This window comes from Ailuropoda melanoleuca, chromosome 2 (genome assembly GCF_002007445.2).
Source record: "Ailuropoda melanoleuca isolate Jingjing chromosome 2, ASM200744v2, whole genome shotgun sequence".
Classification (NCBI taxonomy): Eukaryota; Metazoa; Chordata; class Mammalia; order Carnivora; family Ursidae; genus Ailuropoda; species Ailuropoda melanoleuca.
In genome coordinates this window covers 140,181,663-140,325,841 of record NC_048219.1, presented here as the reverse complement: position 1 = coordinate 140,325,841, position 144,179 = coordinate 140,181,663, and the positions used below count along the sequence as shown (strand labels likewise).

Sequence of the window (144,179 nt, the reverse complement as noted above, 5' to 3'; positions counted from 1 at the left end):
GTAATTCATTTCTAGAACAAAGAAACAATTTAGTAATGAAAACTGAAAGCCTTTAAAAGTTTTAATATTAATGCTTGTCTCTGTTTATAAGAATAAGCAGCACATTTGAAGAGGGAAATTTCACCATTAGAAGTTGAGAAGCTGATTTTGGTGATTTGGTCAGTGAAAAAATTCACCAAACATGTTGTATGGAATGGTGTTACCTAATGTAAGCATCAGGATGTCAAATTAGACCAAGTCCATTTAAGAGTATAGAACTGTATATCATCATGATTTAATTTGAAATTTTATATACCTTTATTATTTCAGATAACTAGCTGTATTTGCTTAGATTTTTTTTAATGTTTTATCTACATAGATGGATAAGCCTGTTTTAAGTTTTGGACCTAGTGCTAATTAGTTTTAAAAATGCATTTAGTGTATATAAATCAACAAATTTATCATGGGGAAGAATGTGAGAGAGGACCTAGTCTGTAAAGGAAGCCATTGTTTCTAACACCAGCTATGTTTCTTGTTTTTTGGTTGGTTATGGTTGGTTTTTTGTTGGTTTTTTGTTTTTGAGTAGTTAAGCATTCATGATTCAGAATTTAAAAGGAACAATAGGGTATGCTTTAAAAATTCTTTCAGGTACTCATTTCTCTTTCCAGAAGGTAATTAATATTTTCATGTCTAAGCCATTCTAATTTTGATAAACTAATTTTGATCATTGCATACCTGTATTTTATGTTTGGTTTATGTTACCTGGCATAATTTTATTACCAGATCTTATTGCTTAAGAGCTTATAATTGTTTCTACTTAACTATTTCCTTACTGGGCATTTACATTTTTTGGTTTAATTTTGTTGCTTTTTAAAGTAGTAAACATTTGCATATTTGTAGAACAGCAAACATATTAGCATATTTGTAAAAATACAGGTACTTTTTTTCCATTGAAAAGTTACCATATTTTTACTTCACAATTTAATACTTCTGAAATTCATTATATTCATTGATTATGTTTACTGTGTTTTTTTCCCTGTGAAAAGCTGTTTTTAATGTAACATCACTTATAATCAGTAGAGCCTTAAGACAGAAGAGAAATGCAATTTTCCTGTATTTGTTTTTCAGAGAGGAAACAGTTAAGAATGTGATAAAATGTAATCCTGTTCCATGTCATTAGAATTCTTACTAGAGCGACTGAATTAATTGCAGATTTTCTTCCCTCATCCCACTGTTCCCAGTTTAACATGTGTGAGATAGTGGTCAATCTCAGAGTTTAGAAAAGGACAGCACATATTTGCCATGGAAATTTCCCTTTAAATGTTAGGAAATATCCAAAGTTGTAGACAACTTAAATAACAATCTAATTTTTTCTAAAATTATTCAGTGTTTCTGGATAGTATTGGCCTACATATTCCTAGGCCTATCGTAAAGATTTTTAAAAATATAAATTTTTAAGGCATATATAGACTATACAATTGCTAGATGTTTTCTTCCTTCAAATACAGTAGAGTACATGAGTGTGAAACACACCCATAGATGTGTGCCTTGCTATAGTGTCATTGCTTTCTTGTTTACATGCTCACTTGTCAGATGTATATATAAATGCAAATCGGTTTAGTTTTGTCCTTATGTCCATTGCATTCTCAGGACTTAGTATGCATTCTGGGTAACAGATCTTCAAAGCATACAGCTGTTAATGTGTTAGATGTTACATGTACACTGAGAAGGAAATGTGAAGAGCTGTTGAAGGAGTACAATTCTCAGTCAACTGGCAATTATTTCCCAACGGGCCTGGCGAGGAGGGGAGGAGGAGTTGTGGGGTGGGGGACTGCTGGCTGGAGTACTCTTGCTCTGTGGGATGTTATACTTTACTAATGATTAGAAACATGGGAGAACTTTATATTTGTTTAAACATGATGTCCATAATTAATGAATGGCATCCAAGATTTGACATCATCTGGCTGTGGCAAAGTTTGGGGATTATAATCAAAATTTGTGTTTCTATCCTGTTTTTTTAAATATGCCTTAGTTTAGAACATAAGATGCATTTTCCCAAAGATAGTCTTTGCAACCATTATTTAAACAAGGGATTTCAGGGAAGTAGTAAACTTTTTCAGTTGGTTTGGTCTTTAATACTAGCTATGGGAGCAATTACTTGGATTATCATTTTAACATAATTTTTCACCCAGCAATCCTTTTGAAAGTATTGTTTGCTTAGATTGAAACATTGAAATGCTTCCTTCTCCCTGCAGCGCAGTAGATTAAGAGAGGGAAACACAGGCAAATCAACGTGTAAAATCAGGTCAGTTGTCATTCAGGGGCTTGTGTGCCAGTGGTACGGATTGTGGAGTTGGGAGTCACAGGAAACCCGGAGAGAGACAGCAAATTGCTGCACTCCCATGCTTGGTGGACAAAAAGGGGATCAGTGCCCTGGGAAATCCAGGACAGTAAGCTTCCCATAACGCAGAAAGGAATCTTGTGTCAGTGTTGGCACCTGCGGACGTGTGGTCCATAGGAGTAAGGGGTCAGGATTGGAGCAGGCGTAGTTGAGGGCTTGTAGCGCCCAGCCAATTAGGAGAATGGACTGAGACTTGCTACTCCTTGGAAGTAGGACTGGAAGGACTGTGTTAGAAACATGAACAGAAATGTGGGTGAAGGTAGAGTGTTGAAGTGTCATTGAATGCTACACATGAATTTGAAGGGTATTGTTTGTAGTATTTCTATACCTGTGGAATTATAGTGCCCCAGCGAGGCCTTTCCTAGTTCCTGTTTCACAGGTGACATGTTATCACAGTGAAGTTATGATTATATGGTATATAATATGATTATATTATATAACCATGATATACGGTTATGATTGTGTACTATAAACAGCTGCAGTTCAGATGAAGATGTGCAAATGAAATTTATTTATTTATTTAAGAGAGAGAGACACAGCCAGGAGCAGGGGGGAGGAAGCAGAGGGAGAGGGAGAAGCAGACTCCCCGCTGAACAGGGAGCCTGGCTTGGTGGGGGGGTCGGCAGAGGGCTCGATCCCAGGACCCTGAGATCATGACCTGAGCTGAAGGCAGATACTTAACTGCCTGAGCCATCCAGCTGCCCCTATATTTTTGCTTTAAAAACTTATTTTTATATATCATATATGCACATACCCATACAAACACATTTTTTTCCTTACAAAAAGAATTGGTAGCAGTTTTGTTAAACATTCTTTTTTTTTTTTCCACCTCTACTAGTTAACAGATTTCAGATGCAAATACACCCTCATTATCCAAATTCAAATCCCCGTCACTCAGCGCCATTGTCGGGTGTAGCTTTGATTTGCCAGTTTTGTACTCATGGTAACTAGACGGTCCATTTCCCAGCAGAGTTTTTCTGGTTTTGTCTTGATACCGAAAGTGTCTTTCTAAATTCTCTCCTTTTAGCTATGTATCTGTCTCAAGAGTTTTGCTCAGGATAATACATTTTAGCATTTGAACTGGGGGAGACTTTTCCTCTCTGACTTGAGGCACTTCTGTGGGGCAAAGATTTGTTAATCGCTCTACAATTCGAGGAAGGGGAAGCAGGTGGCTGAGCTAACCTGAATGCTCACTTAGAGAAGGAAAGTGACCCTTGTAGATCCAGATTTTACCTCCAGCTTACAGAAGATACCAACCAGTCTTCTACCATCTCTTTCCCTTTCACTGGGGAGCTTCCCGTTGCCTCATCTGGCTTCACTTTTGTTTTCCAAATGCGTTTATTAGTTTTGCCATTTTGGATATGGCTGGGTTGACCCCGGAAAGACTGGTTTGAGAAATACTCTTGACATTTCAAATCAAAACAAACCCAGACATAGATTGGCTTGAAACTGAGTTTGGGCCCATCCCTGTGATCCCCTCTAGCATCAGCCAAAGCGTGGGCCTCTCATTCCCCTATGAAGAGGGAGGAGTAAAGTGGTGCTGTAGAGAGGCTTTTCTGGATTTTTCTTGGTAACGCTCCAGTTGGTCTCTGATTTGGAAATCTTCTTCTGTCTCTCCTCCTTTGCCTGCAGGCTGGCGGCTCTCAAGTCATCTTTACTAATCCACTGGAGATAGTAAAGATTCGCCTGCAGGTAGCTGGAGAGATCACCACAGGACCCAGGGTCAGTGCCCTGAATGTACTCCGGGACCTGGGACTTTTTGGTCTGTATAAGGTGGGTAGACTCCCTTGGGTTATCTCAGTAGAGAGCTTGTCATGTACTCAATAGAACCGTGAAAGAATGTGGAAACCAGGCTTCTCCCCCCGAAGTGGAAAAGCAATTTTGTCCAGCAGGGTAGTCCCTCGAGTACAAAATCAGACAAAAAGGAAAAATCAGGACACTTTTATTAGAGGCAGTGGGGTATACAAACACACTCTCCTGTTGTCGCCTTCAGCTTTTATGAAGCTGCCGGCAGGGAGGCCAGCGCTACAGACCTGCTGGCTTTAGCCTCACAGCCTTTGATTTGATGCCAGGTTTGGGAAAAGTTTTCTTTGGTGTTCTCTTTGGTCTGTTTTAGGACTTCAGAATAGTCTTGTGTTTATTTTGAGTCTGAGTTATCTCTATTGTTATCTTCCCAGTAGGAGCTTCTGTTTGTCTTAATAATTTGACCACAGTGAAACAGTAGTAGAGTTTGGGAGAATTCAGGTCTTTAAGAAGTTAAGTGGTGGGATTTGTCAATAATGAATTCCATTAAAAAAAACACAACAACAGAGAGTGTACTGTACTTTAGCAAAATGCCAGTCAACAGATTCCTTCCCTGCAGGTATACTTACTCCCATCATTACAGATCAGATGTAATGGAGCAGAAGCTATTATTTTTCTTAAACAAGGAAGAGTATTTCTTTCCATTCTTTTCCTGTTATAAGGGGGGAATACGTAAATTCAGCTGCTATTAGACAACAGTGTTTCTACAGCGTCTGATTTATTTATAGATCTATCACTGTAGAAATGTGTAAATTGGCTTCTGTAGCTACAAATTGGAAATTAGAAATTCTCTAGATTAGAATCACACAGTACAGGGCTCTTAGGAGACCAGTAAACCAATGATGCCTATCTTGGTTTACTGTACACATTTCCTCCCCTGTACCCCCAGTTTCCATCCTTTTTAGAATTCCCTTTGAGAGCTAAATTTATTAATACTGCTTCTGCCTATTTCACCCTTCAGAGAGTCCTTGGAATTTTTTTTTTTTAATGTTTGAGTTTGTCTTTTGAAAACAGAACCATTAGAGAAACAAGAGCTGAAGATGGAGTATTCGGCTGGCTAGCTCAAGCCCTGGGGGGAAGGGGAAGCAGGGCCAAGTTGAGGAAGGAGACCAAGTTGAGGAAGGTGTTCATTGTTCCTCAGTCCCTGAGACAAGCTATCCCTGGGTAGCTTTCTATTCCTGTGGAAACTTCCGCTAAATAATTTGTCCCATTTTCCCCCAATCCTCTGCTATCTAGGACATGGGGACTGAGGAGGGGAGATTGGTGGTTTCTTTTTCCCGTTCCCTAGCATAGTCACCTTTCTTTTCCAGTGTCACTGCCTGTAGTTTAACTGGTACTTCATGGGCCCTATACTGTGTAGATTGAATGGATGAATTGTTAGTTTTGTGGGCTGCCTTTGCTGGTTGCTTTGGAATCAAGCTATTAACATTAGGTTTCCAAGGCTGTTCCCACTCATGCCCCTCCCCCTCACATCCACCAAAGCCACACAGAACAAACAACCTGGAGGTTTGAGAACTGAATTTTTATTAACCTTAAAATCCGAATCTATATTGGAAATGCCAGAAAATTCTTAGTTGTCAGGATAACATCATTACTCAGTTAACAAACTCTACATCTCTAGGGTCCTCCGGCCTTTCTCAGACTTTGAGCCAGGTATATTTCTATGTCCCTCTCATTGCCACCCCCATTTCCATTCCACTCAGTCCCCATGCTGTTTGAGGGAACACCTAAGACTTGTCACCCTGGATCCCTTGTGGGCATTCAAGGCCCTGTTTACACAACTGTTTTGCGCTATTTCCTCACTTGTGACAGGGTGCCAAAGCGTGTTTCCTCCGAGACATTCCCTTCTCTGCAATCTATTTTCCTGTTTATGCTCATTGCAAACTACTTCTGGCTGATGAAAATGGACACGTGGGAGGTATAAATCTCCTTGCAGCTGGAGCCATGGCAGGTAACTACAATTTTTTTTTTTTTATACCAATGAACCCTCCCCCCATTCTCTTTAAGAAGTACAGAATCTCAGTGCACTGCCCGCCTTTATTTCTGGAAGGGTTATTGTTTGTATCTGACTTAGTTTAAACATGATCGCTTTTTCTCTTTTGTGGGATGTGCTGTAATTCTGATGAGAGTTAATTACATTTGCATAATGTGGATAAACAGCATAATGCAGCTTAGCAACTCAGAGCCAAATTAGATCTGCCCATCTAAATTGGGCTTTCATCATTACCATGCTTCTTAGTCTCCTGTGCCCCTGAAACCTTGGGTACAGCCAAGCTAAGCATTAAGGTGGAAGAGTTTTTCATCAAATCAGTTGCTTCATTGTACCTCATGTGATGCCCAGGTCTAGCATGCCTCACTTGCTCTTTCTGCATGATGGAGTCTACATGATTGGCTCAAAATTGAGCTTTCTTCATGATACTGTTGATGTTCCTTCTACCATCATTCTCATTAGACACAAGTAAGCAAACTTCCCCGGCAAACTATCCTATACTCAATTGGCATCTCTTCTCTGTCCCTTAACACTTTCTTTAGTAATAGTTGTTTGCATAAGTTTTATTTTCTCTACTAGGCTGGGAGCTTTTTGAGGGCAGGAGTTTCATTTTCTTCATTTTTGCTTTCCCTTCATGGCCAGCATAGTAATAATAGGAGCTCAAATGTCAGTGGAACAAATGAAAATCTTCATTTGGTCTGAGTTCCCATATTAGACACAAAAGAGATTCCACCTGAAAGAGAAACCTAACAAATGCAGGAAGGCACTAAGATGTTTCCTTCTGATCTTATGGGTCTAGTCTTCCTCTTGAAACTTGGGATAGAAGGGGAGGACCAGGTGTCCTTGGCTGCACCAACTCTCAGAAATGACAGGGAAAGGAAAGGGCGCGTGTTTGCTCCCCATTACTGCTGGTCTAGTATAGAAACGTGAAGGGTGAACACAGACTCACACGTAGTGTCCATATGCTTGGTGTAGGTCTGACTACCTGGGCTCATGGTACTGTGTAGCTCTCACTGGGTTCGTTCTCCTCTGGTGCCCTGGCTAGACAGCCGGACAGCCCGAGCACTTCGTAGAGCGTAGTGTGTATGGTGGGGTTCTGAGGGTGTTGAGATGGACCGTGTTCTTGTTCTCACCCATGATGACAGGGAATGATTTGTGATGGTTAAGAAACTCTCCCAGGGAGCTCCGAACCCTTGTTTGGGGTCCAGCAAATCCCATGTTCTCTGGCATTTGTTACTTCAGTCAATTGAAAGCCAGAAAAGCTACTGCTCTGTGTTGGCAAGGAGTGCTCATCCAGCCCCTTTTTGGTACTCCCCAAAGTCGCCCATTTTTAAATGGGGCCAGCAGATTTTCGCTCCAAGCTTTTGCCCGTGCTTTCCAGTCAGCACCCCCCCAAAAAAACAAAAACAAAAACAAAAAAACACCAAAAAACAGCAGCTAAAGAACAGTCTAGTCATGGACAGGCATTTTGCCAGTGGTTGATGGAACCAAGTAAACATTTCCATGAACTGTCAGCACCAGCTTCTTGCCCACAGATATTTGATGTCAGTTTTCAGAATAAGAGATGATTTTTTCTAATTTCTACCAGTAAAGCCTTGCTGGCAGGCCCTAAGAACATTTAGAATTCAGAACATTCCGAACACAGGCAGTTTACCTAGTATCCTCTGAATATGGTGCAGGGCCGCGTGGAGGGGAGGTATTTGCTTCATCCTGTAATAGCGGCTCCCACAAGTCCACCAGCGCCATCTGCCCGGTGCTGATGCAGTGATACTCAGGCCAAATTGCATATCGTCCCTCTGAGGAGGGTTATCTTGCTCCTTTGTTCCCAGCTTTGTAAGTGAAAGATGTGGTTGTGAAATCTCTCTTGGGTGTCCCATTGCTGATCAATCTCAGCATGACCCCGGGGAGCTCAGGCACAGGGGATAGACGATAAGGCCTTTTGATGATCAGTTCCCCTATTGTCCCTTAACTGCTTGCCTGGCCTCCTCAGCTCTTGTTGTAATGACTTCTGTCATGTAAGCCTGTCTGAAAAGAGCCCCAGTCAACTCTCGATTTAGCCCCTCAAACAGGTGAGTGGATATGAATATTGACATTCACCTTGCACAGTAAGGTGACAGAAATCAGCAAAAAAACCACTACATTGAGCATCTCATTAAACGGGCAGTGTCTTCATTTCTTATGTACAAAAATACTTGTATCTTATGTACCAAAAAAAAGGAGGTAAAATAATTGAAACCTAAGAGGGAATACTTGGGAATTGTCCTGGTAATATTGCTGCGTTTTTTCCTCTTATAGTTCTTTGAGATCATGCAATGTAGCGTGATTTTCCTGATTCAGAAAGAAAAAAGAATTTTGTTCCACACTGACATAGCTAATAGGCTTATGTATCCTTTTTCCATGAGTGCCCAGGCATCTATTTAAGAAACTTTGATTTAGAGCAGTTAAAGTTGCTAATTGTATTGTTAGATGTTAGCAGTATTTGTGTTCTTTATAAGGTACTTTGGATGACTTAAATGTGCCTTTCTCCTGAAAGGTGTGCCTGCTGCTTCTCTTGTGACCCCCGCTGATGTCATCAAGACAAGACTGCAAGTGGCTGCCCGCGCGGGCCAGACGACATACAGTGGTGTCATTGACTGTTTCAGGAAGATACTCCGGGAAGAGGGGCCCTCAGCATTTTGGAAGGGAACAGCAGGTAGGGGCTACGGCCATGCAGAATGGCTGGCTGGTGTTAGGGACTGCTGCCATTACTCACCCATTGGCTTTGCCAGAGTCATGTTCAGTATCCCCATTCCCATCTCTTTTTCAGCTCGAGTGTTTCGATCTTCTCCCCAGTTTGGTGTTACCTTGGTCACCTATGAACTTCTCCAGCGGTGGTTTTACATTGATTTTGGAGGCCTGTAAGTGCAGCTGTTCAATTCCTTGTAAAAGAAAGCACCAAAATGAAAATAGGTCTTTGTTCGGCCTATGGAGGCATTTTTGGAACTCTTAGAACTGGGTAGGACAGAGAATCCTACAGGACCAATGCATTTAAAACAAACAGTGGGCTTGAGAAGCTTCAGTATTAGGGGAGTAAGACCTTGGTAGGGGACATCATACACAGTGTTAAGCAGCGACTTGGGGAAAGTGAAGGCAAGCAGCAAATTAAAATGTTATGTGAATAATTTGTCTTTTTTAGTGTAAGCAAACACAGAGCTTCATGAATTTAGGGCCGTATTATTTGAATTTTATTATATGGCCTTTCCACCAGATATAATGGAAATTTATATTAGTAACACTTTTATGAACTTTCTTTCCAAGACTCAGTCAAGCCTTTTCACACTTCTGAGGCTTCATTATTTATTTTTATTTATTATTAGATAGATGTAGATGTTCTTAGAGCTAACAAACAGAAAAAAAAAGTTCTGAGAGAGGTTATGCCTACGGACCTAATTACTGGTGAGATCTAGGTCAGAAATTGGGCCACTTGAAGCCTGTGCTGGGAAGAAAAGAAATACTTGTTGAATCTGCTGGGTGGGCAAGGTTGTACCTACCGCAAGCAATTATCAGCTTTTCAGCAGATGATCAAATCCCATATCTGGGTCTTCAGCTCATAAACCTTTGACCCTCTTCCTTGCTCAAAGGTCAAATAGGGAATTAGCTGTTGAACCAAGGAGTAGAGGGACTTCTACAAAGTAGGACATAAGAATAGCAATCTTACAATGTCAGGCTTTTCTGTGCTTTCACATTCTGTAAAAGTAAGAATAATACTCATGTCTCTTTAAATTTAGTAATAACCTTCGTGAGTCTACCACTTAAGTTAGCTTTTTAACAATGTCAAGATAAAAGAAAAATGTAAAGTTTTTATGACTGATTTATGCTTAGTGCAGAAAATTTGGAAAACGTAAAAGTATAAAAGAGAAAATCACTTACAATCCTACTTCCCAGAGAGTGTTAATATTTAAGTACATTTTCTTCTGATCTTTTTTCTGCGGATCTATTTATAAATTGAGGCCATTCCTCTTCCAAATAAAAAATGTGAATGTGTGAGCAGCTATAAATCATGAGAAATTAACATAGATGACAAGGAAGTAGCTGGACAAACACTCCTCTTTGTGGCACATGGGTGAGACTGAAAATGTTCTTCTGTCGCCATGTGCCATCTGCATCGGTCTTGAGCACTCTAACCATTGGCTTTTTCCTGTCAACAGCAAACCCTCTGGCTCAGAACCAACACCTAAGTCACGCATCTCAGACCTTCCTCCTGCCAATCCCGATCACATCGGTGGATACAGACTTGCCACAGCCACTTTTGCTGGCATTGAAAACAAGTTTGGCCTTTATCTCCCCAAATTTAAATCTCCTAGTGTTGCTGTAGTTCAGTCAAAGGCAGTGGCGGCGGCAGCTCAGTGATGAGACAACCGTTGAGTGTGGCAAAATGGTGCCCTGGAGAGAGAAGCCTAGAAGAGCAGCCCTGTAATGTATCCAGTCAGCTGCATGGTGCTGACTGGGCTGAGGAGTCAAACTATTCTTTCTATATGACATATACATATATTTGTTTATAAAGTAATCATTTGCCCAGGAAAAAGCAACAATGCAGTTTCGAGCTTTAGTGTGAAGTGTTAAAATGTTTTCTAAGCCTTGGCATGAATTAGTGTTCTAGACTGCTTTGCACAGCTTGCACTTATAGTGACTGTACATATTGTACATCTTTGTACAGAGACATCTTGGCACCTCATCCCAACAAATCACGTTTATAGAATGTAATGCAGTTCTAAGTGGCTTGAAATGTACAGAATGTTTTGAAAGTGTTTTATTAAGAGTCACACAAAAATAAATGTATTAAAATTAAATTCATTCTCTTATTGGTGACTTATGGAAATAAAGCATCAATATTGGATGTATTTAATTCCCAGCTTGTTTTCCATTCTGGAATAAAAAGGTATTTGCTGATAGGAGGCATAATGAGACCAAGTGCTTACACCACTGAGTAAGAGATCCTTTGGAAAAGATGCATGCTAGTGGCTGCCAGAGGACCAGCTAATGACTTGTGTGTGCTGATGTGTTTCCGTTTGTATTTAACGTGTGTAGATTCTCCTCTGTTCATCAGTCAAAAGGCATTTCCTTGATGGCTCCTCTCCTGTCAGTGTGCATATGGAAACAAGGATATCTCCAGCATTACTGACTTAGTTTTGCTTTTCTCTGACACAAGGAAAGGGCCTAGCTTTCAAGATTTAAGGATACTTTGACAATTTTTCTTCATATGAATATGATTCCAAAAAAATAATAAAATGCACACCAAAATGTATACATGTAGTTGGATTTTCCTTCATAAATACACTGATAGTGCTTTTTATTTTGATTCACTACCAGTTCCAGATAACTCATGATCAGGTCTCCCTCTCTCCCACTTCCATAGGAAATTATTTAATTTGGAAAGGGCTATGGGAGTGAGGGGAGGGAAGAAGAAAAAGAGAAGGTATACCTTGTGATCTTTAGTGGGGTCTAGGTTCTTCCTTATGAATCCAAATCCAAACTACTTATTCCAAAAGTCACTCACCAAGGGTGTGATTACTAATTTAGATGTAAACATGCATCTTGACAGCCACATCTACACTTTGCTATTGTACATCAGAATTTACTTTAGCAAAGTGCTTTGGGAAAACATTATTGCTATTGCCAATGAGCCAGGATATGAGAATGTATGCAAATATTTTCAAGGGGCAAACTTGGAGATAGACCCAGTTACTTAGAATCCTACACGGCACTTATCACTTGATGGCTGAGAGCCCTGTAACACAGCCATAGGCTCTCAGGCCCTCAAGGAACAAAAGACTTAGCTTTGAAAACAAGTTATTTCCAAATGTATTCAATTCTCATTGGAATGGAATAAATAGCAATACAGTTGTTTCACTATTACCACCTGTTAAAAATATGCAAGTAGTCCATAGATATGTTTTTACAAAAGATTCGTAGAATATCTGTGTATATTGACCTTTGAACAACTTGGGGGCAGGGGCACCAAGCCCCAGCGCCAGTGGAAAACTGGCATATACTGACTCCCCAAAACTTAACTACTAATAGCCTACTATTGACTAGAATCCTTACCAATAACATAACCAGTCACTTAACATGTATTTTGTATGTTATACGTATTATATATTGTATTCTAATAATAAAGTAAGCTAGAGAAAACATTTAGAAAATCTGTAAGGAAAATACATTACTGCATTAAAAAAAAAAAATCCACATATAAGTGGATTTGAACCCAAGTTGTTCGAGGGTCAACTGTATAGAGTAAGATGTGAAAGTGCCCTTTTTACCCTGCTTCTCCCTTCACCACTCCCTGCCTGAGAGATAATCACTAATAGGTTAGAGTCTAAATTTGTAGTGTGTTTTTCATACATCTGTATATAAAAATATATGTATATATTTATATTTTTAAAACAGGGTTATGTTATGTATATATTGTTCTGTGACTTTTGTTCACTTAATATCTTTGAGACCTTTCCATGAACATTCATAAGGATTTATCTTAATTTTTAATAGCTACATAGGATTCCATTGTATGAGTTATGACACTTTTCATAAATACTCCCTTGTTGATGTTCATTTTTTTCACTATTGCAAGCGCTGCTGTAGTGAGTGGTATACATCTTTTTGTACATGTATTTGGAGTATGTGCGCAAGTATTTCATTAGGACATTTAAATTGGAACTGATGATTCACAAGATATATGGGTTTTACATTTTTGTATATATTGCCACATTGTTCCTCAAAAAGGCTTTACTAATTTACTTTCCTACTGACAGCATATGAGAGTGCCTGTTTTCTTTGTAACCTCGGCAAAAATGGGTATTATCAATCTGACATTTTAGGTAAATCATGACAGGTGATCACTGTTGTTTTAATTTTCATTTTCCTAATTACTTATAAGGTTGAATGTCTTTTTATATTTACAGACCATTTGTATGTTTTCTTATTGTGGAATATACAGAAAGTACATGAGATGTACATGTATGTATGTATGTATGTATATACACACATATTTTAAAGTCATAAAGTGAACACCCATGTAACTACCCATGCCAAAAAATAGAATAGTCTGACACCTCAGAAATTCCCACATATCCTCCCCATCACACTCCTTCTCTCCTTTCTAACACCCGCCCTACTCTTCATTTCTTTATAGTTTTATATCCATATATATCCCTAAATACAATATTTAGTTCCTATTTTTGAAATTTTTATGAATCAAATTATATTGTAGACTTGAGACTTGTTTCTTTTGCTAAACATGTTTATAAGATTCATTCATATAATCATGTATTATATATACTTATTCCATTATATGAATATATTATAATTTTTCCATTTTACTCTGGACATCTGAGTGTTTTCTAATTTGAAGATATTACAGACAGTGCTCCTCTGGATATTTTGTATGTGTATTCTAGAGTATGCATTTTTTTTAAGTTTATTTAATCTCTACACCCAGCATGGGGCTCGAACTCATGACCCTGAGATCGAGTTGTATGCTCCCCCCAGGCACCGCTAGAGTATGCACTTTTAAAAAAAGGACGTATACCTAAGAGTAGAACACAGAGGCACAGGTTTGTTAGATTCTTGCCAGGTTGTGCCACACTGTTTCCCCTGAGATTCTTGTACTGATTTACATTCCTCCAAGGGTATATTGGCTTCTTAATTTTTACGGATCTGTCGGGTGTATAATGTTATCTCATTGTGGTTTTACTTAGCATTTTCCTTACGTCAAATGAGGCTGAATGCCTTTCATATATTCATGTATATTGCCACACTGTCCTTCAGAAAGACTTATTTACTTTCCTGCTGAGAGCATATGAGAATGCCAACATGCTTACTGGATATTGAGATTTCATCTTTGGTGAGTGCAGTACGTGTTAAAGTTTGGTGTCCATTCCCCCCCGCCCCCGCCCAGTAATTTGCAGGGGATTCTGATATATATCCTGGATACTACTCCTTTATGAATTGTTTGCAAAAATCTTTCCTCAATTTGTGGCTTGTCTTTTCACAGTGTTTTTGATGTATTAACATTTTAATATGTTCACATATATTTTTACCTTATGGTCAGCATGTTTTAGATTTCACTTAAAAATTATTCTCTCTCTAGGTCATGAATACGGTTGATATTTTCTTCATAAATGCTTTATAGTTTGGTGTCTCACATCGAGGTTTCATCCTACTTGGAAATGTCTTCTGCATGTGGTATGAGGTAATTTTTTTGGGGGGGGCATCTTTTTATGGTTAGTCTGTTGTTCCAGCACTGTTTATTGAAAAGACTTTCCTTTCCCTACTGCTTTGAAGTGCCTTCTCTGTTATATATTGAGCGTTGATATGTGCAGACATCTCTTTCTAGACTATTTAGTTTTATTGGTCTTTCCTTATGCCAATATACACTCTCTTCATTACTCTATCTTGAAAAAAGTTTTGATATATAGTACTGCAAGTCTTTTCACCTTGTTATTCTTCAAGAGCTTTCGTTTTTCTTGGTTCTTTGCTCTTTCATATCCATTTTAGAAACAACTTGTGAATTTCCTCCCAAAGACTAATAAGCAAACCAAACACACTGAGATTTTAATTGGAGTTGCAAAGACTCTACAGGCCATATCGGGAGAATTTACATCACTATATTGAAACTTCTAATCCATGAACATGATATAATCTCTTATTTAAGTCTTTTTAATGTCTTAATAAAATTTTATTATCATCAGGGCACCTGGGTGGCACAGCGGTTAAGCATCTGCCTTCGGCTCAGGGCGTGATCCCGGCGTTGTGGGATCGAGCCCCACATCAGGCTCCTCTGCTATGAGCCTGCTTCTTCCTCTCCCACTCCCCCTGCTTGTGTTCCCTCTCTCGCTGGCTGTCTCTATCTCTGTCAAATAAATAAATAAAATCTTTTTAAAAAAAATTTTATTATCATCAAAGAGGTCTTGTACATCATGTGTATATATATTCATTTCTAGGGTATGTCATATATTTAGATACTATATCTTTTTTAAAAAGTAATTCCTGGTACAAAGGAATATAATTGAGTTTCCTCCCCACTTTTTATTTTCAAAAATCACAAACCTGAAAAATTTGAAGAGGTAATATGAAACTTTTTGAATATGTTTCAACTAGATTCACTTATCTACATTTTTCCATGCTTGCTTTATCTTTGCAAATAGTTATTTTTGCTGAACCATTTGAAAGTATGTTGCAGGCGACATGGTACTTCATTCCTTAATATTTTAGCAAACATCTAACAATGAAGACATTCTGCAACCAAACACCATTATCACACATTCAAAAAAAAAAGAATCCACAATAACTTCATATTATCTGATATTGTTTAAATTCAAACCTTCCCAGCTACTCCAGAAATGTCTGTTTTCTGTTGATCAATCAGTATTGATGCATTATGCTTGGTTATGCATCTTTAGTTCTTAATTCTGGAATAGTCCCGTGCTCTTTCATTTGTCGGTCCTTAGCATTGTAAGTCATTTGTCTTATAGAGTACCTTGCATTTTTTATCTGATTGTTTCCTTGTGGTATTGTCTAACTTGCCCCAAAACTATAAACTGGAAGTTTAGCGGTATGGTGGCTAATTTTTCTTTTTAACAGCTTTACTGCTGAGGTATGCTTTATAGAGCTATGCAACCATCACCACGATCCAATTTTAGTACATTTCCTTCATCTCCCCAAATGTAAAATATATCATTTTATATTCCCACCAGTAATATATGAATACAGTTTTTCCATATTCTCTCCAACACCTTATTGTCTTTTATTATAGTTACTCAGTGGGTATGAAGTGATACACATTGTGATTTTAACATCCATATCCACATTGACTAATGACGTTGGGCATCTTTTCATGTGTTGATAGATACTTGTGTTTAAGCCTTTTACGTATTTTTAAATTGGGGGGTTTGTCCTTTTATTATTGAGTTGTAAGAGTTCTTAATACATTCTGGAAATGAGTCCTATATCAGATTTGCAATTATTTTCTCCCAGTTTATTTTCTTAATCATGTCTTTGAAATGCAAGAGGGTATTTTTTGTTTGTTTGTTTTTGTTTGGGTGGGGGCAGAGGGAGAGGGAGAAAGAGAATCTCAAGCAGGCTCCATGCCCAGCACATGAGCCGGACATGGGGCTCATTCTCACAGCCCTGAGATCATGACCTGAGCTGAAATCAAGAGTTGGATGCTTAACCAACTGAGCCAGGCAGGTGCCCCGAAATGCAAGAGTTTTAAAGTTTAAGTCCAATTTATCAGTTTTTGAATTCTGTGGATCATGCTTCGGTGTCATCTTAGACCTCTGCCTAAACCAAGATTTTCTACTGTGTTTTCTACTGTGTTTTCTTTGATAAATTTTCTGTTTAGCTCTTATATTTAGATCTGTGAACTATTTGGAGTTAATTTTTGTGTACAGTATGAAGGGTCTAAATTCATCTTTGTGCATGCAGCTATCCAATTGTCTCATATCTTTTCCCTAATGAATTGTTCTGGTACTTCCGTCACAAATGAATTGCCCTTACATGTTTATTTTAGGACTCTTCATTCTGTTACATTCATCTGTTTTCACTGTACTTACACCAGTACCATAGTTTCTTGAGTGCTAAAGCTTCATATTAAGTTTTGAAATAGGAAAGTATAACTTCTCCAGCTCTGTTCTTTTTCAAAATTGTTTTGGCTGGATATTTTCACTTCCATATAAATTTAGGTTAGCTTGAGAATTTCTTCAAAAAAGTCAGTTGGTATTTTGATACAGATTTTGTTGGATCGGTAAATCAATTTGGGGTGAATTGCCATCTTAATCTTTACTCTTCCAATCCATGAAGTTGGAATCTCTACTTATTTAGATATTTAAAAATTTCAGCTATGTCTTGTTTTCAGTGCACAAGTCTGGCACTTCTTTTAATTTATTCTTAAATATTTTATTGTTTATGATATTTTTATTTTTTTTAGTTTTTTTTTTTTAAGAAAGTGTTTTTTTTTTTTTTAAGATTTTATTTATTTATTTGAAAGAGTGAGAGACAGCGAGAGAGGGAACACGAGCAGGGGGAATGGGAGAGGAAGAAGCAGGCTGCCAGCAGAAGAGCCCGACGTGGGGCTCGATCCCAGAACTCCGGGATCACGCCCTGAGCCAAAGGCAGACGCTTAATGACTGAGCCACTCAGGCGCCCCTATGATATTTTTATGAATGGAATTTTTTTTTTTTTAAAGATTTTATTTATTTATGCAACAGAGATAGAGCCAGCCAGCGAGAGAGGGAACACAAGCAGGGGGAGTGGGAGAGGAAGAAGCAGGCTCACAGCGGAGGAGCCTGATGTGGGGCTCGATCCCATAACGCCAGGATCACGCCCTGAGCCGTGCCACCCAGGCGCCCCTGGAATTGTTTTCTTAATTATATTTTCAGATTGCTATTACTATATAGAAATACAACTGATTTTTCTATATTGATCTTGTATCCTGTGACCTTGCTGAATTCACTTATTAGTTTTGATAATTGGGTTCTGTTTTCTATATGTCTCATATCTTTCTTTTTGTTCCTATCTTCCTCCTTTACTGCTTTCATGTGTAGAATAGATACATTTACTAGGTCTACTAGGTATTTAAATTTATAGCTGTAATGTACTATTTTAATTCCTTTGTTTTAACTATTTTTAAAAAATACTTTTTTTTCTAGAGCAGTTTTAGATTCACAGCGAAATTAAGTGGTATTATAGAGATTTTCCATATGTACCCCCTGTATGTCCACATATGCATAGCCTCCCTCATTATCAACATCCCCCATCAGAGTGGTACATTTGTTATACTCAGTGAACGTACATTGACACATTAAAGTCACGCAAAGTGCATAGTTTACTTAGGGTTCACTCTTGGTGTTGCACATTCTATGAGTTTGAACAAAGATATAATGACATCCATCATTACAGTATCGTACAGAATATTTTCACTGCCCTAAAGATCCTCTGTGTTCCACTTATTCCTCCTTGCCTTCCCTCAGCCCCTCAACACCTGGTAATCACTAATCTTGTAATTTCCATACTTTGGCCTTTTCCTGAATGTCATATATTTGGAATCATATAGTATGTAGCCTTTTTCAGATTGGCTTCACTCACTTAGTAATATGTAATTAAGAATCCTCCATGTCTTTTCATGTCTTGAGTACTCATTTCTTTTTAGTCCTAAATATTTCATTGTCTAGATATACCAGGGGTTTATCCATTCACCTGCTGAAGGATATCTTGGTCGCTTCCGGTCTTGGATATTATAATAAAGCTGCCACTATAAACATCCACGTGCAGGACATAAGTTTTCAGCTCATTTGAGTAAATACCAGGGAGCATGACTGCTGGATCATATGGTGAGAGTTAAGTTTAATTGTGTAGGAAACCACTAAACTATCTTCCCAAGTGACTGTACCATTTTGCATTCCCACCAGCAATTGAATGAGAGTTCTTATTGCCCCACATCCTCCTCAACACCTCATCTGATGTTAGTGTTCCAGATTTTGGTAATTCTAATAGTAGTGGTATCTCATTTTTGTTTTAATTTGCATTTCCCTGATGATATATGATGTGGAACATCTTTTCGTAAGTTTATTTGCCATCTGTATATTTTCTTTGGTGAGGTGTTAAGGTCTTTGGCCCACTTTTTAATTGGATTGTTCACCTATTTTTTAAGAGTTCTTTGTATATTTTGGATAACAGCCCTTTGTCAGATGTGGCTTTTGCAAATATTTTTTTCCAGTCTGTGGCTTATCTTCTCATTATCTTGACATTGTCTTTCACAGAGCAGAAGTATTTAATTTTAATGAACTCCAGCTTATCAATTATTTCCTTCATGGATTGTGCCTTTGGTGTCATATCTAAAAAGTCACCACCATGTTCAAGGTCACTTAGGTTTTCTCTGTTACTTTCTAGGAGTTTTATAGTTGCATGTTTTACATTTAGTTCTCTGATCTATTTTGAGTTAATTTTTGTGAAGGATGGAAGGTCTGTGTCTAGATTTTTTTTTTTTTTTTGGTATGTGACCGTTCGGTTGTTTATTGAGAAGACTGTCTTTGCTCTATTGTATTGCCTTCCTCCTTTGTCAAAGATTGGTTGACTGTATTTATGTATTTAGACCATTCTGACCTCTCTATCCTGTTCCATTAATCTGGTTTTTTTGTTTGTTTTTGTTTAACAATACTACTGTCTTGACTCCTGTGGCTATATACTAAGTCTTGAAGTAGGGTGGTGTCAGTCTTCTTTGTTCTTTAATATTGAGTTGGCTATTTGTCTTTTGCCTCTCCGTATAAACTTCAGATCCATTTGATGTTATCTACAAAATAACTTACTGGGATTTCAGTTGGGATTTCATTGAATTAGTCTAGGTGGGAAAACCGACATTTTGACAATGTTGAGTCTTCCCATCCATGAACATGGAATATCTGTTTATTTCATTCTTTCATTTTGCTCATCAGTTTTATAGTTTTCCTCAAGTAGATCTTTTTACATATTTTGTTATATATAAATATTTCATTTTAGGGGTGCTAATGATAATGGTATTGTGTTTTTAACTTCAAATTGACTTTTGTCAATATCCGTTAACTTTGCTATATTCACTTATTAGGTCCGGGGAGGTTATTTTTTTGTCACTTCCTTCATATTGTCTATATAAGCAATCATGTTCATTTTCAAACCAGCAGTTTTATTCCTTCCTTCCCAATTTGTATATCTTTTATTTCCTTTCCTTGTCTGTAGTGCATTAGCTGGTACTTCCAGTACAGTGTTGAAAAGGAGTAGTGAGAGGAGGCATCTTTGCCATCTTTCTCTTAATGGGAAAGCTCTTCCATCTTAGTGGGAAAGCTTTGTGTTTCTCACCATTAGGTATAATGTTAGCTGTAGGTTTTTTGTGGATCTTTTTTTTTTTTTTTTAATCAGGTTGAGGAATTTCTTTTCTCTTCCCAGTTTACAAAGTTTTTTTAAAATCAAAAATGTGTGTTCAGGATTTTAAATGCTTTTTCTGCCTCTGTTGATATGATCATGTGATTTTTCTTTAGCCTGTTTTGATGGATTACAACGATTCTCAAATGTTGACCAGTCTTGCATGCCTGGGAAAAAATCCCAATTGGTTGTGGTATGTAATTCTTTTTATACATTGTTGGATTCAATTTCCTAATATTTTATTGAGGATTTTGCATATATATTTATGAGAGATGGTAGTCTATCCTTCTGTTTTCTTGTAATGTCTTTGGCTTTGGTTTTAGGGTAATGCTGCCTTATATCATGAGGAGGGAAATACTCCTTCTTCTACTGTCTTCTGAGATTGTAGAGAACTAGTAGAATTTCTTCCTTACATGTTTGGTAGGATTCATCAGTGAACCCTTCTGGGTCTGGTTCTTCTGTTTCAGACAGTTATTAATTATTGATTCAATTTCTGTGATATGAACCTTTTCAGATTATTTCTTTTGTGAGTTTTAGCAAATTGTGTCTTTCAAGGAATTAGTCCATTTCATCTAGGTTATCAAATATGTGGGCATAAAGTTGTTCATGGTATTCCTTTATTATCCTTTTAATGTCCTTGGGATTTGAAGTGATGTCCCCACTTTCATTTGTTATTAGTAATAATTCCTTTCTTTTTTTAGCCTGGCTAGAGGTTTATCAATATTATTGATCTTTTTAAAGAACCAGCTTTTTGGTTTCATTGATTTTTCTCTATTGATTACCTGTTTTCAATTCATTGATTTCTGCTTTAATTTTTATTTCTTTTCTAATGCTTACTTTGGATTTAATTTGTTCATTTTCTAGTTTCCTAAGGTGGAAACTTAGATGACAAATTTTAGATCTTTCTTCTTTTCTAATATATTCTCAATGCTAAATTTCCTTCTAAGCATTGCTTTTGTTACGTCCCGTGAATTTTGATGTTTTCATTTAATTCAGAATATTTTAAAATTTCTTTTAGATTTCTTTTTTGTTTTTTAAAGATTTTATTTATTTGACAGAGATAGAGACAGCCAGCGAGAGAGGGAACACAAGCAGGGGGAGTGGGAGAGGAAGAAGCAGGCTCCCAGCGGAGGAGCCTGATGTGGGGCTCGATCCCATAACGCTGGGATCACACCCTGAGCCAAAGGCAGACGCTTAACCGCCGTGCCACCCAGGCGCCCCTAGATTTCTTTTTTTGACCCACGTATTATTTGAAATATGTTGTTTAATCTCCACGTATTTGGGGATTTCCAGTTGTCTTTATCTTATCAATTTCCAATTTAATTACATTGCAGTCTGAGGGTAGATATATGATTTCTATTCTTTAAAAATTTTCAGTGTGTTTTAGGACTCAGAATGTGGTCTATCTTGGTGAATGTTCCTTATGAGCTTGAGAAGAATGTGTATTCTGTTGTTTCTGGATAAAGTAGTCTACAGATTATTGATTATATTCAGTTCATTGATGGTGTTTTGAATTCAATGTCTTTACTGATTTTTTGTCCTGCTGGATCTGTCCCTTTCTGAGAAAGGGATGTTGAAGTCTCCAACTATGATAGTGGTTTTATGTATTTCTCTTTGCAATTTTATTAGTCTTTACCTCAAGTAGTTTGATGCTGTGTTAAGTGCATACACATCAAGGATTATTATTTCTTTTTGGAGAATTGACCCTTTTATCATTATATAAAACCCTTTTTAATCCCCAGTAACTTGTCTTGCTTTGAAGTCTTCTCCGTCTGATATTAATATAGCTACTCCCGCTTTCTTTTGATTAGTGTTGGCATGGTATTTTTTTCTCTACCCATTTAATTTTAATTTATATGTGTCTTTATATTTAAAGTGTGTTTACTGTAGACAACACATAGTTGGGTCTTCTTTTTTGATCAGCTGTGACAATCTTTTTTTTTTTTTTAAATTTGAGAGAAAGAGAGTGTGAGTTGGGGGAGGGGTCTCAACCAGACTTCCCGCTGAGCGCGGTACCTGCTGTGGGGCTCGATCCCATGACCCATGAGATCATGACCTGAGCCAAAATCAAGAGTCAGATGCTCAACTGACCGAATCACCCAGGTGCCCCACAATCTGTCTTAATGGTGCATTTGTACCACTAATGCTCAAAGTGATTATTGATACATTAATAGCTCCCATATTTGTTACTATTTTCAATTATTTGCCCTTTTTCTTATTTTTACCTTTCATTTTTCTGCCTTTTTTGGCTTTAATTGGGCACTTTATATGATTGCCTTTTTTTTTTTTTAAGATTTTATTTATTTATTTGACAGAGAAACAGCCAGTGAGAGAGGGAACACAAGCAGGGGGAGTGGGAGAGGAAGAAGCAGGCTCCCAGCGGAGGAGCCTGATGCGGGGCTCGATCCCATAACGCCGAGATCATGCCCTGAGCTGAAGGCAGATGCTTAATGACTGAGCCACCCAGGCGCCCGATATGATTGCCTTTTCTCCTTTTTATATCAGTCCTACTTTTTTTTTTTTTTTTACCTTTTTTAGTGGTTCCCCTAGAGTTGTTTTTTTTTTTTTTTTTTTTTTTTTTTAAGATTTTATTTGAGAGAGAGAGAAAGAGATCAGGAGCAGGGGGGGAAGGAGAGAGGGAGAAGCAGACTCCCTGCTGAGCAGGGAGCCTGAGGTGGGACTCATCTGAGGACCCTGGGATCATGACCTGAGCCGAAGGCACAGGCTCAGATGACTGAGCCACCCAGGTGCCCTCCCCTAGTTTTCAATATAAACTTATAACTAATCCAAGTTCACTTTCAAGTAATATTATGCCACTTTATGGGTAGTGAGAATACTTTATAATAACAAAATAATCCTAATTCCTCCCTTTTGTCCCTTCATTGCTGTCATTCATTTCACTTGTACATAAGCATACACACACAAACTATTACATAGTTGAATATAGTGTTGCTACTATTTTTGAACAAAATTATCTGTTAGATCAGTTAAGAATAAGAAAAATTAAGTTTTTAATTTTACCTTCACTATTCCCTCTCTGATGCTGTTCCTTTCTCTCTGGATCAGTGTTTCAAACCTTTATCAATTTTTTTCTCTCTAAAGAACTTCAAGTATTTTTTGCAAGACAGCTCTCCTGGAAAAAATTCCTTCAATTTTTGTTTTGAAAAATTTTTTTTTCGTTTTTTTGTTGTTGTTGCTGTTGTTTTGAGAAAATCTTTGTCTTCACTTTTGAAGACCACATTCTGGGTCCTAAAACACCCTTAAAATTTTTAAAGAATAGAAATCATACCATTTCTGCTTACTTAGCTATGCTACAGAATTCTGGGTTGGTGGTTTTTCCCCCTCTCAATACTATTTTACTCCTCTCTCTCCTTCCTTTTGTGGTTTCTGAAAAGTTGGATGTTATTCTTAAATCATTTTTCACCTATAAGGTTGGTAGCAATTTGTCAACTGCTGTTCAGGTTTTCCTACCCTGGCACTGGTTCCCATGGAGATAACTGCTCCAGTATATTATGGTTTTCTGGATTTGCCTGTTTCTCCAATTTGGGGGACAGTGGCTTGCACTTTGACCTTACTTCCCTTATGGATCTAGGAATAGCTGTTTGTTCAGCTTTTTACTTGCTATTACGACAGAGTAGCAATTTCTAAATTTCTTACATGCAGGACTGGAAACTGGAAGTCTAAAATTCTTAGTTCAAAGTAATTTTTTTTTGTCTTCGTACATTCTTGTCAAAGAGAGGCCTGATGCCAGTAGTGTTAACTTGTATAAAACTTGTTTTCTTTAGCTTCTGGCAGCTTTTAGGATTTGTTCTGTAGTTGGTATTTTGAAATTTTCCTTTTAAAACTTCATCTGGTTCTATAGTGACTGGAGATGAACCCTTTTAATCCTAAGACTTTTTAGACCAAAGGAATCTCTGCCACTCGATTTGTCTCTCTACATTTTCTCATTTATCTCCTTTCTGTTTAGGTAGATGTAATTTAGCCTTCCTTCATACTTTCTTTTAGCCTTCCTTCATACTTTCTCCAATGATACTTCTAGGTTGAGTAATGGGAGACACCTTGTGATCATCCTCCTGACAGTTTTGCTTTTCAGCTGTATCCCTCGACTATTTGGCCTGGCTTTTGTTATTGTTTTTTTAAGTTAGTGGCTCTGATATCCTCTTCTATGCCTTTGGGATATTAGAGTTTTTTAGTCTGTGGACTTTAAAAAAAATTTTGTTGTTTGGGCCTTTCATGTTATTGGCTTTCTTGAAATATTTCAGTGATTCATGGTTGCAATTTATTTAGTTGCTCATTTGTGTGTTGGAAGAGTTTCTTTTTGTGTGTGTATTTTTTAAGATTTTATTTATTGAAGAGAGAGAGTGCATGGCGGGAGTGGGCGAGGAGCGGAGACAAAGGGCCAACAGACTCCACACTGAGCATGCAGCCCAACGCAAGGCTTGATATGAGGACCCTGAGATCATGACCTGAGCCAAAACCAAGAGTCGGATGCTTTTTTTTTTTTTTTAAAGATTTTATTTATTTATTTGACAGAGATAGAGACAGCCAGCGAGAGAGGGAACACAAGCAGGAGGAGTGGGAGAGGAAGAAGCAGGCTCATAGCGGAGGAGCCTGATGTGGGGCTCGATCCCATAACACCGGGATCACGCCCTGAGCCGAAGGCAGACGCTCAACCGCTGTGCCACCCAGGCGCCCCAAGAGTCGGATGCTTAACTAAGCCACCCACCTGTGGATGTTATCAGAGCCCATGATGGGAGTGGTGGGCTGTGCTGCCAGGTGAATATACACCAGTATTTTGATTCTGGGTATAGGGTGCTCTTCTGCTGTTGAGGATGAGCAAGTACCTGGGGGGCACTGCCCTGCTTCTCCAGTTCCAATGGCTCCACTTACTGTTATGTTATAGGTTGGGTATAGACATCCCTTCCGCCTACCACTTGGCCCATGGTGGGGGAATGGGACTTGGCTATTGTGCATCAACTCCCTAATGAATCAGCCTGCCCAGCACCCATTGGTACCCTCCTGCTCTCTGCATCTGTTGATTCTAGGTTCTAACCCATTCCTCTGTTTGTAGTATTTTTTTTCTTTTAATTTTTTTTATTATATTGTTAGTCACCATACAGTACATCCCTGGTTTCTGATGTAAAGTTCGATGATTCATTAGTTGCATATAACACCGAGTGCACCATGCAATACGTGCCCTCCTTACTACCCATCACCAGTCTATCCCATTCCCCCACCCTCCTCCCCTCTGAAGCCCTCAGTTTGTTTCTCAGAGTCCATAGTCTCTCATGCTTCATTCCCCCTTCTGATTACCCCCCCTCTTTATCCCTTTCTTCCCCTACCGATCTTCCTAGTTCTTATGTTCCATAGATGAGAGAAATCATACGATAATTGTCTTTCTCTGCTTGACTTATTTCACTTAGCATTATCTCCTCCAGTGCCGTCCATGTTGCAGCAAATGTTGAGAACTCGTTCTTTCTGATAGCTGAGTAATATTCCATTGTATATATGGACCACAGCTTCTTAATCCAGTCATCTGTTGAAGGGCATCTCGGTTCCTTCCACGATTTAGCTATTGTGGACAATGCTGCTATGAACGTTGGGGTGCATATGGCCTTTCTCTTCACTACATCTGTATCTTTGGGGTAAACACTCAGTAGTGCAATGGCTGGGTCATAGGGTAGCTCAGTTTTTAACTTTTTAAGGGACCTCCACACTGTTTTCCAAAGTGGCTGTACCAACTTGCATTCCCACCAACAATGTAGGAGGGATCCCCTTTCTCCACATCCTCTCCAGCAACTGCTGTTTCCTGCCTTGTTAATTTTTGCCATTCTAACTGGCATAAGGTGGTATCTCAGTGTGGTTTTGATTTGAATTTCCCTGATGGCTAATGATTTTGAACATTTTTTCATGTGTCTGTTAGCCATTTGTATGTCTTCATTGGAAAAGTGTCTGTTCATATCTTCTGCCCATTTTATGATTTGTTTGTTTCTCACATATTGAGTTTGAGAAGTTCTTTGTAGATCTTGGATACCAGTCTTTTATCTGTAGCATCATTTGCAAATATCTTCTCTTTATTGGTTTTGTGTTGTAGCTTCGCTTTATTTGCCTGTAGCTTTGATTCCATCTGCTTTTGATGTTTCTGGCATTTGTCAAAATTTCTACTCTTTTGCTAGCCCCTATTTTTCAGTGCTGTAGCAGATTTTCTTATTTTTCTTTTGCTTTAGCACTTTATATACGATTTAGCATTGAGAGGGCTTGTAGGTGGTTGGTTCTGTCCTGTCTGCCATCTTGATCCAGTCTTACTACCACTTTAAGAAAACAAAACAAAAACACTTTTGTAGCCTTTCTTTTATTACAGTTAATTTCCTTGAAAGGAACTAATGTTACAGTGGCTTCTGGGGTGGTCCTCTAGTAATAAAATACGTCGTACTATTATCATTCACAGAAAGTATTGTTTATAAGGAACTACTGAAATATCAGCTCTTTGCTTTCTAACATGCACAATTTTGTGATGCACCTATCAATACTAAAAAGCAGTTCCTAGCAGTGAATACTCTTAGGGATCATGAAATAGTTTTAGTGAACTCATTTTATTTGCATTGAAAGATTAGGGATAATAGAACTATCTTAAAAACTACTCAGTTGGTCAGGATCATAGTGGTGTAAAATGTCCTTTTTGTCATCCTTTTATAACAATGAGTTAGACATCCAACAATGAACAAAAGCAGCGTTGTGGGAGTTGTGGGAATAAGCACCATCTGCCAAGGGACCTGAGAGGTGTTGCCTACCTGCACATCCAGCAATAGGCAGACAGACCTTGTTACAGGCTACAGAACCAGCAACACTGCCTCAAACTGTCTTGCTGCAATAAGGGACAAACCTGGAGAGTGCTGTCCTAGGTGGATATGCATGGATGACAAAGAATTCACAAAAATCCAGACTTCCCAAGAGGAGATTCCAGCACACCATGGAGGCAGAGAACACAAGTTTGGTTCAGTATGGACTATAAGTGGAACTTTGACAAAGCAGCACTGCACAGGGCTGAACTATCCAGCAATGGTAACTCCTCCCACGGGGGAAGGAAAGCAGTAAGTGCCTGGCTACCCCAGTGGTGAGGGACCTTTATGGGTGGTCTGGGAAAGAGCCAGATAAGAATATCAAAGGGCATTAAAGGAATGTAGTTCCTGCTGACAGTGCTCAGGAAGTCTGCCCACAAGCCTCTGGGCGTGATTCACCCAAATTTCATCCCACTGGGTCGGGTCCATAGGCAACCCCAATACCCCAAGGGCTAAACCAACACCTCCACCGACCCTGCAGCCAGCGCCTTATGCATCCTGGAGTGCAACTGCAACAGTAAGTTGAGTAAACACCCATCAGAAAGACCAGGATAGGTGAGCTAGGGAGAAACCACAAACTTGAGCTATAGCACCACCTTCTGGAAAATGAGAGGATTCCAGTAGGCCCTGGTAAGTGATAAGAACCAAGAAAACCACAAAACCTTAAGAATTCCGCCATAAAAGGGACAAGAAGAGTGTATGTAACCAGGTATATCTATACAAAAGCAGAGAAAACCCCGAATATAACCATACCAATGAATAGTATACCCCATCCGAAAGTAACTGGTAAAGATTTAAGGAGATGTCAGCTACTTCGAATGTGAAAGGAGCAAGCCCAAATACAGAAACATGAAAAATCAAGGAAACACATCATCACCAAAAGAAAATTTTCCAATAACCATGCTCTCAAAAGTATGGAATTTTGTGATCTGATAATTCAAAATAGCTGTTTTGAAGAAACACAATGAATTACAAGAAAACTCAGACAATTCAATGTAATCAGGGGAAAAAAAATACATGAGCAAAATGAGTTATTTACCCAAGGGACAGAAATCATAACCTAAAAGAAAATCTGAAGCTGAAAATTCCATGAATGAAATGAAAAAAATGCAACAGAGAGCATCTGCAGGAGAATAAAAGCAAACAGAAGACAGAAAAAGTGATTTAGAGGACAGGAATTTTGAAATAACACAGAGTAGACGAAAAATGAATAGAAGAGAATGAAGAAAGCCTGTGTGATCAATAGGATTCCATCAAAAGAAAAAAAATTAGAATAACTGGGGTTCCAGAAGGAGAAGAGAGGAAGAAGGAGCAGAAAATTAAAGAAATAATGGTCAAGAACTTCCCAAACCTGGGGAGAGATTTGGACATCCAAGTTCATGAAGCTAACAGGTCACCCGAGGATCTCAAAGCAAAAAAACCTCTAAGACACATTATAATAAAACTGTTAAAAATCAAAGATAAAGAGAGAATCCTAAAAACAGCCAGGGGGAAAAAACCTGTAACCTACAGAGAAACTCCTGTTAGGCTATAAGCAGATTTCTCAGCAGAACTATACGTCAGGAGAGAATGGAATCAAAGTGTTGAAAGAAAAAAAATCGCAGACCAAGAATACTCTATCTGGCAAAGTTACATCTCAGATATGAAGGAGAAATATTTTCACACAAAAACTGAGGCAGTTCCTCACCACTAGTCCAGTCTTGCAGTAAATGCCGAAAGGAGTTCTTCAAGCTGAAAAGACACTAATCAGCAACATGAAGACAGGAAAACACACTGGTAAAGGTGTTGTACGTGCAGTATATGTATATACAATCAATCAGAAAACTCTAATTCTGTTATAGAATGTTTGTTAACCACTTAACTATGGTATAAAGCTTAAAGGGGAAGAGTATTAAAAATGACAGCTACTGGGGCGCCTGGGTGGCTCAGTTGTTAAGCGTCTGCCTTTGGCTCAGGGCGTGATCCCGGAGTTCTGGGATCGAGCCCCACATCAGGCTCCTCCGCTGGGAGCCTGCTTCTTCCTCTCCCACTCCCCCTGCTTGTGTTCCCTCTCTCGCTGGCTGTCTCTCTCTCTCTCTCCATCAAATAAATAAAATCTTAAAAAAAAATGACAGCTACTGTAATTTGTTAATGAATAAACAATATAAAGCGTAAATGACTACTTCAAAATATAAAAAGCAAAAGCAAAAGGATGAAGCTTTTTTAGGCAATTCAAGTTCAGTTGCTATCGGCTTAACATGGACTCTTTTACCTATGAGACATTTTATGTAAGCCTCATGGTAACTTTTACAAAGCAAAAACCTAGAATAGATTCACAAAAGATCCAGAAAGGTCACCAATTTACAAAGGTACGCAGAAACAGAGGGAAAAGGAAGAAAAAACGGAAATACGAAACAACTGAAAACCAATTAATAAGATAGCATTAGTAAGTCCTTACCTACCAATAATTCTAAATATAAATGGGTTGAATTCACTAAACAGGCAGAGTAGTTGGATGGATTAAAAAAAACCCAACTATATGCTGCCTACTAGAGACTCACTTCAGCTTGAAGGACAAAAAAGCTCAAAGTTACAGGATAAAAATTAGCATACAGAATCAGTTTGCATGTCTACACACCAATACTGAAACATCTAAAAAAATAAAGCTATCCCAATTTACAATAAAATAGTTAGGAATAAATTTAACCAAGGACATGAAAGATCTGTACCATGAAAACTACAAGATTTTGATGAAAGACACTGAAGTCACAAACAAATGGAGAGATATCCTATGCTCATGGATCAGAAGAATTAATAGTTAAAATGTCCATACTACCCAAAGCCATCTACAGAATTGGATACAAACCCTATCAAAATTCCAATGACATTTTTCAAGAAATAGAATAATCCTAAAATTCGAGACCACAACTAGCCAAAGCAATCCAAAAAAAGAAATAAACCAGAGGCATCTCCCTTCCTGATTTCAAACTATAGTACAAAGCTATAGTTAAAATAGTATGATACTGACATAAAAACAGACACATAGACCAGTGCAAGAACAGAGAGCCCAGGCATAAACCCTTGCATACACAGTCAACTAATATTTGACAAGGGAGCCAAGAACACTCAGTGGAAAAAGAAGTTCAACAAATAGCATTGGGAAAACTGGTTAACCACATGAAGAAAAATGAAATTGGACCCCTTATCTTACACCACTCACAAAAATTAACTCAAAATGGATTAGTCTTTTTTTTTCTTAAGATTTTTTATTATTATTTATTTATTTGACAGAGATAGAGACAGCCAGTGAGAGAGGGAACACAGGCAGGGGGAGTGGGAGAGGAAGAAGCAGGCTCATAGCAGAGGAGCCTGATGTGGGGCTCGATCCCAGAACACCGGGATCACGCCCTGAGCCGAAGGCAGATGCTTAACCGCTGTGCCACCCAGGTGCCCCGAAAATGGATTAGTCTTAAACAGAAGATCTGATACCGTAAAACTCATAGAAGAAAACAGGGAAGAAGCTCTTTCAATTGGTCTGTGCAATGATATTTTGGATATGACCCCCCAAAGGACGGGCAACAGAGGCAAAAACCAACAAGCAGGACTACATCAAACTAAAAAGCTTCTGTACAGCAAACAAACAATAATTTAAAAAAATGAAAAGGCAGGGGCGCCTGGGTGGCACAGCGGTTAAAGCGTCTGCCTTCGGCTCAGGGCGTGATCCCGGCATTGTGGGATCGAGCCCCACGTCAGGCTCCTCCGCTGTGAGCCTGCTTCTTCCTCTCCCACTCCCCCTGCTTGTGTTCCCTCTCTCGCTGGCTGTCTCTATCTCTGTCGAATAAATAAATAAAATCTTAAAAAAAAAAAAATGAAAAGGCAACCTATGGAATGGGAGATATTTGCAAATCATTTATCCAGTAAGAGGTTAATATTCAAAATATATATAAAGAACTCATACAATAACAAATCAATAACAAACCCCCAAAAAATCCAATTAAAAATAGGCATAGGAACTAAATGTTTTTCCAAAGACATATAAATGACCAACAGGTACATAAAAAGGTGCTCAACATCACTAATCACTGGAGAAATACAAATCAAAACCACCATGTGATACCACTTCACACCTATCAGAATGGCTATCACCAAGAAGACGAGATAAAGATAACAAATGTTGGTGAGGATGTGAGGATTAAGAAACACTTGTACACTGTTGGTAGGAATGTAAATGGATGCAGCCACTATGGGAAAAAATTATGGAGGTTCCTCAAAAAATTAAAAATAGAACTACCATATGATCCAATGATTCCTCTTCTGGATATATATCCAAAGGAAATGAACAAAGGATTTCAAGGAGATATTCCACTTCTATGTTTACCGCAGCATTGTTCACAATTGCCAAGATATGGAAACAACCTAAGTGTCCATCTAAACAGATGAATGGATACAGAAATTATAGGACACACACACAGCAGTATTATTCAGCCATAAGAAGAAAATCCTGCCATTTGTGACAACATGGATGGACACTTGAAGGCATTAATACTAAGTGAGATAAGTCAGACACAAATACTCTATGATATTACTTACATGTCAAATCTAAAAAAGCAAATTCATAAAAGCAGAGGGGCGCCTGGGTGGCTCAGTCAGTCAAGCAACTGACACTTGGTTTCAGCTCAGGTCATGATCTCAGGATCTCAGGTTCGTGAGATCAAGCCCTGTGTGGGGCTCCATGCTTAGCACGAATTCAGCTGGGACTCTCTCTCCCTCTCCCTCTACTCCTACCCCGTGCTTGCTCTTTAAAATAAATAAATCTTAAAAACAAACAAACAAAAAAGGCAGAGAATAGATTGGTGGTTATCAGAGGCTGGGGCGTGGGCTAATTGGGGACATATTACTTAAGGATACAGACTTGGAGATCTAATGCACAGCACAGTGATTACAGACAATACCATATTATAAGTTCCAAAGTTGCTAAGAAGTTAGATCTTAATGGTTCCCACCACAAAAAATTATAATTATGTAACTGATAGAGGTATTAGCTAAGTGTATACACATACACACACACACACGCTATACCTGTTTATATATTGTAATATATAAGTATTTCAAACACCTTGGACACCTTAAACTTACACAACCTTATATTTTAATTATGTCTTTAAAAAACCCCAACAAACTACTCAGTGGACTTTAGGAGAAAAGGCCAAGCACTGCCGTTAGCTGCCTCTTAAATCTATGCCTAGGCCCTCCTGTAACCCCCAAGGGGCACAGACTACAGGGCCAACAGGATATCCCCACCTGGAGCCCATCTCATTCCTTTAAAGACCATGTTCAAGGTACCTGAGACAAACATCCTACCTGAACAGCTCTGCTTCCGGGACCTGCATGAGCCTCTTCACCCAGGTCCATCTTCCCTAAAATGCACCCCTAAATCTAAAGGGTGGCCAAGAGATGGCTATTTTCCAGTGGTTCGAAATTTAGGCATGTAGGCTAAAGAATCCACAAAATTTCCTTTGAGGCCTGTCATTCACAAAATAGGTGGAAGAGGAGGAGAGGAATGGGCTGTGGGGTGGTTCTCCTCGGGCTGTGGGGTGGTTCTCCTCTGGCTGCTACATTTTGACATGGAATCCTGAAAATTCTCAAATCCAAGCTATATGTGCATGCTATGAAAATAATTTAATAGCTTGTTTTTTAACAGTGAAATCTTTTGACCTACTGCTTCAGGGCCTGCAAATGTTAGGGGAGGGCCTAGGAAGGAGAAAAGTAATGATTGCTAAACGGGTTTCAGGTACAACCCTTGCTGACAGAGATGCCACAAGGGAGCCTGCTCAGTTGTAGTTAAGGCACAGCTATTGCCATCGTCTTCAGCCAGTGGAAACTTACTCTGTAGGTTCCCAGAAGCTCTTACAGAGTTCTTCTTTGGTCTTTTAAGCATGGAGCACCGTACGCTAAGCTGAATAAAAAACTGACTTGATTGGCTAAGATCATAAAGGCAGTGTAGTATAGTGGTTAAGAACACAGCTCTAAAATCAGACTGCGTTGGTTGAGTTCATAGATTGTGAGTCACTTAATGGCTTGGGGCCCAGTGATATGCTGGACCCGGCCTGTACCAACTGAATGAAAGCCCATTGTATGTGTATCTTCCCAATTCCATGTTCAGTGACATTATGTTGGTAGTTTGCTACTGGCCCTGGTGGGAGCATTTATACCATGGAAACTGGCTACAAATTAGGCCCACAGAAATTGGATCAAATCAGATTGTGCTTTTGTAAATTAATAATCCTTTATAATAGTTGTAATTAGTAATCCTTTATAACAGTTCCCACATTATAGGGAAGCTAGGATAAATAAAAATGTGTGTGTCATATATAGTCATTTAGCAAGTATTCAGTAAGTGCTACCAGTAATTAATACTACATGGTCAGAATGTACAAAGGCTAGTTCTTTATAAGGCAAAGGAAACTTTGGAAACAAGAGATACATATTTCCACTAAGGATAAGTGCTGATGACAGATCTTTGAAAGTCACCTTCCCAATTCCATTTCTTTGAAATTTACTTCCTACTGGTTTTGTGCTCGCTCTCACAAGAGGAAGCAGGAGGGGAAAGAAAGAAGGGAATCCTAACTGGTCAAGCCAGAAAGCCATGTGTGGTAAAGCAGAGATCTCGGAATTTGTAAGTGCTTGTTTTTAGCCTCTAACAGCCAAGAGATAAAGCCCATAAACTTGTAAGAGCTATTGAAGAGCAGTTATTGAACCTGTTAAGAGTTACTTACTCATCACCTCCCATAATAGCAATGCCTCATAATTTGTCTAATTCTTTGTTTTCACACAGAGTCTGGTTTAATTCCGTAACAGCCCTGTGAAGCAGTAGATGAGGAAATAGAGAGGTGAAACCATTTGCTCAAAGTTATGGTTAACTGAGTTTCAACACAAGTTGACTCTAAGTCCAAGACTCTATACTAGAAATACAAATCTCAGGACCACCATGTTTTGGAGTTTCCCAACCAAACATTAGAATTTAGTAGTCAATTGTTTCCTATCAGTTGATAGAATTCCAACTAAGGTGCGACATCCTGATATATATAGCCTTATAGCCTTTTTTGGGCTTTGGATCTATGTGGAGGTATTATTCCAGTTACTCTCTAGTTACACTATTATCACTGCAGCATTCATTTTATAATCGTGAGGATGAAGGTCTAGAGAGATGAAGAACAAGAAAACCCGGGGCAGTCTTCTATGAATCACACTGTTCTTCTTGTCTGATTTTCAACGCAAAATATAAAAGTCCTTTTTCTCAATTGATACCAATTCTACTCAAGTAGCTCCTGAGTTTCAGGGGGGCTAAGGCCTTTTCTCTTGCCTTTGGAAAACTAAAGGTCCTCCAAAGCCAGCTAATGACCCTCAATGTACTGACAAATTCATGATTGTATCAAAAACATTATTGGAAATGAGGCCCATTAGGAAGGACCTAGTCATTTTACCATGTTTCTTGTTCAATTGGTATTAATAAGTCAGGTTTTGACTTACTTCAAAATCACATTTTGGATACAAGACAGGAGAGACCTGCCAATCCGGATGTGAGTTAGATAAAAGCTATTCCTGCAGGACTAATCTTAGGGCTTCCTCTAAGCCTAACAGCCACACACAGGTCATCAGGACTGAAGCTCCCCCTTCTAGTGATCATCTTCTTACAGCGAGCACAAGTTATTTTCAAGAGGCCTAACCTTAGGGATGAGGGAGCAGTACTATGTAAGTTACTACAGCTGAGTAACTGAAGGTTCCCCAGATTTTTGTGGAAGTGATGGATTCCAGTTCTGCTAACACCTAGCTGGATAATCATGAACCAAGTTTATTTTCTCACTGACTTGAAAAAGGGGTTCCACGTGCTCTTTTCTAAGTCTCTAGATATCACAACCCATGTTATATGTAAGTAAGAGCAACAGCTGAGTATAGGCTGGAAGTTCAGAATGGGTCATTTTTTTCTGTTTTCCTAATTTTAATTTTATCATAGAATGTAATAAAACATTCCTAGGAAAAGTATCACTGATTAAGGGTAATTTATATCCCTCAGTTCACTGCTACTCCTAAACATCTGAGGGTTAAATTATGCTGCAATGTCTTAGAATTAAAAAAGATTTTCTTGAATACCAAGCCACTTAAATCCTTAGAAGATGTGCTCTTATTACATTGCACAGATGGCTACAAAATATGGTTTCTCTCCATTTTTGTATTCTTAAAAAAAATTAAAAAATACAATTCCTTATTTGTGTGGAACTTTATAAATTTTCACATACACCCTATCTCCTATAATCTTCACAGAAAGCGAACATTTTCCTCACTTAATGCATGAGAATACTGACCCTTGTCCCAGGTGACATTACTGCTAATGGTGGTATCAGGAATAGAATTTGGGTCTTTTGAGCTCAGTGTTCTTTTTCTCATATACCAGCCACACTTCAGCATAAGAAATTTTGTTCCAAAGCATTTCTATTACTTTGTTCAGAAAAAAACTTTTTAAAAATCTAGTACAAAAATTCACAAAAGATAAAATCACTTGCCATCAAAGCCTTACCGGTGGTTACCTGATTTCTGAAGTCACCAGACGCAGGTCTCTGCATGTTCAGCACCACGCAGGTGTTTACACCCTCCACAATCACTGCCCCACAGCTTTCTGACCAAATCAAGTACATTAAGACAGGCATGATAATACATTACCAGACACCTGAATAAATGATCTCACAAAGTGAAACAGACCTTTCTGAAAGCCTACCTGAGTGCAAGCTGTTCCATCCTCTGACTGGGAACTGGTAATGGAATATTAAGAAGCCAAAACTGAGATTCCTGCTATGAAACTAACACCACAAAATACTATAATTTTATAAAAGTTTGTAGAAGATGGCTGATTGGCTATGTTGAAACTATCAGTGGTTAGAAACTACATACTGAAAACTTAAAAACCTAAAATCCATTTGAACTTAAAGAAGTTGACGAATTGCAAGCATGGCAGGCAGAAAGAATCCATACACCTTAAGCGCAACAGAAGATCTAGGAGCACTGGCCTATTGAAAAAGCACTGCGATGTGATGACTATTCAAACTCTTCCGGTTGGCATTCTGAGTTAGGATTGTAGCATCTTTTTTAAAAAATGTGTTGGTTATATGTGAAAAGGATTTTAAAAATACAACATATTAAATATAAGCAAATTAGTACCTTTTGGGGGCAGTAAGATTAAAGAGATTGGCTAATGTTCTTAACTGTAATCCCTGAATTCAAAAGACATACTGAACATAGGTGTTCTTTCACTTTTGTCTTTAGGACAACTTTCAAATTCTTTGGTAGCACTAGAAGCCCCCAGAATCTGTAAACCAGATCTTCAAGTAATCTCCCAGCACTTTTTAATGAGTCAAAAAGAAGAGCCCCAGGTCTTTTTTCCAAACCTGTAAAGCCTATTTGCCTATCAATCAGCAAGATGATAGTAGAAAAGCAAGAACTCCGGTCTTGTTTCTATGTAGATTGGAAACAAAAAAAAAAATCTGAATCGGAATCTCATCACTAAATTATCAAATGAGGTAAAGCCAATGGCTTTTTTACCCTAGACTTATGCCCAAGATTCAGGCATGACACTACCACCCTGGATGCTATGCCATGTTTGAAACAACTCAGTTCTCACAACCATCTAGTAGCTGGAGCTGTAACTGGAAATCCATCCTCTCCAATACAAACGTAATTGTAGAGCTTTGCTTTTCTTTTTTTTTTTTAATTTTAATTTTTTTTTATTATGTTAGTCACCATACAGTACATCCCTGGTTTCTGATGTAAAATTCGATGATTCATTAGTTCCGTATAACACCCAGTGCACCATGCAATACGTGCCCTCCTTACTACCCATCACCAGCCTATCCCATTCCCCCACCCCCCTCCCCTCTGAAGCCCTCAGTTTGTTTCTCAGTCCACGGTCTCTCGTGCTTTATTCCCCCTTCTGATTACCCCCCCCTTTCTTTATCGCTTTCTTCCCCTACCCATCTTCCTAGTTGTTATGTTCCATAGATGAGAGGAACCATATGATAATTGTCTTTCTCTGCTTGACTTATTTCACTTAGCATTATCTCCTCCAGTGCTGTCTTATTTAGAAAATATTGCAGTACCAATGTTGAAATACCAGGATTGTGGAAAAGATTTAAAAATGCACCGCCCAATAGAATAGAGAAAAAAATCACATGCTTCATGTCAGATTTTCTTTCATTCATTCAAGCCCTTCCTTTCCATATGCTTCAAGTCAAGGTTACAGTCTAACAGTTTATTCAGTACTAGTACAAAACAGAATGAATCAACATTCTTATAATATTGCAAGACTAAGATCACTCCTAATGCTACTTTCCTTTAGTTCCTTCCCCTCTAAATTTTAAGTCATCCATTCCTTCAAGATGCAGTATGTTAGCATAACTGCGACAATATTTTATATTTAGAGATTTTCTAAACTTTGTAGAGAACTGAATCATAAGCATGAAGATAGACTCTACCAATGAATTTTGTGGGGTTTTTTTGCTTTAATTACACCAAAAATTATTTCTGAGACTTAGTGTAAGTTAATTATGTCTGTAAAACTGAGTATTCTTTCTCAACACAAACGAGAATAACCAATAATCTTTAATTTTTCATTCAAAAGATAATAACCAAACAATAAACAAAATAAGAAATTAGCCTGAAAGCTATGGCTTGTTTCCCATTCAGCAAAAAAGTATAACTGGTAACAAATAAGGTACAATTTCCATAACTGGATATTTTTGAAAATTGTAAGGTTTTCATTTGTAAAAGAGTAAAGAGCTATGCTACACTTTTCTAGTCAGCTTGACTTGTCAGAAGATTTTACATCAGTATTGACAGTCTTAGTTCTTCCTTTTTTTCCTCTATTATATACTCAACCTTAAAAGGCAGTTCCTCACATTAAATTTATGTGTTCCTAAAAATGTAGACTAAGTTATATGGGCAAAGTTCCACATTGCATTTGGGGGTGGGGTGGGGAGGGAGAGAAGTAATTCCTCAAAAGCAAAAATTCTAGTGCTAAGTACTTTACTTACCAATTTTATTCTTTCACAATTGAACACATCAATTTTAGTCCAATGAGCATCTGATCTGCCACATCTCTTGATTTCTAACCTTAGTTATGATGACGTTTTCCCTTTTCTTAGTCCTTTTTACAAACCGTTGGCAAATATGTAATAACCAGGGGGCTCCTAGGTAGCTCAGTCAGTAAAGGATCTGCCTTCAGCTCAGGTCATGATCCTAGGGTCCTGGGATTGAGCCCCGCGTCGGGCTCCCTGATGAGCAGGGAGTCTGCTTCTCTCTCTCCCTCTTCCTAGCGCTCATTCCCTCACAAATAAATAAAATCTTTAATAATAAGAAAAAAAAGACAGTGACTGCTGAAATCGAACTTCTGACTCATAGACATTGCTACCATGAGCTACTTGAGATGTCTGCCTACTAAAATAAAAAACTTATCTTTGGTATATATAATAGGCAATTATGGGGTGCTAATTTGTGAAGACTGAATATATAAAAATGGAGAATTGCCTGAAGTAATTACAATCAATAATTTTAGAGCTGAAAGGAAATTTAACAATCATCTAATCCAAACTTAATTCCTAGATAAAAAGAATGAGACACAAACAGATGGAAAGACTGGGCTAAAATCACACTTCTCAAGAGTGCCAGAGCTAGAACTAGAGTTGGGTCTAATATTCCTAGTTGATTATTTTTACATTACATAATACTCATAGTTTAGAAATTTTATTATTTGGAAATTTATCTTCCAGCAGATCTTTGTTAGAATTATAAAACAACAACAAAAATGTTCGGATTCTTATATTATTCCTTCCCAGTTCGTGTTCTGTTGAATAAACAGTTAAAATTTAGAAGGACAAAAGGTTAGGATCAAGGAAATGGATAATTTAAAGTGGATAAAACAAAGATCTGATCATAACCCTTTCCTCTAATTCTGAAATAGGTTGATTTCAACATTAATTCTTAGATATTTGTCACTCACCTTTCAGACTTGCTTCTACAAGGTTGTGTGGTAACAGATCTCAAGATGTGGAGTTGATTCAATGACAAAGTTCATTTGAACACTCTTCCTTCATAGCTATACTGCAACCATGAAATCAATTTCTCTCACAGGAGGTTTTAGTCTCAGAGAGCTCACATACATAATAATCTCAATCAATGAAAATAATAGGCAGCTTTCCGTTTATTCTTTAGACAAACTACATCTCAGATGGAAAGTAAATAAGGAAGTAAAGCAAAAGTTAACCTAGGAGAAATTTTTTCACTGACAGGTTAAACATCAGTTCGTAATTCATCAAGAGATCTACATTATAATGTACGGCATATTTAAGACACAAAACTTTACAAGATTTGAGGTGGCTGCTTACAACAAGAGCTAAAAGAAAGATACACAAAAAAGACACTTTATAAAAGGGATGGGAAAATTAAAATTGCAAGGCTAAATCAAAATGAAACTGAAAAGTTGAAGCATATTTGTTTTTATTTATAGATAGCTATCACATGAATTATAAAGAAGAAAAAGTATATTAGAATGGATCTTGGGTAGACGTATGCATGCTATGGCTAAGAATAAACAATGTTCTTATATATTATGGTTAGTGAGGACAGTATCAGTATAACAGGAAATTGTGATTATTTAAAAATATGCAGAACTGATTTAATCTGTACTTTAGAAATAACTTGTATATAGTGTTATAAGTTGAAAAGAATTCAAAAGAATAACTAAAACCAAATATACACCTGTGTATAAGAATTCAGAAAAGGCTGCAATCTGTAAAGTCAATCAGCTGTATTAAAAATGACACAAATCCAAACAAGATGCATGTTATATAAAAAGGGACATTGTAAGATTTACTTGCTGCATTAAATCCATGGTTAAATCCACGAAATTTCCTTTTAATTAACATTTAGACAGAAACATGCAAATAGTCTTAGGTTCTATTTAGAGACTTCCCCAAATCCACTAAGGCTACAATATCCCCCTTTCAGGAGCTAAGCAGGTATTCGGGTAGCTGCTTCCTCCTCTGCATCAGCTCGGTTTGCATTAATTTCTGCAAGTGTTCGGCCAAACCGTGCCCATTCATCATTTCGGGGGACAGCAATCTGCTGTTAAAAGAAAGGCAATGTTTTATGTACACTAAAATAAAAGATCATCTTACCCAGTATTTCAGTTTGTTTTCAAATAATTTTTCCATTAAAAAGTAATAACTGACGTAAAAGGTCTTTCCATAATTACAGGGAATATAACAATGCTTTACGACACATTTCAAAACAAAAGATGATGTTTGGGAAGTGTGTTGTGACAGCCTCAGAAATGCTTCTGCTGTTATCACCATCAGTACAAGAGAGAATAACAATGATACTCTGTAAATATAACTCCTATGCACTATCTCATGGATTTTGCTGGTGGGGAGGAATTCCTTAAAATTTTTTACTTCTTGCACTATTCCAAATATGAAATAGTTTTTGAAGCATGCTTCCAAGAGCTGGTTTCTTATGAGTATTTATTTTTGTTTGGAGCATAAGGTAACCTTTTTCGGTATCTCAATCCCTTTATCAGAAGGTACATTATTTCTTACCACTTTAGTGATCTACAAATACCTAAAGGGGAAAAGAGGCTCATGATGCTTTTGCCTCCCTGAAGCATCCAATGACCAAAACTTTTTGGTAACTGTCATCATGATATTGGAGAAATCTCGACACTGCCATATTAGGGCACAAACCACTCAGTACAGCAAATGAATGTGCCTACTGCTTAATCTACCATATTAGATTAGATTGGATAGTGATATAAAATACAGTAGCTACCAGACACATGTGACTATTCACACATTTAAATTACTTAACATGAAGTAAAATTTAAAATTCAGTTCTTTCGTTGTGCTAGCCACATTTTAAGAGTTTGACAGCCATATGTGGCTAATGACTACTGGATTAGACAGTGCAGATACAGAGCAATTCCATCTGTGTGGACAGTTCAATTGGCTATTCTAAATGATTCAATCTACCTCCCTCCAGATCCAATTACTAGAGGCCATAGGGTGTCCAGAGGGGATGGGGAATCATAAGGCATAGTAAAAAAAAAAAAAAAAACCAAAACAGTGACTAAGGCGTCTTTCAGCCAGGGCTAAAAAGAAGGAAATCACTCCTGAACATTGTGGATAGCCAACCCAAGTACTAAAGATGACAAAGAGGTGCAACTCATCCTGCTGGATTCAATGATAATGGCTTTGCAACAAGGTTCACAAGTCAAGATTCACATTTCACACAGTCATCAAATAACTCTCAAAGATATTACTTTTGATTTCGACTACCTGGCCCAAACAAATCTACAAATACAGAAAAATAAGAACTTAAATCTGTAAAGCCCCGAAGTCTGTAATGCAAAGTCTGTAACTCAACTGTAACTCAAAATTTCTTCTTCCTGAAGAGTTTCTAATTTCTAGTAATTTATGCTTCAAGAAATAAGGTACTTCCAATATATGATATTATCCTCAAAATCTGTTGCATGGGGACACAGAACATCCAGTTTAGAAAGAAAATTAATCTTAAGAGTTGCTTCTGTCGTGGAAAAAGTTTTACCTTTATAACCATATGGTTTATACAACTCATGAACCTCGAAGACTAGTTTTAGCCACAAACATACCATAACTACAATGCCCTGAAAGCTAAACAGATGTATTAAAATTATAGGCAGTGAGCCTCATACCTCTCCCACGTCATATATGACAATCTGTCCTTCAGAATCACCCACAGCAATCTCTCTTCCAGAATGGGTCCATCTTACACGATTCAGAGCAGGATTACCTTCCACAGAAATGCTGGCAGTTGGCACCTGAAGTCATTTAAAATATAGTGCAGTGTAAAAAGTTTCATCAAGATTTCTATAAACATGTAAAACAGTAACTCTTTCTTCCAATTGGGCTACGTTTTTTAAAACAAAGATGAAAATAGATAAAGAATTTTCCCAACTTTCTTCCTGTTCAGTGATACATTATGAATGACATTACAGTCAATCCTTGAAAATGGTTTGGGAAAATAACTTAAGTTCTTATATAAGAAATTCTCACATGACTGGATACATACATCATTCTGAAAGATCTTCTCTTTAATAAAGGATTCTTTGTTGTTATTTTAACTTTTTTAAGAAATCAAGCTGTTTGAAAACAGATGGCCAAAACCCATTTTAAAGAAACATTTCAAAAGCCCTCATAAACAGATTATGGTTCAATTTTAGAGGACAGAAATTACTTTTGTGGCTTGTGACACTGTCAGCTGAAACCTGTGATTTCATCCACAATTCCTAGAAACAGTTCATACTGAATGTGCAGTACAGGTCTTTCCAAAGCTCTTGTTCCCATTAATTGTCTAGAACAGGGTAGGATGATAGCACCAACACAATGGTACCACCCCCCTTAGAATATGACTGTACTTCTTTTATGCTGAGGAAAAAGATTTATTTGCCACACACAGAGCAAACATTCAATGTTTGACTCAGACTGGAAGCACAATAAAACTTCTGAAACCTGATTAAAAATAATCCTTTTAATTGACCCTAAGTCATCCCCAGATGACTAATTTAACTCCTAGAATGCCACAACTGTTACAGAGAAAAACTAATTTTTAAAAAAAAACTTTTATTATGTTATTCACCATATTCATCATTAGTTTTTGATGCAGTGTTCCATGATTCATTGTTTGTGTATAACACCCAGTGCACCATGCAATATGTGCCCTCCTTAATACCCATCACGGGGCTAGCCCATCCCTCCACCCTTCTCCCTTCTGAAGCCCTTAGTTTGTTTCCCGGAATTCCTAGTCCCTCATGGTTCATCTCCCCCTCTGATTTCCACCCCCGCTTCATTCTTCCCTTCCTTCTCCTATCGATGTCCCTGCTATTCCTTATGTTCCACAAATGAGTGAAACCATATGATAATTGAGAAAAATTAATTTAGATATATTCTTTGAGTTAAGGATTATAGGAAAGACCCAAATTTAAGTATAACCACAAATCTCAAACACCAAAACCCAAACTAAAAAAATACAATTGGTACCATTGTAAGTGGTGTAAGTATTCTCACCCAGCCACCTAGTCAGCGCTTCACATCTTTTCCGAGGAGTATTTGAATGTTCCTGCTCAAACTACTAAACCAGGAGTTAGCACACTTAACTGCTCTTACATTTCTAATACATAACTTCCTTGCCCTGTATAACCAACGATTTTACTTCGAGGGATTTGGATGGCTGCCACCAGAAATATGAAGAAATGTGGGAAAGAGTGGGATGTGGGGGAAGGCGCCAAGAGACTTTCCTCTCAATAACTGTTTCTGACAGAACTGCTAAAACATTACTTCTTACCACCATATCAATATAGAATTCAAGGAACATTTTAAGCCTCAGTTGGTAAAGATACATATACCTAAAAATAAGTAATAGCTGTAGTTAAATTTCATTGCCAATAAGTGGTTTTAGCATAGTAATTAGGAAATTTTGTGGTTTCTATATTCATTTTATAGTAGCAATAACACTGTTTTCAGTCCTTCATGGAACAAGTCATCAAAATACATTTTCTTTTCATTTAAATAAGTCAGGCTAAAACTAGTGTTTATGGATGATATACAGTTCTGTCAAGGCTAAGAGATAATTTAGAAATTCAGAATTAAGGTTAACATACTTCAACAGTCTGAAACTATTTGCTTTGTAGCCTGCGAGTGAAAAATATCCCAGTTGCCTTATGAATGAGACTTTGCCAGGACATTACAGACATGATAGTGCTTTTCAGAAGTAAAAGGAAATGCCCCAGTGCTCTTGGCAACATTATTTCTCCCTTCAGTACTGCACAGCATGCTGTTTATTATTAAGGGTACAAAGCTTATTTGGTTTCTTTGTGATGAAGCTACAATCATCGAGCCCTTTTACATTCCTTGGGATAAAAGGAATTTCACAAATTATTCAATAAATCTCCAATTTTCTATTTTTCAGTGCAATTTTTGTTATTTTCCTGCTCACCTCCGTGTCATTATTGAGATTCCACAAATCCAGCCTCCCCATGCCATCCACACAAGCAAACAGGGCTGGGTGGGTGGGTGACCACATAACATCATAAACATAGTCCGAATTATCTTCAAATGAGTACAATGGCTTGTTATTCTGAAAGGAAAAAGTTGATTCTTAGCATAGTCAAAATACAACATACATTCAATAGGTATGAATAACATGATATTTAACTCAGCCTAGAAAAAGTTCCTCTTATTTGTTTCACTACAGAATTACCTGGACTTATGAACTAAGAATCAACAACAGGACTGCAGTTTCTTTTTAACTTGCAGACACCATACTGTTTTACTGTTTTAAAAAAGGAACAGAATGTGCTTCAAAAACATTTGTCCATGAGAAGATTCTGGGAGGATGACAGCAATGGAAGTTTACTGTTTTGAATTCCTCTAACTCTTCCCATAAACCCAAACAAAGCAATGAGGATAACAAAACCAAAGTTTCACAGACAATATGTACAACAAAATCAGGAGACAAGCTCCAAATGTAAGTGAGTAGAAACAAACTTCTGCCAATAACAAGATGTACGTGGTACAAACATCTGTGTAGGAAGAAGTGTGGAAAGGCCTGGGGCTTCTGACAGCCAGAGAACAGAACAGTAGAGCCTCATAGTTGACAGCAGATACTCACTGGACAGTGTCAGAGAACATGCTGAGTCTGAGAACAGCAGCAGGAACTGGGAGGGAGTTCAATGCAATTCTATTTATAAATAAGTGCAAGCAGAATCCAATGTAATATAAGTAAGGTCTAATGGTGCAGTCTGAGTTCTGCAAACTCTTGAAATTAACAAACCAAAGCTCCCTTTCAAGACAAAGCCTCACCAAAGAGAAACTGCTGGGAGCATATAGCACAGTAGGGACAGAGAAGGCTCAGATAAAACTGGTGGAGAAAAACAGAAAAAGCACATCTCAGAAAGTACAAGATAGACAGAGGTAAGTATTCACTTTGCAAAAAACACAGAAGAGAGAGTTTTAGCCTAGACTACGAAACTAGAAAAGCTATCCTATGCCCATCCCCACCCTCCTAAAAGTAGAGAAAAACTCATTTCACTAGTAGACAATAAGCAACAAAAAAGGATCTTGGTCAAATCCCACACAAAGTTATCGTGGCAGATCTTCAATAATGGTGTCATGACAGTTAAATGGGAAAAGAACGGTGGACAAGATGGATTTGCACATGCACGAGAATGAAGATGGACCCCTCCGTCCTCATACCATACAAAGAAAGTAACTCAAAGGAAGGCTAGGAAGTCCTAGCTACAGCTATCAAACAACAAAGAGAAATAACAGGCATCCAAATCAGTAAGGAAGAAGTAAAACTTTCACTATTTGCAGATGACATGATGCTATATTCAGAAAACCCAAAAGAGCACCAAAAACCTGCAAGAAGTGATAAACAAATTCAGTAAATTCACAGAATATAAAATCGATATACAGAAATCTGTTTATTTCTATACACCAACAATGAAGGAGCACAAAGAAATTAAGAAAACAATCCCATTTACAACTGTACCAAAATAATAAGATACCTAGTGAATAAACTTAACCAAAGAGGTGAAAGACCTATACCCCAAAAACTGTAAAACACTGACAAAAAAAATTAAAGATAACACAAAGAAATGGAAAGACATTCCATGCTCATGGATTGGAAGAACAAATATTGTTAAAATCTATAATTAACCAAAGTAACCTAAAAAATTCAATGCAATCACTACCAAAATACCAACAGCACTTTCCACAGAACTAGAAAAAACAACTGTAAAATTTATATGGAGCCACAAAAGACCCCAAATACCCAAAGATATTTTGAAAAAGAAAAGCAAAGCAAGAGATATCACCATTCCAGACTTCAAGTTATATTACAAAGCTGTAGTCACCAAATAGTATGATACTGGCATAAAAATAGACATACATATAAATGGAACAAGAGCAGAAGACCCAAAATAAACCCACCATTACATGGCCAATTAACCTTCAACAAAGCAGGAAAGAATATCCAATGGGAAAAAGTCTCTTCAACAAATGGCATTGGGAAAACTGGTCAGATACATGCAAAAGAATGAAACTGGACCATTTTTTTCACACCATACACAAAAATAAACTCACAGTGGATTAAAGACCTAAGTGTGAGACCTGAAACCATAAAAATCCTAGAAGAGAGCACAGACAGTAACTTCTCTGACATCAGCTATAGCAACTTTTTTCCTATATCTGTCTCCTGAGGCAAGGGAAACAAAAGCAAAAATAAACCATTGGGACTACATCAAAATGAAAATCTTCTGCACAGTGAAGGAAACGATCAAAAGAACTAAAAGGCAGCCTATGGAATGGGAGAAGATATCTGCAAATGACATATCTGGTAAAGGGTTAGTATCCAAAATATATAAAGAACTTATAAATGCAACACCCAAAAAGCAAATAATCCAATTTAAAAATGCAGAAGACATGAACAGACATTTCTCCAAAGACATCCAAATGGCCAACAGACACATGAAAAGATCTTATCATGACTTATCATCAGGGAAATGTAAATCAAAACTACAGTGAGGGGCGCCTGGGTGGCACAGCGGTTAAGCGTCTGCCTTCGGCTCAGGGCGTGATCCCGGCGTTATGGGATCGAGCCCCACATCAGGCTCTTCCTCTATGAGCCTGCTTCTTCCTCTCCCACTCCCCCTGCTTGTGTTCCCTCTCTCGCTGGCTGTCTCTATCTCTGTCGAATAAAGAAATTAAAAAATCTTTACAAAAAAAACAAAAACAAAAACTACAGTGAGGGCCACCTGGGTGGTTCAGTCAGTTAGGCAGTTGACTTCAGTTTGGATCGTGATCTCAGGATCCTGGGATTGAGCCCCACATTGGGCTCCTCACTCAGTGGGGAGTCTGCTTATCCCTCTCTCTATCCCCTCCCTCTGCTTGTGCTCTGTCTCTCAAATGAGTGAATACAATCTTTAAAAAAAAAACAAAACAAAACTACGAGATATCACCTCATACCTGTCAGAATGGCTAACGAAACAATAACAACACAAGAAACAGGTGTTGGGAAGGATGTGGAGAAAAAGGAACCCTCTTGCACCATTGGCAGGAATGCAAACTGGCACAGTCACTGCGGAAAATGGTATGAAGGTTCTTCAAAAAGTTAAAAACAGAGGTAACTCTATGACCCAGCAATGACACTACTGGGTATTTACTCAAAGAATACAAAAACACTAATTCAAAGGGATATACGCACCCCTATGTTTATAGCAGCATATTTACAATAGCCAAGATATGGAAGCAGCTCAAGTGTCCATCAAATGATGAATGAATAAAGATGCACAGAGACACACGCACACACAAGGGAATATTATTCAGCCATAAAAAGAATGAAATCTTACCATTTGCAATGACATGAGTAGAGCTAGAGAGTATAATACCAAGCAAAATCATTGAGTCAGAAAAAGACAAAAACCATATGATTTCACCCATGAGTGGAATTTAAGAAACAAAGGGAAGAAAAAAAAGACAAACCAGGAAACAGACTCTTAACTATAGAAAACAAACTGATGGTTACTATAGGAAAGGTATGTGGGGGGGGGAATGAGTTAAACAGGTGATGGGGATTAAGGAGACACTTGTGATGAGCACCAGGTGATGTATGGAATTGCCGATTCACTGTATCATACACCTAAAACTAATATAAGACTGTATGCTAACTAACTGGGATCAAAATACAAACTTAGAAGTAATTCAAAATGTATCACAAATCTAAATAAAGAGGTAAAACTGTAACTCTTAACAGGAAGCATAGGAGTAAGCTGTTGTGACCTAGGACTTGCCAATGGTTTCTTCAATATGAAACCCAAAGCACAAGCAACAAAAGAAAAAATCAATAAACTGGGCCATATCGAAATTAAATACTCTTGTGCTTCAAACAATACCTTCAGAAAGTGCAAAGGCAACATATACAATGGGAGAAAATATCTGGAAATCATATATCTGGTGACTTATACCTAGAACATTTACAACTCATTTATTAAAAAAGGAAAATAAGCCAACCAAAAAATTGCACAAAGGATTTGAACAAACATTTCTCTAAATGAGATCTACAAACAGCAAATAATCATTTGATAAGATGTTCAACATCATTATCCATCAGGGAAATGCAAATTGAAACCACACGGAGGTATCATTTCACACACTAGGATGTCTATAATAAAAAGGACAGATAATATCAAGTGTTGGTGAAGATGTGAGAAATCAGAACCCTCATACATGCTGATGGAAATGTAAATTAGTGCAGCTGTTTTGAAAAACAGTTTGTTACTCAAAATGCTAATTAGAGTTAACATATGACCCAACAATTACACTCCTACGTATATACCCAAAAGAAATGAAAACTATATATACACAACAAAAATGTACATGAGTGTTCACAGCAGCATTATTCACAACAGCCCCAAAGTGGAAACAACCTAAACATTCATTAACTAGTGAATGGATAAACAAAAAGTGGATGAACCTTTATTATGCAAAGTGAAGAAGCCAGTCACATATTGTGATGCCCTGAAATGTCTATGACAGGAAGTCCCAAGAAACAGAAAGTAAATTAAGTCATTTCCAGGAGCTGGGTGAAGGGAAAGGAGGACTGACTGCTAATGGATTTAAGGTTTCTCTCTGAAATTTGAAAATGTTCTAAAACTAGTGATGATAGTGCATATCTGTGTGAATCTACTAAGAACTGTACACTTTAAAAGGGTGAATTTTATAGTACACAAATTATATCTCAATAACAGTTATTTTTTTAAAAAAAGATAAAGTGAATTTCTTAAAAAGCGATAGAAATTAACAAAGATTTACCTATAAAGGCAGCCCGTAAAGAAGAAAACCAAGCAATACTATAGAATACAAAAAAATAATAACTCAAGAGAACTCTCCTAAAATAAAAGGCAGCTTGAAACTATATATTTAAGAGTATCCTACGCATCTAGGAAAATCAAGCCTTTAAAGAAAAAGAAAAAAAATTTGATCACCCAGGTTTTGTAAGACCAGGTCACAATTAAGGAAAAAAAAATCAGATTGTCATCTGACTTTTTAATGACAATGCTTTTTGCCAGAAGACAACAGAATAATATATTTAAGGTAATCAAAGAAAAGAGTGTAAATCACGGATTTTATATACAGCCAAACTGACCTTTGTAACCCAACAGGCTCTCGTGAATATGAAAGTAATGCATCCACAAGCACACTACTGCAGAATGAGCTTCAGATGACCAAAAAAAACTGAGAAGACGTCAACATAAGTACAGGGAGTTACCAAGTGATTCATGAAGGTAAACTCTTCTTTACAGAAGTATAAACATTAATCTATAATTATACACAACAGTATGAACAATACAGTAAGAATGCAAAATCCAGACTATGAGAAACTCTAACAGGACAACCAACCTGGTTTCTTCTTTAACAACAACAAAGCAAGAAGAGAGGGAAGGAAGCCCTATCTTAAAAGAGGGCTCAAAAGATGTATCAACTGCAAATATATGGACCTCATTTGGATCTTGCTTCAAACAAATAAATAGTTAAAAAAAATTAAATTGAACATTGATTGGCTAATTTAATGAAACTAAGAAATCACTGTTTATTTTAGGGGTTGTGATATAGAGTATCATGGCTATTTTTTTAAGACTTTATTTTTAGACACATACTGAATATTTGTAGATGATGTAACATATCTGGGTTTGCTTTAAAATCCAGCAGTAGGGAGGCAGTGTACATGGAAATGAATCAAACAAGATGGGTCATGTGCTGATAATTGTGGAAACTAGGTAATGGGCACCATGGCTTCATTATACTCTTCTCTTTGATTTTATATCTACTTGGAATTCTCCATAAAAAAGTTTAAAAATATTTAAGATTTTCATTCAGATATTATAGTAAATGCCAAGAGCATGACTTAATAACCAAAAATGTTTGCTTGTAATTAAATTTTTCTCAAAACTTAAAAGTAAGCTAGAAACTAAAATTAAGAGGTTTTTTCCCTCTCAAGATCACTATTTTCTATAACTCTCTTTGGGAACAATGCCAAATGAAGTCTCAGTCTGAAGTAGTGGTTTTCTACATAGAATGGGCATCACATTCATCTGTAGAGCTTTTTAAAAATCCAGATGCAGCCCCCATCCCATCCTACAATTCATCAGTGTTTCTGATGTTGCTGCACTAGTGATTCTGATGCACACCATGATTACAAGCCACAGTGCTAAGGTGTATCATTCCTGAGGTAATAGTATACTTCTTCTAGAACATCCCATTTTTAGGCAATTTTATGGTCTCCAATCAAGGACTTAAAACAGAAGTTGTTCAAAATCAAAATCACGTTCACATGCTCAACTCTGTAAACATAGGGAGAAGCAGGTTCTCCACTGAGCAGGGAGCCTGACTCAGGCCTTGATCCCAAGACCCTGGGACCATGACCTGAGCCAAAGGCAGATGCTTAACTGACTGAGCCACCCAGGCACCCCAACAGAATCTGTTTAAAAAGAAATAATTCCAAGGTCAGCAATATCTTCCTATATAACCTGACTGAAGATATGAACTTTTTGAGAAGGAATGTGTCTATTAAAAGCAATGGAAATACAAAGAAGCAGGTTCTTAAAAGAAAATGAAGACAGTACTCAATTCAAGCATTGTCCAAGAGAGAGTCTCAGTCAATGGACTCTAAAGAATTACCACCCATGGCAAGGCTATCTCCATATGAAAATGAATGAATCACACTATCTTCGCTTGATGCCATTAAACATTCAAATTTGAAAACTTCTTTTGTTCCAATTCCTTGCTCACCAAGCAATCTTCTGATTATAATTTGGCTTCCCACGTGGGTTGTCTACAGGGAAACAATGAGCTGGTCACGCCAGCATGAGTATCTGGGCCTTCTGGCAGTTGTTTCTCATTGCTAAATTAATAAATTGACCCTCTCCATATCAGTGTCTTACAAGCCTCTTAGTTCCAGTCAGCATTCCCTGGCTAATCAACCCTAGCAGACTGACAAGACTAAGTTTCTGAATATGCAAAGAACAGGCCGAACACTGGCCAGCAGCAGGTTACTACACTAAATGCTAACATGCAGGCCTGGGTCCCAATGGTCAGACAGCATTCCTCAAGAAACACTCCAAATTTGAAGCATTTTTTTCATTTGAACTTGTCTAATACGTGCACAGTTGCTATCCCAAGCATTAGGAAAATCTCTCTAACCTTGTTTTAAATGCTGATGTTTTCTGAGAGTTAAATAATGAAGCTGTTAAAATATAAAAGAGGATTTAAGACACCAGAGATTGTGGGGGCGCCTGGGTAGCGCAGTCGTTAAGCGTCTGCCTTCGGCTCAGGGCGTGATCCCGGCGTTCCGGGATCGAGTCCCACATCGGGCTCCTCCACTGTGAGCCTGCTTCTTCCTCTCCCACTCCCCTGCTGTGTTCCCTCTCTCGCTGACTGTCTCTCTGTCACATAAATAAATAAAATCTTAAAAAAAAAAAAAAAGACACCAGAGATTGTGAAAAAAAATTTAAGGTGTATATGGACTACTGAAGTCTGAAAACTACCTACTCTAAGACCTTGACACTTAATGGGAAATACAGTACTGACAGGCATTTGTTCTGAGACCAGAATATATTGTGAATACATGAAAATATTTTGGCCCCAAATAAACAGTTCTTATATTTTAAAAGTAATTTGTAACAAGTATTATTAAATGCGGTAGAACGTTAAGCTAATTTACCAGGTCTATCCCTAATCAAGTTCTTAGGGAATCCTCTAGTTACCTTCCAGTAGTTTCACTCCTCACACATTCTTCCTACTGTTTTTCAGGGCTGCCATGAATTTTCCAATTTGGCATTTTGAAAAGGTAACAGTGTCTTCCAAATACATTAGAAGCAATGTCTTGGTTGGTATAAACTTTACCAAAATGTGGAAAATCCTCTACCTCTGTTTATATTCTTTACTAAAAATAACTGAGTTTAAAAAAAGTCATGAAAACAATTTGATGACCCAGAACTCTGTCACTGCATTATAAATTCCTGACTAGGCAAAAATTAGAAGCTGACTACAGAAGTAGATTACTTTTAATTTGAGGCAGTGTCAAACTGAGATTTCTGGGATTTTTTAGGACTTATAAATAGGGAGAAAAAGGAGGAATCTTATTTTGCTATTAGGGCAGAGCCAGAGCTTAAAGGACACAAAGATACACAGTTTTTAGTAACTAGTTCCTTCCAGTTTATGGGGGCTCAATTCCCAGAGTCAGAAAACCCTTAAAAAAGTAGAGGCCAAGAAGAAAAACATTTAAAGTCTGTTAAATTCATGAATGTGAAGATACTGGTTTAAAAAGCTTAAAATGGAACTGGAACAAAGTTTCTAAAGAGATTACTTAAAAACCTTGCCTACTGGGGTGCCTGAGTGGCTCAATCCTTAAGCATCTGCCTTCAGCTCAGGGCATGATCCCAGAGTTCTGGGATCGAGCCCCATGTCGGGCTCTTCCCCTGGGAGCCTGCTTCTTCCTTTCCCACTCCCCCTGCTTGTGTTCCCTCTCTCGCTGGCTGTCTCTCTGTCAAATAAATAAATAAAAATCTTTAAAAACAAACAAACAAACAAACAAAAAAACCTTGCCTACTGAGGCGCCTGGGTGGCTCAGTCAGTTAAAAGACTGACTCTTGGTTTCAGCTCAGGTCATGATCTTAGGGTCATGAGACTGAGCCCCATGTCAGGCTCCATGCTCAGCAGGAGTCTGCTGGTGTTTCCCTCCCTTCCTCTCCTTCTGTCTCCGCCCCCCCAACTCTCTCTCTCAAATAAATCTTTAAAAAAAAAAAAAACATAAAAAAAGACCAAAAAAACCCCACAAAAAGAAGACCAAAAAAAAAAAAAATCATTTTGCCAATTATTCATAACCATTGTGTTGGAGAGCACAGAGACTCTATCAAGTTTTTTGGCAGGGTAGAAATAAATACCAGCAACACAAGTACCATGAAGTATAAATCCCAGATCAAAACAATGACACTGGAAGCCATGATATAACCAAATACAAAAATATTTACTCAGCAGATTGTTGCTGTTCTAGCCTTCATTGAGAATTATTTGTGTGCAGAAAAGTTAGAAGATAATTCTTCCAGATTGTTGCTGTTCTAGCCTTCATTGAGAATTACTTGTATACAGAAAAGTTAGAAGATAATTCTTCCCATAAAGTTTTAGAGGGCCCTTAAATGTATAAAATGTATAAAACACTCTGTTCTATATTGGTTCATTCTCTGGCCACTAACACTGGAGAGGTATGTAATGTGTATGTGTGTTGTGGGGGAGACACATGTATCACAGTTGAATGAATAAATGAAGCTCACAGAGGGAAGCAATGCCTAGCTCAATTAGCAAAGAAAGAGATATGCCTGCCTGTCATTCTTATTCAGAAGGCAGTTCTATGCTGAAATACAGCAAAATACAAGAACAAAAAATACCAACCACCAATCAACCAGCTGTGTGAGTACCACAAAAGCAAGCATCAATCAGTCTGCTATCACAGACATAAGTTCTGTTCTTGTTTACGCAATGAAGAGGAATTCTTCATTTTCCAATTCCTGCTGGTAATATATGCAAGGATGGAAGCCTCACATTTAAAGCTAAAAGACTGGCAACTGAAGCCCTAAGATATTAAAATAAATCTACAAATTTATAAAAGATTCTTTTCAATTACTGAAAAAGGAAGCTGGCCAACAACCTAACAAAGATATGTCTCCTGTTGTCTACCTAAAGGACTACTAAGGTGAAAGCACATCAAGAAATGTAGCTACTTACATGGCTACCTGCAGCCTATGCAGAAATAGTTGGCTTCATCTCTCCTATTCTACACCTTGCTTTGGTTTTACTAGCTAGATTATACATTTCTTTGCTTCTGGTTGTAAGAATCTTCTTCCTCTACCTTTTTCCACTGAAAACTCTCATTAAAAAAACAAAAATTCAAGAACAATCCAAGAAAACAGATGATTGATTAAATGCATTCGGGGCTCTGTCTGATCCCCATGAAAGAGGAAATGAACATTGCTAAGGGCCTATTACATGTTAGACACTGTGTTAAGCACTTTCTATGTATTTCTTTTATTAGCCTTAAGTGCTATTTTTATGTTCACTAATGCCAAACATGAAAATGCTCAAATTTAAAAGGCAAGCTTTTATAGGCAAAGTTTTCTAACTCACTTCATATTACATTAAAAGAAAGCATCATGAAAGAACAAGAGTGAACAGTAACTCCACCCCAGATTTCTGAGGCATGCATTTGATTTACAAATGTGAGTTCACTGTAACAGTAAAGAACATCTCTTAAGACCACTAGGTTTCCTCAAAGAAGCTGAAGAACCAAATAAGGTTTCTAAACTGTCTCATGACTAACTACTCAAAATGTCAACATTTAGAATAAGGCAAATAGAAATATGAAAAAATACAGCTTAAAATTTAACCTTATTTATTTATTTATTTAAAAGATTTTATTTATTTATTTGACAGAGAGAGAGACGGCCAGCGAGAGAGGGAACACAAGCAAGGGGAGCGGGAGATGAAGCAGGCTTCTCAGCGGAGCAAAGAGCCCGATGCGGGGCTTGATCCCAGGACCCTGGGATCATGCCCTGAGCCGAAGGCAGACGCTTAATGACTGAGCCACCCAGGTGCCCCTAAATTTAACCTCATTTAAATACAATCTGATATTCTGATTATGCAGCTTTGCCAATTACAATGTAATACTGCAGAAAAGCCAGACAGAAAAGTCAAAGCTTCTTAAATTTAATATGGGGTCAAATGAAACTATAAGGCCTATCAAAAGAAGTATGTTCCCTACTTGGATTTGCCTTGAGACTCCCTGAAGCAGGGCAATGTCACATTTATCTGGAATTGCTAGAGGATCAGGAATCACTTTATAACACAGTGGGTTTTTCAAATAACTGAAGCTAAATAAAAACAAAACAAACTATTTAAATTTTTTATTGTGGAAAACAAAAATACATATTCATCCATGCCTTTACACAATATTTCCTTAATGATTTAAGTTTGTTATTATAGCCTTATTGTATAAGACTTATTGTACATCTGTTATCTGTCTTTCCTCCATTTTCCATCAGCTCTGTGAGCCATGCAGCCTATAACAGCTCTTCTAAGAGCAAATGCATGGCTTTTGTGCTGGGCTATACACAGCTATGTAATACATAGCTATGTGCTATGAGAGATACTCAGGTGCTTTTTCCCCAACTCAGTTCAGAGTAAACAGTTCTGTGCTTGAAAAGCCTGAAGGGGGAAGAATGGTCTTTGGTTATGTGTGGGGTTGACATATTTGTCAGCACACTTTTATGAAAACTACAACATCCAGTGGCTCACTCACGTTCAGTATAACTTATTATCAGGTTTGATCTATCAGTGAATCATTCTAAGCTATTAGAAAGCTTTTCATCTTTCCCATGTAGAATTAGAGCACCACCTTGTGTCAGAAACCCAAGGAAATGAGCAGACATCTGTTTTTAGATACCTTAGTTGTCCAAAGTTTTACTGTCCAATCAAATGATGAAGTGACAAAAAGATGTGAGAAGTCCACTGCTCCAACAGCTGCATGACAATGGATACCAGTGATTGGTCCTTGATGTCCCTCAAACATCTCACTGATTCCAGCTTTGCTATTTCATAAAAGTGAAAATATTAGGGAAATCTCTTGGAAGCAGACTGCTTATAAATATATTTTATTAAGGATTATAGATCAGACTTTGACATAATTTCAACCAACCTAACTCTGCTCATAAGACAACATCATATGTTGAGTGTTACTCAAACCAGATTTAATAACACTACTAAAACAGTAAATATATTTTGAACCATAAACATGCTGTTGAAAACACAACTCACAAGTCCGATTATCTGAGGTGATGGAATAGAGACAAAGGGAGGCTATATGTAAGCGAGAAAATCCAGGCTACTACTTTTGTATCAAAAGCTTTGAAGTGAAGGTGATCTGTATTTGAGATGAAATCTGGACACTCCATTTTTTTTTCTAAGGAAGCAATTAATAAAGTACAGCTAGACAATTTCAAAACAGATTGAGCAGCAGGAGAAATACTAGTCAATTTAAAATGAGTACATGATATTATTACACAATTATCAGGAAGATGAACTAAAGCTCAAAGTCCAAATAAATCAAAATGGAAAAACTGCTGAAAATCTTATTTACAACTTTAAGGGTTAGTATGTGGCAATGTGCATATATTTGCAACTGCTGAAAGCTATTTCCTACCATTAACTTCTGTGAGTACATGCATACATACAAAACCATAACACACTACAAGCTGTAAGATCCAGAACATATCACGATCCAAAATAACCTTTTATTTTAAAACGTATTTAAGTTTTAATTTTACATACCTGAACTCAAATACAATTTGTCAAAAATAATGACAAATTTCTACTTAAACAAGGGACAATTTGTTTTAATGAGACTATTAAACGGAGAAATTTAAATAATTGCAAATTCCAGTTTAGATTTACCTGCCATGGCGGCATGCTGTGTACACCGAACCTTCTTCACTCCCAACAACAAAGTTGTTGACATCTCCAACAGGGAAGGACATAGATGTCACAGCTACTGCCTTTGACTGTTTATGAACCAATTCCATGCTATCCTATGAAGAAAAAATTGAGGAAATTATTTTATAAGCTTGCAACTTTGAATTTTCTAAGAAACATTTCTAGTTTTAATTGGTTTATAAATAATTCTTTTATTATAATACTTACACGAATTTACTTTGATTAAATGAAGTAGGTTTGAAAATAAAGTATATCATGACAAACTATATGTAATAGGCTAGGTTTATAAGCTGTTTCATAATGGTATTATAAAACATTTATGAAAAAACATAAGCTGGGATTTACATGGACTTATTTTTAACACTTGACTCAAAATTTCAGTTTTCCAAGTTCAACCTACCTGTGGATGGGAAAGCATGTCCAGACTCCATGAACAAATTTTTCCATCAGTAGATATGCTAATCAGATTGTGAGCATTTTGTGTTCCAACAACATTTACACAATATACAGGATGCTAAAGAAAGAGATGTTAAAAAAAGTTTTCTAGGATTATTTTGCCAAAAATGGAACCATTTTTACACTATAATCACAGGTATTCTGTTTCATATCAGAACAGTCTCATATCTTGATGATATTTTTAATGTGAAGAGTTTGATGCTATTCTGTTGATTAATAAAGGCTTGTCTCAGAAGATAGATGAGTTTTTAATAAAACAGTTTTCTAAAAATACAAAAAAAAAAAAAGGCCTTCGTTCTTGGTGACCAACTGATGAGGAATTCATACATCAAAGGAAACACATTCTGAGACTACTCTGATGGACACTACTAAGTATTTGATGGTGAAGCAGCACAGAAGTCTAATGGAAATAACCTCTTTACTACTTACTGTGTGTGCGGCAGCTGACAGCGGAGTTCTCTGCACTGGAGTTCTTTTATTGCTACGGTTATCCCACAGCACAATTTGGCCTGAATATGTACCACCAACAACCAGATTTGGATGAAATTTTGCAAATGTCGCAGACATCACAGCTGACTGTAAATAAGTAAGATTTTTATACTTCGGGTTCAAATGAAGAAGCCTGATAAGTTATAAAAATAAATCTATATGCAAACATTTTCCCTTTTATTGTAAGGTATTAGAAGTTATAAAAAGAAGTAAATTAATTTAAAAATTTCATTTTATTTCCGAATATAAAATTATACCTTTAGAATAGTTTTTGCTTAAGTCGAATGTAGTGATTATTTACATAAATGTACTCAATTTACAAAGAAAGCAAAAAAATTATTTCATTTGATTACAGTATTAAATCAAAAGACAACTGGCTCTAACAGTAATCTGACAATAGAGTATAAGCTTGTTTTGATTCAGTTAAGCATTTTTTAAGATTATAACTTATGCAACTAGAAAAGGCTTGCAAATTCTAACCTTCCACTAAACTCACTTTAAAAATCTGCATCTGTTTCCTACTTCAGACATATGTTTCTATTTAAAACTATCTAGTTCCAACTCCTCAGGCCATATATAAGTAATTCAGTGGGCCAACCGTCTAATTGTATATTCAGCAAATAAGTTCATGAGAAACTCCCTGTAGAAAAGACATTTTATAAAAGATTCCTTTTATATAATCAATCACAATAACAGAAAATCACAACTGCAAAGGACTTTAGGTGTGATTAAACATTAGAGATGCCAGAAAAGCTACAAAAGGCAGATCATGTTGAACTGAAAAGTCTTCAGTTTTCTGTTAACATCTGTTTGCAAATACGAAGTGGGTTTAGTAAATGCCAATCCAATGAAATCATTATGTTGACAAGAAAAGAAAAAAGGCACTTGTCTAAATTCATTAATGAACTCTTAAACTTAGGGAAGACTGTTAGAAGACCATCTTACCTGGCAGTGAAACACATATTCTGGGGTAGTTTTCTTGTATTTCATATTCCATACAAGGGCCACACCGTCAGGCTCATGAGGAGCATCTTCATTGTTATTATAGGAAGCCACGAGTAGCTCTGGATACTGCTCACAAGAATCAAGTGGGGGAAAAATTGCTATGCATAAGAAATGTTTCACATTCTTCGTGACTCAACTGTTTTTATCAAATTATTTTGAAAATACAAATACTTAACATTTCCCCAAGAAAGGGATCACGAGAGTTATGATTACTGGGATGTTAGTACAACTCTAAATTAGTATAGTTACATAAAATGTTTTAATGTTAAAACATTTTATTAAAAAACACTGCAATTTTATCCAAAGCATATGGTGAGCAAACTGAAATTAGTAAACTTAGGTTGTGGCATAAATTCAATCTTAAGTTTTAAATTAAATGATGTTTCCAACTGTGTCTTCCAAAGTATACAAGATAAAATGAATACAGTAACATTAGAAACATCATTCGTTATTACTCTAAATGATATATACTGATTTAATTACAAAGTTTCCATAATTAAAAGTACCTAATTTTAATTAAAAAATGAGTAATTCTGTTTCAATTTACCTGAGATGACCAATCCAAACAACTAACAACACGATGCTTTGACCAACGTTCATCAAAAAATTGTCGATTTAATGACTCTAAATGATATATACTGATTTAATTACAAAGTTTCCATAATTAAAAGTACCTAATTTTAATTAAAAAATGAGTAATTCTGTTTCAATTTACCTGAGATGACCAATCCAAACAACTAACAACACGATGCTTTGACCAACGTTCATCAAAAAATTGTCGATTTAATGACTCTAAATGATATATACTGATTTAATTACAAAGTTTCCATAATTAAAAGTACCTAATTTTAATTAAAAAATGAGTAATTCTGTTTCAATTTACCTGAGATGACCAATCCAAACAACTAACAACACGATGCTTTGACCAACGTTCATCAAAAAATTGTCGATTTAATGACTCTAAATGATATATACTGATTTAATTACAAAGTTTCCATAATTAAAAGTACCTAATTTTAATTAAAAAATGAGTAATTCTGTTTCAATTTACCTGAGATGACCAATCCAAACAACTAACAACACGATGCTTTGACCAACGTTCATCAAAAAATTGTCGATTTAATGACTCTAAATGATATATACTGATTTAATTACAAAGTTTCCATAATTAAAAGTACCTAATTTTAATTAAAAAATGTAATTCTGTTTCAATTTACCTGAGATGACCAATCCAAACAACTAACAACACGATGCTTTGACCAACGTTCATCAAAAAATTGTCGATTTAATGACAGTTTTGCACCTGCTTGAATCTCTCTACAGAAAAAGACCAATCCAAAAAAAGATGATGTTATAACTTCTTACTTTTGATCTAAAAGTAATTTAAGTACTCTTAAAGTAACATTGCTGAAGCCATAATCTTAGCAATTAAAGATTACCCTTCTTTGTCTTCCAAATCTCTTCCACTATAGTCAAAGAAGATGTTAATCTGCTCAGAAAGTGCTCTTTCTACAATTCTTGTAGAATGGTCAAAGAAACTTAAAAATTCCTCCGAGTGTAAGATTTGTTGCTTTTCTTCTTCAGTCAGCTCATGAGGGGGAGCTGGAAAAACAAATATTTTCCTGAAGTCAGTTTAATTTATGTCTGTCAAATCATGTCAACTCACTATCACAGTTTGGAACAATGAATGCCACATATTTTTTTTCAACCAGATTCACCTCGTTCATTTAGAGCATTTTATTGTACTTTAACACATAAATAATAAAAAAAAAATTTAATAAGAATCAACAAAATTTTTTAGTTAATTCTTTAAGATACCTTTACTATCATTTTCTTCATCTTTCTTTAAAGTTTTCTCTTCTTCAGGTTCAATAGGTGGTTTAGGAGTCACTACGTCATCTTCCTCTTCTTCATCTGAAAAAAACAGAAAAACACATAAATTATTTTTATGAAAATAACTGAACTTTTGAGCAACAGTTCAGAAGGTATACAACTAACTTTACATAAAGCAAAAGTAAACCACTAATAGAACAAGTAAGAATAATATGAATTTCATCAACACAATTTTAAAGAAAGAAATAAGTGGAACTTCTTGATATTTATACATACCTATGTGGTACCTCTAGTAGTCATTCCAAATTTTGTAGCTACGTAAACTGAAATAAGATATATAAGCAACTAGGACAAATTCCTCATGGAAATCTCTAAAAGCTTGCAAGCATTTATCATTCCAGACAGAACAACATGCAACTCCTGCATAGTTTTATGTAGCATGCTGACACATTAATGCTGCAGAATGAAGAAAATCAAATGTCTAAAATAGCCTACAGAGCTGGCTGCTTACTTGTGATCTGAAACCATCAGTGTCTAATGGGTCTTCATATGGCATAAAGACGGCTTACATTAACTCTCAGGTTGCTATTTGAGAGGCAGATTTTAAAGATAATAGCTATGAGACCACATTTTCTATTCTGTCATTTTAAATGCAAGTCTCATTATCTACCATTGCATGATGTGGCAATAAGCACTTAAAATAATATTTTCTTAACTTGGAACAAAAATATATATTGAGATAATATACAATGTTTATAAGAAGACTTTATTACTAAATCTCCTCTCCAAACTAAGAACTTAAAATCACTAACTTTAAAATGTTATAGAATATACAACTCTGATTACCTTCTCTTTTACTATATACTGAGGCAGATTTTTATGAAGAAAATGCTTATTTTTATTGCCTAAACAGATGTGTCATTTGTCTATAAGGGAATGGCAGCAGGCATTTGCAGCAGAGTGCATCTTAAGTAATGAGGGCCTATTCAATAAGGGGACTTGTTATTTATAGTCATTTCCCTGACCCATGTTCAAAATTATCTAAAGCACACATACATGCTCCATACACAAAAGAATGGTCAAGGATGGGAACCAGCTGCCAAGTCATGGTCCCAGCAGCCAGGCCAGCTGACTAGATAGCAACAACCAGATGGCACTGCTGGGATTGTGTCTTTCTGCTACAAGGTGGCAAAGGGATGGCACAACACTCTTCCGCTTGGCTGCTTCCAATCCCATCTCTCCCCAATGGTGAGCCTGTGCAATTACCCACACTCCAGGAGGCCTATAGATAAGCCTTTACCCTGCAAACAAAATGCAGCTTGTAGGCCACACCAGCTGCCAAACCACACACATAGTGTTAGGTTTGGAGAGCGATGAAAATCTTTCTAAGTCTATAGATAGGCAATAAAAATATAACTGTACCTGTAGGAAAGAAAGCTTTAAATGACACTGTATAATGCACACAATGATACAACCTCCAACTTAATCAAAATGATAATGACGTATGCCAATCCTACATTACTTGAAATTGAGCGATTTTTACGTTCTGACAAGTTTACAGAACTAGGATAAATGGCACGAATGATTTCAATATATGCTCATACTTTTGAACCAAATGGTGAAGGTTAAAATTTTTCCTTTCAAGGGCCTCAATCAGCCACAAAGGAAAACAGTAATCACTGTCTTTTCAGCCAGCCCAACCGCATTTGTCAGCCCTTTCTCCGTCAATGCAGCCAGAGCAATCAACCTGCCAAACATTCAGAATGGAAAAACAATCTGAAAATACAGGGTATAATGCACCTGCCAGTGAAAATGGCCATTTCAAGAAAAGCTAGTGATCTCAGTGACCCTGCTGAGGAGGCGGTGGTGCAAAGGGGAAAGAACACGTAAAAGAATTCTTAGTGATCGCCACTCTCTTGCACATTGACACTTCCTTACAAAGCATGCCAATTACAGCTTTTGTGCTACTTAAAAAAATGAAAGCTTTTTTTGGGCAAAATAATCACACAGAGAAACAGAAAGACAGTATTCCTTTTTGGATGAATTGTCATATACAACAGATTATTAATCTGAAAACAGTATAACTGGTGACAATTCTATACTGTACTGCTCAAACATGATGAAATTCTACCATAAAGTCACCTGTAGGTGTAATATAATAAAACAGTTTAATTATATTTAACTCAGAAGTTGACTTTTAGAATAATGATATATTTACTTCAATTAAAAATTAAGTCTGAGAATATATATATATTTTTCCATTTTCTGGCTATTAGTTATCCTAATCAATTTTGTTTACTTGCAGGGTTTACGGTATGTAAATCCTAAAATCAAAGAGAGGGATTTTGAGACATCCTGGACAGGTCATTCTTGAGCACTGTGAATTATAAATTACAGCCTCCTATCCACATTGTATTTTCCTCCCTCAACTTTGTTGCATTATATGGCTTCTAAGTACTATTTCCAATGACAGGTGTCAAATTCCTGTCATAATGCACGTGGTCAGTACTTTAGTGCTAAGTGACCTCATAATCTACATATTTAACAGAAAAGATCTTGTTTATAAACCATCTTTTCTTCTAAAATTTAAAATGTAGATGAAGTATGTTAGACAGTGATTTATATCTGCCTTTTACATGGCATTTGCTATGCCTATTTGCCCAAACAGATCAGTTTAGTTGTAGCTGAACAATGAGTTAGGTTTTCATGATTTTGTTTTAGAGTTAATGTACATACCTCCCTTTCTACATGGATGAAAAATTGATTTAAAAACTATGACAGGTCAAAAGATAAATAAAATTTCAAGGAATAAAAAACAAATGATCTGCTCTTCTTAAAAACTACAAAACATTGTATTTTTATAATAAAGCTGGTCTTAAACAATTATCTATATATATCAAATATTTGGCAAAAATGCCCATCAGTAAATCAGATTAGAGAATGTTCCTCTGAACAAATACACTTCTCTTTTTCAAAACTAATCTGATAGCTACTAAAGGACTACTGACATGTTCAAAAATCTAGTATCATAATTCAGATTTTCTAAGCTAGTCCTTATTACATGATAAACTTATAATGTATTTAAAACAGAAAAAGAATGCAACAGAGCAGGAAAACTGAAAAATGGGACTGCCATGTCACATCAATTTATTGATGAATATTCATTGCAATATGCTAAGTGGTTAACTCCATGCTTTCTCTGACAGGGAATCTAAGATTATAAACTGAGCAGTAAAGAATGCATAAAAGTAGCAGTTACTTTTAAAATGACAAATCTCTTGTCAATGAATGCTAAGACTAGGTTAAATGAACCATTGAATTTTTACTTTGAGTTAACATCAAAATTGTGATGTATTTTGGTGAGATGGAAAGAAAAGCTGCTCTGTAAATTAAGCTGCACCTAGAAATAACACCAAAGAATGAAATTCCAGTTGTCGGAATAATCTGTTACAATGGAGTAGGTTAATCAAAGTTAAATCATCTGTAAAATGGGTGGCTTTTGTTAAGCTGAAGGAAGGAGCCTTCAGAGCAAGTTTTCTCATCTGTATGTCACATTACACTTAGGAGACATTTAAGCTAAGAATAAGTCACAAAATACACTTTTTGAATTATTTTAAGATGTTACAACACATTTAACAGGTAATATGTAACATCCTAGGAAATCCTCACTAAACACTGATACTTCTAAATCTATCACTTATCATGATTAATTCTCATAATGAAGTGAAAAACAAGTCCCATCATTATTGCATTAATGTTATTTAGAAAATATGTTTGTTGCCTATAAGTGTATTATGTAGTTTCATTATATTGGTGTGCTGTATTTTAGGACAGTTTAATGTCCTATGGAATATTACTAATTTACAAAGTAGCCTGATTATTTGTGGTACCAAGGAAGTTGCCACCAAGTTCTAAAAATCAGAAAATCTGTTGCATATAATGATGATTTAATTTTCAAAAATTCAACTTGTGAATAACTTCACAAAATCTTTCATAAAATGAGATTAGAGGGAAATGCTTTAATCATTAGTTTTAAAATATAAGTTAGATATGAACAGTTTTCCTTTAATATTTTCAAAATAATCCTTTCTTTTCTAGATCAAAATCATTTTGAATCACTTCATTTCAATCCAGTTGCCCATAATTCCATCTACTTATACCTTACTCTTTAAAATCAATATTAAGAGAATCTTATATTGGGACAAAGCTTCACGAATGGATCAATGGAATCCATTCTTTCTATATTTTTAAATATCTAGAATGATATGCAAGATCTCTTGGATTTCCTTAACAATTCAGATCCTCAACAAGGGAAAATATATAGCAGTCTTTTAAATTAGGAAATATTTTGAATATAGATCTAATGCGAACCTGGGGGGGAAAAAGAAGTAAAATTTCAGTTATACCATTTACTTTAACACAATTTGTTTCTCTACATGGTCTTTTTTATACAAAATTCAAATTTATCTAGGCAGTACTGGCGTCACTGACATAGATCCAGATATCTGTGATCTCATAAATACTTTGATGCCATAATTTCAGATATACTGATTAAAAGTCTTTAAGATTACGAACAAATGCTTTAATTTTCAATTATATTTATATTCTTACAAATTCTGTTAAAACTCATTTATTATCTTATTTATTCCAGAATTTTTAAAAACTCCATTTTGGACAAGGGTAATACTAACCAGGGGGCCCACAAATTTAGTCTACCTGGGAAGCATGAATTATAGACAGATGTTAAGATCACGCAATAAAAAATTTAGAGCTATTTACATATAATACTTCTCTATACATTATAAATACCAATCGACATGTTCTTAGGGAAAAATATCTGGCTACTAAACCAATACCAAAAGTAACTGTAAAACTCCACACAGGTAAATAACTGGAATAGTATAAGAATTGCATTTCACTGGAAATCAAAAGCCATGTTCTGGTTATAGCCCTATAGTCATCCACACTGTGACCACAGGCTCATCAATTAACTTCTTCAGGCCTCCGTTTCCTCAGGTGTAAATAAACTGACTATATTAGATAACATAGGATTTCTTCCTCTTTAAAAATCTATCTAAAAAAAATTTGTTAAAAAAATAAAAATAAAAATCTATCTAAAAATAGCAACAACAAAAATCCATACTGAAAAGGTAGATAAAAAATAATGCTATTTTCAAAAGAGTTAAAGACTTTTAAAAGCTAAGGGAAGAAAGTAACTTTTCCAGAGTGTATTTGTGGGCACCACGAGAAGCTTTTTACCTGCAGAGAGCGAAATTGACTAAGGTCACATGTTCCTAGTCAATTTCATTCACAGTAGGTGCTTTAAAACAGCAAAGCACCTCAGTTCAGAAACAGCACTACCAACTTACAGAGTAAACTTGAAAGCAAGAAGATGGCTAGAATGGTGAAAAAGAAAAACAAGGCAGAATAAAAACCACTGTTTTTTAAAAGAATAGATTCAGCCATTTAAAAAAATTGGTAGAAAGATAAAGAGTTAAGCCTAAGACCAATTTTTATCTTCAATTTAGTAACTCATATTACTCCTGCACTGATTACGGTGCCTACCCAAGTTTAATTTACTGTCTGCTACAAATTGTAATTTCAGCAATTTTGTCTCATGGTGAGTTTTGGAATTTGTTACATAATTCTTAAATGGAAACCAAGCAGGCTAAGTTTGAGAACCACTGTATTAAAGCAAAGAATAAGTACAAGTACAGTTAAGCACAAAATGTTTTCATTATAAAACCTTAATTTCAGGTTTTTCTTTCCCTCTTTCTAAAACTTCCACAAATTGGGAAAAGAAACTTAATGGTAAGAGCCCTAGACACGAAAATAATTATAATAATATAGAAAGGAAATGATCTCATTTTTATAAATAGCTCCAAAGGCTAAGGATAGCCCCATGGTATCAGAATAAATTTCTCATTCTCCTTCACTTATATAATTCAACCTGAAACTAAAAAAAAAAAAAAAAAAAAAAAAAAAAAAAAAAGGAAGGATGGCCTAGTGCCTTCATATATAGAGTATACTCAATAAAATTATAGAATCATGAATACTTGTTAGGTTGCAAATGAATAAACATGGACCTTTAAAAAATTAATATCTAAGTCTAGTCCACATAGGAAAAGCTTAAAGGTAGTGGTGCTGATTCAGACATACTCATTAGAAACTGGACTGAGATCACTTATCTTGTCACTTTCATCTCCGATCAGTAAAGATAAGAAAAATTATATTTAGGACTATGAAAGATCAAAGCTGTTTATTCATTACTCTTAGACAATTACTACAAAATATTATCCTGATGCAGATAAACCAATAAATAAGTTAATTAAACCATGCTATCCTTTAATAAAGTGTTTTTCAAACTACAGGTCTAACTAAACCAATAAATTTAGCACATTATGGTCATTTATCATTTAAAAAATGAAATACAACAAGAGAAGGGGAGGTGCTGTTTAATAAAACCTTTGTTGTTTTATATATCTGTATCCATGCCTGTACTGTATTACACTGTAAATTGAATTTTTTTATCATAGGTCAGTACCAGAAAAGCATGAAAATGCTGCCTCAGTGGCAGCATGAAAGAGAAAGCTCACCTTAAAATCAGACTTGGTTTAGAATCTTAGCTACTAGTTATGTGACCCTTGATAAACTGTTTCAGTTTTACCTTCTTCATGTGTAAATAGAAACTATACTTAACTCTTACAGTTTTGGTGAGAGGATTAGAGATACTGTAAAGTATCTTCACACTGTACCTGATGTGAGCACTCTTTGTGGTTAAAATTTTCAGCTAGTAATTTAAACAAAGTTTGAACTTACAAACGAGCAGCTAAAATAATATATTTGAAAGATGTTAACAGGTTCAATTTTGTTCAAAGCATTCAGAGGGATACATAGAACACAAAATAACAACACATTTGTATCTACACAGTATGTCACCATGGAACTCAAGAAGGCTTTAAGGAGAATCTATAATGGTTTCATTTATGAATCTAAGAACAAATAAAGACTAGAATATGATACAGTCATATTAAAACAAAGAACAGAGACTAATCGTACTTTTTCACCCAATTTCATCAATAATTATACTGTAGCATTAACACTTGAAAATAACCTATTTCCCAGTAGTTACTTACAGAGTAAATGCATGAAAATAAATAATGCAAGTAAGCAAAATCATTCTCCTGAGTAGATAAAAGCAATTAATTCCTTTGCCAAATAGTATGTTCTTACTACATGCCAGGCACTATCCAACAAGGCATTACAGCAATGAAGAAGAAACACTCTGTACACTCAGAAAATCTGGCAAAGAAGCTAAAGTTTGGTGATGCTAAAAGCATTGCCCCAAATAATTTAAAACTGAAAAGAATACAGTTTATCTTGTGCTTCTGGATCATCAGCTTATCTAACAAATCATGATCTTTCAAATTTTTAAATACTTACAAAACAAAAATAGGAAAAATAATTTTTTAAAAATGCCCATCTTATATAGCTATACACTCAAATTAGTTCAATGGCAATAAGTTACATGTTAACTTTTAAAAATTGACACACATCTCAAAATAAGCAATTAAAAATGCAAATTTCAAACAGGATTTAAAATCGTGTGTGTGTGTATATGTATGTGTGTGTGTATATACATACAGAATTTTTGAAAAAAATACATCCTAGAAAACTGGAAACAAAATATTAACAGTGGTTATTACACAATGGAATCATGACATTTCCTCTTTATATCCTTTCCGTATTCTTTAATTAAAGTATAATTGTCACAAATATCCTATTAGTTTCACGTATACATCACAGCGATTTGGTATTTTTTATACACAACAAAATGACCCTAACAATATGTCTAGTTATCATCTGTCACCATATAAAGTTATTATAATATTACTGAATATATTCCCTCTACTGTACATTATAACCCCATGACTTATTTATTTTATAACTAGAAGTCTGTACCTCTTAATCCCCCTTAGCTATTTCACCCACCCTCAATATCTGCCCCCCTCTGGTAACAACCAACAATTTCTTTCCTGTATCTATGAATCTTGTTTCTGTTCTGCTTGGTTTTTTGGTTGTTTTTTTAGACTGCACATACTGGTGAAAACATACAGTATTTGTCTTTCTCTGTCTGAATTATTTCACTTAGCATAACACCCTCTAGATCCATCCATGTTGTCACACACAGCAATATTTTATTCTTTTTATGGCTGAGTAACATTCCATCTCCTTTACCCATTCATCTATCGATGAACACTTAGACTGCTTCCATTATCTTCGACTATTGGAAATAATCCTGCAATGAACAGAGGAGTGCATATGTATCCTTGTTTTCTTCAGATAAATACCCAGAAGTGGAATTGCTGGATTGTATGGTGATTACATTTTTAATTCTTTGAGGAAACTCCATACTCTTTTCTAGAGTGGCTGCACCAATTTACATTCCCATCAACAGTGTACAAGGGTTCCCTTTTCTCTACATCATCACCAACTCTTGTTATTTTTTGTCTTTTTGATATACCCAATCTGACAGGTATGAAGTAGTATCTCATTGTAGTTTTGATTTGCATTTCCCTGATGATTAATGATGTTGAGCATCTTTTCATGTGTCTACTGTAAGTCTTTGGAAAGATGTCTATTCAAAGTCCTCTGTCTATTTTTTAATTGTTTTTTTATATTGTCTAAGTTCTTTATATATTTTGGATATTAACCCCTTCTCAGGTGTATGATTTGCCAAGTTCTTCTCCCATTCAACAGGTTGCCTTTTAGTTTGGTTGATGGTTTTGCAGAAGCTTTTTAGTTTAATGTAATCCCATTTGTCTATTTTAGCCTTTGTGCCCTTGCCTGAGGAAACTGGTCTAAAAAAATATGTATGGCTAAGACCGATGTCAAAGAGCTTAACTGCTTATATTTTCTTCCGGGAGTTTTATGGTTTCAGGTCTTACATTGAAATCCTTAATCCATTTTGAATTTATTCTTGTATATGACGGAAGATAGCAGCCTAGTTTCATTCTATTTTCTAAATTCTCCATGATATACTACTCTAATAATTAGAAAAAAATTATTTAAAAAAAGGAATTCTTCACTTAAACTGAATATATTATGATAGGCATTACCCACAATAGCTTCAGAATGCTTTACATTTCAAACAATACAAAATGTATTTCCTAAGTATGATGGAATAACTAAAAATAAATCTCCAAATTATTAGATGAAGAAAACCAGCCTAATATACTTTTTAAATGAGTCATTTTGTCCTCATTTTAGCTATTTTGCTCGCTTTTTTGAGTTAACATACATAATAATGTAGCTTCAGAAAGACAGAGATTAAAATACTTGAATATACTAATATTATTTTCCAGAAATTATGAATCCTGCAGTATTAGTATTCTCCATACTGTTAGTTCAACACTTCATCTTTCCTTTTTTCTTTAAGTTGCTCATGTCTCACGATTACCATTAGTGGCTTATTTTCTAGGAAGATGAGGATCTTCCTCCTGTGAAAGCTATTTTACCAATCTAGGAATGAAAAAAAATGTATCCACAGAAATGAACATTCACATGATCAAGTAAAAAAAAAAAAAAGACCTGGATAAAAATGTTACCCTGATATACTCAAATTTTTGGAAGTGTAATTGTATGTATGATAATGTCAACTCTTTTGGGGGAACAAGATAAAAGTGAACAGAAAAGTTTAAGGTATTTATCTCACTTCCTTCCTTAGTGGGCAGGGAAAGGAGAGTTGTTAAAAAGTACATAGACTGTTATAGGTATAATCCTAATTTCTTTTGAGGTATATATGAACATGAAAATCTAAAGATTTTCTTCGGTAACAGTTAAAGGTTTCAAGGATTTTTTTTAAGGCGGGGGGAAGGGACAGAGAGAGAGGGAGAGAATCTTAACCAGACTCCATGCTGGGACATGGGGCTTGATAGCGCAACCCTGAGATCATGACTTGAGCCAAAATCAAGAGTTGGATGCTTTCATCGGAATCCGGGGATGTACTGTATGGTGACTAACATAATATAATTTAAAAAAAATCATTAAAAAAAAAAAAAGAGTTGGATGCTTAGCCAAATGAGCCACCCAGGTGCTCCAATGATGTTTTTCTCCTTTTTGCTTACCTATATTTTTCTGGGCTTTCTTAAGTGAATATTACTTTTGATTGTCCTTAAAGGAGAAACATGGTAATGAAACTAAAATTTTAAAAATTAACTGAAATATTTGATACACAAAATTTTAATGTTTGATATTCCATAATTAAACAGGAATAAATTTTCCTGGCCAAAGAGAAAAAACGCTCCTTATGCACAGACTGCTAAAAGGAAAAAATTATTATTGGACCACAATCCAAAATATCAATAACTCTAAAATCCATAACTCATTTGGTGGTAAACCCTGATATGACCAGAGGTAAAGCTATTTATAATCATTATTTATCTTACTTAGTTTGAATATTCATATCTTCTGCTGCCACAAATATTAATGCCTAAGATGCTGCTGGAATGTTTACTTACAGTACATATACTTTACTAGTAACTTTTCTAAAATCCAACAAATTCTGAATTCAAATACATATGTGGCTTCAAAGGTTCAGGTAAGAAACTGTGGACCTGTATTAGGGATATTACGTCAATCTCTTCTATGTGTGACATAAATTTATTAGCCTAACTGGAAAAAACAAGAACACACTAACTTTATGCTTGAATCATCATCTGATGAGATTTTAAAAATCAGTCCCCAATGTAAAAATGATAACTCCTTCTGGTTTAAGAATCAAAAGACTCCTGGGGCACCTGGGTGGCTTAGTTGGTTAAGTGGCCAGCTCTTGATTTCAGCTCAGGTTATGATCTCAGGGTCCTCGGATCCAGCCTTGCATCAGGCTCTATGCTCAGAAAGGAAACTGCTTGAGGATTCTCTCTCCCCCTTGCCCTCTGCCCCTCCTGCTCTCTCTCCCTCTCAAATAAATAAATCTTAAAAAAAAAATCAAAAGACTTGACATTCAATATAATGTCTGTGTATACATCTATTACAGATGAAAGGCTGCTCATGAAATCAACATAATAGAGCCCTTAGATCATAAAAGCAGAAGTTTAAGAATTAGGTCTAGATTTGTTCATTAATATGGATAACAATGACAGCATTCAGAATATCATATGCTCTACGAAAATAATTTACCCCATGGTTTCATTTACTGTGTGATACGCTCTTTTAGAGAAGGATTATGCTCAGTGACAGAGAAATAGAACATTCCTAAGCTTTTCCAATTCTAAAGCATCACATATCAATGATAAAACGAAAATTAAAAACTTAAGTTTATGTCAACAAAATTAAAAACCATACATACAGTTTATACTTTTATTAACTTCTAAAAGAAAAAGGTTTAAACCTCTAGAAACAAATACATCAATACAAAAACCTTAAAGCATTAGTTTTATGTTTCCCTAAGAAAATATGCCAAAAAAAAAAAAAGGACCAAAAAAGAAAGAATCTATTTATTCAATATGGGAATTTAATGATCATCATATTAAGGACAGATATTTACCTTCTTTGGGTTGAGCCATAACTGGAGTCTGAGTTTCCTTTGTATATGTGACGATTTCTCGAGGAGGAAAGTCAACTTGTGTAATTTTAGCCATTCCAAGTTTAATAGGTCCTCGTCTAAATAAAGTGAAGACAAATGTTTTTAAATATAACAAATGAAACATTTTAACTACATCAAACCGTGTTATTTTGGAAAATTAAGAATTAAACATTGTGTAGCCAACACTGTAATTTAAATTCCTGTTTTATTCAAGAAATTTTAGATGAACAATGAATTGGCTTTATTTTAACAAAAGAATTTAGAAGGTAGCAAAAACAAAAGATATTTCTGAATCACTCAAGATGTTTGTTTTTCACGTTAAAAAGGCAAATAATTTAGTTTCTTAGAGCAAATGTGTGGGTATAATAGAGGAAGAGGAAAGGAATTTCAGAGTGGACTACTAAATATGGTTGGTTATGAGAGCTGTTCTTAGAAGGGATATGATTCCAGACTTTTTTGAAGAGGCAGATATATGGATCTCAGACCACGTTTAGTTTCCTTCACCATTAGGAGACTTAAGCTTTAAGAATAAAAAACAAGTTTCTGTTGAAAACCTTTTTTCTACTTATATTTCGCAGAAATTGAGAATCATACAGTCAATTTAGATTTTAATATTAAATATCTAAACTTTTAAATCTCTAATCTCTGCATGGTCAGTACTGTCCTTGATTCACATATGGACGAACTACAATGCAGATATTCTACACTTGAATTAAAGCAACAGATACTTTAAATACAATAAAACTATTAAAGTCACTTCTGTTTTAAATAGACAGAAAACATTCTTTTTTTGACAAACAGAAGAGAATTGTAGCTGAGGAAAATGGATCAGAAGAAAAATATCTTTTATTAGATATATAGAGGATCTTTTCTTGATTTACTGTCTAAATGCTAAATCAAATAATACAGTATGCTTACAAGCTCCCAAAGAAGTTCTCAATTATAAGACTGTCTTAAAAGGATATCTAATAAAAGCATTCCTGTAACTTCAGAATATCAAGTAGGATATCTGAAATATATACACATATGTAATAATAACTATTTTCTTATAATAAAACATTTTCAAAATTCTAAATACAAAAAAGTATAATAAAATTAGTATATTAAATGGGTTAGTTTTCTCTAAGGTCCCAAATGTGGGCTATAATAAATTTTTAATGTGTTTTCCACTTTAGGAATATCTTAGCTTGAAAGAGGAAAAAAAGTATATAATCAAAGAATTAAATAGGAAAACTTATGCAGATTTGAAGAAATCTCGTGTTCTAAGAATAAAGTTTGAAATAAGAAACATTGTATTCTGAACTTTAAGATGTAAACTACTTGAAAAGTAAATCATTCACGTATCTGGAAAAAAATGGCCAAGCCAAGAACATTAGGAACAAGTTACTAACTGCTGCATATAGGGTCTAATTAGACAAAAATCACATTAGAGCAAACAAACAAAATACTCTTAAGATTTAGGGGTAGAAGGGTAGGATGGTAATACCTCACTTATCCAAAGCCACTTTTCCTGAGAATAAAGAAGCAACTGGGGGAGGGGGTCCTCAGGGCAGCCAACAGAGAAGCTTCCAGTTAATGTACAAGAAGCTCAGAAGCTCATATACTTTTCTTATATGCCCTAATTCAAGGCTTTATTTACTCTTACTTTAGACATAATTCCAAAAGGTGTTGGTCACGTGTTTCAGAAGGTGAAAATTATCAAATTACTATCTGAGTAAGGCACAATAGCAGCAATAAACATAACTTGCATTAGAGACTAGAATAAATAAATGAGTGAATAAATGAATTAAAAAATAAATCAGTAACAATCTGGGGCCATAGTGTAGATGACCAACAGTTCTGTTCCTCTTAAAAACTTGGAAATCATCAGGAAATTTTAATACAAGAAAATAAATATTCATATCAAGTAACCCAGAAAAGGTTCAATTATATGTAGAATACACACCAGAAAAAGTCTGGGAAGTTTTTAATACAGCTTAGAAAAATTCACATTAAAAATATGGAAATAATCAAAGGACTTGGGACACTTAAATGGGTAGACTTAGGGTACCTAGAAAATCAGATACATAAAATATTTCTTTCACTAATGATAGAGGATAAATGAGGTGTCACAGTAAAATATTAACTCTTTTCCTAACTGTATAACGTACATTAGAAATTTAAATAAAATTAGGACAGTTTCACAAAGAATCAAATTAATTATAAAAGAGGGAAGGTAAAAAAATCCATTCAATACCCCAAATCGGAATCTGAGTGAAGCTGAAGAACTGATGGATCTGTATCCCAATGCAGCGTCCTAAATGGTTGTAGGACAACCATGAAGCATTAGCAAAAAAGGCCATAAGTTAGTCAAGCAAATACATTCTATGAATAGGTAAAACTAAAATACTGTTCACAAATAAAAACCACATGTTCTGGTTAGTATGAAAAAAACACCAGGTATCATCACTCAATGCTCTAGTGCACGCCATAAGCATAAGGTGGTTAAAGATGCAGAGATACAACCCAGAATAGTTAAAAGACAGTATTTTCAGATTACAGGAAACTAATATTGCCTAATAACGGACAAGAACAGCCAAAGCATCCAACAACCAAATAATATATTATTTCTGGATAACAAGCTAGGCTATAAAAATAGCTAAAATTTTAATTTTATTAATTAAAAAAGCATTAGTAAAACATCTTAGTTAACATATTATAATCTTGCCCAAAGCATTTATTAAATGTGTGCAGGAAATTGTCATATTGGTAAAGGAAATGAATCAACACATAAGCCTTTCGGTAAGAAAACCAAAGACTATTCCACTGGGATACAAAAAAGCTAAAGTTTCCAAAATGTGACCCCTATGTAATTTATGGGTTAAGCACTGCCTTGGGCTTACATGTCATCTGCCTCAGAAAACAACTAAAGATTTCTGTCTCTAGGAAAAAATAAATTTTCCCAGGAAAAATATTTTATGTTCAAAGGACTTACCTAAATTAACTAAACTTCTAGAGAGTACCAATTCTAAATAAATATTTGGTTGTGTTTTAGCCTTCTGGGTAAATAACTTACACAGGATCTTTTCCACTTAAGCCAAATCTTGTATTACTAGAACAAAAGGTACTTTATCACATGGGCATTCTTATAAGTTAGCAATACATAAGATAATTATATATAGTACTGTATGATACTCATAGCCCCTCTTAAAATGTTAAGCACAATATATTCAGTATTACCATATACATACTCACTTATATAAGTTATAGCAAACAACTAAAACAGCTACGCTATCTAAATACAACAAATGATTTCTGTATTTTACCTGTCTATACAACTTATCGATAAAAACACTCAGATGAACTGAACTAGAGAAATTCTTCTTATTAAAAATACAAGAAAGATTTGAGGATATAAACAGGATCGTGTATGTGCAAAGAAAAGGTCACTCTGATTACTTTGTACTAAGCAATGAACAGCAACAAACTTAGGCTTTGTTAAATCAGAAGGGGTTCTATTAGGTGCTATCCAGGGAATGTTCTGTCCCCGGCCTTTACATTGTATGAGAGGTATAGCTGTTATCGGTGACCTACAGCTCCTTGTTGAGGATGTCATTTACGTCTAAAATTAAGCAAAAACTTTACTAAAAATATAGCTAGTACTGAAAATACATTGCACAATACACAGAATTATGTTTATTAAAGGCATTAGCAGACATATAAAGTAAAATTCCAATATAATCCAAAAGCCTGAAAGATAAAATGATCAAGAATGGAAAAAGGAACAAGATACATGGATTACCCAATTGAGTAACTGTCCACTAAATTTTAGAGATAACAGAAGTGACTGAGAAAGAGACCTAGAAATTTAATGAAATTCAACTCTGAATCTGCACAGAGAGATATCACTTCTCATGGCCTTTTATATTTGTTCATAAATTACAACCAGGCGCAACAGAAATTTTTGGCATTTAGAAATAGTGATTCAGGTGTGTCTCGATACCATATTTGGTAATGTTTAATATATCTGTTCTTACTCCTGGAGTGTACTAATCTTGGACTGTCTTGCCCAGTTAACAGAGTTGAGTGTGTAGGTTCATACATCTCACACATCTTCATGGATTTTCCTGTGATATTTCTTCTTATTCTCTTCATTCTTTCATTACCAACATGCCTGTTCAATTCAAGTTCATTCTGTTTCATTCTCAGATCATAGCATTCTTTTCAAAAGCCATATATTTAGAAATGCTATTATTTCACTGCCAATAGCACCAATTAATCAACAAGATTATCTCCCTCCTATGGAATCTGGAGATGATGTAGAATTCATAGTTTTTACTCTTGTATGTATACATATATACATAAAAAAGAACCTACATAGCCCTCTTGAAAATTAATGATTAAAGCCAAGTCTGTGCTCTCAAAGGAGACAATGTATATAGTAAGATTAAAAAGATATTAGGTCATCTCATTCAAAAAGAGGAATTTTTTTTGCTCTCCTGTTAAATTGAGAAGAAACTAAATTTTATATTCATTCTCTAATAAGAACAAATACCCCTAAAGATATTTAAATACCTGTTTTCTTGTTTTATAACTTATCATTAAAAATCTATACTTTAAACTTAAGCAAACACAAGTTAGCACACTATGCTTGGAACTTTTCAGTACAGTGAATAATATCTTTAAATTAATGATGTACTCACTAGAATGTAAGTTCCATGAAGGCAAGGACCACAGATATTTTATTTTCTGTGGTAATCTATATAGTATTTAACATTAAACTGGCAATTTGATGAATACGTGTACTATATACAAATAAATATTTTTCTGAACAGCATTTACTCCCTGTGCCAATTCACAATATTCCAAAGAGTCACTAATAAACTCTAGGTTTCCCAATGAAACTCAAAAGGATATGTTCTAATTCACATTACTTTAAAAAACCAGGCAGATGGGAGCACCTGGATGGCTGAGTTGGTTGGGCGTCCAACTATTGGTTTCGGCTCAGGTCATGATATCAGGGGTCATGGGATTAAGCCTCATGTCAGGGCTCTGTACTTAGCGGGGAGTCTGCTTCAGTTTCTCTCCCTCTGACCCTCCCCCCACTCGCACTCCCTCTCTCTCTCTCAAATAAATAAATCTTTAAAAAAAAAAAGAACAAAATCAAGTAGATGTTAATTTTGAAAGCAAACTTGCTGGCGCAACATTTAAAATAATCTTTCTACTATTCAAAATCAAGAACATAGAGTTCAAAATGAACATGGTATAATATCTACATAAAAATAATTTATAATACAAATAAATTTAATAAATATAATAATTCTTCGTTTGGGTAAATATTTGTAGTATGGTAAAGCTGTAGAAAGGAAAAAAAAGCCGTCTCTTGAAAACACCACTTGCTTATTAGCAGAAGAATATTAACATAATTGTACAAAAATACAGAAGTAGGAAGTATGAAACAAATTTAGTCTTAAAAATGAGTTTAGACTAAATAAATTTAGCCTTTAATTTAATAATATATACTATTTTATAAGGTACTATTATTTCTAAAAAAAGTTTTGATTGTTCTTAAATGATGGTTTTATTATTTACTTCCGATGACAATATAGCTTAGATTTGCAATTTTGCTTCTATTTACAAAACAGTTTTGGAAGACACATCTCAAATCCAAACTGGTGAGACTTTTTGTCTTCTAATTGTTAACGATAACCTGATTATTCAGGAATTGATTAAAATATCGAGTTTATTATGTAGCTCCCTTGCTTCTTTTTTACTGCCTTTTAGATTCTCATTACTCATTTCTAACTTCAATCAGAGGAACTCAGGCACAAAGAAGATGAAACTTCTCAAGTTTATTTCTTATTAGGAGGTATGTTAAGTCATTTTTCTGAGGAGGACATTTAACTTCCTGCCCAAAATAAGGATTCCAAATAAAAATTTTAACTATGTTTAATCTCATTTCAGCTAACACAAGGAGTCAAAAAGTATGATGCTGTTTTTAAAAGACTTGCTGTTATTGTGTGTGTGTGTGTGTGTGTGTGTGTGCGCGACAAAGAGGAGTAAGTAAAAATACTTTCCCCAATACAATCTTTGGAGAGAAGCTGAAATCTTACTGAACTTTTGGAAAGCAAGTCCCAGGGCAGGTTCCTAAAATAAATATGAAATACAGTTTCACAAGGAAGATAGGAGTACGGGAAAACTTGGGCAGAAAAAAAAATTTTTTAAGTGAGGTATAATTGACATATAACACTATATTACTTTCAGGTGTACACAATAATGATTTGATATTTGTATATATTGTGAAATGATCACAATTCTAGTTAATATGTGTCAGCATACACAGTTACAAATTTTTTCTTGTGATAAGAACTTTTAAGATCTACTCTTCAGCAATCTTCAAATATGCAATACAGTATTATTAACTGTAGTCACCATGCTGTACATTACATCCCCATGACATATTTAAGTCTGTACCTTTTGAAACTCTCCACCCATATTGCCCATTCCCTATCCCCCACCTCTGGCAACCACCGATCTGTTCTCTCTATCTATGATCTTGGATTTCTTTGGACTTTGGGGGTAAGGTTTTTTTTGGTGTTGTTTTGTTTTTTAGATTCCACACATAGGTGACCTAATTCAGTATTTGCCTTTCTCTGATTTCATTTAGCATAATGCCCTCAAGACAGTAAACACTCCTGCTTCCTCAGCAGTTATCTATATTTGATATTTTATGCACTGTTATTTTCTATCTTAATTAGAACTAGAGACTCAATAGAACACAACTGAAGTGTTTAACTGAATTGTTTAGATTTTCAATTACTGAATAGACAATTAAGCACAACAGAGGTTTTACATTATTTATAAACTATGCTATATTTATATTATTTTATTTATATTATTTTATACTATCATACACTATTTACACTGTTTATATTATATCATACAAACAAAACATTTACACAACCACTGAACTATGCTTAAGCAGAAAAAATTAAGTGAATTAACGTCTCTATTTTAATATAAAATAATTAGTGTAAAATGAGTTAACTATTCAGTCTAAATTAATCAAGAATGACAGTTAAAATACTATTAAAAATTTCCCCCAATTTAAAACAAACAATTTCTATGCCATTTAGATTTCAAAATGTTAGTTTTAACATAACTATTTAGAGTCCCTCTAAAGCATTAATAGTACGTGGGCACTAAATGCATTCTATCATTAAACTATTAAAAGAAATTTACTGTACCTAGATCCCACTGCACCATCTCCAGAGTCTTGGCTTCCAGCTTCACTTGGTGTGCTCACAGATTTGGAGGATGGAGACATAGGAGGAGGGACTAAATAGTGAAATAGACAGGTATCCGCTGTTACTACACGGAGAGGTTGCTCAGCTTATGACGTTTCAAAAGTAATTTAACATGAAGTAATTAACAAAAAAGAAAAAAATGGCAAACCAAAAAACAAAAATACATGAATGAAAATGAACAGTAGAAAGAAGAGGAGAAAGACAAAGTTAACAATGCATGCTGACGACTCATGCAATTTCTCTGGCAAAATGCATTGGGTTTTATATTAAAAATAAAAGCAAGATTATGAAAGGATGCATCTTCATCCCAGCCAACACCAAATGTGGGCACTAATTTTCAAAGGAGAGCATTCCTCCCCCCTTTCTAACTTCTCTCTTTTAAGATCACCAGATTATAAATATTACTTGTAATTGTTGTCAAAATCAAAACTCTGAAATACTCTTCAAAAGTCATTTACGCTTGGTTTTCTGAGATTTATTTTAAAATGTTAATTTTTATCTAACAATTTTTATTTCAGAAATTAATGCCTTAAGTGATTTCATTTTCCCTTTACCAAGAAAAGGGGCCAATTTAGAGAAAATGACCACAGCTAAAGGAATGGCTCCTTTAAAATGTCCATTAGTTTCCAGCAATTTGGGTGAAAAATGCAAACAGGCCATAAAACAGCATGCCTTCTAGACATGATGCATAACATAAAGTGATGCATGCAACTTAAACAAGGCAAGACTTATGATAACTTCCTTACCCCAGTATTCAGAAAAAACTGAAGTGTACAGACAAAGATACAGACACCCAAAATATTCTTAATCCCTTCTTATAGAAAAATACACATTTTTCATAGTATATAAAACAAACAGCAAATGCTTTCCCCTAAATCATCACTCTTAACATTATATACCAACAGTTAAACGTGCACATCTCATGCTATTACATTTGTAAAACATTTTGATTACCATTGCAGGAAGTATAGGAGGATCATCACTGCCATCTTCTGGTTAAATATTACCAAAAATGCCCCCAATCCCGAGTATCTTTTTAAAATAATTTTTCAGTATATAATATTAAGTGACTAACACGTTTTATGTAGAGCTGCAAGCCTTTCTTTCAATAGTCTACTGAAAAGAATGTAAGTTCCTAATTATAAAGGAACTAATCTGAAGAACTATGTATTTAATTAAAAATCTATGTTTTGGGGATAGTCACATTCATTTTTGAACCTTTAAAATTATATTTAAATGTTCATACATGATACCAAAAAAAGGTGGCTTTGCTAATCTAACAAAATGTACAAGTATAGTATGATGAATTACATTTTGGGGGGGGGGGTAATGTAAACTCTACACTCAATGTGAGGTGTGAACGCAGGACTCCAAGATCAAGAGTCACATGCTCTACTGACTGAGCTAGCCAGGTGCCCCTATGATGAATTACATCTCAAACACAGGTACAAAACTAATCATCCTTATTTTTCCAATGGCAAATTCTATTGGTAACCAATAGTAAGATTAGAAGAAAAAAAAAATCATAGCTAGAATGTTTCCTGAGATATAGTGACTGATTCTTGCTTAAATTCCAAAGGACTATAAAAACATAATTGAATGTTTCTAATTTTGTGACTACCTCTCTCACAAACAATGATAAAACCAGATCACCTTCACATAGTTTACAGGTGGATGGCACTGTGCTAGGTGCTGCGTGTATAACTCAGAGTAGCTAAACATGATTTGTATCTAAAAAAAAGAACATTAATGTCCCCTAACTTCATTTAGGCTATATTCCTCATCTTTTTGTCTTTTCTCAATGTGAGGCTTTCCCTAGTCTAAGTCCCAACTGATACAGGAATAAATAGTATCTTACTTGGTTAAAACTACATTATAAAAAAATGTTACCTCAAATTCTTTATGGAAACAAATTAAACAGTAATTATATGTACATATATGCACTAACCTAGCCAATAAAAGCGTCAGCAATAAAAGTTTCCAAGATAAAAAATAAATTACAGGGGTGTTGCTACCAAATTATCATAGTTTATCAGCTAGAAGCAATATTAATCACCATGGCATCACATTTGTACTTCAAAAAAAATCTCCATCCCAGAACTGTATCATTTCTCACAAAAGATAGTTTTCAAGCCAGTTTATGGATAAGGACTCATTAAAAGACTCAAAGTTATTATCTGGCTCACCCATTTCATCTTGCAATAATACATAATGTATACTACAGAAGAGACAAACCTAGAAAAAGAAAATTACCATTATTGAAAAAGGAGTAATATTAACAGAAAAAAAGGGAATGGTAGTGTTGTTTGGTCACTACCATATTCCAACCTAATTAGTCTAGAAAAATCAAAGACTACAGTAATTGCACAATAAGGCAATGCCACGATACTCCCAGATTCAACAAACAACCCCCAAGAAAAAGAGCATACATTCAGGGAGGTTAAAAAAACCTGTGAACTCATAGCCCCTCTAATCTCAAAAAAGACTCAGTTTTAGAATTCATTTGTAAAGACGGTTTAAGAGTCCAATCAGCTTTGAAAATAACAAAAGTCATTACTAATTAGCTTTTGCCAAGTATCTGAGATACAATCTGCTTAATAAGAGCAGTGATTCAATCGCATCACTTTTACTCCAGTTACATATATAAAATAGCCTAAAACAAGGCTTTAAAAGGCACAAAATAAAAGATTTAACATTAACATATGTGAATATTTGAATGAATCTAAGATTTAGAGAAGTTTAGAGCAAAGATACTTATTTCCTTCTTTCAGAACCAGAGGAGAAATATGAAGTAAATTAAAAAACAAAACTACACCATTGCATTCATCGATCACATAAGTAATACTGAAAGACTGTGACTCTTTATCTAGAATAAAAACCCTATCATAAGGCCTTTCCCACCAGTTTAGATCTTGGCCTTCCAAGGATATAAAATCAACATTGCTGCCTTTTGGCCTGCAAAGAAACGCCTAGAATATTTTTAAACCAGAAAGCACCTAGGAATGCACCTAGATTAATGATTTGAATTAAGTTTGAATTGACCACTCAGAACTACACAAATGTCTCAGTGATGAAGGATAATGCACAGTCCAATTATTTTTCAAGTAGAAGAAAGCCTCTGGCAAGAAGGGGCTTTTGCCAGGAAGAAGAACCTAGAAAAGGTGAACAGCCAAGGAAAGTGACTGTAGGGAGTAGGAGCTGGTAGAGACAGTAAAATGGAAGGAGTGAGCTTCTGAGATAACCCCAAGTTGTAAGGCCTCCTCTAGCTAATCTAGGATACTTAATACACAAACATAGCCCACGCTACAATAATGCCCCCTTGTGGATACTCTTAGCCTGGAATAATAACATTTAAATAACTTTTTCATAACTTCTCCTTTTGTCCTGAAAGGTATTGCTTTAAACCTTAGCTCTCTTTAATATTAATTTCTCCCTTTCTATGGCCTCTTCTCCTGATAATGAAGTTTAAATATCCTCCACTAATCTCTAAATGCTTCGTTTCCTTTATTCTCTTCAATGTAATTTTGAGCATCAGATAAATTTTTTCAAAGAAATTAATAAAAATAAAATTCTGTGATGTTAAAATACTATAATGAACCATTTGTTAAAATTAGGCTAAACTTGAATAAATGACTTGGTACATGGGAAGCATTCATTCCATCTAAAAATCAGATTTACCAATTATAAGATAAATAAGTACTAGGTATATAACATACAACATGATGACTATAGTTAACATCGTTATATGATACATAAGAAAACTGTTCAAAGAATAGATTCTAAGAGTTGTCATCAGAAGAAGAAAAATTTTTTTTCTGCTTAGTGTATCTGTATGAGATGATGAATGTTAACTAAACCTACTGCGGTAATTATTTTACAATATATGTAAATCAAACCATCATACAAAATACCTTAAACTTATATAGTGATATATGCCAATTATTTCTCAAACTGGGAAAAAATGAGATTTAAGGTATGCAAAAGTTACAAGGAGTACGAGGGAAATAAATGAAGCAATACTTATTTTTGACTAGCAAAGTTCTTTTGTTTCTTCCTAGTAAAAGAAAATCCAGATAATAAACTATCATACTAATCGATGTTCTGTGCCTTACTGATACAGACTCAGGCTACAGAGTAATTGACAGTGTCTGCTTTCATCTCTTTACAAGATGGTTAAAACAGTAGTTATACATACAAAAGAGATTCACTTTATTTTTTTCAATCATCAATGCTTAAGAACTCCACGTTGGATATAACATGTCTTGACTGTTGTACCTAAAATTAACTTTCTTAAGACTGGCCACTTAAATTTAGTTAAAAAAAAAAAAAAGCCATGCTCCTTTTATGAAATGTTCAAATTTCAATTTCTACTATGCTTTTTTCTGACACTTAAACAATCAGATTTTGCTTTTGCTTTTATTTTTATTTTTTTAAAAGATTTTATTTATTTATTTGACAGAGAGAGAGAGAGAGACAGCCAGTGAGAGAGGAAACACAAGCAGGAGGATTGGGAGAGGAAGAAGCAGGCTCCCAGCGGAGGAGCCTGATGTGGGGCTCGATTCCAGGACTCCGGGATCACGCCCTGAGCCCAAGGCAGACGCTTAACAACTAAGCCACCCAGGCGCCCCAGTTTTGCTTTTAAAGCAGATGGCTTTCATTTGGTCTTATAAGGTAGAAAGACATACAACCTAATAATAATTGAACAACATTTAAGTGTCTAGTCTGCGCTGGACACCAGGGATAAAAATGTTATTTTCTCTGCTCTCAAGGATCTCTGACAAAAAGCAGTCAACTCACCAAATAAATAAGAATCTACCAATGATGAGAAGCTAAAAGGGATTTTATTAGCTATGTCTTTTTAAAAAAACATTCTTTTCAGAAAAAAAAGAAAAGAAAGAAGTCTGTTTTCGGAAAAGAAGAGACTGATGTTTTTAATAAATCCTCCTGAATATTCTAGCAGTATTTTTACACTCTATAATTTAAAAATATTTACTAAATGCATTCTGTAGTGAAAAGAAAAACAAGAATCCATCCTGCATCATGATATAAAATGTATTTTTTATTTTGGGTTACTGTCAAGAAAGTTTGGTAGACACTGCCTTCACCTGTATCCTGTATTCTTCAAGCCTAATTTCAAATCTATACTGGACAGATCTTTAGGAATCTGTCAGAGAATAGAAGAAGGTGAAAACCACACAACCCATTTAATATGGCTACTATAGCCATTATAGATATATAACCATTCTATCAATTATAATGGCCAGACAAGATATAATAAAAGGAAAAAAATTATAGGCATGATTCTCTTATGAATACAGATGAAGAACTCCTAAATAAAATATTTGCAAATGAATTCAGCAATGCATAAGAAAAAAATCATCTCATAACTAAGTTGTTTATTCCAGAATGTAAGCATGCTTTTACATTAGAAAAGCTATCATTATAAATCATCAAATTAATACATTAAAAGTGAAAAAAAATATGATCATCTCAAAATATGAAGAGACCTATGAATTTGTTGCAAATATTCTGGCAGTTTTAAAGAACGTCCAAATTCTTTGTGAATTCCAGTCAACAGAAAAATGTAGTAGAATTGATGACTCCCAAGAGTAAGTCATGAAAATAATAGCTTTTTCCTGGATGTCTTTATCTTTGAATTGTCACTCTGGAGAACCTGACATTCTGGAAGGATACTCCAGAAGTTCTGTGTAGTTGCCCATGTGGTTAGGAACTCAGGACTTCCACCACCAACAGCCAACACCAACTTGCCAGCTATGAGAGTGAGGCACCTTGAAAGAAAATCCTAGCAGCAGGCAAGCCTTCAGATGACTGCAGCTCTAACTGACATTTTGACTTCAATGCCAGGAGACACACTGAGCCACAACCAGTCAGCTAAGCCACTACCCAATTCCTAATAGGCAGAAACTATGAGAGATAATAAATATTTATTACTGTTTTAAAAAAATCAAACCAATACAAAAATAAATAGAATACTTAAACTATAACCTTAAAAAGAGACCTGAAATCGTGAATAACCTCTGCTCTCAACTACCCACTGGGAAAAAAAAAAGTTGTAATTCCAGGCAGTTTTACCGTTGAATTCTACCAAGTTTTAAAGGAACAGGTAACGTGTACCCTTTACAAGCTGTTCTACAAAATATCAAAAGAGAAAGCTGTCCAACTTATTTCAAAATCATAACCATTACGGCCAATGAACATGGACAGTACAAGAAAATTACATAGAATACAAAGCCACAGTAATTTAAACTATGGGTTAATTGTACAGAATCAAACAAATTAGATCAACAGTGAAAACAGAGTCCAGAAATGTCATGAATATATGGGAACGGATTGTATGACACAGCTGGCATCAGTATCAGTGAGGAAAAAGATGGACTATTTAATAACTAGTACTGAGAAAATTAGCTAACTATATGGAGAAAAACTAGATTGGATTCCTACGTCATACTGCATAATCCAAACATCTAAAGGTGAAGGCTAAAACTATAAAGTCTAACAGAAAAAATGTAGGAAAATATATATTGTGTCTTCAAAGAAAGGATTTCTTAAAAAAAAAAAAAAAAAGACCAAAAGCACAAAAAATGGGTTATAACTGGCACATCTATTATGAAAATGAAGGATTTAAACATATTAAAATGAAGAATTAGGTTGAATGAAAGATACTATAAACAGAGTTCACAGGTAATAGACTGGGAGAAGGTTTTTTTTAAAAGACTAAAACAAAGAAGTCCTCCCCTAAAATACACAAGGAACTCCTACAGCAAGATAAAGAACTCTAATAGTAAATAGGCTACCGATACGAATATGTAATTCACAGAAAAGAAAATGATAGTTATTTGAGAAATGGTCAACCTTGCTGTAAACAGGTAAATTTATATTAAAACATTTTGGTATACCACTTTATACCCACCAACTTGGCAAATATTGGAAAGTTGGATAAAATCAGGTGATGATGTGGATATGGTAAAATAGTTACTTTCTCATTCACTGGCATTGGGAGGGTAAACTTGCAGTCATCCTTGAGAGCGGTAGAATGTAGAATCTAGTAAATGTAAGTAAGTTTATACACAATAATACAGCAAGTCAATTTTTAGGCATACACCCCAGAGAAACTCTTCCACAGTTCTCAAAGGGAAAGTATATATTCTTTGCACTGTTGACTGTGATAGCAAAGAGATGGAAACAATCTAAGTGCCTATCACTTGGGGTACAGATAAGTAAAATATGCTCTATAATGGAATATTATGCATCAGTCAAAAATAAATAACTAGATCTATATTTAGCAACATGGGCAGGTCTCAAATGCTGCTTGACAAAAAGATACAAACAGAATGATACAAATAACACAATGTTGTTTATGTGTATAAAACGTACATGCACACGTATATATGAAACCTTAAAATATGTAAACACATGTAGGACAGATCAAAAGGACATATCTTAAAAATGCAAAAATGGGTACTTAATGCAATACTGGGAAGCGGAATGGAATTGGAAATGGAGAATGAGGGAGAAACACACACTCACACACACACACAGCCCTGAAGAATGGTCTGTCAAGACTCGATAAAGGCGGAGGGCCATGAACTGAGAAATATGAGCAAGTGAATTTAGTGAAACTGAAATCCTAAAAATAGAAAAGGAAAAAAAATTTCTACAGGAGTAAAAAAAGCCGACGACAGAAAAACTGATCAAAGACTATACAACTAACAAGCAACCTGGTTTAGTTACTATTTTATTAATAATACTGTTTTGATTCATTTACTTTTAAAACTGCAATATGAATGTAAACTTATTAAATAAAGACATATAAATATATTTCAATCTTCAAATTATACCATTAGGGAAAAGGCAAATGAGGTGAAAGAAATAACAATGAAGAGTGAGAGTAGCCATGAGAGTAACCAGCTTTTTCATCTTGAAGCCTTTTAGAAATACAGCTCTAGAAATAGTTATGTTGTAGCTCACAACAGGCAAACAGCAGTTACTATTTCTGTTATTTGTCCCCTGAACTAGATGGAATTAGCCGACAAACCAACCTTAAATGACGAAGGCCATGTCATTTAATGCTTTCTGACAAACTAAGCCTAAATGAAGAAAGGCCAAGCTTTTAATGCTTTCTGGCACGTAACTAGATTGTCCTCAGTACCTCTACTATTTCAGCTTTTTGGTTTAGTACTGTTATCAAAATGAATGACCTAAAAAAGGACAAGTCAAATTGCTGCCAAAACAGGCTACCAATATTATTTCCCTTATTAGCAATGAGAACAGAAGGCTATCGTTTCCCTCCACTCGTATACCTTTGAATACTAATATACTTTTAGAACTTTGATTCATTATACCTCTCTTTAACCTACAGAAAAAAATATAAAGATCAGGAATCAGTCATCTTTGAGCTAAATACGGCATGGCACAGAAAACTTGTTCCACAAATGTTGAAATAAATTACTGATTTAACAAGAAAAGTCAACTGGTTTTTCAGTGTATGTTAATAACTACACTTAATCTTGCAGCTCTCTTAAACAAAATAACCATGTATTGGCACATGTGAAAAAAATAATTCTGAATAAAGTATAAGACCAATCATTTTTAAGGGACACAAATAAGAAAAATATGCAAAATATATTAAAGTCAACACATTCATCTCAGATATGTCTGAGCTGAATAGCATCTATTCTTGGCTCTTATAAATGGATATATTTTTATCCTTACCAATGGGGGATTCTGGAGTTAGCCCCATGCTTTGAAGCAATGCTTCAGCTTCTCTTCTTTTTTTTTCAAGATCTGATTCTTCTTGCACAGGAGCAACTGCTTCCTTCTTCTGATCAGTCTATTTTTAAAGTTAAAAATTTAAATTTACATAGGATATGAAACATTTCTGCTTGCAAAAAAACTGTATTTTAAATTATGTACTAACACTGTTTACTCTGGGAGGGTGACTTAGTTTTGAACATACATTACACTCATTAAATGAAAACCATTCTCAACAGAGTTCGAGTAAGTAATCTCCAAATGATATGCAATCAAGGAGTTCCCACAAAAGTTTTTACCTAATAATTTCAAAAAGTACAGTCAATTTCTATTTATCTACAGTATGAAATTGCTACCCACAGTTAGGAACTGTGGAAACCTCCCCCAGTGGCACAAAAGCTTGGATATAAATATCACAACACTATAAAAAATTTAAATTATTTAACGGGTAACAAATTTTAAGTAAATGGACATGTTATTTGTTGAAAATAAGTACGAATACCTCAAACTTCTGTATGAAGTCTTCATTGTATTTATGCAATTTTATGTAGAGCATGTTTGTCAAAAATTCATCTGGAGAAAGGCTTTTATTTTTGTTTTTTTAATTATAGGTCTTATTTTTATGATAATAAAAACATGGTTGAATTTGGTAAAGTTAAAATTCACTTTCGCATAACACAAAACATTTATTATCAAAATTACTGCCAGCTTTTATTTCAGTCACTTAGAGTTTTAGCAAAATCTTCCCGGTAAACTAGATAAGCCTCAATAACCTCAGATCACCCAAAATATCTCAAATGAAATTTAAGCTTTCAAAGGAAAAGTTTTAGGGGCGTCTGAGTGGCGCAGTCGTTAAGCGTCTGCCTTCGGCTCAGGGCGTGATCCCGGTGTTCTGGGATCGAGCCCCACATCAGGCTCTTCCACTAGAAGCCTGCTTCTTCCTCTCCCACTCTCCCTGCTTGTGTTCCCTCTCTCACTGGCTGGCTGTCTCTGTCAAATAAATAAATAAAATCTTTAAAACAAAACAAAACAAAGGAAAAGTTTTAAATATATACCTCAGACGCCTATTTTGGCTAGACAACTATTATTCATACAATTATCTGCAGTGAATTTTGTCAATCATAATATTCTATGATACCATTTTAACTTAAAAAAGTCATCAGTGAATTTCATCAAAAGAGCCAAATAGGCTATATTATCAATTTGACACTTTACCTGTATATACAGCAATGTATTAGTAGACTCATTGTTTAATACTATTAAATTTTCTCCTGTAATGTTTTATAACTTTTAAATTAGCTATGAATCATGTAGTAGATATCTCTAGGCTATTTATGCCACTTATGGCCATCCTTAGGAAACAAAAATCAAATATGCTCTCAGCATCGAAGGGTTTAAGGCTATAGATACTACTTTGGAATGCCTCTGCCTATTGGACTCATGTTTCTATCAGTTAACTTTTTTTTTTTTTAAAGATTTTATTTATTTATTCGACAGAGATAGAGACAGCCAGCGAGAGAGGGAACACAAGCACAGGGAGTGGGAGAGGGAAGAAGCAGGCTCATAGCGGAGGAGCCTGATGTGGGGCTCGATCCCATAACTCCGGGATCACGCCCTGAGCCGAAGGCAGATGCTTAACCGCTGTGCCACCCAGGCGCCCCTATCAGTTAACTTTTAATCAAATGGCTAACTTAAACCTCCAACGTTCTTAGAATAATGTATCACAGAAAGGTTCAGGAATAAATTAGAAAACTCTTCAAAGGCCTTTACAGCATCATAGCAATGCTGTACATAAGTTGTACTTCAAATTTTTCTTATTTTTTTTTTCCCTTAAGAGATATCTAGAAGTCTTGGCTATTGGCTATCAAATAGAAACCTTGGTACTAATGTCACACTTAGGGCATAATTATCTTACACTGACCATTTAAAACATATCTGTGGTAAAAGTATACAAATCTGGGGCACCTGGGTGGCTCAGTCGATCCCGAGGTTCTGGGATCAAGCCCCGCATTGGGCTCCCTGCCCAGTGGGAAACTTGCTTTCCCCTCTCCTGCTTCCCCTCCTTGTGTTTGCTCTCTCACGCTCTCTGTCAAATAAATAAATAAAATCTTAAAAATAAAAAAAAGTATACAAATCCATCCAATAGTTGGGGAAAATGTACATATCAATACCGGAACAAGTAAAATTATCTCCAGCTCAGGATCAATGTATATTTGCCATACATGATAAAACGGTGATGTGAAAAATCAAAAGACATACCTATTAGGTCTATCTTTAAGGTAATATCAAACCTACTGCTTGGCAAAAATATTTCAAGGAAAATATTTCATGATGAAAAGACAACAAATTCCCCAATCAATTAAGTAATCTATTATATATTTCTTTTTTTCTATTATTTATTCTGACAAATTGTTAGCAGTGCAGACTAGCAAAACATTCAGATAAGTAAATTCAAATTCCAAACTAAGTTATGATATACATGCCCTGTTTTATGAGCTATTACAAGGCAGATGGCCCTTACTTTATATAATAAACATATGCGAGAGAAATATGTAAACTGAATTTTATAAACCAAATCCTCAAAATGCATCAATCTATATGAAATATTTTTATTCAGTAAAAAAAAATCATTTTAATTTATGAATTTTGTCATTTTCACATACCCCGTTTCTTTAGAGTAAAATCCACCTACAGTGCTGTATTTGCAGTCACAACTGCTGGATTTTTAACTATTCTGAAAGTATACATAAAGGTATAAGTATTTGATATTCAATTATTTTACATTGTTCACTTAAAAAATAAAACATACTTCCTTTTTCTTCCTTTCTTCTTCTTTTCTCTTCTTTTCCTCTCTGATTTGGGCCAACCGCTGCTTCTTTCGTTCCAACTCTGCCTTTAATTCACTTTTGTCCGACATGTTTGTGACCTTAAAAAACATATAATTATTTACAATCATTACGTTGGTAAAAGTAGCACTCTTTTAAAAAATTAATCTTCAAGAAGTGAATTATCTCGGGGCGCCTGGGTGGCACAGCGGTTAAACGTCTGCCTTCTTTAAAAAAAAATATGCGGTCAGACAAAATTCCCGTAAATGACGTGTAACTAGTAATATTCAGGACAAGCAAAACACAAAATTTACCATCAATAACTATCAAATATATTTAAAGTAAGTATACTTTTAGTCAAAGCCCAACAGCAAAGTCTGACCGGCTCATTCTCCCAGGCCGGAAGCTCCGTGACTGACAAGTTCACTTTGTCAAAACTACAAGAAAAAAGAAAGCCTCTGTCATTTTGTGCTACAGCCTCCACGTTCGGGTACTTTCCAACATACACGGTGAGGAGAAACGCCATCAACGCCATGTAGTAATGACTTTTATTTATAAAATGGAGCAACACGAAAAGGCGTCACTTTCAGGAGGGCGCGGTCCAGGATAGGGCGTCTGGGAGAGGGGGACCACTGGGCGCCGAGCAAGCCTCGAGGCTACGCGGGCCATCCTCCGCTGGGTCAAGACGGGAAGCAAGTGGTCTCGTCTCCCCCGGCCTTCCTGAGTCACCGCACCTGGCTCTCCCCGCCTCTCCTTCAGGAGCGGGGCCAGGCAGCGCGGTCAGCAAGAACTGCCAAATCGCCCTTTGAGCCCGGACGTGAGACACAACAAGCAGAAAAACCTTGAGGGAAGCACCGTCAACCCACCTGTCAGCTGGCGTGATGGGAAAGAGTCCGCCCGCCTGCGACGTCCGGGTAACGTCCCTCTCCTACACTCCCAACTCCCAAGAGTCGCCGCCACTAGCTCCACGGCTTCCCGAAGCACACAAAGAGGGATGGGCGGCGGCTACTACGGCAAAAGCTTAGGGACAAATAGCTTCACCAGAACGAGGTCGCTCCCAGAAAGGAGGGGTGGGGCCCGGATGCGTGAATAGCCACCCCTCCGTAATTTACCTTTCTGAAGTAGAAACCAAGAGACAGGACAAAGAACCCAGTCAGCCTAAGGGCCCGAAGTGTTTCCGCTTTGCCAAAAACTGGAAGAATACGCCTGATGTCCTCCGCTAGGTAAGCAACCACACCACCCTCGTGTTACAGATTCACACGACTAGAGAACTACAATCCCCAGCTACAAGGGAAACCTGCGTGTCACGAGCAATGCATTCTGGGAGTTATTTTTATTGGTAGTCGCAAAGTATGCTGGGACGCGTAGTGTTTTCTAGGCTTGCGGTTTCCCACTTCAAGGCCTTCTGTTTTCAGTGTTTCAAAGCGAAGCGTTGGTCAGGGCTCACAATGTTGTATGTGTTATAAAGATCTTTGACTCAACGTTGGCCGGATTTTAAGAAGGGTTATTGTCCAGTGGTGAACTTCTGTATTACCCTGCGCGTGAAGAACATTTTTTTAGGATACATACACCAGTGTTAGGAAAAAATGCCTTATAGAGGTTTCTTGCGGCATCTTAGGTAATAGCTAAAATATAAAACTAAAATTTGAAAATGTAGTGTAACCCATTCTGTCAGAAATGTGACCATTTGTCTTTAATTAGAAAAAGATTTTGAAGTCTTTACTAAATGTTTACTAGTATTCTTGTGCAGTTGTAAACTTGCTTAGCTGGAGTGTTAGAGTTATGAAAATTAGCAAGGTGTTGACCTGAGCTAAAGTCTAAGGTGGTCCAACCAACTGAGCCACTCAGGGACCCCAGCAATAAAGACTTCTAATTCCCATATTTGCTCCTAAGTTTCATCATGTACACATGGAGTATTCATTTGAGCCTTCAAATAAAATGATTACTGTTGGAATAAAAAGATAAATAGAAGTGTTTATCAGCATTGCAAATAATTCTTCATTACTTTGTTGCAGTGTGGTAGGTAACATTTTGGTTTTCTCTCAAGAATTTTTGAAAAGAGAATTTTACAGTATTGAAATCAATCATTTTATACTATTAAAACCAAGCAAGAATGGCTTCTACAGTTGTTAGGTTTTTTAATATACAAAAAAGGGGAAAAGTTATTGGAATATGAATTTACCAGAAATTTATGTGTGAATACACATTTCAAATTTTCTTATTTAAATAAAGCATTATTTGGAAACAATTAAAACTAACACCAAAGCAATGTCTTTCTTATATTATAGAGGGAACTTGCCCAAATCTAGGATTAACCTTTAGGATTCAAATTCTAAGTCCTTGGGCCTGTGCCTAGTCTTTTCCTTATCTTACCTTGCCTATATACAAGATAAAGATCTCAGAAATAAATTTGAGAAAGAAAATTCTCTCAATTTCAAGACTCTTCCCCATAACCTAAAACTTCTAGGAGCCCTATAACTGTACTACCTTTTTGTTTTCCTTCTTCTTTTGTAATATTTAGTTTTCATTTATTAATTTGAAAATTTGTTATTGATTGCCTACCATGTACCAGGAATGGTACTGGGTGCTGTATGTAAGAGCTAAAAATGCATATCTCTTTCAGGACACTCAGTTTGACTAAATATTACGATGAGATTCAGTAGGGAAGTGATGGAAACACTCTGGAAAAGACAATTTTCAGAAGGAAGTGATTCTAGAGCTCAATCTTTGATTTTGGAAGATTAAATAAAAGTTAACCAAACAAAAAAGATGCAGAAAGTTGCCTTAGGAAGAGGAAGGAATGTGACCAATGTACATAATATGAGAGCATGAACTACTGGAAAATCTGGAAGTAATTCAAAATGGTTGTAGGCTAGGACAAGAACTAGGGAATGAAGTTACAAGCAGGGGCAAAGTCACATATCCCATTTTAGAGTCCTGGAGATGATGTGAATCCACTGACAGATTTTTAAATAGGAGGATGGTATGAAAAGTTTAGCATATTAGACATTTGACCTTTCAAAGTGGTCTGAAGAAAGTCTGATATGATGGTATTTTTGGCCCTCAGACTCAATTCCTACCCTTCTTTGCCAATCTCTATGCCTCTGGGAAGTGACCTCGGCTTCTTTGATGACTCCCTTGTAGTTGGGTTTGACTAATGAGAGGCTTAAGCCGGGTTATCAGAAGGCAGATGGAAGGTGAAATTTGGCATCTCTACTTCTTCCCTCTGTTGATGTTATATCTCCAATAGTAGCTTCATTCTTTCCTGGTTACAGCTATTGCAAGTGGCCCCTCCTCCATGGCTCTACCTTTCACTGGGCTCTGGAAACTTTATTTTCTCCTTTTGTCTCCTTAGCATCCCCTCTGTAGCTAGTCTCCAAGTTCCTCATCAACTCTTACTTGCTCACTTACCTCTGTCAGCCCTTCTGTAACTGGTCCTTTCATCAGAGTATCTTTATTTGAACCCCTTGGGTGAACTCTGTTTCCTGCTGAGACCCTAACTGATACAGCTTGGTTGAAGGGATGGGAGATGGAGAGAAGAGGCAGGGTAGAGACTAAAAGCAGGGAATATAGTTGGAAGGCTTTTGGGTGGAACCAGAAACAACTTCTGTATGAGCCTATGCATTTGCAGCAGGAATTAAGAAAAATAGACTGGAAAAATGTTAAGACTGTGTTAGACTTTTAGAGCAATAAAGCAGGCTATGTACCCCAATTGACCTTCCTCCTAAAAATAACTAAAAATGCAGGATAAAATACCTTCCTTCTTGCTTCAATTAGATGGCAAGAAAGTAAAGAGTACTTAGGACAAGGAAGGTGGAATCTTCCTAAGGTTCCCTTAGGAACCTTAGGCATATGCCTAACTTGGTGAATTTCATAGCTCGTAGGCAGGAGACCACAGAGACAAAGTCCAAGGCCTACTCTAGACTGCTATTTCAAAAGGAAACCTCCCAATACATCCTTGATGTAAGAAATCCAGCCCCACTCCTGAAGAAATGCCTATCAACTTTGCCACTGATGGGATGGGAATGAGGAAGCAAATTTCTGAGAATGTGTAATCACAGGTGAGCCCTAATGGCTTTTCAGCCTGAAATTCCAGTACTTGAATGATTCATTAAGACATGGGTTGAAATTTTGGTTTAAAGTTAACCAGATTTACCATGTACTCAGGTGCCTGGGAGAAGAAAACATGAATCTTTTTGGAGGGGCTCCTCTTATTCCAAGCTTTGAAGAATTCAACACTTTGAAGGGTTCTACATAGATAAATTTCAAAGAAATATGAGCTCAAAAATCACAAAACACACAAAGAAAGAAGACACCAAAAGCAAGAGCCAACCACCCAAAACAACAGATACCAGAATAAGACCCACAAAGACTTCTGATATTAGAATATCAGACACAGGATATAAAATAAATATGGTTAACTATTGTAAAACATAAAAGATAAAACAACAGATTTTTAAAAGAACCAACTAGATCATCTGGAAATTAACAATAGGCTAAATGAAATAAAAGACTCAAGAGATGAGTTGAACATAGCTAAAAGAGAGCAGTTCTACCCTTACACCCAATCTTGGACCCTGTACTTTGGAGTCTGCTGGGCCTTCATCCAGCCCCAAGGAATCTGAATGGCTAAGGATATGACCAGTCAAATGAAAGCTATATGCCCCCTTACAGATCATACTTCTGACACCAGGGACCCTGAAATTTCCACCTCAAATAGTCCCAAGTCTGCTTCCGGTTCCTCATGCAGACCTCTTCTCCAGGTCTCTCCTCCTGAGGGTAGCCTGCACTCTCAGGGGGTGGCCAAGAAACGGCTCTCATGGGGCTATGATGGGACTTGGATTTGTAGGTTGGCTGCCTAAGTGTGTACATTCAATGGCCGTTGCAATATGGAATGGAGCTGAGGATAAAAAGAAAGGGGTTTGGAGTTAGCAGTTAGGAGTCAGCATTCCCTGTACCACCATATCATAGGGCAGAGCTCTAGGTATCCAAGAATTTTAAATTCAAACCTGGTTTTTCAAGATAGGAGGAGGGAATATATTTTATTTAACTTTTTGTTAGTTTGATTTCTAACTTTTAAATGTGTCTCTATAGTATGTGGCCTTTCATTTGTACTTTTTTCCAGGGTCTTAGAAATATTAGGGGTAGGTCAAGAAGAGAAAATGTTTGTATTGGAAGGCAGTACTAAAGAAATTATCCAGAATGCAGTACAGAGAGACAAAAAGATAATATGGAAGGAAGATTAGAAACATGGAGGATAGGAAGAGAAGGTTTAACAAGCATCTAATGAAGTTCTAGAAGGGAAGGGGAGACAGAAGAGAGTAGAGGCAATATCCAGAAAGGCACTTTTCCACAACTGGCAAAAATCACTAATCCACAGATTGAAGAATTCCAATTAGTTGCAAATGGGATAAATGAAATCTAAAACTTGACACTGCAGAATGAAACTGTAGAAAAGAAAGGAAAACAAAACAAAACAACAACAACAACAAAAGCCAAACCTGGAAATAACCCACATGTCCATCAACTGGTGAATGGATAAAATTGTAATATGTCCATACAATGGAAAACTACTCAACAACAGAGAGGAAGGAACTACTCGTATGTGTAATGGCATGAATGAATCTTGAAAACATCATGCTAAGTCAAAGTCAGACAGAAATGACTACATACTGTATGATTGCATTTCTGTGAAATCCTAGACAAGGCAGAACTATGACAAAAGCAAATCAGTGGTTGCCTAGGGCTGGAATAGAGAATGACTCACTGTCAAGGGGGAATAAGGGAACTTTTCAGAGCGATGGAAATGTTTTGGTTACTGTGGCTTTGTAGTAAGCTTTGCAGTCAGGAAGTGTATGACCTCCAGTTTTGTCCTTCTTCTTCAGGATTGTTTTGGCTATTTGGAGTACCTTGAAATTCCATATGAATTTTAGGATGAATATTTCTATTTCCGTTAAAAAGGCCATTAAGATTTTGGTGGAGAGTGTATTAAATCTGTAGATCTGTTTGGGGAAGATTGTCATCTTAACAATAGTAAATCTTCCAATCTGTATCACAGAATATCTTTCCATTTATTAAGTCCTTTGATTTCCTTCAGCAATATTTTGTTTTGTTTTGTTTTCAGTTTACAAGTCTTGCCCTCCTTGGTTAAATTTTACCTAAGCATTTACTTTTTTAAATGCTATTATAAATGTAATTTGTTCCTTAATTTCCTTTTGGGAATGTTCATTGCTAGTGTATAAAAATACAACTGAGTTTTGTGTGTTAATCTTGTATCCTGCAACGTTGCTGGATTTATTTGCTCTAACAGCTTTTTGGTATATTCTTTAGGATTTTCTACGTATAAGATTATGTTGCCTATAAACAGAAATAGCTTTACTTCTTCCTTTTCCTTTTGGATCCCTTTATTTCTTTTCCTTGCCTAATTCTCCGGCTAGAACTTCCAGTACAATGTTAAATAAGAGAAAAAGTGAAAAAGAACACCCTTGCCTTGTTCCTGATCTCAGGGGGAAAACTTTCAGTCTTGAAACTACTGCTTTTTAAAAAGGTCAGAATACCTCTTCCTTTCATTAGAAGAGTAGCCAAGATTATTCTGTGGAGTCTGGTTTCTCTAAGACCATGGGCAAACCCCCACTATTATTTGATGCTACTCGCCCAGGGAACTACATTAGCTGAAGACTCCTGCTTTCAGGCAGGGAGCTGAAAGTGTTGTGGGAAATATCCAGATATTGTTTGGAATTTCCATCCACTTAATTGGGTAAAGGATATATAAAATCCTTCAGCTAATTTCTGTCTTTTAGTGTCCTACACTTTCTATCTCATTGTGATTAAAGAATTACTGGCCAAACAAGGATGCTTACCTGTTTTTCAAATCCTAAAATCTTATTAAATAAATACGGGTATAGCCATAGAATGTGGTACTATGAAACCTTTGAAATTAGCATGGTTGTTCTCTATGTGCTGACGGCATATGACTTCCAATATAATTTATGATTGGAAAAAGTAAAGTACAGGGTAGTTTGCTTAGAATTATTCCATGTGTTTAAAAAAGAAGAAACATATCCATGTGTGTCCAATTTTCACAAAGACGCACAAGAAGTGATTTAATAATGAATGTTTCTAGAGAAGAGGGTTAGTTGTATTGGGATCTAGGGTAAAACAAAGACTTTCTCCCATGGCCCATTTAATTTTTTTAAATATGCAAATGTGTAAACAAACAAACAAAAAAAGGACCAAAAAAAATCCCACACGTGTTTTTTGTTTTATTTCATTTTAACACTTAAAAAAAAAAACCTCATTATCAGCACTGATTAGAAAGACTGTAATGGCTAAGAAAAGTCACTACTCCAGATACTAGTTCAAACCACTATGTCACTCCTACTTAAGTTGGCTAAGGAGGAGTCATAGTTAGCATTAGTACTGAAGGTGTTATTTGTTTTGGGGGAATGGTTGGGGGGATCTGCATTTTAAACTTCACGGAATAGTTTGTAAAAGAGGGTAGAAATAGAGGAAACATGAATTTGTTGAACACATTCATATCCAGAATTGCACTTGAACTCAATATGCCCACTTATGGAAAATTTTATAAAAGTAACATTGAACATATTACAGGGTTTCATTTATATGAAATTTTAAAGCAGGCAAAACTCATGTAATACTATAAATCAGAACAGCAGCTATTGGGGCGCCTGGGTGGCACAGCGGTTAAGCTTCTGCCTTCGGCCCAGGGCGTGATCCCGGCGTTATGGGATCGAGCCCCACAATCAGGCTCCTCCACTATGAGCCTGCTTCTTCCTCTCCCACTCCCCCTGCTTGTGTTCCCTCTCTCGCTGGCTGTCTCTATCTCTGTCGAATAAAAAAATAAAATCTTAAAAAAAAAAAAAAAAAAGAACAGCAGCTATTAAGATTTGGGGGTACTGACTGGAAAGGGGCATGGAGGTTTGTGGGGTCCTGGTAATTACATATCTTGGTTTGGGTACAGGTTACATAAATTTATATAATCTATACAAAATTTATTGTACAATTGTGCATATTAAAAGTATGTAAATTTTATGTATTTATATAATCTGTAAAAAATTCTACCCTTATGAAGGGTCTTCTTTACTGGATATACGTTATGTTTAATTTAAAAAATTAAGAAAGAAGTAGCATATTGAACTGTGGCACTTAAATCAACCAACAGACATATAAACCATCAGAAAGATACAACACCCAAATCAGGACAGGAAGAAATTTGCAAGGAATAAAAATGTGTTATACTACTAAGTGATCCAGGCATCTCAAAATATTATAGGGACTTCAATAAGTCTTTCCCAGGCAGTCTACTATAGCATTTAGAAATGTTTATTGACAACCTTGTGATATGCATTTTCATCAAAGTTTATGATGAAATTATGTTGCAAAAAAGAAAATTGTAGTTGCATTAGCAATGCATGAAGCTTTCTGGTAATAAAATGTCACTTGTTTGGTTATAACTTTGCTAATATGAGACATACTAAAATTTAAGATATACATTCCTATGGCCTTTTTACCAGGCAAAGAACATGCAACATTTCTCAGGACCTTTTCATAAATACTGTATCTCTCCTATTTTTCTACATGTTAATCTGCTAATATTTCACTTTGATTGTCCAAGTTCATGAGTTTTCTACCATCCTGCCTCTGTGACCTTACATTGTTCATCTTTTGTATGTTAACAGCTCCTTCCAAAGTCATTTGTGTTTTTTAAATTTTCCAGATATTTCCTTCACCTTCGAGAAATGTATTTGACCATGTTTTTTAGACATTGGCACAACTACCTATTTTCTTCCAACTTTGGGAACTATCTTAACTTTCCCATTTCCTCTCATGCCTAAATGAAGTTCTTTAAGAAACTATCTTCACTCAGGGGAGTGTTCATGAACTGGTCAGCAAATCTCTCCTCATAATTTAACAGCATTACTTTTCTATCATCCTTATTATTGTTCTAGTCTGTTTTTTTCCCTTTGGAGTGTTTGCTGCATTGTTAACTTAATATAGGTTTTTTTTTTCATTATTTCCTCTACTTGTCTTGATGCACATATTTTCTTTCTTAGTGTCAAAATAAGGTGATGGTGAATTATGAGTCCCTTCTGAGCTGAGGATACTTTTGTAATCTGGTAACCTTTGGCAGGAAGCACATATCCTAGTGAATGATGGAGCACTTTAGAGTGATTCACCACTGAGCATTACAGAAAATAGGCTGAGGGTTCAAAAATTCAAGGCAAGTTCCTTCTCCTCAGCGTGGTGTATATACCGTGCTCTCACTTTTCTACCCCCTATTATGTGGTTAAGAGAGAGGAGATAATGATGGCTTCTTAAAGTTATCTATAATGCACTCAAAACTCTGTTAGGTGTAATGGTTTTAAAAGGTAGAATGAAAACACAGCTAGAAGATCAACACAAAAGGAATCATTTTCTGATAGAGAAAGCAAGGCTTGCATGCCTCCTGATACACACATGCACCTCCCATCAACTGTAATGGGAATTATGAGTGCCCCATTAAAGGAGTATATACCCCCCTAAGTGTAGTAGGGAGATACTTTCATCCCCAGAATTTCTTGTATTGATTTGGTTTCTTGTGGTAGAATCACTCTTGTATTACTGTTTTAAATTTACTATTGGGTATTCGGTAGGTAGTCTTTGAATGTAAGGGTGGAAAACAATGCACTGATTGGCAGGCTAAGCATTGTTAAACAACCATAAACCCTATGTGAAGTTCAAATCAGACCCAGATTGATTAATTTTCAGGTTAGAAGCCTTGACCTGTAATATTCCTCTTTGAATAAATATTTATTCAACATTTGACCTTACTGAATTTAGGCAAATTTCAGCGTGGTTATGACTTTCTACATTAACATGGAAATGAGCTTCTAATTATACAGAACTGTTGATTAACAACATGTACAGATTTACATAATGGGAAAAGAACTTTGGTTTGTTCAGTTATCTTTCCAGAAATCTTGATCACTGACAAAGGCTTAGCTTTTAAAATGTTGTCTGTGTGGGGATGCCTGGGTGGCTCAGTTGGCTGAGCATCTGATTCTTGATTTCGGCTCAGGTCATGATCTCAGGGTCGTGAGATCGAGCCCTATGTCGGGCTCTGCACTGAGTATGGAGCCTACTTAGGATTCTTTCTCTCCCTTTCCTTCTGCTTCTCCCCCAACTCGTGCACATGCACTCTCTTTCTCTCTCAAAAAATAAATAAAAATGTCTCTGCGTATGTATAAATATAATATATATGTAATAAATAAATATGCATATATTTACATACTAGGAAATATTTATGCAATGTAACACTATCTCCTGAGCTCTCTGGCCATTAGTCCAACTCTCCACTGGACATCTTCTGGAGATCCTACTGGCACTTCAAATTCAACATGTCCAAAGCTGACCTGTCATTGTTCCCAGCAAGCCTGCTAACTCCCCTGTGCCCAGTCTCACTGAATGAAACCATCATTCCTTCAGTCATCTAAGCACAATCCCGCAAAATCATCCCTTTCAGATTTCATATCTCATCATTTCATTCCATTTCCTAAATATTTTCTGGAGGCAACAGAAAGATATCTGTGAGGCTGAGTGATCAGGCCGCAGCAAGCATGACTAGCTAGCATCAGATGCAGGCAGACAGTTTTCATGAGAGACATGCAGCAGCAGGAAAAAAGAATCCAGCCACAGAGCCACAGCACAAAGTCCAGCCAAGCCCCAGGACCAGAGAACTACCAGAGTAGGGAGAAAATTCAGTAGTGGTGAAGGAAGCCAGGGTGGAAACATAAGATGAGGGATATATTCCTAGAACTGGGATGGCAGGCAGGGACTTGGTCACACATGACCTAAAAAAGTTTGCTAGAAGATATAAGGCGAGAACTGGATCAGCAGTAAGGGTGACTTTAGGCAGAGCCAAAGTGATATGGTCCCCCAGTCCTTATATTTCCCTGACCCTGGAGCCAAATTAATCTTAGAGACTAGAATAGAAATGAAGGAGCAAGTGGAGCTAGATGATCCCAACTCAGCTTCTAGGACTTTGGGGCCAGAGAGGTTATCACATCAGCTGTCACTGGGTGCCATCTGTAACTCTCTAATAGCCCCCACACCATTTTAACTTACTGCCTACGAAGATTTCTCTGAACAATTGCACAATTTAAAAAGAACAGTATTTGTGTCATCAGTTAGTCTGCTTTCAGGTATATTCTAGACTCTCAAGTTACCCGAATGAAGACAGTGAATTGCAGGGACGCAGGGCCCTACCTTGCTTGGTGCTGTTGTGTCCCCAGCCCTAAGAACAATGTCTAGCCTATGATGGGCTCTCAAGAAATAGTCATTGAATTTTGGATGGATTACAATTAATTATAGTAATACTTCTACTTTGGACCTTACAGATTTACAATTCTAATAGATCAGATGTCACAAACTGGAATCTTGCTTTTCTCATTGTACCAAAGTAAACAAGGAAGATTAGGAGTGACACTTGGTACATTATTTTCAAGCAGCTGTGTAGCAAAACATTTGGATTAAAATCAATGAATGTACTACTTATAAATTGTTTTGTGACATTCAGGGAACTCATGGAAATCAGAGAAAAATTACTAGTATACTCAGAAATAAATAGGCAAGGAAAAAGATAGTTTGCAATAGACTACCTACGAATGGCTAATATGTGTGAAAACGATCAATTCCTAATAGTGAAGATATGCAAATTTAAATAAGGAAGTATAACTTTGTAGCTATCACGTTGGAAACTATTTAAGACCTCTAGGCCTCAACAGGTGGACAGATATTCTTACCTGCTTTCAATAAGCGTACACGCTGTTGCAGCTTTTAGGAAAATAATTTTCAGTGCTTGAAAAATGTTTGCATCATTAACAGTTTGTTCAATACCTGAAAGTCCAGCCTACAAAAATAATTTTAAAAAGAATATTTACAAACATTTTCATGACCTTTAAACATAATTGTAAATAATTAATTAGAAGCAATGTGGATGTCCAACTACAGAGAATAACTGGAGTCAACTGTGGCATAAACAACATGGCGGAAACACTGACCGCTGCTGAAATCATGTTTCGGCAGAGTTTGATGATGTGAGAAAACCCCTTGTTACAATGGCAAGTGAAAAATATAAGAATATAAATTTATCTATAGAGTATGACTTCAACTACTTGTCAACAATTATACAGAGGGGAAGAACTAGGGGGAAATAAGCCAATATGTCAATAGTGAATGGCTCTGGGTGGTGAGACAGGAGGACCCAGAGGAAGAGTTGGCAAAGAAGAGTTAGATGGTCATAGAGAGAAAGGTGTTCAGATGGTCATGGATACAAAAACCCCTCAGAAAGATCCAAACGTTCTCAGAAAGCATGATATCCACATAAGAGACGGAGGAAATGTGACATTGAAGAATATGGCATCTTCAGCAACTTTTGGACAGTTAAGGCTGAGAAAGGCTTGCCTTGTGGGAAGAACTTGATGCTGAACCAGTGTTTGTCAAACTGTGTTCCACAGAATCCCTGAATTCTGTATGAGTATTTTTAGAAAGGCCATGAGCCTCTGATTCAAATTTCTTCAGTGTCTACAATTGTCGTAAAGACTGCAATTAACCCCATTAACCCCAGTTTCAAAAGTCTGTGTTTATCAAAAGTGTGCTGTTTGATTAACTTATATAAGAAGTAAATGTTAAATGTTATAAAGCTGAATGTGTGAAATAAATCCATGCCGAGAAAATGCTGGTCTTACTTATCTTACATATTGGGGTTAATGACAATTTTGTTAGCAAAAAAAAAAAAAAAAAAAGGTTCTGCTGTTTAAAAACAAAAGTGGAAATTGCTGCCATCTTGGGTCCCCAGGGCTCTGGTCCACAGTCCACCTCTTGCAGCTGTGCACTCTGCAAAAGTGGTGGAAGTTGAGTCAGGGTCCACATTACGAATGCTAATGAGTCTGGGTGTTATCTCGGTGGCAACAGAGAATCACTAATGCATTTTTAACCCAAGGTGTTACATGTTCTAATTTATATATATATATATTTTTAAGATTTTATTTATTTGACAGAGAAGGAGAGACAGCCAGCGAGAGAGGAAACACAAGCAGGGGAGTGGGAGAGGAAGAAGCAGGCTCCCAGCAGAGCAGGGAGCCCGATGCAAGGCTCGATCCTAGGACCCTGGAATCAGGCCCTGGGCCGAAGGCAGACACTTAACGACTGAGCCACCCAGGCGCCCCTCTAATTTATATTTTAAAACAGATTTTTGGTAACCAACTTACCTATTTCATAGGGCTTCAGGGTGAAATAAGGAAAGAAAAAAGAAACAGATGACAAGTATTTAGAAAAGTGACTATCACATAGTAAGTGTCCAACAATGTTTATGTTTATGATTATTACCGTTACTACTACAGTAATACGGGGAATATAGGGATAGAGGGACTATGCGTGTAGGGAGAATCTTTCTCTACCTATACTTCCAACAGACAATTTGAGATTTAGAAACCTTTGGAGTAGTAATTCTTAAACTTTTCTAACTCATTAGAAAAGTGGATGGAAAATGCAATCTCTCCTTGAATAAATTCACCTAGACACAAAATACTGCACACAATTTTGTAAATGGGAAAAGGACCCTTAAAAGCCCATTTAGTGTAAGCTCTAGACTTCCTGGGGTGGCAGGACAGGGAGGGAGCTGCAGCTACTGTAGACAGTGCCTGCAGGGCACTGCACCAAATGGGGTGATAGAACACACACACATGTAGAAGAGATTTTAAAATAGCCACTAGCCTCATACAGCCAACATTCACCGAGGAAAAATGTGTGTCGTGTCCAGACCTATGTTGAACATTATGGAAAATGCAAAAATTTGTAAGATAAGACCCTAGAAGACAAGTCTCAGATTCTGTGGTGAAGTACTAGCCCATGCTCAAAATCCAGAGGCACAGGGCCAGGAGCCAGCTTGTTGGAAGTGACACCTGGGTGGCTACACTCATTACTCTAAAGCTAATGGTGAATGAAAAACATGTTTACTGTTTACTGAGCTGCTGCAGTTGATAAAAGCACCAAGTAAGGCACCATTAAGGGACTCAACAATGTAATGGTGGGGAAGACATTCCTAAAAGGTATAATGACACAGATGGAAAGTCATTAGTCACTAATGCCATTTCTGGATTTCAATTATGAAGTTCTGTCTAAGAAAACACTTTGGGGGGGGTGCCTGGGTGGCTCAGTCAGTTAAGCATCTGCCTTCAGCTCAGGTCATGATTCTGGGGTCCTGGGATCAAGCCACACGTTGGGCTCCCCTCTCTCTCACTATCTCTCTCTCTCAAATAAATAAATAAAATCTTAAAAAAAGAGAGAAAGTAAATACTTGCCATATAATATAGCATATAAGATTATAGAAGATTTATAAGATTATATCTGATTTGTTACAGAGATGAAGATATACCTTTTAAAAGGTATTTTTAAAAATCTATTTTCAGGTAAGAGAAGTGGCTGATTATGAGCAGAAACTGCTGAGTAAAAATCCATAGCATGCTAACATGCCAGTTAGGCCAACATTACCACCAAATTAAAAAAATTAATGGAAATGCAAAATTGTACATGGTTTTGTGCTGATTGATAAGACTGGGGCTTTGGCCTAAAGTAATTTGATTAATTCCCAGTGTAATTTGTGGAAACTCCCTCTTCAATGTAAAGCTACATCTAATCTAAAGAAAATTAAGCAGAGAGAGTCTCTGCCTTCTAAGTATGAATGCATTTACTCATTTGCTCAACAATTATGTACTGAGAGTGCTGTGTGAGGCATGGTCTTGGGTACCAGGAAACAGTGTGAGCAATACAGTCAAGGTCCCTGTACTCCGAAACCAGATAGTCCAAATAAATAATGATCGCCTGTGATAAGTGCTCTGAAAGAACAGACCTGATGCAGATAATAACAGACTGAAGATCTTTTAAGAGAAGGTGGTTAAGGGAAAGCCTCTGAGGGGTTAGTCCAAAGACCTGAATTGTAAAGTGGCCAGCCTTGAAAAGGCAATCAGGGGAAGAAGGAATGGAATTTTTTGGCTACAAGGCATCTGGACTCCTTTCCTATCTTTAAGGCCTTTGCACTATGTGAGTCTTGGTAGGAAGCAGGCTTCTCCAAAGCCCACTAACTCACCTTCCTAGTCAGCCTTGCATTAGGATTTAGGTGTGTGACCCAGGCTTGGACAGAGTTACCCGCCCAAGGCAAAATCAGGAGCCAGTGATACCAAGAAGCAGAGCCAAGAATTTCTTTTGGTGGCAATGTCTATAGTAGTGACGTTCCGTTTCTGGAGCAATGTCTCCAGGATTCCCTTCTGTGAGAGAACAAAGGCAACTGAGTCCTCGTCACACTGGTTCTGGCCATGATGTTGCCTGAAGTTGTTTGTCCAGCTTTGCTTTGTTTTTTTCTTGTTCTCCAAACCTGGTATTTCAGCCTTCCTGGAAATTCCGTGACCCACTCAATAAACTCCGAAGCATTTCTCTTAGGTTTAAACCAGCCAGGGTCAATTTCTGGTGATTTCATCTAAGTACCCTGATGGATGGGGGAGGGGGGAGGGGAGGGATGGTAGTACACGGCAGTGCGGAGGAACATCGCAGGTACAGGCATGTGTCAAAACCCTAAAATGGGAGGGTAGATGAGAGAGAGCTTGGAGTGGTCAAGGAACCGAGAAGAAACCGAGGAGGCCGGCATTAGTGATAAAGGTGGCAAATGGAGAAGATGGATGCAGCCAGGGAGCCAGTCAGGAGCCAGAGCAGGCAGGTATCCATAGAAGTCAGAAATGCTCTAGCTCCAGCCCCTTCTCAGGGAGATGTGACGAGCTCGCGTGTCCTAATCAGATGGGTCTCTACTGGGCAGCAGGTGGGGCTAAAGTGTTTTGGCGGGATGGTTGCCACTTTGCTGTGCAAATTATTCCAGACTGTACTCTACTCAGAAGGCTAAGCCTAGGCTTGCCATTTCCAACCCAATGACCTCTCTCTGTCTCTGTCTCTCCTTTAGAAGTATCGAGACATTCATCTCTAAAGGTATTAATAGTATTAACTTGGTTATATGTTTTTGAGTGTTTGTCATGCCACTAGACAGCTAACTCTCTGAGGGCACAGTGGGGGGGGGTGGAATGATGACATGCTTTGGACTAAAATAGATCTGGATTATTATTTTTTTTTTGGTCCTCTCAATTACAAATTATATGCTCTCAGACAAAATTGCTTCACCTCTCTGAACCACAGTTTTCTTATCTGAAAAATGAGGATACTAGTACCTAATTGAGATTTATGCGCATTGTAAATGACCACACCATGCCCACAACATAGTAGGCACTCTGTAAATCACATAGTAGGTACTGTAAACATTAGCTCCTTTATTCCTTAGTATTTCAGTGAATTGAATAGTATCTTCTGCAGGTAGGAAAACAATATAAAATCCTTGCTTTTTATACTTACTTTATTATAAAATGCTAATTTAAAATAGATTACACTGCTTAGTTCAGAATTCAATCTTGAAAATTTCCTTTTTCCTTTTTCTTTTTTTAAAGATTTTATTTATTTATTTGACACAGAGAGAGACAGAGAGAGAGATCACAAGTAGGGGGAGTGGCAGGCAGAGGGAGAGGGAGAAGAAGGTTCCCTGCAGAGCAGGAAGGCCGCCAGGGGCTGGATCCCAGGACCCTGGGGTCATGACCTGGGCCCAAGGCAAACGCTCAACTGACTGAGCCACCCAGGCGCCCCAAAAATTTCCTTTTTCTTAAAAATTTCCTTTTTCTGGAAAATTCTCCTGAAGGGTTATTGCCATTCACTCAGTTCACTCCAGCAAAGATACTAAAAAAAAAAAATCAACATTTTTTCCCCTTCAAATATCCCTAGAGAAATAGTACAGAGTATAATTGAAACATTGTGTCCAAAACCAGAAGGTAGATTTGTTATCCTGAGAAACAGAGGAAGACATTATTCAAGTCTTGATTGTCTTAACCAAAATATTCCCTTATATAATATTTCCTGGCCTTGAGTCTTTTTCATTTTAAGAACCTGAAACTGTATATGCTCTATTGGTTAAACATTAATTGGCCAAATATGTAACTCAGCTATGAAGAGGCTAAAAACTTAAAAACATTACAAAACAAAACCCCTAGAGCTTCCAACCCCATTGCTGGCTGACTTGCTTAAACAATCTAATCTAATGAACTGAGGGTCTTTTAGAATTCTTTTCTTTCCTCCTTGGCCACTAATCCTTTAATACATTTACTGACCTCTATCTTCTTCTGATTTTTTTTTCTTCTGTTTCCTTGGATTTTGGCGTAGTTTCTCTTCTCATGTCTGGAGCGTGTAAAGAAAAAAAAGGGTTGCACTGTCAATGCATGATGCTTCTCTTCAAATGGCATATGAAAAAAAGCAGTCAGGACGGAGGATTCATTTTTCTTTCTCCTCTCTTTATTGTAGACCACAAGAACTTGCAACCAGGGTGAGGCCAGACAAGGAATGTCTTGATTTACATAAGGGAGTTGTTTAATGTCATTTTTGAAAACCCACACTCCTCTTTTAAAAAACTCCCATATTCTTGGCACTGTAGTAGGGCTCCTGGCACTGAGGGTACCTACCAGCCCTGGCAACTGGAGGCTCCAGCAGTGAAAACATTATTGCAACTTCCTATGGAGGGAAGGGAGGAAGCTTTTGTTGATGCTAAGGCCAAATGCGAGAAATAATTAACGACTGAAGAATATTCTTCTAGGATAATCAGGCCCTTGTAGTCATTTCTTGGCATGTTTGCCTTGGAATTCTAATCACTAACAACAGTTCAGATTCTCAGAGAAAAGATTATATGTCTGTGAATACCCACAGGCGAGACAACTGGAGATGGTTATTGCAAAGAAAAGCAAAAATATAGCAAGATATATCCATATCTATGGCATGTGAAAGGAATGCATAGGTAAGCATTTCTTTTTTTGCATTGCTTTTGAGGTAGAATTGTTTTAGGAGGATTTAATCAAGGTGACTTTGAAAGTCTTGCCTTATCCTCATGTGAAGGGTTAATCTTGTTTAATAGGGAAGAGTCAATGTTCAATTCTGCTCTTTGGTATAAGTTTGCACCCACATAAGTAATTAATTTCTAGAGTTCCAAGACCAAACTCTACTTAATGAGAGGAAATAAAACTGCAGACTCAACAGATTACTTTAGGGGACCAGAACAATTGTTGTCTTTGTTTAACTGTAGGTTTCAGGTGGCATGCATCAGTGGCTCAGAGAGAATGTGCTTTCATGAAGAGATTTGAACATATTTTTTCACATACTTAAAACTCAACCAGGGGGGCACCTGGGTGGCTCAGTTGGTTAAGCATCTATCTTCGGCTCAAGTCATGATCTCAGGGTCCTGGGATCGAGCCCTGCTTTGGGCTCCCTGCTCAGCACGGAGCCTGCTTCTCCCTCTCCTGCTCCCCCTGCTTGTGCTTGCTCTCTCTCACGCTCTCTGTCAAAAAAATAAATAAAAATAAAAAATAAAATAAAACTCAACCAGGTTAATGTGCATCATGCCAGATACTCTCAGCATACAAACTTCTCCCCGGCACTTCAGTCGGCTGGCTAGTTCAGTCCAGGTGTATGTGTCTTTGTGTCTCTGTGTGTTTAATGGTTCATAGGAATAGATGGAGTTAAGTCATTTGCTTTCAACTCAAAAGGTTGAGGTCCATGCTCAGCCATACTTTAAAAAGTGATTGCTACTTTAAAGGGAATATTCTGCAAAACAATTAAAACAGAACACGACACCCTAAACTCCATTTAAATTCACATCTGTTGAGTATGTAAGCCTCTTATGAAGGGGCAATTGTCTTTCTCTATTTTCCATCTTTCCTTTACAACTATTAAATCGCTGGAATTAACCCATAGAGATGTCAGACTTAAGACATCTTATGTGTGCCTGGCATCTCGTACATGTTCAATGAATGTTTGTCACTACATGTTCATGTCTCTGGATTTCCTCTAGGCTTTTATACAAGCTACACAGTTTAATCCTACTTGATAAAAGTGCTAACTGTGGGTGTATAGTTATCTTATCTTCTTGTATTAGTTTCTCAGGGCTGCTATAACAAATTGCCACAAACTTAGTGGCTTAGAACAAAATAAATTTATTATTTTACCGTTTCATAGTTCAGGGGTCTGAAATGGATCTCACTGGGTGAAAACGATTGGCAGGGCTGTAGTCCTTTCTGGAGGTTGTAGGGGAGAATCTGTTTTCCTGTCTTTTCCAAAATCTAGAGACTACCTGTATCCCTTTGATCACGGCCACCTTCTGCCTTCAAAATTAACAGCAGTCAGTCAAACCTTTCTCACACTGCGTCATTCTGACACTCTGACTTTTTGCCTCTTACTTCCACATTCAAGGACACTTGTGATTTCATTGAACCCATTTGAAGCATCGTCATCACCATCATCTTCTTTTAAGGCCAGCTGAGAGCAACCTTAATTCCATCTGCACCTTAACTCCCTCTTGCCATGTAACAATATATTCACAAACTCCGATAGTTAGGATGTGACCATCTTTGGAAGGCCATTATTGTGACTACCACACCTCTCAGTCAGACTATAAACTCCTTGTATGTCACATTTTTCTATTTCTCATAGCAACAAGAATAGGTCTAAGTACGACTGTGGCTGATTATTGAACTAACACAGCAAAAGTCTCAAAGGGTGATCTGTGGAGTTTTGGTGGTCTTTGATGTTCAGGTATTATGCAAGTTGCATTAAAATTCAAGTATGAAAAATAGGGAGTTAAAAAAAACCAAACAAGTAGTTTACATTGCCTGTACAAGTTTATAATATTTGAAAAAAAAAAAGAAGAAAAGAAATTTGGTGACAGTGTCTGCAAAAACAAGTGAGTAAGCCAAGAAAGAAGACACAGGGTCTGCAAAACAGAGAAGGCAACATAGGACGGGGGAGGAGGGAATTCTCAACATTTTACCGGCATTTAACACAACCAAACCAGATGGGAGCTGGCCAATGTGGAACTCCAGTAGGATATCAGTAAAATAATTAAAATGGATCTCCTAGATTACTTGATATGTCTGAATGAACTGGAAGGATGTTTCCACTTCTTTTAGAGAGTCTGGGGATGTATCCCAGAATATTACACAAATGAAAATCTGAGGCAATTATTGCCAGAGAAAACAAATATTGTACCATAAAGAAAATGTATTTATGGTATACCATGTAGCCTGCTGTGAATAATGTTAACAACATGATAATAATGTAAACATTGAATATTGATTGAATGGAATTATGTTATAACTACATAGGAAGATGAAGAGGAGATGAAGGAGAGAGATGATGGTAAGAAAAAATTCTCATTTTCCATAGCAGATAGTCAGATAAAATCTAAAACTGAAGAAATAGTAGCCTAAGAACATTACTTAGAAACAAAGACAGTTGGTTAAGGGTCTGACTCTTGATTTCAGCTCAGGTCATGATCTCTGGGTCATGAGACTGAGCCCCGCATTGGTCTCTGCTCTGAGTGTGAAGCCTGCTTAGGATTCTCTCTCTCCCTCTCCCTCTGCCCCTCCCCAGCTCACGTGTATATGCACTATTTCTTTCTCAAACAAAGCAAAAACAAAAAAGAGAGATAAACAGGTAAAAGAGCAGATATTATTGGTGGGGAAATTGGTGGGGAAAGAAAGCCCTTCTACTATTATTTGACTGTTTAAATGACATATGTACATTAATTAAAAATTAAAACAAAAATCTGTTCACATCTTGAAAAAAATTATAAATGCAGGCATAATTTACAAAAGCAAAAATCCCTATACATGTTATTCTCTCTCTCTCACCTATGGCAAGTCGTAGTCCACAGGAACTTTCATTCTAACCAAAGTGATATTTCTTTTATTCCTTGATTCTAAAAGTTGAAAGACTTTAGTATGATTTAGCCAATTAACAAAGCAAAGAGATAGGCTGATAAAGGTCCGGGTAGTGTCTGTACAGAGTGATCAGGAAGAACTGGACCAGCATGGCAGGCTACTTCAGACAGAATTTAACAGTGATGAAGATGGTATCGATAAGCAAAGAGTCCTGCTTATGTTTCTGTCAAACAGAACTATTTACAGTTGCCTAAGCATGCCGTGTTTTCTTTCTAGTCTGTTCTTCATATGCATTTGTGAACCAACCGTAGCTAGTCTCATCACTGCTGTTATCTTGCATATCAGAAGATGCTGAGGCACCTATGCTTGTGTTATTAACCCTTTTACCTATGTGTGGGGGACTGTCTATGCTTACTTCATGGGGTTTTTAATAATTCTCAGAGGGGCGCCTGGGTGGCTCAGTCGTTAAGCGTCTGCCTTTGGCTCAGGGTGTGATCCGGGTGTTCTGGGATCCAGCCCCACATCAGGCTTCTCTGCTGGGAGCCTGCTTCTTCCTCTCCCACTCCCCCCTGCCTGTGTTCCCTCTCTCACTGGCTGTCTTTCTCTCTGTCAAATAAATAAATAAAATCATTAAAAAATAATAGTGATTCTCAGAATGACGTATTTGGAGGAGATAATTCAGTTCAATTCAGCTTTAGCAAAACCTCTTCCCTCCTTTCTGCTGTCTTATTTTTTATCCTCTCCCCACCTTCCAGTCTAATTATGATAAGCACTGGCTGGCCAACAATTTAAGTGGCAGTGAAACAAGATTTTGGAAATTAGAACTGTCTCAGGAATCTAGTAAATACGGTTATCCCAGGTTCTTGATCGTGTGAATTTTTTTCTTAGGTACCAAGGTTGTTGGGCAAGATATTAGATTTACAGGTTAGTTTTCTTCTCCTTGTTTTCTGGGTTAAGTAAGAGTCCCTAATCTTCATTACACATTTTCGCACTAAGTTGTGGGGTTTGATTAGTTGGTTCCAGAAAGCAGCATCAGGAAGCAGGAGAAGCTGGAGCAACCAGCCCAAGGAAGCCAGCCAAAGAATGGCAGGATGCGGAGGCAGCCTGAGGCGAAGCGACAGCATCCCTGACCAAACAATGACAGCAGCTCCGTTCTGTTACAGTTCATTCATTCAGCTAATACTTACTGAGCATCCCAGTGCCTGGCACTATTCTTGATGCTGGGGATACATCTGTGGACACAGTGTCATAATTCTGCCTGATTGTATCTTTTTCAGATGCAGCCCTGCAAATTAAAAAGAATACAGTTAAAATTTCCACCCCCAGTACAAATCCAATCCAGAGTTCTTACCTGGCTGCATTCGACCACAAGTTTCCTGGGAAAGAGGCTTTCCCGTGAAATTTGCTGTGTTCCCAGCTTCTGATCTTTTAGGGGAAATGAGCTTTATTTCTGCAGTAGTTTGTCTCCTTCAGAGTGTTCCCCCACCCCACTACCTCTTGGAGAAAGAACTAAATTCCATGAAAAGCCAAGCTACTCTGTAGTAGAAATCAGTCCCTAATGATATTACACTTGCACAAATTGAAATGGGGTTAAAAGCTTAGATTGTGGATTCTTAGATTTCTTGCTAAGCTGGAAGCTTTTATGGGCTCACTTTAAATTGAGAGGCAGAGTGTAGACCCTTTTGTTACTTAAGAGACTGAGCAAATTAGCAAGTCCGAGGCAAATCTTTTTTGATTACTGAACTATTACAAATGCCTCCTGGCCAAAGAATAACCTCACTCCAAAGCGAAATGTTCAGTGGGACCTTTTGGTTAAATTCATAAACTCTGTTAAAGCAAATCTCTCACATTTCCATTAAGTCGGTAAATTACTTCTAGGGGAAGAGGATAAAATGCCAGCAATAAAATGGCTGGACTATATTAATGATGGGAGGTGGGGCTGCAAAGGTGGGAGAATTGATGCTACATTTACGGTGCAGAGAATTTCAGGCTTTTTCACGTGTTGGGCTAAACGTAAATGATGTCACCTTCTCCTCCCCTAGTGAGAGGCAAAGTTATCAGGCCGCAGAGGCTTTCCCGCATGCGTTGTGTGGCTGACATTAAAATGACTACAAGGTGATTTCTTTCCATATCTATTCCCTTGGAAATTTTTTCAAGATTTCATTGTAGATGGGAAAAATGCATAATGCTACAGGAAACAAAGCCCTAGACACATTCTTGCTACTGGATTATTGCCATTCTATCTTAATGCTGATTGAAATCCAAGACTTGGTATCAAAGCCTTAATGAGATGCTGGCAAATATCTTTCTGCCCCACTGGAAATGTAATCTTTCTATTGAACATTTTGTCCCAGTGAATTTCATCTGCGATAGCATTTTGCATTTGAATCAGAGAGGTCAGTGCTTGATAGCAGACCATGTGGTGCTGGCTCTGTTCACTTTGGGATGAAATTGATCCCTGAAGGTGTTGAAAGTACAGCAGCGAGTCATTATATATAATTAGCTCATTGTTTCATTCAGATGATTAAAGTCATAACTGCTGCTCAATTTGTTGTGTTTCTAAAAATCAGATTTTCCTATCAAAATGACTTAGCACTTCCCATGTCCACAGTGCTCCCCAAATATAGAGAATTAGCATATTGTCTCTTACTGCATCTTCTAAACTCGAATTACATTTACTTAAGGAAACTCACGTATGTCATAACAGTTGTCCCTAAAAGGATCGTATTTTCCCACATTTTTCTCAGTTTTATTTGAATGGAGTAGTCCATGCTGTGAACTTAGGCTAAAATTTAAAGTTAAAATACTGTTTATTGTCTAACCATTAGTGTCTCCTGAGCCTTTGAACTGAGTTAATCACCAAGCAGAGTGCTAAATTGTATTCTTATCTGCTAAGGTTGAAATAGCAGAAAAAGGATCATCTAGCTAGTGGTCTTCTGTACAGAAGCAATAACAAAACACACTTGCAAATATTTGGCTTGGTAGTTAATTTATTCCAAATCTGTAAGCAATAAAGCATATTTTTAGAATGTATGTGTATATATGCACATGTATATTGCATACATTATGTATGTATATGTATACATATTTTTAAAGTAAATGTTTGCCACCAAAATATAAAAACTGTTGCTTTTCATGCTGTGCTAATATCAAAAGATTGAGCATTTAACTGCTATGCGGGCATGGCTTTTACAAGTAAATTTGCAAATCAAAAAGGCTTAGCATATTCTATTTTAAATTCAGTTAATTTAAATAGTGACAGCTTACTGTTCTATGCAATATGATCAATTTAATCAAAAAAATGAATAGAATTACTAGAGAGATTTGCCTATATTAACAGACCTAAAAATTGGGCTACAAACCCAGTTAATGGGATTTTGATAATAGAAGAAATTCAAGAAAATGATCTATTAGTAAATAACAGAATTTTAACTTTGAGTAAAAATAAAACCTGTTACAATTGATTATGAATCTGTTAAATATGGAGAAAGAAAGTGAAAATTTTGGTATGATGATTTAATAGGCCAACGGAATTTTTTCTAAGTAGAAAATATAATTCATAAAAATATCTAAATATGTCTGCTGAATTGTTCAATCTATGTTAAAAAACTTATCATTGTACAAACACTTTGAACCAGCAATTGTACTTTTCAAAAACTATACTAAGGAAATTAGGAATTTAATAAGGAGGTATAAAGGAAGTTAGTTATAATTATCATAGTGCTATTAATTATAACAACAAAAACACTGGAAAAGCCTAATAATCTCACACTAATGGTTTGGTTATGCATGTTATAATATAAAACATATAGAACCTATATATTGGAATACTATGTAGCTATTAAAATTACACTGTAGAAATAAAATTGCAGGAATGTATTTATTGATAGGGAAATATATTTGTAATGTTACACTACCTTAAAAGATGCAGTTTATGGGGCGCCTGGGTGGCACAGCGGTTAAGCGTCTGCCTTCGGCTCAGGGCGTGATCCCAGCGTTGTGGGATCGAGCCCCACATCAGGCTCCTCTGCTATGAGCCTGCTTCTTCCTCTCCCACTCCCTCTGCTTGTGTTCCCTCTCTCTCTGGCTGTCTCTATCTCTGTCAAAGAAATAAATAAAATCTTTAAAAAAAAAAAAAAAGATGCAGTTTATACCAGCGTATATACGTACGGTCCCACATGCATGAATACATGTATGGATGTGTATGTGTGTGTTCTCAGCAAAAGTAGCCACCAAAATAAAGTGTGTTTTCGAAGTGGTGGGGGTATATGTGCTTTTAATTTTCACTTTGTTTCTCTTTTTTAGATTTGCACATTTAGAAAATTACTACAATAGGAATGAACTGTTCCACAGTGCAGAAGTGTTGTATATTATTCTAGCTACAATTAAATCTGGCTTTGTTATTATTCTCTTAAAAACGAGGGAATCCAATCTCAGTAATTCTGACCCCCTCCCTTTTCTTGAGATTATAAAAGAACCCCCAGGACATTGGAGAAGGGTCTCTGCTGTTGAGTTCATTGTGGTTCTCCTCACAAACATATCATATTCCTTTTTTAAAAAGTAAATTACCTTGTTAAGCCTTTTATTTTCAAAAATGTGCTTGATGCCTTTATTTTGAAGATACATTTAAACTTCATTTAAAATTTATAAGAGCAACAACTATTCTTAACACTTTCAGGCAATAAATGGTACCAATGAAGGTACAATCCTTGTCCCCAAGAAACATAATTAAATTAGCTATTTTATACTGCTTCTTGGAGAAAGGTGAAAAGCAGGTCTATAGACAAGAGAGATTTGTTCAGGGTAGTCTGCTACATTTCTCCCTCAGCTCCCACCAATTCCCATATCCACCGTCCCCAACCCTTGCTACTAATGCAATGCTGTGTGTTCTGATAAGTCAGTTGGACCATATAACATTAGATTGAAATCCTTCTCCAGCTGAATGGACACGACTTAACGCTATGAGATCACTGGACAGACTGGAGTTGGCCTAGTGACTGACCATGTACATCCCCTTGAAAACAAATGAAACAATATTGTGTTGTCTCTTGGTGGCTGGCTCCAAAGGATTTGTTTCTGTGAGGCCTGAAGGAGGAAGGAACCTTTATGCCAAAGGTCCCTAACACTGACAGCACCCACCAGACTCAAAAGAGCTTATCTGCAGAGACAAGCAGACTGAAGACCAAAAGAGCTGACACAGTAAGGACCATCCTGGTAACTGTTTGTTGGGCACTTGACAGTGACATTTGAGTCCTATCTTTGTCACACTACTGTGTCCTTTCAGTAAGAGCACAACTTAATTGGATATAGGTTGCTTAGTTCATGGTTTTGGTTTTAGGTATTTAGTTGAGATTAACAAATGAGGCCCCTCGTAATGACAGTCCAACATGTAATGGATTGCTTTACAAGTAACAAGTGGTCAATTGTCTTCCATCTTCACTAAGGGCAGGTTGAGAGCCTGAATTACAGCCTGAGAAAGTTCAATTGCCATTTCAGAGAGCCAGTCACTTAGGTATTGATTACCTGTGTTTCTCCTCAGTGTTAAAATCTAGTCTTTATTAAGCACTTACAATGCATTAGCTTCTGTGCTAAACAGTTCACATGCTTTGTTTCTCCACTAAATTTGTACGACTCCATATGGTAGGTATTACATCCCCCAAAATACAGGTTGAAAGAATTGATGGTTAAAGATTTTAATTCGTTTTCATGCTTACATAGAACAAGTTAAATGATAGATCCAGGTTTGGCTGATGTCAGAACTTTAATCTTAACTGCTGCTTTTAAACCATTTAGGATGCTTTTGGCTGTAAGAAACAGAAAAACCAACTCAAGTTGCCTTAAATAATAACCAAAAAATACCATAGCCAGAGGTCAGAGGGAACGTAACTCCCCTCGACTCTGCCCACCCCCACCTCCTTATGTCTTGGCTTCATTCTCAGGCTGATCCCCAGATGGCCCATCAGGCCAGGCATCATATCCAGACACAACGACATCCAGAGAACGACATCCATTCTTTTAAGAATAAGAATGAGGAAACCTTTCCTGGAAAGCTCCTCCTTCCCTGGAAGAATTTCTCTCATGTCTATTTTACCAAAAATAGGTCACATACAGAGTCTTAAACCACTTCCCAAGAAGAAGAATAGGATGACTATGATCGGCTTAGATTCATCATCCGGGGTGAAACAGATTCTGATGACTTGGGAACTTGGACCAGTCTACTGCAACTGTTAGTAATTAATTGGAATGCTCACAGCCAAATTTTAGGCCTACCACTAGCAAGTCATGAACTCTGAATATTAGCGTTACCCCAAGCTTTATCTTATTTTCTACCTCAGTTTTCTCACTTTCTTAGTTTTTTTTAATATATTGAAATATGTGTTTTACTGTAAATGACACAAATCATTTTTAGAATGAGGTAAAATAAAACCAGTAATAATTAGCTATTTAAACATTTAAATTTAAGGGGCGCTGGGTGGCGCAGTTGTTAAGCCTCTGCCTTCGGCTCAGGGCATGATCCCAGAGTTCTAGGATCGAGCCCCGCATCAGGCTCCTCTGCTGGGAGCCTGCTTCTTTCTCTCCCACTCCCCCTGCCTGTGTTCCCTCTCTCGCTGGCTGCCTCTCTCTCTGTCAAATAAATAAATAAAATCTTTAAAAAAAAATTTAAATTTAAAAATAGTGCTATTTATTTCTAACCTGTTTCATTATCTGTATTTTTGATGGAACAGGGTTAGTACAAATTATATGTGTATATATGACATTTCTGGGCTATTCTGCAAGGCTGGGTTATGTTTTTAGGAGAAATTCCCTGATAGTGATCATTGCCAAGCCTCTGATCTGAGTGAGAAGGGAGGTTATTGGATTTTCTCTAGTAGTCTCTGCATATACATAAGATTAAAATTCTACCCATTTGATTGAAATAGTTTTGCTGGATGAAGAGGGCTCAATCAGTCAATTATTTATTCAAAACCCACCTCTTATTTTTTTAGACACTGAGCAGGGTGGGAAAGTATGAGGTTCAGATTCTATCCAAAAGAACTTTACAAACTGGATGGGGAGACAATGATCCCTACATGAAACAATCAAAGTCACATATACTACATGATTCAGGCAACTGTGTCATGAGCCCTCACTTTTCCCATCGGCAGTGAAAGGGGGTTGGGCAGCATATAATTTTTTGATTCTGATAGTGCGCTAACATTCTGTAATCCTGTGATGCTTCTAACACTGTGAATCTGTCATTATTTCCTCTTTCCATGTCTCTATACTGAGATTCAAAAAGGTTAAGAGACAGACCTAAAACAGTATGGAAAGTTTAGAATCAACACAGACTCTGCTAAATCAGGACATTCAATTGATGGATTTTTTGGGTGCTTTTGTTAGGGGAAAACTGGAAATCACAGCAAAAGAAGCTTATGTCAGGTTGGAAATTATTCAAAACAGAAGAGACCTTCCAGGTCAAATTGTGAGGTCTTCTCCTAAGCCCTTAGTATCTGCAACTAACAAATGAGGCCCCAGGATGGTCAGCTTTAGGCACCTAGAGATCCTGATATACCAAAGAAAGATTCAAATATGTTCACTGTAGCATACTTATGAAAGAAAGCACCAGGCACACAGTAGGTGATCAATAAGTATTTGTTGATGTAATTAAATAAATTGAGGTAGTGAATCAATAAATGAGTGGATAAATGAATGAATGATTTTCATCAAAGTGTTTCAGGCTGGGCTCCCTGTTAAGCAGACTCAGGAGAAAGAGAGCAGTAGGAGGGGGAAGGGGATGTGGGAAGAGGTGGAAGCAGAGAAGAAGGTAGAAGAGAAGGAGGAGGAAGAAGATGAGAAAGAGGAGGATGATCAGGCAGAGAAGTTGAGCTCTGGTGCAGTCTGAAATGAAGACCTCACCTCACCAGAGTGGGGCTCTAGAACTGGAGTGTTTTTACAGTGTTCTTCCAAGTTGGGCCAAGGAGGCCTGTCCTCTACATCCCCTTTGATCACTTTGATCTACTTTATATCCACTTTCCTATGGGCTGTCCATAGAAGGAAGCCTTAGACAAAGCAGTTCCCCAAAGAGGCAATCCCCAAAGAAGGCTGACAGGAGAGACTGCCTTCTGGTAGCCCCACCAGTAGTTGGAGAAATAAGCCTGCAGCAGATTGAATAGGGATCACCAGAAAGATATGTCCACATCCTAACTCCCAGAACCTGTGAATGTGACCTCATTTGAAAAAAGAGCCTTTGGGGGCGCCTGGGTGGCACAGCGGTTAAGCGTCTGCCTTCGGCTCAGGGTGTGATCCCGGCGTTATGGGATCGAGCCCCACATCAGGCTCCTCCGCTATGAGCCTGCTTCTTCCTCTCCCACTCCCCCTGCTTGTGTTCCCTCTCTCACTGGCTGTCTCTATCTCTGCCAAATAAATAAATAAAATCTTTAAGAAAAAAAAAAAGAGCCTTTGGAGATGTAATTAAGTTGAAGACCTCAAGATGAGATCATCCTGGACTACCCAAATAGGCCCCTAAATCCATGACAAATATCTTTATAAGAGACAGAAGAGAAGACACAGAAACACAGGAAAGAAGGCCAGGTGAAGACAGAGGCAGAGACTGGAGTTCTGCAACCAAAAGCCAAGGGACACTTGGAGCCACAAGACGTTAGAAGAAATAAGGATTTTATCGTTGAGTCTTTGGAAGGAGTGAGGTTCTGCCTCACTTGGATTTCAGACTTCTGGTCCCCAGAACTGGAAGAAAATAAGTTTCTGTTGTTTTAAGCTACCCAGCCTATGGCTTTTTCTCCCATTATTCCTAGAAAACTAACTCTGAAGTCCTTCTCCCTGAGTGGGTATGTGGGTAACTCATCACAGTGTCCACCAACACTAGCATTGAGAAAAGTGGGGTTTCTGGTTAAAATCTATGAAAACTCAGAAATCCACTTTGGAGTATTCCAATTCAGTTAAGGTTTTTTGGGGAGGGACTGCTCACAAGAAGTGATACAAAATAGACACTGACAATCTTAACAATTGTTATATGTGACCATAGAATTATGTTCACATAGATTCTGAGGTTGGTGTCTGTTCTCAGCATAAAATGACCTAACTAACTGGCAGGACCCCTCTAGAGTTCCTAAAAAGGGAGCCTTAATTGGTATTCTTTCAGAGAGACCTACTTTACATTCATTCTTACCTAGAAATGGTATTTTTGCTATAGCATATCTTATTTCCAGAAAGGAATATTTCTTGTTCTAATGTGGTACCTGTGCATTTATAGCCTTTTTAACAAAAAATCCAAATTATACACATTATGTAACTATAATTGCTTGTAAACTGTGTATGTTATAATTTAATTATATTTTGAATAAGAGATCTGCATTTTTGTAGGAACATTTGGTATTTAGCCATGAAGTTACTAAAAAAAAAAAAAAGAAAGAAAGAAAAGAGAAAAAGAAAAAGAAATCAAATTGACATGGAGGGTTTTAAAATATTTACATTTCAACTAAAATAAAGGAAAAAAAGGTCCCAGAGTTTTCTTACAGAGAATTAAAGTAATCATTACCATTCAGAAATAATGATCCATCAAGAAAATTGTATTTGTGCTATCTAAAAGAAGAAGAGAGGATATATGTCTATGAAATATAAAGCATAGAACTAAAGGTTCATAGAAAAACCTGGAAAATCATCATAGCTTATTTGTGAAAAGGCTCTTGCCCTCATGAAATTTTGATGTGTTCTTTACATAACCGAATTGTTTCCCTTCATTGTTGAGTGTCAGAAGGCAGAGAGGTCTAGAATTACTGTGTTATGAATGTGACTGAATTGGTTTCAAAAATATTTCAAAATAAGTAGTTATGAATAGAGGACTGAAATTCTCATTTAACAATCAGTATTATTTTAAATGACTACAAGATTTTTTTTTCACATCTAGGCAGTACTAATTGGTCACACTGAACACAAAGAAATGTTATGTTTGGAAATGTTAAAAACATCAGTTGAAATATTTTGATACTTGGGCTTCAGTACAATTTCCTTGATGCTTTTAAGTCCAAGAAGCTCTTTAAGGAAAAAAAAGTGAATATAGCAGGAGGGAACAAATAGAGAGGAGGAAGAGGTGTGGGAAAGGAAGACTGGGGGGGGGGGGATGAAAGAAATCAAATTAAAAAGCACAGAAACAAATGGGACAAGCATTCAAAGAAGAGATTTCCAGTCTTAAACAAACTGTTTAAGAGAATGGAAACCCCAAGAACACCTAACTCATTTTGCAAAGCAAGTATTGCCTAATACCAAAGGGCAGACATGGGCACTCTAAGGATAAACGTTTACAGGGGAATTTTTCTCATGAACATGGATGTACAAATTGCAGATAAAATATTGGTAGCCTGAATTCATCAGTGTATAAAAAAGATAATAAACCATGATGAGATTAGGTTTATTTCAGGAAAGCAGAATTAGTTTAACATTAGAAAATCTTTTTATCATTGCCATATTAACAAAATGAAGGAGAAAGAGCACAAGAATGTTTTGATCAATGTAGAAAAAATATCTGACATACAGCAAGAAGAATTCATGATTTTAAGCAATGCTTAGCAAACCAGGAATGGGAAGGAACTTTCATTCTGATAAAAGGCAGCTACCAATGACATAGAGTAAACCAATGACATAGAGTAAACATAGTGAAATGTTTCCTCTCCTCTCTAAAGTCCCTCTCTTTAAAGTCACGAATAAGACAGGGATGCCCACTGTTATTACTACTTCCAGTTCAATATTGTGTTGGAGGTATAATGGGAGAAGGAAAGGAGAATAAGAACTAAAATTGCCAATATTTTCAGGGGATAGGCTTGTCTACATAGAAAACCTAAAAGAACACACAAATTATTACAAATCCAGACTTCCCCAGTCAACACATGCCTAGAATCCACAAACAGAAAATGTAATTATAAAAATATTCATCATCTAAATACTATATTAAAAGTACCTATGAATACATAGTAAAGGAAGATATTAAATGGAAATATTAAATGAGACAAGTAAAAAGAAGAAAAATATGATAATCATAGGAAGAGAGAATCAGTATCATAATGGTATAAATTTTCTCCAAATTGATCTAAAAATCAATGTAATTCCAATTAAAATCCCACCAGAGCTTGTCACTAGAACTTGGCAAGCTGATTCTAAAATCAGGAATGGAACAGCAAAGATCGAGAAATACCATGACACTCTTGAAGGATAACAAAATGAGGATACCTGCTCTACCCAGATACTAAACCTTAAAATCAATCTATAGTAATTAAGCCACTATGGTACTGGTGTAGGGGTAAATAAAATGTAGAGTCCAGAAGCTGACCCACACATATGTGGAAACTTGTTCTAGCACAGAACTGGTATTACAGACCACCCAAAAAAGGAGAGTTAGTCAATTAGTGGGACTGGAGAATTGGATGCCCAAATGGGGAAAAAAAAAATTGGACTCCATACCCTCCACCATACCCCAAATTTCAATTTCAGTTTGCATTGAAGATTCAAATGCAAAAAGTAAAATTTTTAAAATTTTAGAAAAAATTATGGAAGAACTATTTTATGACCTCAGTTTTTTAAGCAAGATACACAAAATTCTAACAGAGGAAGTTTGATGAATTTTATTATATTAAAATTAAGAACTCTTAATTATCAAAAGGCCACCCTTAAGAAAATAAGCCAATAGGGGCGCCTGGGTGGCACAGCGGTTGAACGTCTGCCTTCGGCTCAGGGCGTGATCACAGTGTTATGGGATCGAGCCCCACATCAGGCTCCTCCGATATGAGCCTGATTCTTCCTCTCCCACTCCCCCTGCTTGTGTTCCCTCTCTCGCTGGCTGTCTCTATCTCTGTCAGATAACTAAATAAAATCTTAAAAAAAAGAAAAAAACTTAAAAAAAAAAAAGAAAAGAAAAGAAGCCAATAGGCACATGAAAAGATGCTCAGTATCACTAATCATCAGGGAAATGCAAATCAAAATCACAATGAGATATCACCTTATACCTGTCAGAATGGCTAAAATAAATAACACAAGAAATAACAAATGTTGGTGAGGATGTAGAAAAAGGGGAACCCTCTTACACTGTTGGTGGGAATGTAAATTGGTGCAGCCATTATGGAAAAGAGTATGGAGGTTCCTCAAAAAATTAAAAATAGAGCTACCACATGACCTGGCAATTCCTCCAGTGAGTATTTATCTGAAGAAAAGGGAAACACTAATTCCAAAAGATATAGGCATCCCTATGTTTGTTGCAACATTATTTACAACAGCTAAGATATGGAAACAACCCAAGTGTCCATGGATGGATGAGTGGATAAATAAGACAGATAGATTGATCGATTGATCAATCGATCGATAGAAGATAGACAGATAGATAGAGCACAGAACTGGTATTACAGACCACTCAAAAAAGGAGAATTAGTCAATTAATGGTACTGGAGATCTGGATGCCCATATGGAAAAAAAAATTACATATATGTCAGACAAAGACAAATACATATATACATATATACATACATATGTGTGTGTGTGTCAGACAAAGACAAATACTGCATGATTTCATTTATACATGAAATCTAAAAAACAAAACAAACAAAACAAAACTCAGACTCATAGATACAGAGAACAGACTGGTGGTTGCCGGGTGGGGGGTTGTGGGGGGTGAAAAGGATTATTAAGTACAAATTTCCAGTTATAAAATAACCAAGCCCTGGGTGTTATATGCAACTGATAAATTATTGAACACTACATCTGAAACTAAGTATGTACTATGTGGGCTAATTGAATTTAAATTAAAAAAAAAAAACAAGGCCCCAGTAACTTGCAAAAAAAATAACTAAGTTGTGGGTATTTAATGTACAGAATGGGGAATACAGTCAATAATGTATTAATTTACAGATTGTAACTATACTCATTGTGGTGACCACTTTTCAATGTATACAAATGTCAAATCACTATATTGTACTCCTGAAACTAATATGACATTGAATGTCAAGCATACCTCAATAAAAAAAAAATGAAAAGACAAGCCATAATCTGGAAGAAGATATTTGTAACACACATAATGAACAAATTATTGGCATCCAGAACATATAAAAAATGTTAAGAAATCGATATAAAAAGATAAGAACAATCTAATAGAAAAATGAGCAGAAAGCATGAACAGTCATTTCACAGACAGGAAATATGAATGCCCAATAAATGTATGAAAAACATGCTTAACCTTATTAGTAATCAGGGAAACACAAATTAAGATCATAAGAAGATATCAGTTTTCATCCACTATATTGGCAAACATTTAAAAGCTGGAAAATATCAAATGCTGGTAAGGATATGATGCAACAAGAACTCTCATATACTATTGGTAGGACTATAAATTGATATAGCTATTTTGGAAAACAGTTTGTCATTATCTGATAAAGATGGGCATACTCTCTGATTCCATTCCCTGTATGTATACCCAACAGAAATATATTCATATGTTCATCAAAAACATTGATATTCATATTATCTAAGAATTGGAAACAACGCAAATGTCCTTCAACAAAAAGATGGATACAAAATGGTAGTATGTTCAACAACGTAAATGAACAATGACTGCTCAGATCAAGAGCAGAGTCTTACAAACATGATATTGAGAGGAAGAGCACGTTGCAGAAATAAAAAGTATATTATATGAAGCCCAAAACAAGCACAACTAAACCACATACCTTTCAGCACTGCAACTCTATGTGGTGAAGCAATAAAGTTAAAACAAGAGAATCATAAGCACAATTTCAGGATAATGATTATCTTTGAGTGGAGGGTAGGACTAGGGAGAGGCAAATAATGGGCAAATGTGGGTACATGGGAGTGTTTTTTTTTTAGATAAAATATACATATATTTTTAGTTTATGAAACATTTCAAAGACAGGAAACCAACACCACCTCAGCTAGACTCCTAGAACTAAAATAAGTCTGATTTTACAAATGTGTCACGTGAGGCCCTTACTTGTGCTTATCAGATTAATCTGTTTGTGATCTGCTGATTTTAATAACCTGAGGAAAAAGGAACCAAAAACTGCAAAAAAGAGGAAGTTAGAATGTAGAATGATGGGAAGAAACAGGAGAGGAAAGGAGAAATTTCCATGTAGGACAAGTTTAGAAATACGTTTTGGTGTTTTAAAAATCTGGTCACCACCTCTTTAACTAATCTGCTAAAAAATAATGTACCTTGAGATAGCACCAAACCACATTCTGTAATTCAGAGAGTAAACACCTGCCTGGTGTCTTGTCTCCGGAAATCTCCGGAGACAAAACACTGACTACCTGGGAGAGCCCATAATATTCTTCCATTGGCACATTTCTGTTTTTATTGAGATAATATTTTTTAGAGCAGTTGTAGGTTTATTTATCTATTTACCTACTGAAAAATGTCTTGGTTGCTTCTGACTTTTGGCCCTTATGAATAAAGCTGCTATAAACGTCCACATGCAGGTTTCTGTGTGGGTATAAGTTTTCAACTTCTTTGGGTAAATGCCGAGGAGCTCACTTGCTGGATCATAGAGTAAGAGTGTGTTTTGTTTTGTAAGAAACCACCAAACTGTCTTCCACGGGGTCTGTACCATTTTGCATTCTCACTAGCAGTGAAGGAGAGCTCTTGTTGCTTCACATGCTTGTCAGCATTTGGTGTTGTCAGTGTTCCAGGTTTTGGCCATTCTAATAGGGGCATAGCGGTATCTCATTGTTGTTTTAATCTGCATTTCCCTGATGACATATGATGTGGGGCATCTGCTTATTTATCATCCATACATCTTTTTCGGTGAAAGCTCTATTAGGGTCTTTGACCCACTTTTTAATCAGACTGTTTTCTTGTTGAGTTTTAAGAGTTATTTGTATATTTTGGATAACAGTCCTTGTCAGATGTGGCTTTTGTAAATATTTGTGGTTTTCTCATTTTCTTGATACTGTCTTTCAAATAGCAGAAATTTTTTATTTGAATGAGATCTAGTTTATCAATTATTTGTTTCTTTCATGAATTGTGCCTTTGGTGTTGTATCCAAAAAGTCATTGCCAAGCTTTTGAATTGGTGAGCACATGGAGATCCTGGGTGGTGGTGCAACTGGACAGGGCATGGAAGCTTCTCCCCACTTTCCACACAGCTTACCCTATGCATCTCTTCCATCTGGCCATTCCTGAGTTATATCCTTTCATGATAAACCAGTAATCTAGAGGTCCCAGGGAATGGTGGAAAGATATGGGCTCTGAGACCAGTCTTAGGCTTTGATCCTGTTTCTATCTCTTCACAGCCCTGAGGCCTTGGGCAGTTCACTAACTCTAAGTCTCGCTTTTCTATATTGTAGGATTCTAGGATAATCTGTCTGGCATATAGAAATAATCAGTAAATGATAGACACTCTAAACTGGCTAACCCAACCGCAAAAAAAAAAAAAAAGTCATTGCCATACCCAAGGTTATCTAGGTATTCTCCTATGTTATCTTCTAGCAGTTTCATAGTTTTGCATTTTACATTTAAGTCTCTGATTAATTTTGAGTTAATTTTTGTGAAGGGTATGAGGTCTGTGTCCAGATTTCTTTTTCCATGTGGATGTCCACTTGTCCGAGCAAAATTGTTGAAAAGATTATCTTTGCTCCATTGTATTGTCTCTGCTTCTTCGTCAAAGATCAGTTGACTATACTTATGTGGGTCTATTTCTGGGCTCTCTATTCTAATCCATGGATCTATTCGTGTATTCTTTCACCAATACAAACTGTCTTGATTACTGTAGCTTTGTAGTAAGTCTAGAAGCTGTGTAGTGTCAGTCCTCCAATTTTGCTCCTCTCCTTCAATATTGTGTTGGTTATTCTGGGCCTTTTGTCTTGCCACATAAACTTTACAATCAATTTGTTGATATCTATAAGATAACTTTCTGGGATTTTCATTGGAATTGCATTAAATCTACAGATCAAGTTGGGAAGAATTGGCAGCTTGACAATATTAGGTCTTCTTTTATTTTTTTTTAAAGATTTTATTTATTTATTTGACAGAGATAGAGACAGCCAGCGAGAGAGGGAACACAAGCAGGGGGAGTGGGAGAGGAAGAGGCAGGCTCATAGCGGAGGAGCCTGATGTGGGGCTCGATCCCAAAACGCCGGGACCACACCCTGAGCCGAAGGCAACCGCTTAACCGCTGTGCCACCCAGGCGCCCCAACAATATTAGGTCTTCTTACCCATGAACATGGAATATCTCTCCATGTATTTAGTTCTTTGATTTTACTCATCAGAGTTTTGTAATTTCCCTCATATAGAACTTGTACATATTTTGTTAGATTTATATCTAAATATTTCAATTTTGGGGTGCTAATGCAAGTGGTATTATGTTTTCACTTTCAAATTCTACTTGTTCATTGCTGGTACATAGGAAAATGATTGACTTTTGAATATTATCATGTATCCTTCAACCTTGCTATTAATTGCTTATTATTCCAGGAGTATTTTTGTCAATTCTTTCAGATTTTCTACATAGACAATCATGTCATCTGTGGTGAGAAGGGACATCCTTGCTTGATCTTAGTAGGAAAGCTTCAAGTTTCTCACTATTAAGTATGATGTTAGCTATAGGTTTTTGTAGATATTCTTCATTGAATTGAGGTGTTCCCCTCTATCTGTAGTTTATTGAGACTTTTTACCATGAATGAGTATTGGATTTTGTCAAATGTTTTTTCTGTATCTATTGATATGATCATGTGATTTTTCTTTTTCAGTCTGTTGATGTGATAGATTACGTTGATTTTTGAATGTTGAACCAACCTTAAATACCTGAGCCACTAGCACATTTTAACCCTGATTGATTATATTAGTTAGTTGAGACCTTGGACCTGGAAAGGATGAAAGTTAGGGTCAAGTAAACTAGGGAAGTGGTATGGCAGGGATGGAAGAGTGCCCAGGAGATGGGTGTGAAAACCCCAGGATGGGGAAGGAATAGGTAGAATGAGAGGGCAGAGGTGAAGGTGACTGGAAATCAGATCCTGGGGAAGAAAGGGTTGGTTTTGTCCCAAGATAGACCTAAGCCTGAAAAAAAGAAGAAAGGAAAAACAGATCATCACTAGGTCAATACAAAGCCATTAACTCTGTGTGTGCATCCATTATGGATTTTGTTATAAAATGGCAATAGAAAACTATAGAAATCTAACATCTACCCAAGGTGGGACTATAAGATTCCTTTATATGTAGTATGATCTTAGAAGGTTGGAGATGATCTCGAATCTTGGCTAAAACTCCATAATCCCTATACTAAATGTCTGAAATGTGTTACTAGATGTCTTCATGAAGATATGTCTATTTCCCTCTGCAAGGAAAACGGCAGATGTTGCTTTCTGGAAGCTCTCTTCCTTTGAAGGTAGAAAGTTTTATGGGCTGAACTGCTGAATAATAGTCTAGAAACTGAGCCCAACATAAAATTTGAAGGGCAAGTCACACTGCCATCAAGCTTAGTGAGAGGAAAGTGATGGCAATTTTTCAATATGCAGACTCTCATCCAAGGAAATAAAAATGTTAAATAGAATTTCAGTGAGACTCTGTTTTGATCAGTTAATTACCAATAAAATATCATATTGTACTACATAACACATAAACTCTCATGTACCTCAACAAATATATGTATTTTGCATTGCACTTTGTTTCCATGTTTCAAATAGTTGACTGAGAGTTTTAAATAAAAACTTTTGTCTATTTCAAAACTTATTCCTGGACCAATAATGGCTTGCCATATTCCTGGAGTAATATCCAATATCTCTCTACTCACATGCTTGTATATATGGTTTTTCACCCTTTATGCTACAGAGCAAATATTGAATGTCACTTGATTATCAAATTATTATTTAATGAAATAGAAGTTACTTTATATATTCACCCAAAGTGGTATTTTTTAATGTATTGCCACAAAAGTAAACTAACAATGAACTCTAAACATTTCCTGCACATCAAATTAGCTTCTAATTTTTTCAAAAGACACATACATTTCACACACTTTCAAAAGGCATATTATGGCATTTTAAATTCACCTATTTTGCAGTTTAAACTGTTTTATGTACATTTTTTTCATGTGTCAAAATTATCAACATAATTATCATTTTATTGGCTGAAGAGTATTCCAACACACTGATATCCCATAGATGGTTTTGGAAAGTTCATTGGTTCAGAAATTCTTTTCATCTCATATCAAGTATTATCTGGTGTTCCATTTTGTCTTCTCTGTCCCTACTCATTCTCTTTCCTCACCTCCCTCAGCCTCAGCCAGAGGCTGACAGCGTCCTCACTCTCAGACACACACACAACCAGAACTTGGACAGAACAAAAAGAACACATCAGTCGTGTTTAATTTCCCTGAAGGCTGTTTGGTCTTTGGAAAATTCTGTTTTCGTGGATGCAAAGAATCATATGATCTCCTTCAACAGCTGTAATTAACCTGAGAGATTTTTTGCTGCCCCAGTGGATATCTCAGCCCCCTCAAGATCCACTAAGGGGAATCATGTAAGATGTCCAAGAAACTGTGGGAGTGACTTTAATTGCTGACACATTATCCAACACTTCTTAGATTTCCACAGTATCACTCAACCATTAGTTATCTTTAAAGGGAAACATAACATATATATATTTAAAATTGATTCCATAAAATTATGCCAATTAATATTTTTATTATATGCATTAGGGAACATTTTAATTCTTAATTTTCAGATATTTCTGCTTTTCCAAGACTGCCAGGCATTTGCCAGAACTTTACATTTCAGCCTCTTTAGAAAATGTTTCAGAAGCCCTTGATTTTATATTGTATTCTCCTATCTAGGCAGATCATACAGCTGAGCTCAGAATCTTCAGACATCCGTCCTTTCAACCAAATGCATTCATCACTCCTTCCCAGATACTTGGAAAGTACTACCCAGAAACCCCCTTGGCAACCCAGCAAAGGTCTGGGCTCCACATAAGCCACCACCTGACCCAGGTGCAGAGCCCTCACTCTTGATTTCCCCACTCTGGGAGCCACTACCAGAGTCAGATATATTACAGATTACTTTATTCACAAACACGAAGAAGCAACTGACACTGACTGAGCATTTAGAAGACATCATGCTGTCTATGAATAAGTTCTCATTTCACCTTCTCAACAACACAGGGAGGTGGGAATGACCATATCTGTACATCAGGAAATGGAGACTGGATTAGGGAACTTGGCCATGCTAAGAAACTCACGTAGCTGAGATCGGAAGCCAGGTTTGAATCACTTAGTGTTTTCACTGTAACTAGATTATCACTAAATATAGTTTAGATATATGTGTGCGTGTGTGTGTGTTAGTGTGTATATACACCCACACATATATATTAAAACATATATAAAACAAGTGCTCCAGCTTTCAGCAATCCTGAGCTAGCCACAGGGCATGGGTGGGTGACCAGAGCTGTGACCCAGTGTCCTTGTCAGGTGTTTGATATGCAGAGAGATGCGAGAGAAAGCACAGCGAGCGGAAAAGGCAGGAGAAAAGGTGCTGGAGGAGATGAAGACTGCAGAGCAAAGCTCTCAACTTGTAACTGATTCTAGGACAAAAATCTCCAGGAGGTCAGTTCCTCTCATTTGCTTTCTGCTGGTCGCTGTGGTCCTCTGAGTCCATTTGCATTCTGGACATTTCTGGAATTAAAATTTTTAGAGAATAAAATAGAAATGTGGATGGTGTATATACTTTTAAGTGATAATCTGTCTTTTTAAAAATAAAATGTTGTTAGCGCGATGGCAGTGTTTGAAGCTTCTTGGTACAAGATTTAGAGCTGGCACATAGGTGTGCTGAGGAAGGCTCCAGCCACCATGCCCAGAGACCAAGAGCTGACAGGCCCTGCTGGGAGGCTTTCGGAGGTCTGATGCCCAGGTCTGGAGTTCGGAGTTTGGAGCGGGGCTGCTCTCCCACCTCTGCCCAGAAGCAGCCCCCTGAGCCCCTAAGCATCTCAGCCTTGGTGAGGACACTGTTCCCCCAAGCATCCATGGGATGGCACAAACTAGAGAGTAGGGGCTGGAAATGGAGGGGACACTAGGAGTGATTAGAGCTTGCAGAATGGTTTAGAAGCAACTGGAAAATATCCGTCTGAAAACTCTCAGAAACAGCTGAGGCAGAGGTCATTGCCCAGGGGTCAGGAGTCTCATGGGACTCTAGGCCATTGCTTCATAATGTTCTGCCTCTAATTTTCTTCCACAACCTCTTCTGTCCCTGGAAGGAAGATGAAACCCAGTCCTTCTCTTACCATGTGGCTTTCTTAACATCTCTGAACTTGCACCTTCGGGTGCGCAAAGACAGGCTGCAGTGTTCCCTTCACTCTGGGAGGGGCGGTACGGACCGCTGGCTGATCCAGGTGGTACTACACACTCTCCGTTCTCGGCCCTTTCTCTCCTGGCATGGGGAGTGCCATGTGAATTCTAGTCCAATCTCTAGAGATTCTAATTCAATGGATAAAAGGAAGGCCTAGGAATGCAGGGATTTTAAATCAGTACTGACTTGAAATATCTGCACAATGGAGTCTGCTTTACTGTTATGTAGGTCACACAGAAGGGTATAGACAAATGTGTATGTGACTGGCTTGCAACTGAAATCCAAATGTTCTGCAAACCAATTCCTTTTGAGCACCTTTAAACACCATATAATATGGGCCAATCTCAGTTTTTTTTTTTTTAAGATTTTATTTATTTATTCGACAGAGATAGAGACAGCCAGCAAGAGAGGGAACACAAGCAGGGGGAGTGGGAGAGGAAGAAGCAGGCTCATAGCAGAGGAACCTGATGTGGGGCTCGATCCCATAACACCGTGATCACGCCCTGAGCTGAAGGCAGACACTTAACCGCTGTGCCACCCAGCTACCCCTCAGTTTTCTTTTTTTAAAACTATAATTCCATTGTAACTAATACACACTGTTATATTAGTTTCAGGAGTACAATATAGCGATTCAATATTTCCATATACTACTCAGTGCTCATCATGATAAGTACACTTTTTTTTTTAAGATTTATTTGAGAGAGAGAGAGCAAGCAGGGGGAGGGGCCGAGAGAGAGGGAGAGACTCTCCAGCAGACTCCCCACTGAGTGCGGAGCCCAACATAGGGCTCATCCCAAGATCACCACCAGAGCCAAAATCAAGAGTCAGCTGCTCAACCGACTGAGTGACTCAGGTTTCCCAAGATAAGTGTACTCTTAATCCCCTTCACCTATTTCACTCATCCCCCTACCCACCTCCCCTCTGAGAACCACCACTTTGTTCTCTATATCAAGAGTCTGTTTTAGGTTTGTCTCTCTCTCTTTTTTTCCCTTTGTTCATTTGTTTTGTTTCTTAAATTCCATACATGAGTGAAATCATATGGTATTTGTCTTTCTCTGACTGACATATTATACTGTCTAGATCCATTCTTGTTGTTGCAAATGGTAAGATTTCATTCTTTCTATGGAATAATATCTCATTGTGTGTGTATAAATATATACCCCCATATCCTTTATCTATTCATCTTATTGGACACTTGGACTGCTACAGGCCAATCTTAAAATGGTCTGGAATATTTTCCTTTTGAACCATTTCATTAAATTACCAGCAACTGACCCATTAACAAACTAATGACAGAGAAAATACCCTTATGTTGTGTAGGCAAAGCATATAAATCTACTTGGATATGAAGGGAAAATTGGCATCTGGTTTTGCACTTGGCTGCCCTCAAAGTTAATTCACTCATATACATAATTTTAAAGACTGCAAGAAAAAATTTTTTCAATGAGTTCCTTTAGAATAAATTTTGCAAAACCACTTTTGGGTGCTTTTCCAATTTTTCCAGAAAATCTGGTCCTCAGACTAGGTAAAAATAATATCTGGAAATGTAGATGAATGAATAGTGAAAAAATGTGCCCAACTCTAATTGTGAAAAGAGAACTGGAGCCTAAAACAAGCCTCATTTTTAAAAAAAATTAGGTCCAATAAAACCGTGTAAAGCTTAAATGCATTTGGCAAGAATAAACATCTGCCTAAAACCTACTAGAATTCTGTGAGGTACTGCTGTTTTGGTAACGTCCCACCTCACCAGCTCGCCCTGAAGGCAGAAAATGTCTGCTCCGTTAGCAAAAGCCTGGGCTACTTTTGAACAGTTAGCAAATTATTGCTGTAGTTACCATAACGTCGGGGCCGTGGCCCTCAGTCGTGGTCACGAACATCCATTTCCTGTGGTTCTCAGCACACTGCGCGGTCTCATCTCCCTGCGCAGCTGCAGGAATGAACAGAAGGGATCCATGCGCGGACCCTGGAAGAGGGTACCGTTCAAATGCACAGCCGGGCCGCTTGGAGGCTCTCACGCACTGCAGTCTACAACCCAGGTGACCGTATCTCTGATCTGTAGTCCAGACGCTCCAGCACTACAATCCAGGTGAGTTTGAACACGAAGACCCTGCGAATCCTGGGGCAGAAGACCACCGCAGGGAAACATAGCCCAACAAACGCACAAACGGAACCACCAAGAGCCAGAGACCATCTGGACCCGCGCACTCTTTGCTGTGTCCGCCCCCCGCAGTTTTTCCAGCACCAATGGAGACACCTCACAGAACTGCAATTTTGGATGAGAGGAGAGGCTTCTTAGTGGGTTCCACTGTTCCTCCCTGGTAAGTCTAATAGTGCCCACATTTGACTCCACGTCTTTTTTGTCTAAATTGACCCAGACATCCAATCTGCGATTTATACTGAGTTGCTGACCATTCACAATCACTGCTGTTACCTGTTTTGTATTATAAATAATCACCATTTCTTCTTTTTCTTTTCCAAAGAATTACACTTAAGAGTGCAAGTATCATCAAAGCAATATTTTTTAAAATAACATTAGATTGGTATAAAAAAAGAACCTGATGCTAAGGGAAATAAGTCAGCCAGAGAAAAACAAATACCAAATAATTTCACTTATATGCAGAATCTCAAAAACGAATGAATGAACAAACAACACCAAAAAGAGAAACACTCATAAATACAGGGAACAAACTCGTGGTTGCCTGAGAGGAGGTGATGGACGGGTGGGCGAAATATGTGAAAGAGATTAAAAAGTACAAACTTTCAGTTATAAAATAAGTCATGGGGATGAAAAGTATATCATAGGGAATATAGTCAATAATATTTAATGGGACTCCTGGGTGGCTCTGTTGGTTAAGCGTCTGCCCTTGGCTCAGGTCATGATTCCAAGGTCGTGGGATCAAGCCCTACATCAGGCTCTTGCTCAGTGGGGAGCTTGCTTCTTCCTCTGCCTGCTGCTCCCCCTGCTTGTGCTTTCTCTCTCTCTCTCTCTCTCTCTCTCTCTCATAAATAAATAAATAAATAAATAAATAAATAAATAAAATCTTTAAAAAATAATATTTAATAACTTTGTATGGTGACAGGTGGTAACTAGACTTATCATGGTAAGCATTTTATAACGTACATAATTGTCAAATCACTATGTTGTGCACCTGAAACTAATATATATGTCAACTACGATAAATAAATATATAAACAACCAAAAAAGGGGGGGAAAAGAAAGAAAAAAAAATCAGAAGCCACTATTTAACTGGGAAAAAAAAAAAAGCTAATACAAGTCTTGGTCAAGTTCAAAAGTCAGAATTTATCAACATCATTGATAAAGGCCCACCTTCCCTTCTGTCCATCTCTCCCCCCCACCCTCGCAAAGGCTGTTATAAAAATACCTCTCAGATTGCTGGGGTTGGTTACAGTGCCCTCATGTGTCTCTGCCTTGCAATGTCATTTTAAGCCTTTCAAAGAACGTATTATTTACATTCACAGAGTCACATAATTAGTAATGGCATTTTTAAGCAGTAGAAGCAAGTCCAAAATTTTCAAAATACACATACAGGATTGGACAAGCTTTGAAGTGCCATAAATGGCTCAGATTGGTCACCCCAGGGCTCATGTAGTTGAATTTTAAATTTAATGACAAAAAGTCAACAAAGATTTGACACCAAAGAAATAAATATATCTAAGGGGCAGTTGATGAAAATATTACATTCTCCTTAAAAATCAATGTAAAGCCACCTTAAACCTTGAATTTTTATGCTTTTGAAACCAAGTTGCTTTTATCTTCTCTGTTCAGATTTTGAAGAACTGTAATTGTACATTTTGTGAGAAAATGCATGTTTGACAGTAGCTAACTCTTCCATTCCTTAGCAAAAAGTCAGAACTATTTATTTCAGAAAGGTTAATTTCAAGTCAAGCTTCACTTTATGTTTTAAAATAGGCCTTAAGAGAGAATATTTAAGCATAGCCTCAGTTTAATTGGTTTAGCACCCTGGAAACTCATGTTAAAAATAAGGACATTTATAACAAAGAGAAACTGCCATGGCAGAGAAATTATTACATTCCCTGCTCCCTTTGGATTTTTAATTCATTGTTTTACAAGCCTACCTCAACTTAATTGCTTTTAATTTTTTTTTCCTTTTCTCCCCATAAGCTTATGGAGTACTCTCAGCCCAGGAAACTGCTGTCATTTGCTGGAACTGGCAAATAGGTCATCCTAGTCAGAAACAGCAACAAGAACAGGTATCAAAAGATGCAATTTCAAAAAATAGTTTTTAAAAGAACGTACATAACATTTTTCTCCTTGCTGCAAGAGCCAGTAAGTGTTAGAAACATTTAAATTGAGATTCTCTGTGGATATCATCCGGATTTTTCAACCCACAATTTTTGGAGGAGAGAGTTAAGTCCCAGGTCATTTGAACAAGATCAACCTTGGGGAAAAGAAAGACTTATCTCAGACCTTACTTTTTAAGAGTAAAATTCCGAAAGGCATTATTATCTTTCTAGGAAATCCCCCTTCCAGCTCTTGGATTCAGATTTTGTTTCATTCTGTGCATTACTCTCCATCTGAGATGGAATGGACAAAGATCGAAGTCATACACGGGTAAGACCTTGAGTCCTTCACAGTCTGGAGAAAGGTTTAACCTGTGATCCGAGAAATGGGAACAAGAAGTGGAGACAAAGAACAGGTTCATGAAGAAACTCCAAAAGCTTAGCAAGAGGTAATGAAAGCCACAATCCAAAAAAAGACGGAAGGAATCCGATATCAAGCAACAAATGTGTGTTTCCAACACTAGTGTGAAGCTTACAAGCCTGCCCAATGGCCTTAGACCTGTGAGAACTGTAGAAACTCTTGGCATAATGACTCCACCCAAACCCCAGCACCAAGAAATGTGACCACACTCTGCTGTGTCTTCTAGCAGCCTAAGGAGACATAAAGACAATTCAGATTCCAAAAACAGACAAACCCAGAACCTGCAACAAACAAACGAACTCCATAACGTTTGATGTAAATGTTACAGGTGCTAACAGAAAAATGAATCTCAAGGGTCTTATTTTTGAAGGTCAAAGAAAAGCCTGGTCAATGTACAATGAGGCATGAGAAAGACGGATATATAACTTTTCGGGAAAACCACTGAAGTTCCTCCTGTATTACAGTTACTGACCACATTCAAATGGTCATGGTTTGACTGGAATGAAAATCTTATTTGCTATCATGGTGTTAAGAAAACTCACTTTCAATAATATTGAGATTTAGGGTTTGGATACAAAACAAGACAAAAGCATCTAAAGGATTTTAAATTTTGTGTCTAACACATTTTCCAGGTGTTAATTTTACTAGGAAATTGGCCTCAACACCCAAAACTAGATGTCAATGTGAAGATTTAGAACTGCCTATTGATGAAATGATCTGGAATTTGACCAAAGCAATGAATTCATTTGATGTGGGGGTTGGAGGGGTCAGAGTGTCATGTTTGAACACCACATGGTTTAGAAGACTATGCTTAAGTGTATATGTGAGTGTATTCCCACTCCAGAAATAGATATTCACATGAATTTCTTGGAGCTTGGCTCTCAGATGTCCTGGAAGCTTGGCTATAGAAGGTCTGCTGCTTGAACAAAGACTAAAGAATCTGCATTCAGAAATGTGAGTACTTTGGAAAATTAAGAGAAACGGAAAGAAGGGCAAACATCAACTCAGCTGTTCAAACGGTTTTTCAGGTATGGGGTTAAATGTTTACATCTAGGTGTGAATAAGCAAATATGCTGAAACCATCCATCTGTATTGTTGAGGCTTTAGTCCTGAGAGAGAAATTTAATAAGTTATAAGACAGGGGAATTTGGTCTTAGAAATATATTATCCAAGAATTTATTAATGTTAAAATACCTGTTTTATTTCTACTGGTACTATGGAGGTCTATCTACATCTTGGTTTCTTTTTTTTTTTTTTTTTTAAGATTTTGTTTATTCAACAGAGATAGAGACAGCCAGCGAGAGAGGGAACACAAGCAGGGGGAGTGGGAGAGGAAGAAGCAGGCTCATAGCAGAGGAGCCTGACGTGGGGCTCGATCCCATAACGCTGGGATCACGCCCTGAGCCGAAGGCAGACGCTTAACCGCTATGCCACCCAGGCGCCCCTACATCTTGGTTTCTTATCCTGAAAAATTAGGACTGGTTGGGGAAGAAGAAAAGTAATTTGAAAATACAGAATTCTTTAATCTGGCTATTTCCATGCTCAAGCCATCTCCAGAAAGCAGTACAGATAAATAATTTGACCCCCAGTTTCCTTATTTAATGTATTTACATTTTTAAAAAAAATAATAAATTTGTTTATTTTCTTTGAGCTCAGGCAAAGAAATTCAGACTTTCTTCAACAACTACAATAATGTGGTGGTAGAACATGCAACTCTTGATCTTGGGGTTGTGAGTTCAAGCCGTGTATTGGGTGTGGAGCCTACTTAAACAACAATGACACATTGTATGGGTAAGGAAATTTTTTATTTTTTTTATTTTAATTTTTCTTTGTTTTAAATAGACTCCACACCCAACATGGAGCTTGAACTCACGACCCTGAAATTAAGAGTTACATGCTCTACCAACTGAGCCAGCCAGATGCCCCAAGAAAATGTTTAAATAAGGGCGCCTGGGTGGCTCAGTTGGTTAAGCATCTGCCTTCAGCTCAGGTCATGATCTCAGGGTCCTGGGATCGAGTCCCATGTTGGGCTCCCTGCTCAGTGGAAAGTCTGCTTCTCCCTCTCCCTCTGCTGCTCCTTCTGCTTGATAAATAAATAAAATATTTTTTTTAAAAAAAGAAAATGCTTAAATAGTAACGTGAAAGTGATAACCTAAACCAAGGACATGATTTATTTAATAAATATTTATCGAGTTCCTGCTATGTACATGCACTATCATGATTAGCCTAACAACCTGAGTAAGACAATGTAGAAACACTCACAATGTTTGTGAGGACTCTCACGGTTAAAAGGGAAAGAAATACCATTCAAACCAGCTCAAGTGATAAAATTGGCTCATTTTGCTTAAAAGTTCAAGAATTGTTTTAGGTATTGCTGGATCCTAGGTCTTAATGTCTTATCTCTTTATCTCTTAGTTCTGCCTTCCTTGAAAAGATTTAGATGAGCTAGAAAGGAAACCCACAGTTTAAAGACTTTAAGGTCATATATACAATCACCATTAGGGAAAATCTCCCTTGAGACTCATTTTTCTTGGTCTCACTCTCTGTCTTTAAAATGAAAGATTTGATGAAAACCACAATGAGAAACCACCTCACACCTGTCAGAATGGCTAAAATCAAAAACACAAGAAACAACAGGTGTTGGCAAAGATACAGAGAAAAAGGAACCCCTCTCACACTGTTGGTAGGAATGCAAACTGGTGCAGTCACTGTAGAAAACAGTAAGGAGGTTCCTCAAAATGTTAAAAATAGAATCACATAGGATCCAGTAATTCCACTACTGGGTATTTACCCAAAGAAAATGAAAACACTAATTTGAACAGATGTATGCACCCCTATGTTTATTGAAGCATTAGTTATAATAACCAAGATATGGAAGCCAAGATATGGAAGTAACCCAAGTGTCCATTGATTTATGATGAATGGATAAAGATGTGATATATACATATATTTCACATTATATATATATAATGGAATATCACTTGGCCATAAAAAAGAATGAAATCTTGCCATTTGCAACAACGTAGCTGGATCTAGAGGATAAAATGCTAAGTGAAATAAGTCAATCAGAGAAAGAAAAATACCATATGATTTCACTCATATGTGGAATTTAAAAAGCAAAACAAATGAACAAAGAAAAAAGAGACAAAAAACCAGATTCATAAATAACGAGAACTGGTTGCCAGAGGGGAGGCAGGTGGGGAAATGGGTGAAATAGCTGAAGGAGGTTAAGAGCACACTTATGGTAATGAGCACAGAGTAATGTATGGAATTGTTGAATCACTATACTGTACACCTGAAACTAATATAACACCGTATGTTAATTTTACTGGAATTAAAAAAAGAAAATGAAAACAAAATTAAATTTTAAAAGATTTGAGCTATCACCTCTAAGTTTTCCCCTGCCTTCAACATTTAGATTTACAAATAAAAATACAGTAAATTTGAATTTTGGATAAACAGTATAAGTATGTACCAAATATTTTATGGGAATACTTAAACGGAAAAGTGCTCATTGTTTATCTGAAATTCAAATTTAACTGGGTATACTGCATTTTACTTAGCCACTCTAATCCTAGACCTTAAGTTTATTCATTTGCTCATTCATTCGTCTGTCCATCCATCTATCCATCCATCCATAGATTTATTCAAACAGATACTAATTGGGCATTTGCTATGTGACCAGATACCCTGCTCGGTACAGGGGACACAGTTAAGACAAAAACAGATAAGATTCCTGCTCTCATGGGACTTTCAACCTCTCTAGGTGGGGAAAGTGGCAATAATCATATAATCACCAAGGTAGATATATAATTGCTAGGTGAGTTAAGTATGCTGAAGGAAAGGAGAGCACATTACAAAGGACTAGAGGTCAGTGAAGGCTTCCTTCCCTAAGGAAGTGGTGCTTGAAATGAAAGCTGAAGTCTAGGTTGGATTTAACTGAGTGGGGGAAGAGTATTCAGGATGGAGGAACCAACGAATACTTCTAGTCTATATTGAGATTAGTGATTGTAGAGTAGGACTGAAAAATCGGTTGGCATCCTCTTTGGCAGACTTGAAGAAAAACATGAATAATGGCTCCCTCTCACCTCCTCAGTCATTCTGGCTCCTCTTACAGTCCCAGGCTTGCTTTGTGACCATAATGGCACACTTCCCATGAGTAGTAGTACCATAGTTACTGCAGGTGAATGCTTCTTCAGATGTCAGTGTAAGGAAGCGTGGGCATCAGAACCTACAACTTATGATGACAGTCCTGAAAAGACATTACTGGTTCTATTTCACTTCAGTTATCCAAACTGAAACTTCTGCATATGAACCGTGAATAATACATGGAAGTGTTAGTTCTAAGTCAGGAGACCTGGATTCTGGCATTTATTCTGCTTGTGGCTACATAGGTGAGTGTGGACATGCCATTTAGCCTTGATTTCCTCAGCTAACTAAGGGAGTCACACCATGATTTCAGCCTACCTCATTGGATTGTGAGGATTAAGATAACATGGAACCTAATATTTGAAAAATGAGTTTTACTGTTCCTATATTATTGATCATACCAAAATAGTTACTACCATTGTTTTTGGTGTGGATAACTTCCATACAATATTCAATGAAATACATCCCCTAAAGTTCTATTAGGTATATTGAAACTTGAACACATAAATGTGACATGAATAAGTGCTTTTCCAGCTTTATTCATGTGCTTAATAGAATAATCATTTAGCATTGGCTAGTGCTCCATCGATGTGAAATTGAGGGGGTTGATGTGCGTAGAGTTCCTTGAAAGTTGGTTGCTTCCCAAATATAAATCTCAGTTATTACTACTATCATTATAGCTGATACTTCTTTTTTGACACATTAACTTCCCCGCACTGAATAAACTGCTCAGTTGTTTGAAGGACTCATGTCGTCATTCCTCTCTTCTCGATGTGTCTTGTTGCTGTTGAACTAAACAACTCTAGCTCCCAGGGTGCTTATTTAATAAATGGTGCTGTGCAGTTCCCAAAGAAAGACTTCCAATTTTCCTCTAGTGTGATGGCTGTGATCAAGCTCCAACACCCTGCAGTCTTGTTCAATGAGAATGTATACCGGGAACTCACTCACTACCTTGCTTGTTGTATTTAATCTTAAATTCTATTAACTGTAGAAGTACCTGATGCTTTTCGTCTTCTCTTGACAATTTCCTCCTCTACTCACTCCCAAAGTTGGAAAAAAAGGTTAATTGCTATATATTTTTTAGTAAATTTTCTCTGAATTTTATAAGATGCTATGAAGGTTATCGGTATTTCATGCACCTCTTAAAATGCACACACACACACACACATGCCTGTGTGTGCACAAGAAATACAGTCTGGCTAGGAGTTGAGTGGAAATAATAGTTGATGGACCAAAATGGTAGAGTCATGGAGTTGGCAGAGATATTGAGATCAAGTTCAAATTCTTCATTTCACAGATGAAGAAACTGAGGTTCAGAGAGTTTACATGATGTAGCCAAGGTCACATGGCAATGGCAGTGCAAAAATATAGACCTCCTGAGGACCAAATCCAGCCCACCACTGCCTGTTTGTGGAAATAAAGTTTTATTGCAACACAGCCACACCCACTTGTTTTATTGTCTATGGCTACATTTGTGCCGCACTGTCAGAATTGAATAGGTTGTTTCTGTTTTGTTTCAAATTTTATTTACTTTCTTTTTTTTATGCAAAAATGTAGTTTCATTAAAGCACAGGGACAGGACCCATTATTTACTTTTTTTAAAATTGAGGTATAATTGACATACAACCTTCTAGTAATTGCAGGTATACAACATAATAATTTGGTATTTGTATATGTGCCAAAATGATCAGAGAAGTTTCAACAGAAACTATATGGTTTACAGAACCTAAAATATTTACTAGGCCTCTGCCTCCAGCTGGCAAAAGGGGAACGAACATGAAGTGTATATGAAGTGGGTGCTGGGGAGGTCGTGGGGGCAGCCAGCCTGGAGTGGTGCACACCATTTCTACTCACATTCCATTGGCAGGCATTAGTAATATGGCCCCACTTAGATACAAGGAGGGTTTGGAGATGTAGTCCTGAGCACCTGATTCCCAGTGCAAATTCTACCCTAAAGAAGTGGGATCATGATTTTGATGGCTAGCTAGCTGTCTATGCCATAGGTTGTGTGGACCTGTTTGTCTCTTGTAGTGTGGTAGACACATTTGGCAGGTATCTGCTCAGTAAATGGCTCCCATTTCTGAGAACTGTAGCCTTCCAGAGGCTCGGCCCCTGTGGCCATGTCTTTACTATCTAATGCCACCACTTGTCATAGAACAATATTGAATTAAAGGATGACATTAACTCCAAATATATTTCCAGAATTTTTGATAACATACTAAGAGATGATAGTGTTTCTCTGTTGTATTTTTAAGTGTTCTTCATTTACTAAACTTTTAAACTAAAATGATATACACAGACTCTCACTAGAGGCCACATTTTGTTTTAAATCTATTCCAAGTGTTACATATTGCTGGCCTTTTAAAATAATACACATAGCTTGTTAGGCTAGGCTAGGAGTATATCACCATAAAAATAAAAATTGCTCTATAATTGGTAATACGAATTTCACAAAGTGGAAAGGCAAAATGTCACTATCTTTCAGTATTCTTCAACACAACATAAAATGCAAGCAAAATAACAGTATAAGCTTTTAATTGGGAAAACAGATGAATACAGTGGCTGTGGGGCAACCACATTTAGGCCCCACAGAAAAGCAGAGAAAACCACACTGCAGAATAAGTGAAGGGTGAAGCAGATGCACAGAGAAGAGAGGAGACAAGAGGCCATGGGGCTCCATGAAGAGCATAGTTTCTTTAGCTCCTTATGGGTTTGGGTTCCTGGTTTTCATTCGCATGAGGCCCATTTAAACTTCCTAATTTTGAGACTTTTAAGATACCCAGTACAGTGGACATATATGCTTTTGTCTACCCTGAACCCTTTCCTTTGTTTGGGGGATCAACTTCTCCTCCATCCCATACCGGTTCCAACATGTGATCACATGACTTTGCTTTTTTATCCACAGTGATTGATCCTAGGGAGATGCATATGACCCAAGGCAGGACAATCAGAGGCTTCTTCTGGGATGTTTTTGAAATGGAAATGGAAGGAAATGGAAGAAGGAAGCTTTTTTCTCCAAGGAGGGGAATCAGCAAACTATGTCCTGGCCAAATTCAGCCTACTGCCTGTTTTGCTTTTATTTTTTGAAATAATTATAGACTCACAGGAAATTTCAAAAATAGTAGGGAGATTCCAACACCCGTCACCCAGCTTCACCCAATGACATCTTATGTAATTATCATATATTATTAATACCATGAAATTGATACTGGCACAATATTATTAACTAGAATGCAGACCTTATTCAGATTTCATCGGCTGTTCACTTTCTTTTTATGTCCTTGTATATAGTTCTATGGCATTTTATTATGTGTACAGAATCCTATA

The 144,179-nt window shown here is 36.7% G+C and overlaps 2 protein-coding genes and 1 long non-coding RNA gene across 7 annotated transcripts in view; 1 reads left to right on the top strand and 2 right to left on the bottom strand.

The window, feature by feature from the left end:
* The window catches only part of SLC25A12 (solute carrier family 25 member 12), a 95,113-nt gene extending 83,656 nt beyond the window's left edge, over window positions 1-11,457 (top strand). The window contains exons 14-18 of the mRNA XM_034654736.1: window positions 4,013-4,153; window positions 5,996-6,134; window positions 8,707-8,865; window positions 8,980-9,070; window positions 10,361-11,457. Of these exons, the coding sequence (XP_034510627.1) occupies window positions 4,013-4,153; window positions 5,996-6,134; window positions 8,707-8,865; window positions 8,980-9,070; window positions 10,361-10,562 (732 nt within the window). The 3' untranslated portion in view covers window positions 10,563-11,457. The remainder of the gene's footprint in view (window positions 1-4,012; window positions 4,154-5,995; window positions 6,135-8,706; window positions 8,866-8,979; window positions 9,071-10,360) is intronic.
* Window positions 11,458-39,149: 27,692 nt separating this feature from the next.
* Window positions 39,150-92,106, bottom strand: DYNC1I2 (dynein cytoplasmic 1 intermediate chain 2). Of its 5 annotated transcripts, none has more exons than XM_034654732.1 (17): window positions 91,964-92,106; window positions 90,836-90,952; window positions 87,988-88,105; window positions 79,195-79,285; window positions 74,205-74,264; window positions 71,930-72,045; window positions 60,367-60,462; window positions 59,988-60,150; window positions 59,766-59,865; window positions 58,489-58,614; window positions 57,484-57,630; window positions 56,999-57,112; window positions 56,560-56,693; window positions 55,553-55,697; window positions 43,994-44,134; window positions 41,694-41,819; window positions 39,150-40,090 (listed from the first exon to the last, which is right to left on the bottom strand). In XM_034654732.1, the coding sequence occupies exons 2-17, from the start codon at window positions 90,941-90,943 to the stop codon at window positions 39,977-39,979; spliced, it is 1,899 nt and encodes a 632-aa protein (XP_034510623.1). In that variant the 5' UTR covers window positions 90,944-90,952; window positions 91,964-92,106; the 3' UTR covers window positions 39,150-39,976. The 5 variants fall into 5 exon arrangements, with proteins under 5 accessions (XP_034510623.1, XP_034510624.1, XP_034510622.1 ...); XM_034654733.1 differs by lacking the exon at window positions 91,964-92,106 and adding an exon at window positions 91,718-91,937 and having other exon boundaries at window positions 39,150-40,087; XM_034654731.1 differs by lacking the exon at window positions 91,964-92,106 and adding an exon at window positions 91,718-91,935.
* Window positions 92,107-107,538: 15,432 nt separating this feature from the next.
* On the bottom strand, window positions 107,539-112,973 carry LOC117796445. The gene is made up of 3 exons (XR_004620971.1): window positions 112,885-112,973; window positions 108,104-108,170; window positions 107,539-107,675 (listed from the first exon to the last, which is right to left on the bottom strand). It is a non-coding gene; the product is annotated as an uncharacterized LOC117796445 (long non-coding RNA).
* Between the last annotated feature and the right edge of the window lie 31,206 nt (window positions 112,974-144,179).

Excerpts from the sequence above, each read along its gene's own strand:
- DYNC1I2 (XM_034654732.1), bottom strand. The coding sequence starts at position 90,943 with ATGTCGGACAAAAGTGAATTAAAGGCAGAGTTGGAACGAAAGAAGCAG. Across the intron at positions 59,866-59,987 it reads GATTTGGAAGACAAAGAAGG|AGAGATTCAAGCAGGTGCAA; the intron begins GTAATCTTTAAT and ends CTTTTTCTGTAG. Across the intron at positions 41,820-43,993 it reads ATCTCAATAATGACACGGAG|GTGCCAACTGCCAGCATTTC; the intron begins GTGAGCAGGAAA and ends AAATGACTTCAG.